Genomic DNA, 144,179 nt, shown 5'->3' on the forward strand with positions numbered 1-144,179 from the left:
ACATAAGGCATGTCTTTTACAACTTGGGAGTCACCAGGGCCAGTGCAAGGACATGCACCAGTTCACAGAGGCCAAATCCAGCTTCTGTGCCATTCCAGAACGGTGAGTTCTTACCAGCCTGGGGAGGCCTGTGTGGAGGTGGGAGGGCTTTTCAGGGAGGGCAGGTGGTGGGCGGACCGGTGGGCAGGCTGGACCTGGGAGGGGGGTGAGACTGGCCTCTGGCACTGAGGCTGCATCCTAACTCCCTCCTGAGCAGCCCAGCCTTACACCAGGCTGCTCAGATTTGCATCAGTGATTTAGCTGGTGCAGATCCAAGTAGCCCCATTGAGGTGGCTCAGGCATTATTTGGGGTAAGGGGATATAAGTCTCCTTTCTCCACGTTGTGCTGGAGCCACCTCATACCCTGCTGCGCTGGATACAGTGCAGGCCAGCTGGCCTGCCTGTTCATGCACAGGTTAGGATTGGGCTGCAAGCATTTTTTAAATGCTTGCTCACTGTTGGTATCCAGGAGGCTGGAGAAAATGTTAGGCCAGTATCTGTGTCTCTAGAATTGCTGTGATGCTGGAATTGCTGCCATTATAAAACAGTCTTAATTTGTTGTTCGGTATAGCTGTAAGGCAGTGGTTCCCAAACTGTGGGACAGGACCCACTGGTGGGTCATGACCTGATTTTTGGAAGGTTGCCAAAGGGTGATGGAAAGATCAGATAACTAATTGCCTCAAGCCCCGAGGCTATTCAAAAATAAGACATTGTAACTGCTAATTATCCTGCATGGAGCTGATCTTCTACAGTTTGCAAACATGTGTAAATGTAGGGAGATAAATGTCTTCTGGTTGTTATTACAAACAAACAGATAAAATATTTCTTTCTATATCTCCTTTTTTAAAGGCTAGTAAACCTGGGTGGGTCCCAATAGAGTGTCATTTTAAAAAGTGGGCCCTGGTGCTAAAAAAATTGGGGATCACTGCTGTAAGGCACTGTAAGTCTTGAACCCCCAGCTCTGACAGGGGAATCTAAACACTAGACCCCCAATTTCATTTTTTTACTTAAAAAAAAAAAAACTTGTATCCCTCATTTCTCTTCAAACCAATCCACAGAAGCTCATCATATGATGATATAATCATTAAAAAATCATAAGACATAATCATAAGGCAATATAATCATTTAAAAAATGAATAGCAAAACACCAAAACCACAGAAGTAAGATATTAGGCAATGCAACAGCAAAACAAAATGAAAAGAGTATAACATTAGCCTGTGCTCCAAAGAATAATAGCCAATAACATTGTCCTCCCAGCATTGCACAGACCTAGCCATCCCCAAATGAAAAAGAAAAGAAAAAAACCTTCAGGCCAATGAAAGAAAACCTGTCATACCAGCTTACCAGAGGAAGAACTTGCTGAACTGTTCTCTGCTAGGTTTCCATATCACTATTACAAATGGCTAGAGGGCAGTTTGTAGCTCAGCAGGGGTCAGTTGTATCAAAAGGCTCCTAGATCCCATCTGGTCATATAAGGTCTCTGACTCTGGCCTGACTCCACATTCTCAACAACTCACCACAGAAGCAGTGACTGAGTTGTTCTTGACTTGCTCACCTGTGGTGTCCACTAGCCTCCTGCCTGCCTGGCCCTGCTTGCTTGACTGCCTACCTGCTTCCTGGCTCAGCTGCTGGCCTTATGACACAAGTGTCCAAATTTTTTGGATGGAGAGCCACATCATCTCTCTGACACTGTGTCAGGGGTTGGAAAAAAAGAATTAATTTACATTTAAAATTTGAATAAATTGACATAAATGAATATATTAGAGATGGAACTTATATGAATGAATGAAGGTCTCGTGATAGTTTAAGGCCTATAACAGGCCTTGCACAAAGCAAGGCTGGCCTTTCCTTTGCTGTTGCCGCTGCTTCATAGACATGAAGCAGCAAGCAGCGGGCAGAGCCCTTGGCCTGCAGCTTGCATGAGATGTCAAACAGTTGGCCCTCATGCTAAGATCAGTAACTTTGGACCAGCATGGGCTCCAGCAAGTCGCCGGTGGGCCAGAGGCTCACTGGAGACTCGGGGCTCCCCGCAGGCTGGATTGGGGGTCCCCATGGGCCACAAATGGCCCCCGGGCCAGGGTTTGAGCAGCCCTGCCTTGTGAGAACCTTCCTGCAGTCAGACCAGGCAGTTGGGATGATTTATGCTGTAGCTAGTGTTATGTTGTGCATATTAAGGCTGTAATCCTATACACACATTCCTGGAAGTTAGCACGACTGAGGACAATGCAACTTGCTTTTTAGAAGACGTGTATAGGATTGCAGTGTAACTTTCATAAGCTGCATTGAGAGCCTATTTCTGAGGATATACATTGGCTCCAATTCCAGTAATGGAACTACCCCTCAACACACCCTGGGGCAAAGATCTGCCCTGGGGCAAATGTCACCCCCCTGTACCACACTACCCCCCCATACTTACCCAGCGCAACGAAACCACACACAGCATTGGAAACAACTTGGAAAGCCTTCTGAGGCTTTCCACGTGGTCTTAAACAGTACTTCTGGGAAACAGGAAGTACTGTTTAAGACCATGTCGGAAGCCTCAGAAGGTTTCCTGCGTGGTCCACAACACCATGCAGGTGCACACTTGGGGCTTTTGCCCCCCCCGCCCCCTCCAGACCCGACACTGTTCAATTCTCCACAGACTCAAAAGTTGATATGTCTCTAATGGCTTGTAATAAGAGAGAATTTTTAGGGGCAAGATGCCCAGCATGGCACTTAACTTCAACTTTAACCAGTTGTTTCATTCATCTATGCCCAAAGGGGGGGAAGAAAAATAAGATGGAATTATGAACAAAGCCACGGGTCTTCAAAGATAATTGAAATTATCTTGATTGAGATAAACAAAAACATATTATACCAGCTCAGTTTCCAACACATGACATTAATTTAAAGCCTATTCATTTGCATGGTTCGAAGCATAGAAAGCCAAGGCCTTATGATGAATTGCAAGCTGGATAAGTAAAGCTGGGCAAAACTCATCTTGTGAGGAAAACAAAAGCAACATTCCCAGCAAGACAATGTCAATGTTAAATAATTATATAGAGCATTTAAGAATGCTCTATAGAAGATAGAAGAATAGCAGACCAATCCTATTCCCTTCCATGGTACAGGATGCAGCCGTGTCAGAAAGGCACATGCTACATGCTATGGTGAGGGGGGGGAATCTCAAGGTAAACCAGAGGTACTTATCTCTGTGTAAGCCTACAGACTGCCTATAGGTCTTCTTGGCCAAACACCAGTCATTTTGGAGAGAGAGAAAAAGGGGCTTCATGACATCATTTCAGGCCCTCAGCAGGCTCCAGGAATTCTGCAGCAGGGCTCTTCGGGGTGGGGAGGGGAGGCCGGGAAGGGGGCAGAACTGTGGGGGAGAGCAGAGGAAGGAGCAGGCCCAGGAGGGGGGCAGAGATGGTGGCAGGCTCTGCTTCCATATACTGAACCCCCTCCTTAGCTGGGAAACCCAACACAGGTCTCGTCGGTTCTGCACCAGCTCAATAGCTAGCAATGATTCGAGGATACCCACTGGGGCTGCTTTGGTTCTCCACCATGAGGAGACCTGGCAGTGCTTCTCTGCCCCACTGGATACAGCGATTGCGATTTTGGCGCCATTGCAGCCCTGGGCACTAGAAAAGCTTGGGATTGGGCTCTGATTCAGTCCACTTTCCAGGGATCCACCTTACTATTTTAAGTACAGAGGAGCAATGGAATGGTTACTCCCCATCCTAGTCATTAATAGTATCCCCACACTCTGCTACCATAGTATACCCTGAACTAAAATGAAGCATAAACATGAATAAGTACATCTAAGCACGTATGGCTAATTTGCATCCTGCACACAACTTGAGTTTTCTAACTGCCTACCATGCTCATGTTATCTTATTTTCCATCCTTTGCCTTCATTATAAATCACCTCAGCTGTCTCAGACAGAAACATTTTTGAAATAGCATAAACACATTTTAATCTAAATTGTCCAGTCAGGCAAGGTGTGGAAATGAGAAGTCTAGAGAAAGAAATTTCTCACATGGTGGTCCTCAAGACAAGCAGTGCCTGGATACTGCTAGTGGATGCTCCCAAATGGATCTCCAAGAGCTAGAATAAATTCATAGACTGATGACAGGCACAATTATTATATAAATCACACTCCCACATGGAGAGCACAATGAAACATATGTGTTTCCAACAAGGGACTCTTACCGATAAGAAGAAAATAAGACAGCTAGCGAGAACATTTTTAAGCTGCAGTAAGCTTCAGCATTAACAACACCCAGTGTAACACAACCTGCTGGGTTGTCTTGATATCAAAATTGAATCAATCTCTGGAAAGACATGTAAGCTTTAGCTCAGATCAGCTTAAAACCCTTTAATGTAGGTTTAAGCTAATATTAAACCATTGTCACTGTGTGACCTTGACTGAGGCAGGACTGTAACACATTCTACTAGTGCTGCTGTCGAAGTCACTTTGGAAGAGATTTGGAGTCTGGATTGTACGGGTCCCACTCCCTGAGCCCTTTCCAAGTCAGGACTAAACCCCAAACTATAGTTCAGAAAAGGCTCAGTTCTGGGTCCTTCCCACATTCAGGGCCCAATCTTATCCAATATTTCAGTGCCGGTGCAGCTGTACCAATGGGGTGTGTACTGCATCCTGTGGTGGGGAGGCAGTCACAGAAGCCTCCTCAAGGTATGGGAACATGTATACCTTGGGGCTGCAATGCAGCTGCATCAGTGCTGGAAATTTGGATAGGATTGGGCCCTCAATCTTCCCCATCACCACTATTCCTTTCCAAACACCCAATTTTCTAAAGCAAGAAGTGGGAGGGCTTCATGGCAATGATAGGCCTCAAGTTCAAGGTCTGAACATTGCCATGAGCATGAATGAGAGTATCCACTAATGTGCAGAATTATGAAAAATATAGTGATTAAATTATTCTAGTTATATAGTTACATATACTGTAAATTATACTATAATTTTATATATACACTATAATTATATATACTATAAAGTATATATATAATTATATATACTATATACACTATAATTATATAGTTATAAATTCTAGTTTGTTTATATGTGTATATATATAAACTAGAATGTGTGTGTATATATATATATATATATAAACTATATATATAGTTTGTTTATATGTGTATATATATAAACTAGAGTGTGTGTGTGTGTGTGTGTGTGTGTGTGTATATATATATATATATATATATATATATATATATATATATATATATATATAAACAAACTAGAATAATTTATAACTACATAATTATAGTGTATATAGTATATATAATTATATATATATAAATTATTTTGGGGAGGCTATATATATAAATTAATTTGGGGAATTGATTTATGGATGGCTTCAAACGTCATTCCTTCCTTCTACAGGCACCAAGGTGAATAAGGAATCTTGGGCTTTGTACAAAACGAGTATCAGTGTAAGGCCGATAAACTCATGAGTGTCAGAAAGGAGCAACTTCAATTACACAGTAATTTACTAAAATAGAATTTTAGCAAAATGTTCAATAAAACCGTCAATAATCAGGCCTAGAAAAATGTGTGTTTCTACGTATGAAGGAATGCATGTACAGTATATCTGGTGTGCTGACAAAAAGAGGGAAAAGGAATAACAGCAAGAGAAAGAGACTTGAGACAAATTCTACTCTTTTTACCCTTTTAATTTTAGGGTAAACCTAAAGATAAAACCCAGAGAGGTTACCAAGATGAGACAGAGATACAAGATGTTACAGATAAAGAACAACAGGGTTTAAAGCACATTTATAGCCATCTATATCTGACATGGATGGAAGACTTGCAAGCGTTCAGAGGTTTTACAGCATGGAGACTATGACTTAACACATCAACTCACAAGATGTCTTCCCATCAGGCAGAGCACAAAAAATGCAATCGACACTTCCCAATATTTATAGGGTTAGAACAGTGATTTTCAACCTTTTTTGACTCACGGCACTGACAAGCTACTAAAATTGTCACCATCCATTTTTTGACAATTGACAAGGCATACCATGCTGTTGGTGGGGGTGGGGCTTACATTCTCCAATGGCCCTACTAATAAATGACCCTCCCCCAAACTCCCACAGCATACCAGCAGACCATTTGCCGCACACCAGTGTGCCATGGAACAGTGGTTGAAAACGGCTGGGTTAGAAGGAAAATGTGTATATGAGATTCTAAGGTGTCTCTCTTATCTCTTAGGAAAGGGTTTCTCAACATATGCATCTTCATCTCCTTATTCATTGTGTTATTTTTGTGTGCTGATGTCTCTCTCTCTCTCTCTCTCTCTCTCTCTCTCTCTCTGTGTGTGTGTGTGTGTGTGTGAGAGAGAGAGAGAGAGAGAGAGAGAGAGATTTTGAAATCTTACTCCCCTTTCTCCAAGTTCATGACAAGATCAGATGGCTTATTTTTCAGTTTGACCTGAATTAGGCAGTGTCCAAAGTTCCTAAAATAATCCATTGATATGTATAGATTTGAGAAAAGCAGTTCAGAAATGCATTGGTTTTTAACAGATGGCTAGGGACTTCTTTCTGAAGTCCACTGGCCCAGCTCACCCCAGCAGTGTCTTTTCTAGTGGCTGTCTGCTGGTGTTGCATCTTTTTAGATTGTGAGCCCTTTTGGGACAGGGAGCCATTAGATATTTGATTTTCTCTGTAAACCGCTTTGTGAACTTTTTGTTGAAAAGCGGTATATAAATACTGTTGTTGTTGTTTTCTGAAGCAGAATTGGCTCTCAATAAATTGGCCAAAGCAATCAATAGAACAATACAATACTTCCATCTACGACCTGATCCCTATTTCGTAGCTCTTTTAAACATACAATCAACACAATGACTGTCTGCAGAATCAATATCCATTCTGCTGCTTTCATAAACTTTCCTCACATCTCTTCATCTTGGGGTGAATATGAAGAAAATATAAAGAAAAAATAAGAAGATGAAAATCTTTTCAAGGGCCGCACCTCCCTCATACTCTATCAATCACTTGGGCAACCCAAACCTATCTATATCCCTGTACAGTAATGCAGTGGTTCTGTAGCAGCTACTGCTGTAACCTGCAGGGGATTTTCAGCTGCTGGAGGTCTCCTTGGGCAGCTGCTATGGGTCAACTGGAACCTGCACCAGCTCAATCACTGGTGCAAGTTCTTGTTGACCCAGGAAGGCGGATCAGGCCCAGGAAAGGAGTTAAGATTTGGCATGGGCCACCACTGCTGATCCTGCCCCCTCCTAGGGATAATCTGTCCTCCTCCTCACCCCATCCCCTGTTCTGCCCACCCCTACCCTGTTTAGCCCCCTTCCCCACCTCCCTCAAACCCTCTGCATGGGATTACCTGCTTTGGCAGAGACAGCTTTGTGACAGTCACGTATTGCTTTATGATTGCCATAAAGGAGTCTCCACTGGTGCAACACTAGTTATACTTCCCTCACACCATCACACTTGATGCCCACACTTACTATTCTGCCCTGAATTTTCCTGCTAAAATGATTACTCAGTAGCCAGCCACATGGTAATTCCCCCAGAAGTCCAAGCTTTTCTTTTTGCTTGAATGTTGCATCAGCAGGCAGCCTGCTTCAGTAAATTAATGGCAGAGTAGGCTAATCTCATTTGTATCTGTTGTTAAAGCTCAATAATTTTCAAGGGGCATCAGAAGCTGTACCTTTCTTTAAATGAATGGTGGGGCTGTCTAAATTAACAAGAGGAAAAGAGGTGGCTTAAGTACAGAAGTCCGGTACAAAAATAAAACAAAGCCACTATTGCTAGAAACAATATCAGACAAGATTCAATGTGTGGAGTTGAATCAAGTCAGAAGGAAGCAATTTGCCATCCATTAGTATGGCTGCAACCATATCTTACACTCATTTATTTAACATGGGAGCCACCCTATACGATTCAAGATGAAAACATGAGAAGGAGCAGAAGCCTCTTATATATAGTAATTGTGAAAGATGTTATGTTTAAGGGAGTCAGTACATTATCGCGGGTCATGTGTAAAATACACTAAGGAAGGAGAAGATGGGAGGGGAGAATTTTCAAAACCTGCATTATGCTGTTTGATATGGAGGCTGTGCTATGAAAGACTAGCACTGTTCCTCCTAAAGCTTAGAGGCATTAGAGGAAGAGAGTTATCCGGCATCTGATTTTTGCCCTTTTATTGATTGTGGAAAACCTCTGTAATAAATGGCCAACATTAGAGACCACAAGAAAGTGTGCAGCATTGGGTGTAGTTCATGCTGCTAGAGATGGATACATAGAAAGGGTATTACTTAAGGAATGACCGTATTGCTTTCCTGTTCATGAAAAAGAGGCAAGTTGCTGAAATTGACTAAAATCTGGAGCAGAGCGCTTTAATCAATCTCCAGGGCCATTTATTATAGGCATGTTGTAAACCAATAGAGAACATAGCTCAGTTCCTATAAATCATAGCCAGGCATATCTTCTTTTTTCCTCTGTCAGGAACTAAAAATATCTCACTTTTTCCTCCTCAGATTTTCCAGCAATCTTAAGATCCGAGGCATTATGCACATAGGTGAGAGCATAGGCTTCACGGTTATATCTATGTTAAAGGACGAGTAAGTTCATACATAAGGAACAGCTAAGCAACATGAACTGTTGCCTGTGGCTCACTCTGGGAATGAGCTGCAGTAGTGCATAATCAACAGCATCGTAAGTTTCTTTGGAAAACTCATCTGCCTACCATGTTTATCATTTTGTTGACCGAACTGACTGGCAGGGGCAGCCATATGGACTCACAGGGAACAAGCCTAGACTGAAGTACCTTGTGTGTGTACACCCCTTAATAAGAGACAGACACTTGAGAGCCACCATCAGGGGCTATCTTTGTCAGGTACCTACTGAAGCCCAGGTCTCAACAGGAAGCCCACTGCTGAAGCCACAAGGGACTAGGGAAATGGGCCACTTTTTCCCATGACCAGAAAACCACACAGGCTGCTGAGACCAGTGTCCTTATTTACTCCCTTACCTCATTCCTTCCTCACATGGTCCCTTTACATTTAAGGAGACTGCAGGAGGAAAGAGTGAAGTGAATGAAGCAGCTCACTGCTGCCCACAGGTTATTTTTTGCCACGAGCAAACGACAACTGGCTTCCCTACCGCCTCATTTCTCTCCTTGCTCACTTTGGTTCCTTTACATTTAAAGGGACTGTGCAAGAAGGAAGCAATGGGAGGGAGTAGGGAAGCAAATGATATGCTTCGTATTCATGAAAATGATCACTGTGGCTCCTCCAGTGATGGGCTGTAGGGAAACGGTGGAAAACTCAGTTGAAGGGCACACTGAATCAGTTGCTCTCCATTGCCATCCACTTCTGACAAGGTCTGCATTATTCCATGGCTGGGCTGGGCCCCACTGAGAGTGCAATCTAAGCAACACCCTAGGCTAGCATAAGTCCCTTGCGCTGGCCTCCAGGTGTCACAAAAGCACCATAAGGCACTTTTGCACCACCTCAAGAATCAGGAGGCCAGTGCATGCATGTGTGCGCTGGCCTCTGGAGGCTAAATCCAGCCCTGCTTTGCTGTGGACAGCTGACTGTCTCACCAGTCAGGGCAGCATAGGGGTCTGAGGAGGGTGGAGGAGGGCAGGGGAGGGTGAGCAGTGGATGGGCCGGGAGGGTGGTGATGCCAGGATTCACCTAGGTAGCACCACCTGGGTGGTGGTGCACTTAGGCCAGATCCTAACCCCCCTCCCAGGTGGCCTGCTCCAGCACTGGGCCAATTGGATCTGCGCCACCTCTTTATGTGGCCCATTTGAGCCACTGCCATGTGACATGGGTTATGGAGAAGTGATTCCCTTTGCCCCAAGTTGCAACACAGCTAGCCCCAACCCTGCGCAGGATATAGTGTTTGCCAGCTGACCTGCCTGTTCCAGTGCAGGATAGGATTCGGCTGTGATTCACCCAGTAATCCTTTGAAGATGAAATAGTTTGGTGGGATTTGTTTGCTGGTATTATGGAGGTTTTTTGATCAACTCAGCAACACCAATTTCTCAGAGCTGTTTTGCCCTTGATATTTTGTTCCGGGGTTCAGAAATCTCAGTGTATCATGCAAGCATATTACTGCACTGGGTACAAAAGACACAGTTTTTTCTGAAATGTCTTTTCCCATTGAAATCCTCACAATAGCAATCCTAAATGGAAGTTAGTGTTTATTTTGAAGAAAAAGGCCTATGTTGGAAATGCATGTGCACCTTTCATTTACAATACAAGATGTCTGTTTAATGCACTCAGAGATCTGCATCCAAATATAAAGTCTTTGAGAAAGAGTTCAGGATCCCCATGCAGAATGTGGGAATCAGACTGTACGGAACAAATTCATAAAAATTGCTTTCATGTGATCTCAACAATTAGGGTTTTATTAGGAATGGGCAGGATTTTCCCTGTCCTGTTCCTTTATTGATTTTTTGCTCCATATTCTGCTCTGCTTGACTTTCACTTTTAACTTGGAGATTTTTCTAACATTTATTTTGGAATAAGGTTCACCACAGGTTCCATCTGTGCAATTTTTTTTTTACAAGTTCACCAGTTCATGTTCACATTAATTAAATCAGAGGACTAAAAAGGGAGCTTGTGTAATCAAAACCAGTTTCTTTTTCTGTATTGTGGTGTGATCAATGTGAACATGTGCAGGTAAACAACTTGTAAGAAAAAAAATACGTAATCTGGAAATTAAAACAAGTGAATGGTGGATTGCAAATGCACAAATGTTGTTCTGGAAACAAAACCCTGTGAAATTTTTAGCCAAAATTCACAGAGAAATGCAGGTAGGAAGAATTCATTTATTCATTCATATACTGCCTTTCTTGAAGATTCGTAGACTTGAATCATATAGAATCAAGACAGTTTACATAGCCAGGCTGACCATAAACACCTTTTTTCAAATGGTTTTTTTTTTTTTACAAGTTTTATATGTGAGATTCTCATAGGATCCTTCTTTTCTTGCACAGTTCTTCCACTTTCCAAGCTTCCACACAGTGGCTGACCTGGCCCCTGGTCACAGTGGCTGACAGTGGCAGCAGTAAAGAAGGCCAATTCTATGCTTGGGATAATTAGAAAAGGTATTCAGAACAAAACAGCTAATATTATAATGCCGTTGTACAAATCTATGGTAAGGCCACACCTGGAGTATTGTGTCCTGGTCGCTGCATCTCAAAAAGGATATAGTGGAAATGGAAAAGGTGCAAAAGAGGGCAACTAAGATGATTGCTGGGCTGGGGCACCTTACTTATGAGGAAAGGCAACAACGTTTAGGCCTCTTCAGCCTAGAAAAGAGACACCTGAGGGGGGTCATGATTGAGACATACAAAATTATACATGGGAAGTATAAAGTGGATAGAGAGATGCTCTTTACACTCTCACGTAACACCAGAACCAGGGGACATCCGCTAAAATTGAGTGTTGGGAGAGTTAGGACAGACAAAAGAAAAATTTCTTTACTCAGCGTGTGGTCGGTCTGTGGAACTCCTTGCCGCAGGATGTGGTGACGGTATCTGGCCTGGATGCCTTTAAAAGGGAATTGGACAAGTTTCTGGAGGAAAATTCCATTACGGGTTACAAGTTATGATGTGTATGTGCAATCTCCTGATTTTAGAAATGGGCTATGTCAGATGCAAGGGAGGGCACCAGGATGCTGGTCTCTTGTTATCATGTGTGCTCCCTGGGGCATTTGGTGGGGCCGCTGTGAGATACAGGAAGCTGGACTAGATGGGCCTATGGCCTGATCCAGTGGGGCTGTTCTTATGACATTATATAAATATAATGTCATTATAGGAGTAATGTCATCATAAATAAATAATAATACAATATAATAATAAATAAATATAATGTCAGGAGTTTAGGAAAAGTATATAGGGGTATAGGAAAAGGAGTCTTCATTTATATAATGACAAAGAACCCATGTCATTATAGGTTTTAATGACATATGAAAAATAAGTCATTCAGTTATTGAAATACGTACGTACATCCAAGCCAACTTGGTATGAAAAATATCATTGGAGCATAATCACTTTAAGACCTTGGACAGAGTTTGGGACACCAGTAACAATTTTATTTAAAAGATGTTTATGCCTTTTTCCATGACACAAAGTGGCATACATCATAATAAAATATCATTTAAAGTAACCAACACATCATAAAATAAAATGAAGATATGCAATACAATACGATAACAATAATAATAGGTACTTTAAAACCAACTAACTCCTGTATATCATATGAGCTGCTTCATGATAATAGAGTAAAAACTATAAAAGCAGCATTTAATAAATACTTGTAACCAGTGACTAAAAATAGTGACTAAAAAGGGGCCCCGGAGGATCATCCCTCCTCAAAGGCTAAGCAAAATAGATGTAAATAAAGAATATGTTTGGATTTTGTAGAAAAGGGAATTTGCTACAAGGTAGTTGATTTTCAGGCTTTCTACCTCAGTGAACCCTTTCCACCCTGATTCCAGGCACTTTTGTGCATCTGCCACAGAACCCTTGCATGTTGCAGTGTACATATTGTACCATACATATTAATTTCATCTGGGACTCTCAATATAACCTTGCAAGAGCTGAATGTGAATCCAACAACACAGCCAACATTCAGGAAAGATAAGTTGTGAGAGGGAAGCATCAAGGCTTCCCTTGAAGCATCAATTGGCTGCTCCTAGGAAGGAAGCATCAATTGGCTGCTCCTAGGATGAGGGCCTTCATTCCAAAAGGAAGCATCAATTGGCTGCTCCTAGGATGAGGGCCTCCCTACGCTGGGGCGATGTTAGCCCTTTAAGCCATTTCTGCCCAATGTTGCATATACGCAGCAGGGATCAAATGTGTACACCTGTGGGCTGGGCAAAAGTTGGTTAACACCAGGGCTGCACAGGTAAAGCTGAATATGGGAAAGAGACAGCATATTAAGTGGAGGGCCCAGGGCTTCATAAGACACTCAGGGCTGGTGATGAGAGGGCTCTGGACAGGCTATCAGAGGGCTGCCCTGTGTCTATTCCCCTGGGGCTGGGGCAAAACCAGGGAAGGAGCCAGGTGGAGGAGGAAGAAGGGTTAAACAACCCCTACCTACTTCCAAAATATGAGGCAAGAAAACCCCTCCCCCTTTGTTTCTACCTCTCTTTCCCTGCAGCCAAGGGCTCACACTCCAAGTGTAGTGCACCCCTCTTGCAGCAACCCTACTGAGAAACTTTCCTTACAGCACTTTTAACTGATTACACTACAACTTTCTAGAAAGATGTTTGTGCCCAGAGTAGCATAGAGAGCACAGAATGTCAAAATGAGGTGGGGAGAGGGGGGGATATCTTGCTCTAGCAGCAGCTTTTTCCCCCATGGGTTGTAAGACGTTTGAGTGTCATAATGGCTGAAACAGCTATAGTAGAAGACCAACCACAGATGGTCTTCACTAGCTGACAAATGCTGGGTAGATGTTTTCCCCCATGCAACCCCAGGGAGTTTAAAAGCAGTTAAAGGGGGCTGGAAAACTTTCACTCCATTACCGTTAGATTTTGCGTTGCTAACGGAAAGATCAAGCTTAAAATAAGCAGAACTAAATTGTTTGCGGAAACATGGGAGTTGGGCTTACCATCATGTTGTTAATTTGTTTAACGAAGTGAATATCTGACTTCCATTAATGCAATTACAAATGATCTAATGGAGCTAATCAAAGCTAAATTCAAGCTAATCTTTACAATCAAAGTGACATTTCAACAAATTAAGGTGATGCCGTCTTACTCTTGAAGAGACAAAAATAATTCAAAAAAATGCATCAAATGGATCTACAAAATACAGAGTTCTAGTTCACTTGGGAAAAAAAAAAAGATAAATCCAGTCCAAGGGGAAGAAATGGTGCCTGAAACCAGTTACACCTCTGCTTGGGAAGGGATCATAACCTCTGCTGATGTTCACTTTAGAAGCAGAACAGAAGAGATGACTACAGCAGTGGCAGTCTGCCCACATCTTCCACCCCCATAAGTGAGGAGCAGGAAAAGAAAGATGACAACAGTGGCACAGTCCTCTTTCCAAGTGAGGGACCAGGCTTGCCATTGCCATAGCCATAGCCATCTCTGCTGCTCCCTGTTACTTCCCCCTTTCCCCAGCTTACCTGTTTCTTCCTACTCACTCTACCATTTTGCTTTAAAATAGTCCAGCAGAATGGGATGGAATACATAAGCCAGGAGAAGCAGCAGGGGGGTGGTGCTTCTCCCGGCTTCCTTGTTCTGCCCTGCTCAATTTCAAAGTGACAAACCAAGGAGAAGGAGGTAAGAGAGCAAATGGATCTGTCTTTGTCTCATTTCTTTTTTATGGTAGCGTATCCTGCAATCCACAGGTGCATAGGACCAAGGAGATCCATTGATGCCCAGGTCGCTTATGCGGAGGTGAGTAAAAATGGGTTTTGCCATCTCATTGCCCCCCCAATAGAACACAGCATATGCTCTGTCAGCAGCTATGCATGTGATAGGCTTGGAGGAGGATAGGATTGGACTGTTAGTTACCAATATAATATTCCCATGGTTCTAGACCAGGAGTGTCCAAAGTTTTTGGCAGGAGGGCCGCATCATCTCTCTGACACTGTGTTGGGGGCGGGGGGGAAAGAATTAATTTACATTTAAAATTTGAATAAATTTGCATAAGTTTACATAAATGAATATATTAAAGATGAACGTATATGAATTAATGAAGGTCTTGCAATAGCTCAAGGCCTATAAAAGGCCTTGCACAAAGCAAGGCCAGCCTTTCCTTTGCTGCCGCTACTGCATCACAGACATGAAACAACAAGCAGTGGAGGGAGCCCTCATTCCACAGCTCACGAGAGAGGTCAAACTGTCTCCCTCATGCTGAGAGCAGTTGTGTCGGGCCAGTGTGGGCTCCAACAAATCTCCAGCGGGCCAGAGGCTCATTGGAGACTGGAAGTTCCCTGAGGGCCACATTGAGAAGCCACGAGGGCCGCAAGTGGCCCCAGGGCCGGGGTTTGGGCACCCCTGTTCTAGACCAAGCAACAACCAGGCTTGTGAAAGGCCGAAGAATGAAGCATCTGCATTCTACCAAGGCAACCATTGTCTCTTGCTGTCAACTATACAGCCTCAAAAACATACTGGAATTCCTTAACTCAGTGTCAGGGCAGGCCCCACCATGAGGCAAGTTGGTGCCTCAGGAGACAGTCTATGCCCAATGGCTACTTTTGTGGCTGCCTCTTCCACCAGTGGAGCTCCTCAGGCCTATGCCAGTTATTCAGTTGGCGTAATTCTGAGGATTCTCAGAGGGCATGTTGGTCCGGGAAAAGGGGAATCAGATTTGGCATGCACCACTGCTGCTGAGATCCACCCCCTCCCACCCCCAAACCGCTCCCAGTTCAGCCCATTCCTCACCCAAACCTGCCCCCACAGGCACTTTGCCTGCTCTGGCATGAGGTAGGTAAACTTATGCTGCACATGCAGGACTCTAATCTGTTTGCACTGGCAGTCCCACAGTGCATGACAGTGGTGCAGCTTTCATGACACCAGCCCAGGACTTATAGCTGTGGTCTGCAAGATAAGCTGCCATAAACTCTCAATAAAAATAAAATCATTCTTTAATAATAACAACAACAACAACAACTAGGTATTTATATACCACCTTTCTGGTCATTGGATTACTCCACTGACTTTATTCAGGGCGGTTTGCATAGGCAGGCGTTTCTAAATCCCTCAAGGGGATTTTTACAATCATAGTGAGGCAAGGCCATGAAAGCAAGCCATTTATGCTAAAATTAATCATTTATGCAAATGTTTACAAGCTTAATGAACCAAATGTTTACGCTATGCTATGGGTGTTTATAGCTAAATTAGTTTAAAACAAATTATTAGTTTATATGTTTAAGAAATAGGGAAAAATGTTCATATGCTTAGCATGCTCACATGTTTAGAACCAAAAAGCATTTATCTGGTCTCTGTCTGCAAATTGCAAGGTGGCTGTTAAAAATAGTCTCAAGGAATGTCTCTGGGCAGACTGGCAAAGCATCAGATAAGGCACTGTCTCTGAATAGGAGGGAAATTTCACCTTCAGCCCTGCTTGTAAACAGAGAACCATGAAAACCATGGCAAGAAAAAGGCTTTTTCTGGATTTAAACCTATTAGTTCCATTTTAAACCAAAATACAGTCTAGTATGCACTGGGAAGAGCTATTTACACCAAAGCTTCATGTCAAAAGAGCTATTTAGAAAGTATTATACAAAGATCACAAAGTTAGCATGCAAGCCAAATAATTCTTCAGTTATTGCTTAAAATGTAATTAACACATATATAAGGGCATAGTGGCATCAGAAGTGAATTTTAGCTGTTAAAATAGTTTGATTAAAGTATAAATACACAGAATAGTAGAAACCATTAAATTAAAAGGCTTAAAAATGTGATTCAAATTGCAGTCTTAGCAGAAGCCATTCTCACAGACTCTGGAATGTGGGGAAAAAAAACATCTCACAGATAAGACTCCTCTGTAGACTCAAAGTCATGGTGTCTAGAAGAAGGGATGTTAGAGATAACACTGGTAGCTCTTGCCAAGGTCAAAGATAAGCACAAGACATACCAAAAAGCCAGTTCTGTAATAAATGAGTAAACAGTGCCACCTAGTGGTTGTTGAAGTCTTTAAGATATATAGTCTCAATGTACATTTTTGCCATATTTGGAACCTGTAACTTGAAACCAACCAATCAAATGCTTGTAAAGTTATCTGTGACCAATCCAAAGAAAGCCCCATCTCTGATGTCAGACACCAGCCAATGAGAAGTGTAAGACTCCTCAAACAAAGGAGCCAGAATAGAATATAAGCAAGAGGGTCACACTAGGAAAATTGCCTATATCTTTAGATATAGGCTGATGGGTTCTGAGCTGTCTGTGACAGATCAGGAGAGAGATCTTGGGGTGATGGTGGACAGGTCAATGAAAGTGTCAACCGAATGTGCAGCGGCAGTGAAGAAGGCCAATTCTATGCTTGGGATCATTAGGAAAGGTATTGAGAACAAAACGGCTAATATTATAATGCTGTTGTACAAATCTATGGTAAGGCCACACCTGGAGTATTGTGTCCAGTTCTGATCGCCGCATCTCAAAAAAGACATAGTGGAAATGGAAAAGGTGCAAAAGAGAGCGACTAAGATGATTACGGGGCTGGGGCACCTTCTTTATGAGGAAAGGCTACGGCGTTTGGGCCTCTTCAGCCTAGAAAAGAGACGCCTGAGGGGGGACATGATTGAGACATACAAAATTATGCAGGGGATGGACAGAGTGGATAGGGAGATACTCCTTACACTCTCACATAACACCAGAACCAGGGGACATCCACTAAAATTGAGTGTTGGGAGAGTTAGAACAGACAAAAGAAAATATTTCTTTACTCAGTGTGTGGTTGGTCTGTGGAACTCTTTGCCACAGGATGTGGTGATGGCGACTGGCCTGGATGCCTTTAAAAGGGAATTGGACAAGTTTCTGGAGGAAAAATCCATTACGGAGTACAAGCCAAGATGTGTATGCGCAACCTCCTGATTTTAGAAATGGGTTATGTCAGAATGCCAGATGCAAGGGAGGGCACCAGGATGCAGGTCTCTTGTTATCTGGTGTGCTCCCTGGGACATTTGGTGGGCTGCTGTGAGATACAGGAAGCTGGACTAGATGGGCCTATGGCCTGATCCAGAGGGGCTGTTCTTATGTTCTTATGCTCTCTTCGCTTTGGACAGGAGTCCCTGAGAAGCCCATTGCTGGCAACAAAATAAAGCTTGCAGACAATCACCACTCTTGCCTACTGAGTTTGCTTTTGAACTTTGCTTTTGACCTTGCAACAACAGAGGTTCTCTCTTTCAAGAACCAACATCATTTCAGAATGGATCTTCCTGGTTTGGTCTCACTTCTAGCCTCCAGTTGTCCCACGCAGGCTGACAAGCAGCTCCATCTCTCACATGGAGGGCAGCCAAGACGCTCCTTGCTCACACCAAGAGCAGGTGGAATCACTCAGCTTGGCTTGTCAGCTGCTTCAAGTTCTTGCCATTCTCAGCCATTCAGGGAGCTGCAGGTGTCCTCAAACTGGCGACCTTCTGATGTTATCTTCAGGCTAACAGAGGCTCTACCCTCTAGACCAAACCTCCTGCCCAGGTCAGTAATCCAGGTCAGTATTTAGAATGCTGTGGGTTGATCACAGTTTAATAGTTCATTTCCAGATTTACAGTGCAATCCTATGTATATACAAAAGAAAGTTATTCAGTGGAGTTTACTCTCAGGAAGGGAGCATAGGATTGCAGCCCTAGGTTAGGCCAGAAGGCCAAGGAAGATTCTAAACGAATGGATAACTGTGTGTGGTGATAAACTGTGAAATTACTTCAGCATTAAACCTTGCATTTTGTTAAGAACTTTCTGCCTGCCTGATTCTATTCTTAAATGTTCCTGGCACTCTGCTCCACTGGGTTCATCAAATCTCTATTCAACTACAAAGCTCACTGGTTTGAGCTAGTCTAGTCACTATCTCATAGCTACAGTGTTGTTTTGATAAAATTGGAGGTGGAGAGTTGATGAATGCCACCCTGAGTTCCTTGGATGAATTAATGGATAAATTAATACAGAGATGAGTAGCATAAGTTAGACAGATCATCTTCCATCCTTTCCACGCACTGAACTGGAGACCGAATGTGCAACCAGTCCAATTCTTTCCTGAAAAGTATAAAGTTCTACCTCTCCTAACAATTGGATGGAGGCTAGAACACAGAGGATAGACACTGGGATAGCTGTACAGGTCCAACCTTATTATACACTGATTTTTTATACACGGATTTGACTCAACACGAATGGCCACTGCAAATGAGAAGGAATGTGCTGATCCCTGCAGAAGGAGAAAATGCATCTCTTGAAAGTCAGTTTTAAAAAACTGCTTTGCTTACTGTTGTAGAGAGACAATCGTGCAAGTGATCATTCCATTCGTCAGCTGAGCCAGGCAAAGGCAAGGGGTCCTTTGCATTTCTAATTGCTGACTGTCTCTCTTCCAATGTAAGAAAAGCTGTTTTTAAACCACAATTGTAAAGGGATGCACTTTTTAATTTTTTTGAGATTGCTTTTATTTAACACATTTTATGGTATCAGCAGGGAGTCCCAGAATCAAACCCCTGTGAATGTCAAGACATGACCTTATTAGGAGCAATGGAGGGGCAAGAAACCTGGAAGTGGGTCTTTAAATCTATTTTTCCACTGTTTTTTTAATCCACTGATTTATTTTATCCACTAGGGGTTCTGGAACAGAAGCCTTGTGGATAATGAGACACAACCTGTACTATTCTAAATCCATCTCTGTTGAATGTAAATAGCAACAGTTCCAGTCAACAAGGGGATCATCATGCTATCCTATATTTCAGACCATTGCAATTATTACTCAAGAGTACTTACATTGCTGGTCAACCAGTTGGTTCTCCACACAGAGTGAGTATTGTAATACACAATTAAACAGGCTTTGTATTTAGCACACATGTCAAGAGCACACATCTCTCTGCGTGACAGGTCTCTGTTTGAAAAAAGAATAGGCATTAGGTCTCTGTTTACGCTCCACTCTCATGATCAGACCAGTGTATGTAGGATTCCCAGGTAGTGTCTCATTAAGATGGTGTACGAAGCCAGACCTAATTACCTATAGAAGAAATTCTGCATCTTTCGTTTCAGATTATTCTCTGGTGTTTTATAACATTGTTATAAAGCAGGGTTGCCCAAACCCCGGCCCTGGGGCCACTTGCGGCCCTCTAGGTCTCTCAATACAGCCCTCAGGGAGCCCCCAGTCTCCAATGAGACTCTGGCCCTCCAGAAATTTGTTGGAGCCTGCTCTGGCCCGACGTAACTGATCTCAGCATGAGGGCGACTGACCTCTCGCATGAGCTGTGGGGTAAGGGCTCCCTCCACTGCTTGCTGTTTCACATCTGTGATGCAGTAGTGGCAGCAAAGGAAAGGCCAGCCTTGCTTTTCCAAGGCTTTTTTTAGGCCTTGAGTTATCACAAGACCTTCATTCATTCATATAAGTTCATCTTTAATATATTCATTTATGTAAACTTATGTAAATTTACTCAAATTTTAAATGTAAATTAATTGTTTTTTTCCCCGGCCCCTGACACAGTGTCAGAGGGATGATGTGGCCCTCCTGCCAAAAACTTTGGACACCCCTGTTATAAAGTATGAGGTGCAATACATACCCTGTCCAGGTAGTGCAAGGATTGGATCTGACCCACCCGAACCAGCGCAAGCCACCACGCTGGCCTAGCTAACTCTCAAGTTGGTACAAATGTGCCTTACAGTGCAGAGGGCCTGTGCCGACTCAGAGTTGCTCTCTGAATTTGCACTCTGTTATTTTTTTTTATTTTCTCCCATTGGAAACTACCTTGAATACATGTTTATGTAGAAAGGAAGAATATGAATCAGAACATAAACCTAGTTTTAGCCTGGTAAATACAAGAGGACTTTTTTTCCCCCACACTAGGATTAAATGCTGTTCCAGGTCAGGGGAGGTGTTCCACTCTGACTGTAAGAAATCACTGAGCAGAAAACTATTCAACCTGTGCTAGAAAGTTTTTATTCTCTACTTCTTGCCTAATGCTTTCAGAGAAAGAATATTTTCACTTCAAAAGCATTTCATAGCTGCTTAGTCACCAGATCCATTTTAGTTAATTAAACTTAAGGAACATGGAAGTGGATAAAAGTTCATTAAATAGGTAGAGGCTGACAGCGAATCAGAATGCTAATTGAGCTTTTATGTGTGACAAAAGAGGTACAAATGGAAATTCAGTGTTATTCTAGCGAAAGCAGCACATAAAAGGCCCCAGTGGAGCGGAGGATGCAGGGAGGAAATCGGATTGTAAAAATCTTGGAGATAAAAATCATCTCTATCAAACGTGAAGCCCCATTGCTTTTCTGTTCTATTTTGAGAGGCTTCATTTAATAATGCCAAGCAGTGATGCAATGACTGCGGAAGACACATCTAAAGGTGCCTGGACTTCAATTCTTAGTCAAAACGAAGCATAAAACCGTACTGGTTTTGCAGAGCAATGTCTTGGCGTATGCCTTGGGGCTTGTTCTGTTACACTCGGGCAATGGGAACAAAGCTGCTGCCTCCCTGCTGTCATCCCCTCCCCCCCCCCCACTATCACCACATACTTAACTACTTGACCACTCTTTTTATCAAAGGGTAAGAAATTAAAGGTCTCTGGCTAGTTACGTAACCATCATGATCCATCATGAGGCCTGAGCCGATAAAATACAAGCCTGGGGAAGGGGGCTGAAAGAGAAGTAACAAGATTACGTCTCCTGGAAAGTTCAAGCATGTTCTGAAAATCTGGGGTTGGAGTTCTATGAAAATGCACAGAGAGTGCTGGGTGATGGTTTCATGGAAAGGGATGCTCAATCGGTGAGCAGCTACAATTAGCCAGACAGCTTCACTCCTTTTTTAAAACCAATACATTCCTTTTATTGAATTGTATGGGGCATCATGATATCAACATTTCCTTCCCTTTGAAATTCTTCAGGTCTACTTCCAGTGGGCATACTTGGAATTTACATACAAGTTCATTTCGGAAATATTAAACCACAGTTCTAGCAACTGTCTCCCTCCACCTGTATAGAAACAAAAAGCAATGTCATCCTTAAGAGTACCAAATCGTTTACCTCCCCCTCCCTCACACCTCCTTCACTTTTTGTCAGTTTTTGACAGAACTGATTTTCCCCTTCCCCATCCTTCCTGCAAAATTTTCAAACTGGTTTCAAAAATCCCAAGCTTCAGATGCATGTCTTTGTCACAGAGAATCTAAAATGGCATCAGGTTGTTTTTTCCAGGCACAGTGATTGAACAGGTCAATGCTATGACATGCCACAAATGCATGATGCACCTCCCACTTCAGATTTTGTTTTCCTGGAGGAGGAGGGCTGTAGCTTATTTGTGATGTATTCAGGGAATCAAATGACCAGTTACCACATTTTAAATCACTCTGATGTGTGTTCATATTCACTCCACTTACAGAGCTTTTGCTGTGTTTCTGAATTAATAGAATACCCAAAAAGAGGACCTTCAACGCAATAGATTCATTTTGCTTATTACATTCAGACTTGCTCCTTTTGGAAGCTTCAGCTGCACTGAATCACCTTCATATTTTTCAACTTTCTAGAGTTCTGACTTTGCCGAGCTTCTATAATTCATTTTGACAACCTCAACCTTGTTTATTTTATGCTAAGGTTTTTTTAAAAACCCATTTAATTGGCTTTGACATTTTTTAGTTTGTACGATTTGTCTCATGACTAATCTGTGCTCTAATATCTAAAATGAAGTGACAGTTCTAGATTTGTGGCATATGTGAGACATGTGGTGGCACAAACGGCATAATCCCAGACTGATAAAAGAAAAAATATCTAATGTTTTGATTTCCAAATCACATCTTGCATATTTCAGATTCTCAATTTATAGACAAATGACCCACCAATGAATGCCAGATATAAAACTTTGAATTTTTGAAGGGCAGGAGGTCTGGCTCAGTTGGTAGAGCTGCTGCCTTGTATGCCTGAAGATCTGAGGCTGCCAGTTCGAAACAACTGGAAGTACCCAAGAACTGACGACACGCTGATATACTGATGAGCTGACCCTCGGTGGCAGAGAGGAGTTGCCGTCAAGTGGAGCGTGGGAGGTGAAGGGCCAGAGAGAGACCAGACCGGGAAGGAATCCAACTGGAAAGAGGAGTTCTACGAAAGACTAGAACTATTCAATTGTAAAAATCCCTATGGGGGTTTAGAACAGCCTGCCTATGTAAACCGCCTTGGATTAAAGTCTGAGGAGAAATCTAATGACCAAAGAAAGGCGGTATATAAATAAATAAATAAATTTTTATGATGGTCCTGTGCCCAGGTAAGCAAAATGATGCTTTCACCAATATTTGTTCAGTGTCTGATATCTATTGTGTTTTATTCCTTTCCCTTGTCAGCAATTCATGAAGCCCCTTAATTCCAGCAACACAATATATATTCTGAGAATCCATTTTTGTTACAACTTTTGAATTCTAAGACATAACAAGTTTATATTTTATTATTTCACCAGAATAGGTGATGGCATATAAAGGGGAAAACGTTGCTGTCCATCAAGCAACACTGCTGATCTACTCTATTTCATGGGAGATCTGTGTAAGCCCCACTGAAATGAACAGGAATTTCTGAAGCAGCAGTGACTGTTGGATTGGTTCCAGAGCTGAAGATTCACCATCGACATCTGTCACATGGGAACAAAGGAAATGTTTGGAAACATGGCCGCAAGCTATTATCTCCTTCTCTCACTAGTTATTTTCTCAATTCCCATGAGCTTCTTTATTTATAGCCCTCTCCATCCCTTGGGCTCCAAGTAGGTTAAAGCATTTGTTCCCCCAATACACACAAGTCTATCACTAAAAGACTCACAACCTAAATAATTAAGAGCCCAATCCTGTGGTCTGAGCTGCACCTCCACAGCGCGGACCACAGTCACAAACGTGCCATAAGGCACGTTTGCGGTGCTTACTGCCGGGCTCCTGCCAGAGATGGCTCATCGCCGGCACTGAGCCACCGCCCAGCGGGCACCCAAGTTCCGCAGCAACCGCCAGGCTGCAGAACAGGGAATGGGGGCATTCCTGGGGATGTGGGGGAGGTGTTCCTGGGAGGGGGGAGGCATTCCTGGGGGCGGAGAAGAGGCAGGTCTGCAGAGCCGAGCTCTGCAGGATCCCAAGTGCTTGTGGAGGGCTGCACACCCTACATGAACGCCTTCACTTTAGCGGCGACCAAACAGTCGCCGCTAAAGTGAATAGTCCCATTGTGGGACTGCTGCCCTTACTCAGGGGAAGGGGACGAATGTCCCCTTCTCCCAAGGAGCCTCCCATGGTAGCATGGGAGGCTCAGGATCCAGCAGGAGCCCTTTGTGGAGCCGCCGGGTCCCGCAGCTCCAGGCAGCTCAGTATTGGGCTGCCCATGGCTTGGGAGATAAAAAGGCCAAATGATTTTAAAATGGCATTTTATAGATGCAAAAATTGTAAGGTGTCCAATTACTTTCATCCATCTCTCCTTTCCAACTGGGGAGAAAAAAAACCCAGACAGATGAAAGACATTTAAAAGCCATGCCAGTTACCCTCCAGAACAGCAACACATTAATATCCTTATAATACACAGAAGAGGTGGAAAGCACCCAGGTTCTTGCTGTAGCATGACACTGTGGCCAACTCTGTCCTCTGTTGCCTGAACCAGGAACCATGGCCATGAAAATCATGTGCAGTGGGGGAAGCTTGCCACTTGCATAGTGCTATCACTCCTAACTGTTGGGATAGTGACAGCATGTGAACCGAGCTGCCTACTAGTGTCGAGAAAGCAAGTCTGGAATGCTATTCTCCACCAGCAGTAGTTGTTTGTTCAAAGTGTTGTGGGTTGCTTTCTCCCACTGTTACTAGACCCTTTGTTCAACTTCTTTTCCTGCCTTGTTGTTTCTGCCTGTGTGTAATAATGGTGACATTTGTTTCTTTGTTCCAGTTAAGTTCTTAACTAAAATATGTTTGTTGTGCATGGGATTGCTTTAATCTCACAGCTATGTCCCAGTTTTCAGAGAAAGGTACTGGAAGCAGAGAACTTCCTTAGGCTCTGTGTTCATAGGAAAAATTGTGTGCTGGAGACTTGGGGCCAATTTCTCGCCCCCCCCCCATTGTAAAAAACAGACCAAGGAGCCCTAGACTCCCACACACTCACCACGATCACATCAAAGGAGGGAGGGAGAGCAACACTGAGTGTGTTGTCAATTTGATGGCACATGAGATTCAAAACATAGAGGGGCTTGGTTGGCCTGTGGTCGGTTTTGCTAGAGTCCAGGATTACCCATCTGCATCTGCTGAGACAAGCTTGTCGGGTTTCAGAGAGGGTACCAAGGCACAACAATCTCCTGGTTCAAAGGTGGGGAGAAAGGCAGAAAAGGGGTTAAAAAACAAACCAGCATTAGCTTGTAAGATAGAGGGAAGCAAGGCCTGATTATTCCAGGGAACAGGTGCATTGAAAGGTAGCTCAGCAGGCAATGAAGCTGCTGTTTTTGGTTGCTCTCAAGGGAAGGGCACAGGGGAGAAAGGAGAGGGATTGGAAGATAAGAAAATGGTCTGATTCCTCTCCTGGATACCACCTAGCAAGGTGGTTCTTGTGAAGTGATGCAGCGCTGACAGATCACTGAGCAATTCACAAATTGCAGCAACAGCAGCAAGAACAAGGAAAAGATGGAGGACACCAGTGACCCTGATTTTTATAACCAAAATTCCCAGGGATCTTTCATTTGTGCCTTGATGCTCCGTACCTGGATGGAGATGGGTGCCTCTACTGTTTGCAGGGTTCCTTGAGGTCTGTGCCTTAATTGTAATAAAATTCATCATCATATGAATTACAGCTCTCATGCAATTGAGTTTAAAATGAGATTCATAGAGAAGCTAAGGTTGAAGGTACCTCTTTTGTATTTGTTGATGACTTTTAATTCTGAAGTCACAATGATCCCAGGATATGGATTGTTAGTAGGTTTAAATCTGCCAACCATGCAAGGTGTGGCCAGACATTGAGTCTTCCCAAGAAGAAAGACAAGGCATCTCCTAAGTCAGCCAGCTGGGGGGGGGGGGGTTCATCAGTAGGGAGGATTTAATTAGGATTGGGTTGGGAGACTGGTCTGAGTAAGGCTCACCAGGTGTACCAACAACATCACATTCACCTGTACAAATATGTGTCAAGCAGTAATTCCAAGGAAAATTTGTAAGGCAACAACACTCTGTTTTGTTTTTTTATGCCCTTGGAGTTGTTTTAATTTCTGCTGTTGTGTTTTTACAATGCTTTTGATAATAACTACAATAATTATTACAGACATTTCTAAGGAAATACAATGTATTTTGGAGCTTTACTTACATTCACATTCCAAAAAATGTCAATAAATTCAACATCTTAGTATGGAAGAAGGAGAAATTACAAATTGCACTTTTTTACCTTCATTTCATTACTATTGCATTAATACCTATTAAGAGAAGGTTCAGTAATCTATCACTGTAGCTGTAGGAAAGAGTACAGAGGAACATCACTAATTACGATTAGAATCGTAGAATCGCACAGAGATGACCAAGATCTGCTTTACGCTGAAAATAATATCAGGGAAAAAGTAGTTGTCTAATCAGAACCTGAAGGCAATTGAATTAATTATGAAAGTCCTGATCGGGGTGGCTCCACAGGTGAGGTCTGGTGGAGCATGAGCCAGAGGCCAATGTCCATGCAATCACCCATTCCAATGCCTGGCCTCCCCACACCCTGAAGCAGCAAGGGTCTTCAGCCGTTCCCCACCACTGCACAGTAAGCCAGAGCCCACAAGAGATGTTTGCCATCTGCTGCTGTGGTTGCTTCTCACCATCATCCAATAAGTCAGCTAGTGTCCAGTGAGGACACTTACAAGGAGACAGTGGGGATGATGTGGCAGCAATGGACATGAGTCTTCCTCTATACTGTCGCCTGTGCCTGTAGCAGCAGCAATGAAAGAGAAGTGTCTCCTGTCCGCTGCCCAGTTAGTTTTCCTATATGATGCACCAACAGTGCCCAGCTGGGAAAGCTAACTAGGTAATGGACAGGCAAGAATTTTCCTTCACTGCCACAGGTGTGGGTCACAGCAGGAAGGACTTACATTCATCCACTGTCCAATTCCTGGGCACCATTGGAGGGGTAATTGGCATATGTATGCACTTTCTAAAGCATGGGGCAGCATGACATTGGGAGGCCCTCATAGGCATTCTACCCCAGGAACCCTCCAAAGTGGGAGTCTGGTCACCATAGCTTCTAGTGTGGGAAAGGATCTGCTCACTGAACACTGAAAGGATATGATGGGGGCATCAGAACCAGAAGATATTTCTTACAAGATCATACAAGATATTTCTTACAAGATCAGACTGTAGGTTGGAACCCACTAGGTGGCTCATGAGCCAGTTTCAGATGGGTCACATAGCACCTAGCTCAGCTACCATTGAAAATACAGGGTACAGAGGTGCTGGGCAGGGCTGGCTGCCAGTGGGAGAGAGGCATGGTACTTTGCCCTGAACAGGTGGGGGGGAGGGCTGTGTGGTTGGAAAAGGATCCAAGTCTTCAGTCTGCTTTGACTTCCAAGTTGGAAGTTTCAACTCAGCTATGCAAAATAACACCACAAGTGTGCTGTGTAGTGGGCCTTTTGGCTGATTACCCAGCCAAACCTTGGCTTAGGTTTGAAGCCTAAAGTGATGATGTCACTTCCAGGTTAATGACATCACTTCCAGTGGGTCTCTACAGATTGTAGTTCTAAAAATTTAAATTTAAAAATAAAAATTTAAAAATTCTAAAAATAGTGCTAAAAAAAAGTTTGAGAACCTCTGACTGAGATGACAAGGGCTGAATCTGCAAACCCAGATGTGCTGCCTCACATTCCATGTGAGATCTATGGAGAATGGTTCACTGTCTATGCCCATGACACTCTGCAGTGGTTGTCAATGGTCTATGCTGGTTCTTTGGGGAACAAGGATCAGAAGGGACTACAAATGGGGTAGTGCACATGCTTTAGATGCAGAAGGTTCCAGGTTCAATCATGTGCTGAATGTGACTCACACTGTGTGTGACTGTTAGTGTGTGCAAATGCACATGCACAAGAATGTGTGACTTATATGCAAGACTGATGGAGAGAATGAGAAGCTGTAACTGTCATGTAATGAACAGCAGAGATGGCAGAAAGTCCAGGGTCACATTGCAGATTGCCTCCATGGACACAGTTTGCTGAGGAAGCTTACCAGTAGGAGGTCGGAAAGACAGCAAAGGAAGCTATAGAGTATTTGCCTCCACCCACTACAGATTATTGTGATTCTCTACATGTTATTAGTGTTTCTATTATTAAGTGCATCGCACAAAGCAGTAACCAAGAAACCGTGTCTGCCTCACTATACAATTAGGAATGGATTTAGAAGTTCTGGTACAGATGCCACCAAGTGGCAAGTAATTATCACAGGGTATTGTTATAGAAGGGATCAGATTGTATCTAAAATGAAAGCAATAAATCATTTGGTTTTGATTTTGACTTGCATTCAGGAGCTGAAGTTACATTTTATACTGAAAGGAAATATAGAAGTTAAACATTACATTGAGATTTGTGAGATTGTGAGACAGATGTTGTGTGCGTGAAAAAGAAAAGGGGGATAATGGAAGATATTGTAACGCATGGCCCCAATAAAAGGTATTTCATTGATACTATGCAGGAGTTCTGGGTGCCTTCTAGCTCGGTTAAATGCATGAAAAATGATGTGCACAAGCTGTTGACTTATTTATTAACATTTAGTGCTAGCCTAAGCATGTGGATCTGACTTTGTTTCCAACAGAGTGGGATCCAATGGATATTTACATCCACAGTTCATACAAGCAAGACTCTTATCGTGTGCCTAAAGTGATGCCTGTTCCTGATCTGTGCTCTTCAACAAATATTTAGGGTCACATGATCTTAGCTCTAAGAATCTAGATAAATAATGTTGTCCTCAAGTCACTTACTCTTAAATAGCCCTAATGTGATAATGCTCCAGGGTTATTCATTTGAGTGGAATTTAAGCAAGCCCTTGGATTTCTCTGCATTTCGCCCATCTTTTACATCTGGAACCACTGAATCAATTCTCATGTGTACACAGAGCTCCAGCTCCAGCTTCATGGAGGAAGACATTTCCATGTGTGGGTCCTTGCCATTCAGTCATTCATTCCACCTTTATTGGCATAAAATGGGTCCTTGCCTTTCACTGAACTGGGAAGCCATCAAGGGTATGAGGAGTTTTGGAGCATTGAGCCATCCCCAGAACATAACACAGGTCTACAAAATTGAGCGTCAGAAAAGTTTTTCCCAAACTTTATGGTGGTTTGATATGAATTTGGGGTGCCGTTTCCAAAAATGGCATCCGTTTTGCCCTATCACGTCTAGTTTTGGAGATATAGTATAGCCTCATTAGTGAATGGTTCAAGCAGCTTTCTCATGAGGAAGCCATGGTGTAGGCTTCCTCATGAGGAAGCTGCTTGAACCATTCACTAAAGAGGCTATGACGTGTCTCCAAAACTAGACGTGATAGGGCAAAACAGATGCCATTTTTTGAATCAGCACCCCAAATACACCCAGGAATTGGTGTAACATTTAAGGAAGCAAAATGTGTGTTGGCCTGTATAATCTGCAGCTTGGAAGGTATAACACGTAGGCCTGGGGTGCTGAGTGGTAATCCTATCTTGGTCTTGCCCTGACCCATAACATTAAATACAATTTCATGCCCAACCGTTATTGCCATTTTAATTCTTATTGCTAGAAAATTATTTCAAAGCCTGGGTTAAACAAATAAAATCCATTCATGTATGCAACTCATCCAATGATTTACAACATTTGTTTTCTCCCTCCCTTTCTGTCTTTTAAAACCTACAATGGATATACCCATTCCTTGGGTGGGTAGCTCCCATACTTCAAATATATTTTAGTACTGCTGCTTTCTGTGTCTCTCAATAATGGCAAACCCTTAACTGAAATTAATCTACCTGTAACAACAGCTTATGCAGGCATGTAATGAAAGGAATGAACAAATACATCAGTAGAATGTGGCGTTGCTAATTTCTGCCAGTCAGTAGAAAAAAAAAAAAAAAACTAGGAAGAGTCTGAAGAAATTGGGAAGGATATTTTATTTCTTCAGAGTTTGTCAGCATTGTGCCATCTGTTGCCCTGACAGCAATACTGAAGGGAATCTTAATGCCTACTAAAATGCTTCTGGTATCATGTTAATTCATTGTATGGCAGTGGAATGAAGATCTTTGGAATGAGGGAGTGCCATCTTTATGAAATTATTAATAATTTTAAATGGAATGGCGATCGCAGGTTTACTGTGGTGCTCACTACACAGGAAACAAATCCCCAACTGAAAAGGGCTACAGGTGCGCTCAAAGTGTCTTACAAACTGAGACAATGTAAACAAGTTGTCAATTATTTTGACTGTATAAGGCTGCAATCCTAACCACACTTTTCTGAGAGTAAGCCCCATTGAACAATAGTAGGACAAAACTGAACAAAATAGGACAGTACACCTGGTTTGGATTGTGCCCTCAAACTACAGACTGAGATTTCACAAACTCCATGCTACTGTTTTTTGTGTCGATTACGTAGCCATAATTCAGTGTTGTGATACCTGGCAGATCCTGGCCACCGAAATCCTGGTATGGAGCAGAGGGGTCCCACTATATTTTAACAAAATGCAAAATTTGCATTGGAGAGTAACACCTTTAGAAACAAGTGAAACAGCCAGCCCAACCCCCTCCCTGCATCTTTGGCAATGTCACTGTTGTCCTTCCCTTACTTTTTTACACATGCTCCCCCTTTGCTGTAATATCTTCTTCCCACTAGATCTATATTTTAAAAGCAGGTAGAGGAAGCGCACATAGAATGGTGACCTAGACATCTCCCAGGCCATCACAATTTCCTTTCCAATCCTGTTGTAGGGTCTAAGAATACAGATATAAAATGACTGGGACCATTAAAAAGTAACATTTGAGGTACCGTTAAAAGGCAAGTCAAATGTCTATTATTTGGTGTATCTTATCATATTTCACCAGCATGGGGAGGGGGGTGTTTTGGGATTTTCTTCCTCAGCCACTATGACGTTTTGGGCTATTTCTGCTTAGAGAAACAGACTTCCTTGGCTCTTTTGATTCCTGCATACAATCACTTCTCCCAGGTGTGCACAATTTACAACCCACTAAACAAAAGTGCAAGCCACCAGCCAGGTGGCACATATCAGGCACTTGATAACTCCCCATTCTTATAAACCCCCATTCTTACACCAGGAAAGTAGCAAAAATAGAAAAAAAGTGCTGCTGCTATACATGGCTGGGCAACTATATTCAGCTTGATGGAGAGTCCCCTTCTCCCGAGGCGCCACCCACAGCAGGCTGAGGTGCGCAGGATGTGGCGGCAGTCGTTCTCGGCGCCGCTGCAGTCACACACCCTGGGCAGCTCAGGATTGGGCTGTCAATCAGTTAATTGATTGTGGCTGCAATCCTATGTACACTTACCTGGGTTAAAGCCCCATTGAACAAAGTGGGACTTTTGAACAAATATGGATAGAATTACGCTGTAAGATTTCTGCATTAAATCAACAGCTCTATTAACAATCAATTTCATATTAGAGGGTGGAAATCTACTCCCATGAACTTTCAAATACTAAATTTGAAATTATTTTTAAAAATTTTAAAATAATCTAACAAAAACAAGCTATGTATTGATCCTATGCATGTTTACTTAGAAGTAGGACCCACTGTAGTCAGTGGAGCTTATTCCCAGGTAAGTGTGCATAGGATTGCAACTGGCCCTGTTGCTTTGAAGCAAGGAGAAGCTCTATGTGTCACAGAAATCTCTATGAGGAGCGCTAGGATCATTGCCTTTTGTAGAAGCCAGACCACAATAGATCCCCTGAGCTGCTAGGGAAGAAAGAGCTGTGCTGCTTTCTGCTGTAGCAGCGCAAGATGCTGCTATAGGAAACAACCAAGGCTTCTGGGGCCTTGTTGTTTGGTGGGAGTGCAGAGGCACTGAGAAAGTTTAGACTATAAACAGGAACAGCGAGGCGCAGAGCAACGAATGAGCCGGGAGACAGATTTCAGAGGGATGCAGAGAGGCTGAGGCTGGAGCAGATCTGAGAGAGTCAGTTGCTCCGTCTCTACCAAGCTCTATTTATTCTTAAACGTGTGTCGCAATCCCTTGCAATACAAAGAGAGTTACTGAAGGTTATACTGTTTGGGAACCGGCTGTCTCTAGCCGGCTTTCTAGCTAACCACAAATTCCATTGACATTGATAAGAAGCACTTCTTCATAACATCCTCTTGTTGACAGGCTACTGGGCTTCAGACTCAGCATGTTATTCAAGGCTGCAGCTTAAACTTAACAAGGACAGGGCAGGGGCTTTCCGATGTCAGAATGCCAACGCAGGTGTGCCTGCACTGTTGCCATGTTCACTAAAAGCCTAATATTCTATGCATTTTCCTACATCCTGCATGTGGTACCTTGGTGGTACAGGTGTTCCTGTCTTGGAACACACCTGGGGCTGCAGTGGCTCAGGTGATGTCATGTCATCCCCTGCCAAGTCTCATGCCTGGGGAACCATGTGCCTATCGCCCTGGCCTTGTGACACCACTGCTTGGTGAAACCTTTTGCAACATGACCTGTTGCATTGCAAAAGCAACCAAATCAGAACAGAGCTCAACCACTTGCCAGACTCAGCCACTCTAATTTCTCAAAACAGACCTTGGATTTCTGTTAAGATGCCTTGTTGATCCTTATGCTTAGGTCAAGCCAGGCTTGCACATTTTTGAACCAGTGCCTCCAAATCTGCAGAGGAATTAAAAGCAACTTGCTCATTAAATAATAAAGTTTTCAATTCTATATACACTTTTTTCTGCAGCTATCTTAGGAAAAAATATCAATTGACTAAACACATCAGGCTAAGACTTCAGGGCTATGCATCTCAGCTCCATTTATCCAATCTCTTGCAGGCTATCACTTTGGCTGTTGCTGACCCCTCCTTGGCAACTGGGAGCAGATCACAGTGGCATTAGCAAATGTATCTAATGTAATCACTTTGCCTTTGGGGGTTAGATCCCATTAAGGAGCTTAGGAATAGCAGGGATATATTAATGATTAGAACTTACGGTACTAAAGCTTATTAACGTAACAGATAACCCATCTGGGAGAAGCAAGAAGCTGTTTAATCTTCATTTCTCCCTATAGTGCCACTGTCAGAAGCTCTTTTAGGACTCATTAACCCTACAGACACCAGGATATCATCTCCACTTCCCAAATTTCACCTGCTTCCCTCAGCACCTTCAAAAAAAACACTGTAGGATTTCTTGATGGTGATATGTGTCAGCCAGAACACCCAACTTCTCTAAATCCAATTCCTTAAAAGGAAATCACTTTGTTTACTTTTAAAATCAATTAGGTTTAGAAGAAAGGTGATAGAGCACGTACATATATGTATTAAGAAACAGTAGGCTATTCTAGAACATATATCTTGATCTCCACAAGTAAGAGAAAGCTGATAAGGGCCAATCCACCAAACTGTGTATGGTGGAGGGGAGTTATAAGCCCTTTGATTCTCAAAGCTAAAACAAGGAAGTTTTTATCTCCCTTCAGAAGACCAGTGGGGAGGGGCCATCTCTCTCTTGGAGGAGAGTTCTGTAGCATCAGAGCTTCTACAGAAAAGGCCTGCTCCTTCTGGAAGCTAATTGGGCCTCTCCATGAGAACCAGCACTTTGAATGAGGTCCATTAATTGACTGGAAACCAATGCAAATGTAACAAAATAGGCAATATAAGAATATTGTTCCAAGCCTATTAGCAAGAGGACTGCTGCATTCTACATTAGCTGTATCTTTCAAACTATCCTCAAGTTCAACCCCACATAGAGTGTAATTCAATAGCCTGGAAATGTCTAAAGCAGCAATTCTTAAATTGTGGGTCCAGGAACCACCAGTGGTCATGACCCAATTTTTGGTGCTTCGGAAAACTGACAGGGCAGATTAGGCAGATTGCAGCATGACCAGCAAAACAATAGCTCATAAAAGGCATTTTTTAAGCCATACCTTCACCAGCTATCGCTTGCATTTTAAACAGCCAGGAGACTAACAGCCATAGAGACACTGTTCACTATGTCAGATACAGGTGTACACCACTAAACACCATGTCACATACCACCACCTGACAAGTCACAGCTGGAAGTAACTCCTACTACTCACCATGTCAGACACTCACAGCCCAATCCTGAGTTGGCCAGGGCACACGGCTGCAGCAGCGCCAAGGATGGCTGCCGCCACATCCTGTGTGTCTCAGAATGCCACACGCTTAGCCTCCGGAGAAGGGGACTTTGGTCCCCTTCCCCCGGGTAAGGGAAGCAGCCCCACAATGGGGTTACTTACTTTACTCACTAGTAAAGGCGTTCATGTAGGGTGCTGAGCCCTACACAAACTGACAGAATCCGGTGAAGCTGAGCTCCATTGGACTTGCCTCTTACCTCCCCGCTCCCTCCCCACGGCACGCCTCCCGCCTGCCCTCTCTCAGCCCCCGCCTCCCCGTCACACCTCCTGCCTGCCTTATCTCCGCCCTCCCCATGCCTCCCCCTTCCCTGCTTACGGTCCATGAGACCGCCGAGCAGCAGAGGATGGGCGCCCACCCGGGTGCTAGTCCGGGGGTAAGCCTCGCAGACATGCCTTACGGCACATTTGCGACAGTGCATTCCAGTGGAAAGCTGGAGCACCAAGCTCAGGATTGGGCTCTTAGTGACCACTACTATTCACCATGTCAGACACAGCAGAAACTTGGTGACAACAGTGGCTCCTATGTCACAATTAGAGCCTCCACTGCCACCATGTCACGATTGAAGCCATTAAAGCCACCACGTCACAACTATCACCCAGAGAGTCAGGAAAAGATTAGGGCAAATTCCAAGCCATGGCAGAATGTAACCCACACCCTCTTTCACCAGTCTAATCCACCTAATCCTTGAGGATAATGTGGTCCATATACAACACCATAAATACCCAGGTTCTTTGGCAATACATTCCCTTGGTCAATAAAATGTATTGTACTTAATCTTCAAAATAGAAGAACTTTATTACAAGAAAAAGTTAGCTCTTAAGGGAGCCCTGGTTGCTCATAAACAATAAGATCTTGTATTTTCAGTAGCATTCAAAACGAGACATTAGCTAGCATATCTACAGAATAATAAGATTACCAAATTACAGACTTCACAGGACAGTCAGCAGCATAAAACTCCATCAGCTGCCTTCTAACATGCTTCAGCACAAGGCCCACTAACCCAAGGTTCTTTCCTGTCCCCCTTCTCTGTGAATCCAGATCCAGGTTGTACACGCCAAAGTACAAATTAGCCACAACTGAATAGCCTCATATCTTCTTCTATTTAGCAACCAGCTTAAAATCTCTCTTAAAAGAAAAGGCTACTTGTCCAACCCTGTGACAATATTAACTCTTAAGGATATCCTATAGCAATATTTCTCAAACTGTGGGTTGGGACCCACCAGGTGGGTCTCAAGCCAATTTCAAGTGGGTTTCCATTCAATATTTTATTTTTAATATATTAGACTTGATGCTACCATGATATGTGACTGCACTGGGGGAATGTTACAGATCTGTAATTTTAATAGCCTACTATGTATATGTTTTTAACAATGATAGTAGATGGAACTTACTCCTGGGTAGGAGGGTAGTATGGGTAGGATTGCAGCCTAGCACTGTTAAAAATTTTCCTGCTTGACGGTGTCACTTCTGGTCATGACATCACTTCCTGTGGGTCCTGGCAGATTCTTATTCTAAAAAGTGGGTTCTGGTGCTAAAAGTTTGAGAACCACTGTCCTACAGGATTACTCCCAGGGATGAACTACAGTCACCCTGGACCTCCTTCTGAGTCTATCCTCCAGGAAGGGGTAAAACTTCAACCCCTAATTGCAAGCAACCCAGAATTACATCAAAGGCAATGGTCCTGAAAGTCATCGGGTAGCCCAGTAGAATCAATACACTGCTCCTGTTTCTCTCCTGCTGAAAGTCTTCCACTAGAGCAGGGGTGCCCAAACCCCGGCCCTGGGACCACATGTGGAGCCCCCAGTCTCCAATGAGCCTCTGGCCCTCCGGAGATTTGTTGGAGCCCGCACTAGGGCTCAGCATGAGGGCAACTGTTTGACCTGTCACGTGAACTGTGAGATGAGGGCTCTCTCCACTGCTTGCTGTTTCATATCTATGACGCAGTAGTGGTAGCAAAGGAAAGGCCAGCCTTGCTTTGTGCAAGGCCTTTTATAGGCCTTGAGCTATTGCAAGACCTTCATTCATTCATATAAGTTCATCTTTAATATATTCATTTATGTAAACTTATTTAAATTTATTCAAATTTTAAATGTAAATTAATTCTTTTTTTCCCCCAGCCCCCGACACAGTATCAGAGAGATGATGTGGCCCTCCTGCCAAAAACCTTGGACACCCCTGCACTAGAGCAACTAAGGGGGAATCCTAACCCCTTATGTCAGTGCTTTCCAGCACTGACATAGTGGTGCCAATGGGACATGTGCTGCATCCTGCAGTTGGATGTCACTCACAGAATGTAAGGGAATGTTTGTTCCCTTACCTCAGACCTGCATTGCCCTTATGTCAGTGCTGGAAAGTACTGACATAAGGGGTTAGGATTGCGCCAATAGGCAGTCTCAGTTCCAAAGTCAGATGATCCCTGATCCAAGTGATCAGTTCAATCCAAAGGTATCTGGAGCTGATTGGCCACCATCCTGTTGCCCCTCCAAGGCAAATGAGAAACTCCTTTCAGGAGTTGTACCATCTCTGAGTTAGTCCCCAAGGGCCAAGCTCTGAATCTATGCTTTGTTCTTTGTGTTATCCGTTCTTTAAACTTTTCAATATAAGGAACAGGAAAGGAAAGGCAGCCTGACTCACGGCACATTAAGTGTTACAGCCATGTGACTCCTGCGGCTATGACAAATAGCACTTTCCGTTATCTCACTATCACTCCCAATTAAGCTTCCTATCATGAAATTGATCTTCCAGCTGAAACTGCAAGTAGGAAACAAGAAATCATCAAGATGACAAAAGATGTAAGCCTGAAAAATCTATCTCCAGGTTGCTTTGGAAGCCTTCATCCATGGAGACTGTGAGTAGCTTAACAAAACAGGATGGATCAAGCAGTGGCGTCGCTAGGGGGTGCAGAGAGTGCGGGCCGCACCGGGTGACGTACGGGGGGGTGACATGCTAAAATTGCACCTTTATGTGCTACTATGTCATGCCATACACTGTTGGATGCAGAATGACCAGCAGAACACAATGCAAAAAACCCAGTTGAGATAGTTCCTTTCCTTCAAAAGGTTTGGCCAAAAAACCGGAAGGAAAAAACGCATCTAGCCCTATGGAAAGTGAGCCGTATCGCACATTTATGAGTGAGTAAGCGTATGTGCCATAGTCCGTCGGAAAGGGCAGGCTGAGAGGAATCCAATGACACCACAATGGTCCCTATCCAGTAAATGCAGCCCCCAAAAAACACCTGAAAAGGAGGTCCCTATTCAGCCCTATGGAAAGCAAGCGAAACCACGTGGCTGCATTTACTCGTGAGTAGGTGCACTTGCCTTAGTCCGTCAGAAAGGGCAGGCTGAGAGGACTCCAACAGTGTCAGAATGGTCCTGATTCAATGAGTGCAGCCCCCCAAAAACACCCAAGAAGGAGGTTTCCGCTCCCTGATGCAAGTGTGTTCAGCTCTTTGGGAAGGGAAAGGAAGCCACATGGCCGTGTTTACTCGCAAGTAAGCGACCTTGCTTTGCTCTGCCCAAAAGGGCAGACTGAGAGGACTCCAACATCAGAATGGTCCTGATCCAATGAATGCAGCCCCAAAAACACCCGAAGAGGTCCCTCTCCCCCCAGCTGCGAGTGTATGGAGCCCTATGGGAAGCGAAGCAGCCTCACGTAGCGTTTACTTGCTAGTAGGCAGACGTGCCTTGGCTGGTGGTCAGGTCAGGCAAAGGGGAATGTGAGGACACCAGAATGATCCTGATCCGATGGGACTGGAGTGCAACAAAAGCCCCAGAAGGCAGCCTCCCACCCCCCACTAGAAAGGACCAACATAGAGGCTTGAACGGGTAAGGGGAAAGTTCTCTATTTCGCACTTTCCAAGTTTCCCTCACAGCCCAATCCTACCCACACTTTCCTGGGAGTAAACCCAACTGACTCTAATGGGACTTACTTCTGAGTAGACATGCATAGAATTGGGCTCTCAGACTTGTAAAGCCAGGTGGGTCTTTGTATTGATGTGCTTGAAATAGAAGGACTTTCAACTGGCCACTGGGGAGGGTTGAAGATCTCACTGATTCTTGGGGGGGGGGGGTTATTGCAGGCAGACTATAGAGAAAATTCACTTGGGGAAAAGGACTGGCTCCCCCTTATTTAATTATTTCTTTCATTTTAATTTAACTATTTATAATTTATTTTAATGTGCTTGATGATGTCACTTCTGGCCATGACATCACTTCCAATGGGTCCTGGAGAGACTGTCATTCTAAAAAGTGGGTCCCAGTGCTAAAAGTTTGAGAACTGCTGCAATAAGGTGTTAGTAAGTTGACACAGGGAGTAGGGGTGTGTGTGAGTCCACAAGTTTTCAGAATCACTAAAATCAGAATTTGGAGGAATAAGACCATCATGTTATATATCAATCAATGTGTAATTTCATGCAGAATGCAATGAAACAAACCACATTGAAATATCTGTGTTCTATCAAAAGGTACTGCCAAAAAACCTGTGGGGGTGGGGCAATGGTGTATCACCACACCCACCACCTGGGGTGTTGCCCCGCCCACTGCATGGGGTGATGCACCGGGTGACATGAATCCTAGTGACGCCACTGGGATCAAGACTGCCGGGTTGGATGCTCATCATTTTTCACAGCAGGCAAAAATATCGCAAAGATCTTTTAAGACTCAGTCTGTAGCACATTAACCCAGAAAATTAAGATTTAACAGATTTCTCCCACTGTGCTATATGTGTGCAATAGCTCGTAGCAGGTTGCACTAAAATGTCATTCATCAAGGAGATGAAGGCCCAGAACTGCCTTCTGTGTGAGTGTGTCTTCTTTGCTCCTATGTAATTCTTTAAATTATTTCTTTAGATTTTTTAGCCAACTCCATCCCAAAACTCAGGGCAGGAAACAACCTCCATTTGTTTTTTGTTAAATACAAAACATAACGTTATCTGCCTCTCGATGTCAGCTCTAAGCAGTTGCATTGCTAAGGGAGGGTCAGGGGGAAATTGCCCCAGGTTCCACTCAGCCAGGATGCCTTCTGCCTTCACAAAAACCAGAAGTTCCTGTTTAAAGGTTCCAGTAATGGGGGGAGGTCCTTGAGGGGGGTCCAAAACCTTATTTGACCCCAGGTGCTAGGTTCATTAGCTACACCACTGAATCTAAGCTCTATTGGCCTTAATGTTAAGCATTGTTTTATTTTGGTTCATTTTCAGTCTCCCATATGTGAATATTTGCAGCTGCAAATTTGAGGAGTTCTCACGAAAACAAGTGTTAGAATTGTAAAATAGTAAGTGAGAATAATTATCTTCTTAACAGCCTTATTCACAAGCCATATGGTTAGTGCGGTGCTTTTGTTAATCTTAAGGCCATTTTACACGTTTTGGAGAGACAAATTCCTGTTTGCCACCAAGTGCACATTAAACAGAGAACAACTGCTGCCGGTCATTGCTGTACCTGTGTATGATGCATGGGTATGCTGCATACATATGTATGCTGCGTACATTTTTAGGTACACACTCTAAAATGTCTTGAAAGAGCATCTAACAATGGAATGAGTGAAGTAACCCTTGTACAACATTACTGCACATGAGGAAAGAGGTACTCAAAAGCAGTCCGCCCACTCCATTAATCTCCTTGAAGGAAGGGTGGTATAAAAATGTGAAAAATAAATAAGATCAGAGCATACACTGTACTTTAAGTGAAGGGCCATGTTACAGGAACCTTCGTGTGCCTTTAGTTGCCAGCAGTTCTGACAGCTGCCACACAAGCCCAATCCTGAACTGCCTGGAGTGCAGGCACTGAAAATGGCTGCCGCCACATCCATCATGCTCCAGGTAGCCACCTCCGGCTCCTTGGGAGAAGAAGAGATTTGTCCCCTTCCCCTGGGTAAAGTGAGTAGCCCCACAATGGGACTACTCGATTCTCTGCTGACCCAAAGGTCGGCGAAGAATCAAGAGCCTCTGTGTCAGGGAGGTGAGCCTGTCACAGAGGTTCTGGATCCGATCCTGCCTCCTTCCCACCCTGCTTCCTCCCCCTGGAATGCCCCCTTCTGCCCTAGAACGCCTCCTCCTTGCCTCCCCCCATACTTCCACCTACCTCACTGTTTCTTGGCGGTCTGCACGACCACCGAGCAGCAGAGCTCTGGTGTTTGCCTGGCAGTAGCCCAGTGCCAACCAGTGCTGAACTACCTCCTGCAGATCTCCGGTACTGGGCTTGCAGATGTGCCTTATGGCACATTTGCGACAGTGCACGCCAGTGGTGAGCCAGCACGCCGAGCTCAGGATTGGGCTCACAGGCACTCACAACTGGAGAACCTCCTTCCAACACCATACAGAGATGGAGTTGGATATCAGAAAATGAGACTGCAAAGCAGTTCTCATGTTATTCACAGTAAGAGGAAATGGCCTGACATCCCACTTTGTCATCCTGTCATCTAACCTTATAATCAGTTAATCTTAAGAACAACAGAAAGTCCCAACACCCACCCATCATGGCATCCCACATGGTCACTTACGCTACCTGCACCCAAATTTGACCCTGACTGCTGATGAATCACACCAAAAAGACACACAGTTGTTTTTTGCGGGGGGAGGGGGGCAAATTGGGAGGTTTTAGAGAGGAAAGGAGAATTATTTCCCCTTTCCCTTCCATAAGCCTCCTGCTTGCCAATGGGTCTCCTCTGACCTGCATCATCTTTTTAACTAGTGCAAGTCCAAAGAGAGGAAAGGAATGGGGAGAATATAAAAAGAGGGGATAAGATCCAGTGTTCACCATTACTGCTGGATCCACCCCCTTCTGTCACCTCCCTTCTATTCGCTTATTATAAGCCTCAGACGGTCAAGATTTTGTCAGACAGATTGCTACTTATCTTTTGCTAGTTATCCACCAACACCAAACAGTATCTACTCTCCCCCCCCCCCCAAACTGTAAGGGCACACTGTTCCTCTAGCAGTTATCCAGAAACCAAGAAACATCAGTCAAAATTAATTCTATTGCCATTTATTTATTGCCATTTATTTTGTTTGTATGTTTTGTGTCTACTTTTATGTGTGTGTGTGTGTGTGTGTGTGTGTGTGTGTGTGTGTGTGTGTGTGTGTGTGTATGTCTGTTTGTTGACTGTTTTGTGCCAATAAAGGTTCTATTACTACTACCTCCCCTTCTCCCTTTCCTCCCCACTCCCCACCCAGTTACAACTTCCATGCCCATACCATTCCCACCACTGCCTTACCTGATCTGGTCAGCATGGTGAGAACCAGCACCAGCACAGCATGAGCAAAGTGGCCACCAATGGATTGCTGAATATTCCATCAGCAGTCATTTTGCAAAAGCAGAAGTGTCTTCCGCTGTCACAGAAAGCTCCACACAGAAGCCCAATCCTCAATAGGATTGAGCTGTAATTGGATTAATTAATTAGAAACATTTGTATCCTTCCTTTCAAGATAAGTTACCAAGGTATCTTACAATATGGCTTATAAACAAGCATCTTTAAAGGAAAGGTGAAAAACATATTTCTGTGTTTAATATGGATAGTTTCTGAAAAAAAAAAGATTTACCCAAATTGCCTTTTTCATATTAAGTTATCATAAAACAAACACTGGAAAATACATGAAATAAAAATACAGCCCCAGAAAGCAAAATGGTCATTATCTAGCACCTTAAAAGCATCAGATTTGGCACCTAGCCAACAGGAAAGGGGAGAGAGTTCCACAGATTAGGTGCTGCACTGAGAAGTCTCTCTCACTAGTAGCCCAATCAGAAAGTGGAAAGCTTTCAGAGCCAGGCTTTCAATTACCTGCATACAGTGGCACAGCTGAGGGGGTGCAGGGGCTAACAGTTGTACCAGGCAACAAGCTTTAGGGGGGCAACAAGCTGAGCTTGACACTAGTTGTCAAAATCGTGATGTACACACTTGTTTACATAGCAAGTGTGAAAACCTTACACCATCATGTTATAGTTCATTGAAAAGGTAATTTAATGTAGAATGCAATGAAACAAAATGCACTGGAATATCTGTATTCTATCTAAAGTTAATTAACCAGAAAATGAAAACACAACAGCCTTATGGAACAAAAAGTGGATTTGCTTAACTCAAAACTGACCTGTGAGACTGATTGTTCTGTGAGCCAATCAGATGTTTTTATGAAACACCATGGAACGAATAAGGTGTAAGTATGTCATTTCCATGTATCATAATACAGTTTCCCCTGCTAACTGGGTAAAGAGGCACTTTTCCAAGTGGTGCTCCTCTTATATTTAGCAGAATAACCATCCCTCTTCGCCCCAGCACAGTGTCTCTAAGCAATAAGATACATGCTTTTTATTTATTTACTTTTTATTTATTTACTTATTAATTAAATTTGATTTTGTCATAGAGGGGGAGTTACAAAATCTTCTTTGACCCCAGGTAGCAGATAGATGCCTTAGCTATGCCACTGGCTGGGGAGAGGTGGCAGAGCAAGTGGGTGGTGAGCTGTTGAGGGGAGGAGGTAGGTTTCCCCCTGATTTTCACTTTTTAAAAAGCCTGGGTGCGACTTCACTTCTGGTTGTGACAACACTTCCAGGGCATCATTTTGAGTCTGGCACTTATAGCATGATCATTAGCTATGTCACTGCCTGCATAGACCATCCACATAGCCTCTGTTGCTGCAGTCAGCTCTCTTGGCCAGCTCACCTGGTATGTTCTTGTCTCAATTATTCTCTTAATAGTCAAGTTTTAGAAGACTCTGCATTCAACCAAAATGTGCTTTTCTGGTACATACTGTTGAGGCTGCAAGCCTTTGACAGAGATAAATGCAGCCCCTAGGAAGCAGAATACAAAACAGAATCACACAGAAAACAGATAATAGTCAATCCGTGCTGCACGAGGGTATTCGCAACTTGAACATTCTGAGAACAGTCTGAACATGAACAAACAGAAGCACTTAAATATGGAATGCCTGTGTGTGCAGGATTCAATTATATCTCTTGCCATTCTAGGAAGAGGGTTAGAATGCACTTCCATGAAGGCTGGAGGGGGAGGGGGAGGTAACTATCACACAGAACTGCCAAAAACCTTGGATGACAAATGGCAGATTGAACAGTCTTTCTAGAACTTTTAAAGTGAGTCTAATTCAGATGAAAAGACCTAATAAATAATCTCCCACTGCTGACTTTCAAATCTCCACACCAGAGCTGTTCAATTCTTCAGGTGCAAACTGCCATTACTAATAGAAGTGACATGTTTTAAATTTCCCAGTGATCCATCTGTTTCAAAGATATTCCCTGTCCTTAATAACTGCTCCTTTAGGGAGATTAAATTACTTTAAATATATATGCCAGTCTTTATGTTAATGTCAATTAAGACAACAACATCTTCTCCCAAGTAAAACATCCTTTTGAAGGCAACAAGAATTCTAAAAACATGGGTGGACTGCTACATTGTAAAAGCTGTTACACTGTTACTGAAGTCACCATCAAATTCTATCTAGAGTGAAATTCTTTGCTTTTTGTATAGACTACTATATTACAACATATTGGAAAACAAGCACTGCTTTGTTTTTCTTGCACCCTATGAAAAGGATCTGCAAGACTGTATATCTAAATTAAAATGTAGGGTGACCAAGGTATCTGCAAAGCTGGCATCTGCAAATTTAACTCACCATGGATCAGTGATTTACCTGGTGGGGGGTCCAGGGGATCATGTGGTCCCAGGCAACAAATGGTTGGGATGGCATTCAGCACCCCCACTCCGCATGCCTTCTGTCTCCCTCCCCTGGAAAATGTGTGATTGACATCAAAAGCAGCCACCTCTACCCTTCCTTCTCTCTTCCACAGGAACATCTAGTAATTCTCAATGTATGGCGTGATGTCATCACATGGCGACTTTTCTTATCTGTGCAAGTGGCAGATAATGAAGATGAGTAAGGGCAGGAAAAAGCAACACAATGACGCAAAAACACGGATGTTAGTTTTACAAGACACGACTAGGGAGAGAACAGCAGTTACAGGGCTGTTGCTTCTGGCTACAATCACATATTCTTGATAAAATGAGCTTCTGTGATTGGAAGAGTCTGTAGTTCAATCTTCAAAGAATGCACCTGCTTTGCATGTCCAAATCCAATCCCTGACATCTCCTGTCAAAAGAATCTCAGGTTTCTTTTGCCTGACAGCCCAATCCTGCACTCCCGTGGCACTTGGCTGTGGCAGCACCAAAAACGGCTGCTGCAGCATCCAGAGCACCCACGAGCGGCACCTCAGGAGAAGGAGACTTTCATTCCCTTCTCCTGGGTAAGGGAAGTAGCCCCGCAATGGGGCTACTCGATTCACCGCCTACCAAAAGGTTGGGGGTGAGAGAAGAGTGTTCATGTAGGGCACTGGGCCCCGCACAAATACTCTGGATCCAGTGGAGCAGAGCTCCACCAGACCCACCTCCCTCCCTCCCCACTCCCTCCCCCAGTACACTTCCTCCCTGCCCTCTCCACACCCTCTCCTTGCCTGCCCCCTCCCCAGAACACCTCCTCTCCGCCTCCCCCCACCCCACTTACCTTACTGCAGCCCATGCAACTGACAAGTGGCAGAGACCAGGCGCCCGCCCAGTGCTAGCCCAGCTCCGGCCAGCACTGGGCTAGCACGGGTGCTCTCTCAGCAGTAAGCCTTGTGCCAGCGGTAAGCCAGCATGTCAAGCCCAGGATTGGGCTCTGAGTCCTCTGCCTGAGATGCTGGAGAACATAAGAACAGCCCCACTGGATCAGGCCATAGGCCCATCTAGTCATGCTTCCTGTATCTCACAGCAGCCCACCAAATGCCCCAGAGAGCACACCAGATAACAAGAGACCTGCATCCTGGTGCCCTCCCTTGCATCTGACGTAGCCCATTTCTAAATTCAGGAGGTTGCACATACACATCATGGCTTGTAACCCGTAATGGATTATTAACCTTATACCTATTAACCAAAACTTTACTTGACTGAACAGACCAATGGTTTCAGTTCATGTGAGACTGATTTGTAAGGCTCATTCTCAAGAATCCATTATTAGCAGCCTCAAGGAGACATTGCCCAAGGGTGGTCCAATTGAGATTAGCTCCTGGATCCAAGAAAAAGTACCCTTGGGATGGCAGGGGAGAGGTGTCTTTTAATTCCAGAAATAGAATGTTAAGACAGGTTAAGCATGACTCTTCCTTTCTGTCTTGCCAACATGTGCTTCCCTGCTGAGAGGTGCTCTCTGCAAAACAGCAAGAGAGCAGCAACCAAATTTGAAGGCATTACTAGCCTTTTCCCACAGAAGTCTGGAGAAAGCCTTATCCCTTCTGTCTATGCCTGAAAAACCTGATCTCTTCAGCCTTTCCTGTATTGTGATTTAGGGGGTGCTTCTATTACAGGAGGCGGTTGTAAGTCCACATACTACAGTACATTTGCATACATCAGAAAATGTAATAAACAAAGTATGAATTATTTTTTTAATTGTATTGCTTCTTATTTAATGTGAAAGCTGCCTTGAGCTTCCATAATGATGGAAAGGTGGTACAGAAGTGTTTCAAAATAATAAAAAAATGAATAGGCTTCTGGGCATCGCAGCATTCTAGCAACTGAAGGTGCTGATAAGGGCCTTTAAAGCCCTTTGTGACTTGGGACCTAGATACCTGAAAGACCCTCCTTTCCCACGTAACTCTGCACACATACTGCATTCTTCATCAGAAGCCCTGTTCTGTGTCCCAATGTCTGCAGAGGTTTGCTTGACCAGGAACATGTCTCAGGGCTTTCTTGGTAGCAGTGCCCAGATTACTGTCTCACTTAGGAGGCCTGGCTAACTGAGGGCCCAATCCTATCCTACAGCAATGCACAGTGGCGTACCTAGGGGGTGTAATGGCGGTAAATACCCCAGCAGCTAGGCACTTGGGTGCTTGGGGTGGGGGCAGTGCCAGAGGCTGCACTGTTGCCTGGTGATTGACCTTACCCCCAGCAGCCATGCACCTTCTTTCTGCCAGCGCTGGGCCCCGCGTGGGACCAGCACCGGTGCTCCGTACTCATCAGGTGCCATAATGGTACCCAGCACCAGCACTAAGGCTCAGCGCTAGCACTGATGAGGTTCAAGATTGGGTCCTAAGACAGGAACAAAGTTGCCCCCATCCTGGAAACTTGCACAACAAAATGTGAGGAAGGGTCTAGATGTGTCCCAGTCCCCCACCCCCCATAACTTTTCAGATTGAAATTTATTCCTTTTTTCTCATTCCATCCATATGGAACCTGTAAAGGGGCTGTAGTCAGGAAAGGGGGGGAATTTTGGAGGAAATAACAAAACCCCACCCCTTGTTTTTTGCATGCAACAGATGCAGATGCAGGGAAGCGATTAATTTTTGCGTAGGGCAACAATCTGACTTGATTGTTAATTCCAGCTTCACTTTTTGATCAGAAACTGCTGGTGCTGTTTAAATAAAAGCAAAATTTGATCCAGCTGAAAATATCTGCGAATGTGTCCTGCACATTTTTTTTTTAAAGGAGGGGCACATCCGTGGTGACACGGAGGGCCATGCTGACAATGTGCCAGAAGATCAAGAGCCACACCTCATTTACATATAAATTGCAGGCATGTTTTATCAAATATAAATGTACACAATCATAATACGACGTTTGCTCGACCCTGGATCACCATTCTGTGATGAATGCAAATCATTTGCATTTTAATTTCACAGCACTTATTTCCTGGTGCCTTGGCTGAATGTATGTGGCAAGAAGGAAGACTGCAATTTCAGGCTATGCCCACACACAGGCATTTGTGTGTTGCCAATTCTTGAAATAAATCTGGGTAGGGTCCAGGGCAAAACACAGCAGGGTCAGGAAGAGAGCAGGGGGGTTGGGGGCATAACCCACAGAAAATGCTCTCTTCATTTATAACATATAGCTATTGCATGTGCTTGCCAGCGCCATGATGCAAAGCAACACTCTCCATGTGTGATAACATGACCATCCCAGATCAGCCTAACACGATCCAGACTACACCTGTTGCATGAGCACAAAGCAAGATCTAATATGTACATTGCACATTTTGGGGGAACTAACCATTTAGAAGATGTTTGGGAATGAATTTATCAATTTTACCCAAGGCTGGAACTTTACTAGTCCCAAGCAGTGGAATAGCTAGAGGGGGTACAAAGCACTAAATTTAGTAGGGAGCCTCACTGCAGCATGCAAGCAGTCCCTCCCCCTCTCCTTCAGAGCTATTCCAGGTGGGGGAAGCAAAACAGAGACATATGTTTTTTGCTTCCCCTGTCTGGAACAGCTCCAAAGAGGAGGGGCTGCTTGCACACTGCAGTGAGACACCCTGCAAAACTTAGTGCTTTGCACCCCCTCTAGCTAAGCCACTGCTCCAAGGACAATTAAGAATCCATGAGAGAGCACATACTGAGCAGTTTATTCAAGGAAGTGAACAAAATCACAGAGTCCAGAGCCACTTACGCATATGCATTAGATATGGTCAAACAAGTATAAAAACATGCACATGCATGATCCATACATGACTCTCACACAAAGCCACACATAGTCTATATGTGACCAGATACATCTCATCACAGGATAAGTTCCAGAAATGCAGACATTAGCCCTATTCAGGTGTTCCTTTAGAGAGATAACACACAAGCAGCCTCCTCAGTGATGAGCATGTTAACACACCCCCTGTCAATTATGTGCCCCTTAGCCCTGCTCCCTCCTTGTATTTGTTTGCAGATTTGTAGTGTAGATAGAGGGGATGCAAAATGGTAAGCACTGCAGGCACTGCAATACACCATGTAAGTGGCCCCTCCCACTCACCATCAAAGCCATTCCAAGCAGTGGTGGCAACGCCAGGTGCTTGCTCAAACAAATGGCATTTCATACATGTTGCCTTCACTGCCTGGAGTAGCTCTGATGGCAAATGGGAGAGAGCACTCATACAGAGTGTTGCGGTGCCTGCAGAACTTACTGTTCCCCCCCCATGTACGCTACTGGAAGCATATGCTGACCATGGGAGAGTTTCTCTCTATGACTGAACCCTGCAACATTCTGGGGGTCCAAATAAAAGGACAAATTCCTTCAAGTTCTGCTTCCCACTGCAGAAAACACCTTTCTGAAGAACACTATTTAAAAGACACTGAAGACTATAAGAGTCTGCCCACTTTCAGAACTGGACTCTGATGGATCTCTGCAGTGGTCTCACCCACCAGCAGGCCTACACCAAAATGGCCACCTGCTAGCAGCTTTGAGGTTTACATTTGGATCACTTGATTGTTTTACATCCATCAGCTGCCAGCCACTTGGATTCAGCTCTGATTATGTAGTTTCTCCACATGTGGCTTAACAAGCAAATACATAACAAGGAGCTTGATAAATGGCATCTAACACAGCTGTACAAAATTGAAAACTGAATAAATGGGACAGCCTGGTCAGGCAAAATTGAGACAACACAGTCTTAGAGCAGGATTAAATGAATGTATAAATATATTTATGGGGAAAAAACCTTGTCATAGCTTGGAACATACTAGAGAGATAAAGTCTGAAGTAAGGATGCTGGCTATTATACTTTACAGTAACTCTTTTAGCATGCAAATCTTTGCCTCGATTTCCTTTTCAATTAACCAGGAGACTGGCAATTATTTATTACTATTGTTGTTGTCAGCATTTTAAAAGCGGGAACCAAAGTTGAAAGACAATGACGTTTCTATGGTCATTCAGTCAGTCTGTACAGATGGAATAAAAAACAGCTTTGAGGGTGTTCATGTCAAAAAGTGAGGTATAAACCTCATACATGTCTGCTACAGTTGAAAGCTGAAATCCATCCATCATTACAAGTTCTGACTAGAAATTCTGGATGGCATCAGAGGTTTCTAGTGTTGCCTAGAAAGAACTAGAAACTATCATGTTGACTGAAAAAAAGCTCATTCTGACTAGTCAGAACAAGGAGGTCTGGGTGATGTCTGAGGCTTCTGGTATCACTGAGTTAGAACGAGAAAGTACCATGTCCATTGGGAAGAAATAGTTCCAACTAGGAAAAACCCAAGACCCCATGGATGTTTTCAATGGAGCAAGAACAGGTTCTTCCCAAGCAGTGTGGTACTTTCTAGTTTTGACTAGATAATACTTGTAACCTTGGATGCTGCCTGAACCTTCTAGTTCCAACTGGAAATTGTGCAGTAAAAACTCATTCAAAATGGTTTCTTCCAAAACACACGGTAGCTTCTAGTTCTTCCTAGGCAATACTAGAAATCTCCAATACTGTTGGAAGTCTCTAATTTTGACTGGTCAGAATTAGTAATGATGGATTTCAGGTTTTTACTGTAACAATAACATCATGAATCTGAACTAATGTCTTCCAGCTCCAAGAGAGAAGAGACTATTTTCCAGTTTGCATAGGTTCTATTAAGGATATGCTAAAGCTTATTAAAAGCTGTCAAATGACAAGTATCACATGATGAAAAATAAAAAGAGCTTGTGTTAATATGGCGTAAAAATAATTGCAGACCCACACATCTGATTATGCCATTAAACTATCTTACTATTGCTAGATATTTAAATCCTGCCTTTTTCTTACAAAAAGATCCCCCTAAACCAGTGGTTCTCACACTTTTAGCACCAGGACCCACTTTTTAGAATGAGAATCTGTCAGAACACACTGGAAGTTATGTCATGACCAGAAGTGACATCATTAAGCAGGAAATTTTTTAACAATCCTAGGCTGCAATCCTACACACACTTACCCAGGAGTAAGTCCAATTTACTATCATTGTTAAAAGTATATGCAGAGTAGCCTGTTAAAAGTATAGATCTGTAATATTTCCCCAATGCAGTCACATGTCATGGTAGCATCAAGTCTAATATATTAAAAAATTAAATATTGAAATTAATGGGGACCTAACTGAAATTGGCTCGTGACCCACCTAGTGGGTCCCAACCCACAGTTTGAGAAACACTGCCCTAAACTAACACTGAACTTATATAATACTAACTCTGACTTTCAATTTGTGACTCATCAAGTTGAACAAAGCCCCTCACCACATATTGTGACCTGCCAGCAACTCTATGCACCTCTTGGTTTTGCAGTTGCAAGCAAGCATAATAAAAAAGAGGTTGATCATTAGGTAGCCCTGCTAATTAACCCCTGCAAATTGGTTAAGAGGCACTTTTTCAAGTGGGTGCTCCTTTTTTTAGCAGGGGGAGAGTAACTGGCCCACCTCACCCCAGCACTGTCTGTTCTAGTGGCTGTCTGCTGGTATTCATTTGCATCTTTTTAGATTGTGAGCCCTTTTGGGACAGGGAACCATTTAGTTATTTGATTTTTCTCTGTAAACCACTTTGTGAACTTTTAGTTGAAAAGCGGTATATAAATACTGTTTAATAATAATAATAATAATAATAATAATAATAATAATAGCCCGTTCTATATAGTTGGCACTCTACCTTTGCTTTGGTGAGTCACAAGTTATGGTAGGCTAACTCAACCTTTCTCATAACACTGTGATAGAATTATGATCAGAATGGTACAGACTAGGACTTCAGGGGACAGGCTGGGAAACATCTTCAGGTTGTGGAGATACAAGTGACTGAAGTGTTGGGAAAGTTGGGGAAAGATCCCAACCAGTGATAGGTGTCAGGTCTTAGTCTTAACAGGCTGTGAATATCAGCAAGGCTATCTGAGATTTTTTTTTTTTCTTTTTAAGGCATTTTCTAATATTGTAAAATATGAGAACAATTACTGTATTGTACAACAAATGTAAGTGCTTGCAGAATTTTCAAGATCTGAACAGAGGAATCCTGTGCAAATAAGTTCTCTTTTCCAATCCTTCCCTCTTTCTTTCTCTTTTGTTCCCTTGTTGGCAACCTTAAGTCTCGAAAGACTATGGTATAAGCCTACAGCACCTGGTATTCCCAGGAGGTCTCCCATCCAAGTACTAACCAGGCCTGACCCTGCTTAGCTTCTAAAATCAGACAAGATCAGGCATGTGCAGGGTAACAGTTGCTTCCATTCTTATTCAAAAGAAATTGATGATCCATTATAAATTCCATCTAAATGTGCCTTTTCCTACAAATGCATCTCCTTTCCCTTTGGCAGGCCCTGCGTATGTGCATCGAGAGATGAAATGTTGGCTCTTCACATGGTTTTCTAATTCTGGCATTGAATTCTCACTTAACAGCTTTCTGGCCTTTGTAGAAAACTTGTTGTGTGGAACCATTGGCAAGAATGGATGAAACAACAGCCAAAAAGCAACCCAAATGGAAAACAAAGGGATAAAATGGCATGTACACATAGACAAAATGAGCAGACAGCAGCTGTAGATCTGTGGTTAAAGTCTTCTCCAGAGTCTTCAACTCTACCAACACAACCATCAACCACACCACTGTACAGAGAGTTTGGACAGTTGAAAAAAGACTCTAAATCAAGCAGAGTCATGTGGTGGAAAATCCTTTTTTCTGATTGCCACCAACTCCCACTCATTTTCTGTTAGCAATAAAACTGGAGCAGAGGCTTGGTCTGACAGATTTCACCCACGTGTCACTTTTATCAGTGTTAATCTGATGTTCAAGCTCTCTTGCAGGACAGGATGCAATAATCCAGCTGTCCCCTAAAGATCTTCCCCTTTCTCAGAGCCCAATCCTATGCATGTCTACTCAGAAGTAAGTCCCATTCTTGTTAATGGGACTTACTCCCAGGAAAGTGTGGATAGGATTGGGTTCTCAGGCTCCTATCTTTTCACACATACAAAAGGATTCTTCAACCCACTGTCTGGGAACTGGTCTGGAGGCAAGTGATAGAAATTCATCAAGTGTCATTTCAATAGAAAAGAATGATCCAGGATGAGCTCATCCCTAACTAACTCCTCCCTCACTAACACCTGTAGCAGAGCTAGGGGGGGTACAAAATCATAAGTAAGTGCAGGCTCCCAACCATGAGTGTAAGCAACCCCTTCCACTCACCCTCAGAGCCATTTAGGCAGCAACCACAGCTATTACTGCCTGAATGGCTCTGAGCGTGAGTGGAAGTGGCTGTTTATGGTCAGGAGCCTGCACTTACCTACTGACTAATACAAACAACTCTGTTAGCTTGTAGCCAAAAACACTAGATGAAACCTGGCCATGCATTTTTCTTCCACTTAGCTTGGTGTGTTACCCATCTGTGTTATGTTAAGCACTCCCATTTCATCAGCAACCCCCCTCATCTCTGTGCCACTCCAGGCACTCAAGACAGGTAATCAGCTCTTTTGCCCTTCTTTCTGCTTCCCTTCTTTTTCTTCCCCTCTGTTCCTCCCCCTCTGAACCAGATAAGCCACAGATCAGCACCTGCCAAGTGCCCATCCAAACCCTTCTTGTGAGTCTTTCCCCTTCACTCCCTTGCCTTGGTCCCACATCATATCAGTCAGGCTTGCATATGCCCACTGAATTTGCCTAGTGAGCCCATTACAATTCTGTTGCTTCTCTTTCAGATTCCCTTTCTAAACAGGGAATGTGTGGAATCTTGGCTACTTAGCCTTGCAGTCCTTCCCTTGCCTCAGCACTCCACATGCCTGAGATACCATCACAGCAGATACAGGAGAAGTTTACTTGGCTGCAAATCACTTCTCTACCCACCTTCCTCCCCCTTGTCCCTTTGTGCACCCAAATTGATGGCACAGTTTGGAGTTAATTCCCCTGTCTCTTTAAGACATTTGTGCTATGGACCCCAGGCCATAGTGTGTGTTACTTCTGTGCATATGTTTGTTGGGTATTTTGGTCACCAGTAAGTTACTTGCCTACCTCCTCATTTCTCTACCCTCCTCTGCATGCATTTCCTCATTCTCCTCAAAATTAGCCTACCCCCTGCACATTACCTAATAATTGACGCAACTTAGGTTTTAGCTGTGTGAATAAATGTGTACTCTAGATATGCAGCCTTTTAAATCATTTCTCATATTGCATTCCCAATGTTTTTTCCCTTTGTATTACCTTCAACGCATGTACATCTCGTTCCTGTACCCATATCTTTACTCAATAAAAAATTTAAAAAAATCATTTCTCATATTGCATTTTACTCTTGTCTTTCCTTCCCATCTATTGTACAGTTATTCCCTCAAAATTACTTTGTTTGCACCTATATCTCCATCTCTCTCATCCTTATTAAATTCCAAATTTCACTGAGGCTCAAATCCTAACCAACTTTCCAGCACTGTCATAGCAGTGCCAACGGGGCATGTGCTGCATCCTGCAGTTGGGGGGCAGTCACAGAGGCCTTCTCAAGGTATGGCAAAGTTTGTTCCCTTGCCTTGGAGCTGTATTGCCATTACCTTGGTGCTGAAAAGTTGGTTAGGATTGCACCCTGAGATTTATATACATGGTGATACTGTAGTGTGGCAGCCTATGGATACAGTCTCTGCAAAGGGGTATGTTCCCCAGTGCATGTGTTACTACTTGTGTTTTAACACTTGCAAAGTTCACTTTGATTCTGCAAATGGTAATCAACGTGTGGATCTACCTTGCCTAGTGATGGCTCAACAGTGACAGAGCAATAGGGTCATGTCTTAGAAATGTTGAAAAAAAGGACAGGTTATTTCAGCTATATGGGAACTGAAGAAACAGCAGTACAGCCTGCTGAGCAAATCCAGTTTCTCACACATCCAACTATTTCACATATTTGTAATTAAAGATTATGTTTCCTCTTACTAGGATTCGCAGCTCAATTCTCTGCTTAGACATTTTGTATAATTAATGTTTTTTTGCTGCTGGGCTTGTTTAAAACATTTAATAGGCCTGCAACTGTTGACATAATTGAGCAATGTACAACTGTATGTAACAAATGGTCCAAAGACAGATTTACATGGCACGAGGCTTTCGCTGCAGGAATGAGCTTTCTCTAGGAAATCACCATAAAAACTTGAGTAAATAATCATCCTTTCTCCACTGTCCACTTCATTTTTTAAATGGGTAGCTCATTTGCCAACAGTTCTACAAAAGCAATCTCTTGATATTTCAATGAAACTAAAACAAAATGGTGAAACTTAACTCTCAACTGCGATTCTCCTCTTCACTCTCAACTCTTAGCTATTGTGTCAACAACACTTACTAAACTCTTCTTTCAAATTATTCTTAAATAGCTTTTAAAAATACAGATAAACAATGCTGGTGCTAGGTGGCTGCAGAGCCTCGACGAGGCCTTTCATTGGGTCCCCTTGTGACCCCCTGATGTTGCATGGGGTGCTACCACTGCCACTGGTGCTGAAGATTCAGCAGATGGCCTTACCAGATGGGACCTTTTATGGGTTTGGGCCTTCAGCCAAGAGAAATATATCCTGGGTTGTTCATATATATTAATAGCAAGATCCTGGGTAAGTGACAGTTAATCCTATTCGGACTCTGTGCCACCAGAATGCATATTCCAGCAGTGTAGTGCGCTTTGCAGAAGTCACAAAGCGCAACCCACCATTATGCATAGCTGGATTGCCGCCACGAGCAGTAAGTGGATGTCACCACCTCCAGCAAGTAGATGTGGCCAGTTGTCTTCAGAGAAGCCCTGGCACTAGTACGTCAGTGGGGGGGGGAGACAGTGGACTGGGGGGTAGGAATGGGGCAGAGACTGGGGTGGGGAGAGGGTTGTGGAGGCCACAAAGGAGGTGGTACCAGTAGCAGCAGTGTCACTGATATCCTATCCCCCATTCCCAACGTATATCCACCTTCCCAGGTCCATGTGGACTTGTACCAGCAAATATGGTGCTGATTTGAGTAGACCCATCAGGGCAAAGAGGCTTCCCTGGGGCAAGGAAAAAAGTGTTCTCTTACTTCAAGGAGGCCACTGGGACCCATAGCTCCCTTGTAGAATGCAGTGCATGCCCCATTGGTGCGGGTGCATCAGAGGAGGGAGATGTAGGTTGAATGGTGCTACGATTTTTTATTTACTAGTTATATTTATTATTATATTATAATAATATTTCTTTATATTATTAATATTTATATTATAATATATATTATATATATATTTATAAAATTTATATTATAAATTTATATTTATTAATTATATTTATTATTATATTAGTCACACTCCTGTGTCTCCCTTACAATCCTGTGAGGTAAGTTTGCCTGAAAGAAAGGGACAGGCCCAAGGTCACCTAAGCACACTGTAGTTTTATACCCAGCTCCCTTGGGTCCTTGTTCAACATTCTAACTACAGTACCCCACCAAACTGCTCCTCAAGTCAAGATAAAGAGCATTGATGTTACATAATTTCATTAGCACCCCAATCCTAAACAACCTGTGCAAATCTCATTGAAGCAAATGGGGCTCAAAGTGTAAATAACACTAATTATTAAAAAGATTTATATCCTGCCTTTCTTGTAGAAAATTCAAGGCGCTTTACAGTGCTCAGTGAAAATAATTATAAAAGTACACCACCACAATTAAAAAATAGCAGACTGTAAAAATATATGAACCAAAGAGACTAAAACCATTCGGCAGAAGACACAGCAAACCAGCTGAAATTTAGTTTAGCTGTGGGAGAGAAAAGTTCAAAAACTTTAGGTTTAACCTTGGTTTAACACATCTTGAGGAATGACTGGTAGGCTCCTCTTCCTGGCCCCAAATTGATAGAACCTTAAATTACCTTGTTGGTTTGAGGTTTGCTAGTGGAACATTTTCATCTTCTTTTTTGCTTCAGGGATGGCTGGGGAAGAAAAAAAAATCACATCATTTCTTCATACTCTTAAAAAAATGAAAATGTCTTTATACTATGAGCATAAAGATTTTTCTCTTTCTGCTTTTCTACAGCGGTCTAGGATGCATTAATATTTTAGGTAGATAGACATGGAAATATCTTTCAAACTTCAGTGACAAGTCTATTCAAATGGTCTGATTCTTTTTTTTTAATACCACAGTGAGCATTAACAATTAATAAACTAATTTTAGCTTCTCAAATAATTGTTGGTTTAGTGGTCAAACCACTCTGTAAAACCTGCTTCTGAAAAGGTGGCTGAGGGAGAAATACAATGACATTGACAGAGACTTTTTACACCACTCTCAATTATGAGACCACATCTTCATTATTTCCCATTTATTTTTTTAATCTTTTTTAGTGTTTGTTTCTGAGGTAATTATTTTGGGGAAATATTAGCATATCAGAAGTTCTTCAGGAAGTTAATTGAACTTGTTTTTTTATTATGAAAATTGGCTTTAGTTCAAATAATATAAGAAATGAACACCCTGATCCTATCTCCTGCCATGCAATATCATGCATCTGCACAATCGGAGCACATTCTGCGTGCTATTTTGGGGGTTGTGGCCAGAAGGCCAAAAGAGGTAAGTAAGTTGCCCCTTGGTAGTCCTTCTATCTGACTATGGGTTTTCTCAGACTCACAACTACTACTAAGCTTGAGGAGAGGAAGGAGGCAAGGAAGGTTGGACAATGAGAGATAATATCCAGCATGCTCTTTTGCCACCAGGATCCACCCACTCCAACCTGTTCCCTGCCCCTGCCCTTCCCCCACCCCACCCCAAACCTCCCCCAAACTATCCATGGCCCACTCACGGTCCACTCCTGCCGCTACCTTACCTGAGCTGGCAGAGTTCAGGCAAGTCTGACACATGTGCAGTGTCACTAGCCATTTCCACCAATGACTCCGTTGTATGTTATGGCAGCGTGGCTTTTATGCCTCCATAATAGGGACTATGGCAGCAGATCACAAGATCCACTGGCATAGGCCCTTGATAGGTTTGGGCTGTTAATTTATTGACTATCCTAATAAAAACAAACACTGTAATCTTATTTCATTCTGGTATGTGCTTTGAAGAATGAAGTCCTCAAGGGATCAAACTAGAAAGGAGCCATGTGGTGGCTGTTTTATATGTATGTGACACACTGTCTCAATATATCAGACCCTGGGTGTCTCTAGCCTGGTCATTCTAGCCCTGCTAGCTTTTAGAGATCTTTCTTGAAAAGACAGGTCAGAGAAGGACCCATCTTCTATTCACGGAACTTTGCTGTACAGTTTGCAAGCACTGCCTCCTCTCCACAAAGAGGAAAATACTTCACTTGAGAATTGTTTATATTTGACAGAGTCCATGCATGGGTGGGTGCATATGTGTGAAGGGAACATGTCATGGCCCCGGGCGGGGGGGTAGGCTGGGCTGCAAACCCATTAACACTGAGGTAAACGAGAAAGTTAATTGTAGATTATCCTTGAGAATATTCACGCAAGTTATTTCTGTTCTGTCTATATAGGGTGTCTGGCTCTTGTAGATCTTGTGTTGGTTTGGGCAATATTGCTAATACAGATACCTATATCCCCAAAGGTTTACTTGGTTTTTGAAAACTGGCAGAAGTGCATGTATTTCTATTAAGTGATAAATGCTGTTTAAATGCTGAACCATCTCTGAGGTCTTGGGGAAGTTTTAATATGTACTCACCAGTCACCTTCAGTCACCTTTGGAGGGTTCAGATGGAGCCAGATTCTCAGATATAAAATCCCCACTGGTAAAGTGGCTCCACCGGTACAGTAGAAATTAAGTATTCTGGGATTTGTAGTTCCTGAGAGAGCATGTAACATAGGTCGGTACACTTCTCACCATTTCACACATCACAAGTTTAGTATTGCATGTACAAACTCTCTCTCTCTCTCACTCACACACACAGTTCTGAAGAAGAGCCTTGGCCAATAGCCACCAGATTGCTGGGAGCCCTGGGGCAAAACCCTGCATTGGTCACCATGGATCCCCCCACCCATCAACTGATGGCACATTGCCCACTATAACTGACACCTGTACTGATGGTTCAGGGACTCACCTGGCCAGACAGAGCTCCTGATGGGTATGGGTCCTCAGCCTGTACTGAGCCTGGCCAACCTCTAATGCCATCCCTGACAGCAGCTCACTGTTCAGAACATTACATGCTTTTGATTGGCTCCAGCAAAATTAACAGGGTCAACACAAATGATACTCTGAATATAGTTGGCCCTTTCATGAAGGCTGTGAGACCCTAGAGTCTCCTGGCGGTGATGCCCAAGCTATTGAAGGAGTCTAAATGGCTGCAGCCATCACCTACATGTCCCTGCCTGCATTTCAAAAGACAGAGCAGATGGGGAGGAAGTGGTGAGTGAAGCTGCTTTAGGATGCCAGTCTCCACTTCCCTCCCCACTTCTTCCCTGTCTGGCTTTTAAAATGACAGAGAAAAGAGGAGAAAGGCAGTTAGAGAGGGAGAAGGGAGGGAAGCAAGCTGCAGGGATGTTCAGTGTGGCAGCACTGGTGGGGGTGACCAGGGGTGGTAGGTGATTGGCGTAGCTGTAGACAACAAGCTACATAGTATGCTTTGTTTGCCACAATGGGCTTTCAAGGTGGCAGGAAGAGGTTTAGATGAGCCCCGACTCCAAGCCAGCTTCTTAAATTCATAAGGAAGGGTCGTGGAGGCAAACATCTTCCCAACGCCACCTGGTGCTCCAGCATCTGATTACACAGCAGTGTGGTCATTCAAACAGTCCCTCAACGTGCAGTTTTAATACTGCCTTAAGTATCATTAAACCCCAGGCCTCTTTCAAATTACTCCAACTCTCAAATGCAAATTAAAGAAGTGGCCTTTTACAGATCCTTTGTGGGGTGGGAGACATACTTCCGATTTATTGTGGAGGTTTTCTTTTTTAATGTCTTTTTAGCAAGCAAGAAAGACTAGATTGCAAACTTGAGTTGTGCACTATACTCCAGAGGCAGCTGATATGATTTTACTTTTAGTTCTTAAAAAATTTAGACAGAGCCCAAAAAAAGAGAACAAGCTCCATTATGGCCTTTACAATTTCCTCTAAAATGTCATACCAGTTATTATTTTATTTATGCCATTTTGTGTTTAAAATTGAAAGGAAACTCCACCCCAACTGTAAAAGCATCTAGAACTGCTTAAAAATGTATTTTTAATGTTTTATGATGTAACTTTCTAACTAGTTTCTGGTTAAAGTTCTGAACTGTTATGCTCAGGCCATTGCACCGAGTTCATGTAGCTTATAGTCTTCTTTATCCAAGTTTAAGAGAAATTGAGGGGAAGAATCCTGAGACTGCAATGACCTTGTGCCAACAGACATCCAGAGGCTCACAGAGAGGGGAAAATATCTCCAGCTCAACCACAACCATCTCTTAACTATTGTAGACTTATGTATGCTTTTGTCTTGCCAGATGTGGTGGAGCATGACATAGTGTCCAAATGACCAGATGCAGAGGAGGACATGGTTCCCATCTGGAATAAGGAATTTCAGCGGGTGCTGCTTATTATTCACCCCTTCGCAACAAACTGTGGCTGCCACAATTCTTTCATTCTACACACTTATCAAAATATTCCGAAGCCCTGCCCTCCACAGTATCTAGAACACACATTAACTTAGCAAACCCTAGTTTGAATCAGGGTGATGAGCAGCCCAAAATAACAACAGCTTGCCTATGCTGAGTTTCTCTCCGTGGACTTGAGTTTCTATTTGTCACAAACTTCTGAAGCATCAAGAGCCCCACCAGGAGACAGCATCACCTGGTTTAAATGTAATCAAAGAGAAAGTTTGGTTCTCCTGAGACTCGGAGTTAGAGGAGAGAATGCTGTGATAGAGGCCATTATACCTACTTTTCTTATCTGAACATGTGTCCACAAAATCAGTCATGCACAGAACATAATTTATGCATTTGTATGCCAGGTTTCTTCCATCAAAGGACTCCAGGAAAGATGCATGGGGTTGTTTGGCAACTACCCATCCAGGCACTGACCAATCCTAGATCTGCCTATCAGCAAGGTGGCTGAATCAAGTACCCTCCAACCATCCCATAGTACAATAAGGTATGGTGCATGATTTCCATTTCGGTTTCCATGATTTCCATGATTTCTATTTGGATTTCCAAATGGGTAATGCATTTATGGTTGTTATGTCTTTCCAACCATTTACTATTATTATTATTAGCTTGTATTCAAGGGATCATCCTCTAAGCCCCCTGAAAAGCCAATCCTGAGTGTCATGGGGGTCCTCAGGAATGATGCTGAATGTCGCTTGGGCCACATGTGACTGCAATGAAAAGGGGGAATACCTGGAAATTGGGTAGGGACACCTTTACTCTTGGAAATATGGAATGAAATTTTACAGGCTTAGGGCACAATCCTAACCCCTTATGTCAGTACTTTCCAGCACTGGCATAGCAGTGCCAATGGGACTTGTGCTGCATCCTGCAGTTGGGTGTCACTTATGGAGGCCTCAGCAAAGTAAGGAAATGTTTGTTCCCTTCCCTCAGAGCTGCATTGCCCTCATGTCAGTACTGGAAAGCACTGACATAAGAGGTTAAGATTGCGCCCTTAGTCTGATTTTTCCAGTTTTCCAAATGATAATAGTAATATGAATTACCAATTAGTCAATTCTGTTTATATGCGACTTTGCTATCTGTGAGGGGCAGAATTGTTCTTGTTCTGCAACTCTCGTTCTACTTCTCAATATCTGCAAATACTATGCTGGTACACTTGCTGTGGGTGAGGGCTCGGTGCAGCTATGAGCTGGCAAGTGGGAGTGAGAGAGGTTGCTGGAGGAGGAGGAACAATGGCCTCTCCATGAGCAGAAGGCAGCATTGGTGTCAAACAGGGGCGGGGGGAGAGGAAGATATGCCTATACAGTATATGGCCAATGGGGGTGGGGTGGGGTGTGTGGTCATTGTATCCAGAAATTATACTCCTCATTTTTTAGAAAGTTGTCTGGATTGGGTCAATTCTCCACATCAATACCAATCAAACAGGCATTGATATTGGCCATGGAGAATCATCTGACACATTTGTGTTTGCTTCCAAACTTTTCCTGCCATCTTGGGCACCATCTCAGGGATTCCAGCTGAACTTTCACAACCCAAGAGATGATGAGGGGCCGATGATGAGAGATCTCTGGGAGACTACCTGGAAGGGCTTTCTGAGGCTGGGGCAAGCAAGAGACAGGTGGTGGATGAGGAAGGGTGAAGCAATGCTGAACTCTGAGGCCTTGTTCAACAAACTTCAACGAGTCTAGTGATAGTCTAGTGATAGTGATGGAGATGTTGATGAACCCTCACTATCACCCAGCTCCACAGACTTCAAGGTAAGATTTAGGTTCATAAAATTCATAGAGTGTATGCTGAAGAGGGTCCCCTGGAACCTAACCCCATTTTTCAATGATAGGCTCAATGATTCAGTATCCACTAATTTGGTATCTGCTAGGTTTTCCAGGAACCTAACCCTAGCGCAGGGCTGGTCGAACCCTGGTCTTAGGGCTGGATCTGGGGTTCAACCAAATCCTTCCCTCCCCTGACCTCCCCTGACCAGCACTCACAATTCTGGAGCACCACTGCTCCTCCTGTCCCCAGATTGGGACAACGCAATGCTTGGCAAAGGCCAGAGTGTCACTTCATCCTTATCTGGGGACAAGAAGAGCTGCAGCACTCCAGAACTGTGAGTGTTGGTCACACCAAGGAACGCATTCCCGGTGCACAGCGATTGCGACTTTCAGCGCTCCTTCCCTAGCGGATAACAAGAACTGACTGCACTTCACTAGTATCCGTGTTTTCAGCCCAAGGGATTTTCTACACTGAATATTTGCTTTGATGAAGAGCGCAGCTTTCTGTAGGGCTGTCTCACTACTACTGCACCTGCATCTCCAACACTGCCTCTATTCCCTAATCAGGGGGATGTTTTATGATGTTTAAATAGTTTCAACTTTTTAATGTGAACTGCTTTGAGGTCACTTATGTATAACAGGTTTATATGAACACCTCAGATAAATAAAGGGTAAAGTCAGGTAAAGGATGGCTTTGCAGTACAGGGAATAGCCTTGAGCCTCCTATAAACAATTTTAGAGGCATTAACTGTGAAGGTCAGTACACAGCCTCTGGAGAAGAGGGAGGAAGACATTTATATAAGAACATAAGAGCCTTGCTAGATCAGGCCAAGAGCCCATCTAGTCCAGCTTCCTGTATCCCATAGTGGTCTGGGTGCAGACAAGACAGCAAGATATCTATATCCTGTTGCCCCCCCCCTCTTGCATCTGGCCAGCAGCAGACCTCCCATAGACCGAGACAGGGCAAAAGCCCCAGGCACCAGCCACTAGGACCCGGCAGAAGCCTCTCTGAGGCTCCCGATGGGGGCGGAAACTGTGCTTCCGGAAAAAGCATCGGGGAAACTCCCAGAGGTTTTCCCGATGTAACTGGAGGTCGCACAAGGCTCCGTGAGCCTCAGGTGAGTGGGGGAAGGACAGCCCGCGGGGGGTGCCATAGTGGATCTTTGCCCCGGGGCAGGGCTGGGAAGGTCTGCTGCTGCATCTGGCATTCAGAGATAGGCTACTTCTAAAACTCAAAAATTGCACACGTCATTGACAGGCTCATGGTTATATGGGAAATGGGCTTACTAATGTACCTCACAAGCACCAACGAACAGATGAGCATGATGCTAATGCAGCCACCTATGCCACAGCAAGGAACTTGAAGGAACATGAAATAGTTGTGCTTGCTGGGTTGCATAGAATAGCTATTTACCAGCAAATGGGGTCTGCAGTGTGAATGCTAGTGTTGAACCTTCCATTGTAAAGGGAGTGCTTCCTGGAGTACACTCACCTGGGTGATCTAACAGAACTAGTCTTACAGCACCTGGAGAAACTCCATGCATTTGCAGTTTATTTGCAAGGCTGGCCCATCCATGAGGTCAACTAAAGCACTTGCATTAGGCAACAGATTACTGGGGGCACCCATTTCTGTCTTCCTACTTTCCTCCACTGCTTCTCCTTCTCCATCCACTCCCTGGATTAGAAAAGGAAGAGGAAATTGGAGGGGAGGGGAGTGCTGAGCTAAAACATGGAGAGTGCAAAGAGCAGAGGCTGGCATGATCAGTGGGGAAGGGGGGCAGCATTTGAAATGCTGACTCAGGCATCAGGAGGTCTTGTACTGGCCCTTCTTTGTTGTGTGATGCTGGACCGGGGTATCCTCTTTTTTTCAAACAGGGAAAACTCCCCCCCCCCCGCCCCAAAATATGTAAGAAAATAAATTCCTGAAGTTTTCACCAGCCAATCCTTCATTTTAGTTTTGGAAAGGAAATGCATCTGAACACTTTCAGCATTAGCAAGAGGGACAACCTTAAGAAGGTAATACGGGTCCTGGATAAGAAGTATTGTGGGGGAAGTAATAACTGCAGTTCAGGAGCTCCAAACCTAGGGGACAACTTCAGGACTCCAGCTTGACATGAACCCCTAGTAATTGCTTTGAGCCCAGTGGAATGATAAGAATAAAATGAGCTGCCAATAAAAGCATGTGACAGTGGTTCCTTTTTTCAAAAAAAAAAAAGGGGGGTACACAGAGTTTCAACTGCTACACTTACTAGTACAAATGCTTAGATCCTCTTTCAACACTCCATTCAGTTTCTAATAGCAGGTATAAAAATTTTATCTGATTTTCTACTTTACTCCTTTGAAATATTGAAGGTTGATAAATTATTAAACCAAATGTAAAATGGTACAAATGTATGTACGTTTCATAAAGAGCTCTGCTCAGAGCCTCTTTCCATAGCACAGATAAGCTCAAATCAAGCTTCCATTCTTTTCTCCATCTGTCTCCAGGCCTGCCTGCTTATTCATGAGCTATCCGAATGCTATATATTTTCTTTGCTTTCTGCTCCTCCTTGTTTGATCCCTTCACTCCTTCACTCCAGTGTTTTTTTAAATAAACTTTTATGCATCACACTCTGCAATTCAATTCAAAGTACTTTAATATAAGCCAACTGCCTTCATGAGGACTGCTTGCATGTTCCTCTGAGGAGGTGACAGACATTCACCTCTTTGTTTTGCGTCCCATAGGATGTGAACAGTCTTTATCAGTGCATCAGCAAAGTTTGAATGCTCAGCCGAAGCTACAGCCTCAAACGCCCTCCCCCCTTATTCCTTGGTTAAGGGAAAAAGAAAAACACAATTTGTTCAGTGGCAAGTCTCCTGTGAATATCCATCCAATACTTCACAAGCTCCAAGAAACAGCATGCAACATTCATTAATAAAGAGTGTAACAGTTCTCTATAGGGGTTTGCACCTTTATCAATAACTGCACTGTGCTAAGGGCCAACCCAGATGAGAGAAGAGATATATCATTGCATTTCTGTCTTTTAAATTCTTTAAAGAGAGAGCAAGCTGTGGGGCTGCAATAAAATCAGATTCGGACTATATCAAAGGGCAGGGGAGCTTAATCCTTTTCCCTATTTTATTTTCCCAATGAAAATCTCCACATTCACCTCAATATTGCCCTTGGAAGGATATGGTTCTGCTTCAAAACTTGCTGCATCCAGGTGTCATGCATATTTCTGTTTAAGAGTCATCTTACTTGTACTGACAAGTGACACAGTAACAGAAACAGAGAGGAGGGCTAACAGTGCAAGCCTATTTATATCAGCTCAGAAGTAAGGGCCCAATCAAATACAACTTTCCAGCACTGATGCAACAATGCCAGTGGGGCATGCACTGCATCCTGATATGGGGGGAGTCACAGAGGCCTCCCCAAGGCAAAGGAATGCTTGTTCCCTTACCTCAGGGCTGCACTGCAGCTTTATTAGTACTGGAAAGTTGGATAGGATTGAGTCCTAAGCTTCACTGAGTTCAATGGGACTAGGAAATGTGCATAACCTTAGTAGCTGCCCTTTTACTCCAAACTACATAAGCAAAATATTAGAAGGTATGGCAGAATTCATGGATTCTCCATATTTTCAAACAAGCCAATTTATAAGGCACCAGCTCCTAATGCTTAAGGAGCCTTGGTTATCTTATTAGAAACATTTTGTGCCTTTCCCCTCACTTTTCCAAAAGTATTCTCTATTTACAATTCTTTTTTTTATTTTTATTTTAAATTTTTGTGAGAGCAAAAATACATTTAAGAATATGTAATGAACAAAACAATTACAAACCAAAACTAAGATATACAGGTCGACCCTCTATATCTGTGAATTCGAAACCCCTGGATTTCACCATCTTCAGGTCCTGAACCCACAGGGTCGCCTCAATTTGGACCCTCAAGAGGCAACTGGAGCTATTCGCACCTGGTGCAAGAGCTCATTGCGTCAGCCCATGGTGGACCTCCTCCTATACCAGACCATACAGAATAAATTACAATAGCACGTGCACAGCCTAAATGCAATGGCATCACTATGGTTGGTGTAAACTTTATTTATTTGAATATATAACAATACAGGTCAACAAACAGTAAGTAACCAACATAAAATCAGTGGCCAACTTCATTACATTCACACAATTGAATAACAATGCAATCCTAACTTGTGCTGGAACAGGCAGGCCAGCTGGCCTGTGCTGTATCCAAAGTAAGTTTGGGGCTGGTTGTGGCTTGGCCCGAGGCAAGGGGAAATAATTCCCCTTACTCCCTGTCACACTGCAGCAGCCCCAATGCGGCTATTCAGATCTGCACCACCTAAAGGGCAGCTGGGATCTGCCCTAGGCTGCCCGGGAATGGGGCTAGGATCTGGCATAAGGCCAGATCCTAGCCTTGCCTCCCGCTCCCTGCCCATCCACTGCCTGCCCTCCCGCTGTACTGAAACACCTCCTCCCTGCTTTCCCCATTCCCGCCCCGACCTCTGCACTGGCCTGGGAAGGCCATCGCAAACTTACTGGGCCTGGGGCCCACGTCAGCATAGGGGGCCGGCGCACATCTTTGTGCCAAGCTCCCTGACTCCCATGTCAGCACAAATGTGCCTTATGGCACTTTTGTGATAGTTCCTGGCCGGCACAAGGAACTTGCACCAGACCAAGGGCACATTAGGATTGCACCCCAAGAGCTCTAGTATTAGTACTGATCAGGGACTAGAAGAGAGGGGTAAAGGGGGTAATTTGTACTCAGGCCCAGGGTCAGAAAGGAGGCCCAGGAACCAAAGAAGGGGGCCCAGAAATTTCCTGGGATCTTGCATTTTCTAATGTCACCCATGCCCACGCAGGATGTTGGGGGCATTACCATGGGCACATGGTGGCAACTACAGCCATACCCACCAGACCCAGGAATGCATGCATTCCTTAACAATGTCACATCTGGGAGGAAACTGACTTGCTACAATAGTTCTTTGGTTTGTGGATATACTAACCATGAAGGAGCATAGAGGAGCTTAGGGACACAGCTGTGGGACTAGAACTGCTGCAGAAGTCAGTTTTGGTGTACACAGGACACTTTCCATTCTAGAGGGAGCCTAATACAGTGATACTAATCTCCTGCAATGATTTTCTATATTTGAAAGATTTTAGAGAGACTTTAAAATCTTTCAAATATAGAAAATCATTGCAGGAGTATGTTTGGTTTTTCGTATCTAGGTGCAGGCAAGTAGACCTGACCTCTGTATTGGGAAAACTGGTAGACCTGGCTCCAAGGCTATTCCAGCTATTACCACTTTCCCCCTTCCTGTTTTGCCCCCATTCTGCCCACCCCCATTGCCACCCCCCACTGTTTCACCTCCTCCCTCTTTGGGAAGTGACCCAAAAGAACTTTGTACCCCCTGCTAAAATTCCTCTCAGAGGCCCTGGTACTGATTCATGAAAATGAGAGCTGACAAATATTAACACCTTTTTGGTTCCCTGCAGTGTCATAATAACACCTCATTGGCTCTCAGAACAATCAGCCTCATTGGTCCATTTTGAGTTAAGAAAAAACCACTTTTTGTTATGTAAGACAGTTGTGGTTTCCTTTGGTGGTTATTTGGCCATAACATTTGACAGAATATAGATAGTTCAACATGGCTTGTTTTATTGCATTCTGCATTGTTACACATCAAATGTTATATAACTTGGTGGTATTATTCAAAAATACCGAGATTTTCACTATTTTGGCCAGTAGTAGTGTCACCCCCCTGTGTGCGTCACCTGATGTGATATGCACCCCCTGCATCCGTCTGGCAACTCCACTGAGAGCAAAAATCCAGAACATTTGCTTTTTTATTTTACAATGTTTGAAAAGAACAAGGTACTGTATGAGAGAATACAATATCTATTACTGTTGCTGGGTTTAAAAACCTAGTATTGTTCTACATTTCAAAAATTAAAAAGGTGAAAACCATTGGATAGCTGCCACCCACCTTCAGAGTGGTCTTCTGCCTTCATAACTGTCACTGGTTTTCACGTATTTTTATATCATCTTCCATTTTGCAAGGTTAAAGCTGCACTCCTGTGCAAACTTAGGACAAATAATTAATTCAGTTGAACACAGAGGAAATTACTTCTGAGTAAAAATGCCTAGATCTGGACTGTTCACTAGGAGCCCAATCCTATCCAACTTTTCAGCACTGATGCAGCCACAATGCAGGACCAAAGTAAGGGAACATATGCTCCAACCTGTGCTGGAAAGTTGGATATGATTGTGCCCTAAGGTTGTTTGTTTTTAAGTTGTATGAATGGGGGAGGGGCAGAATCTTTTACTTCCCTAGTTAAGGATGCTTGGGGACATGTTTCAGTGGTGTACAGTATGTTCATCAATATGATCAGCTGCACACTTGGCATTTTTGACTCCATACTTTCTAGACAGAACATCTCTCACAAGTTTGGAACAGATACCATGGCAAAAGTATATGTGGCAGAAGACCAAATCTGCTATCATTATGATGCCCTGTAGTTCCCCCCACCCCACCCCACCATATATTATTATGTTGGGAGTCCCACCCTGACTATATTTGCTCTAGGGCTGTCAAATCCAGGTCTCCTGTACTTCCAAAAGCCAAATAACAAGTCACAATGGAGCTCCACAACTGGACAGTAGATTTGGATTAGAGTATGGCATTGGGGAACGGAGATCCCTCCCTCCCTCCCTCCCTCTCACACATACACACACCCATAAATCCAAATCTCCCAAAGCTGCTGTTAGCCACTCAACAGAAGACTTTGATAGACGCACAGTATGAACATGTAATGGTGAATTTTGAAGTGCAGGAGCTTGTGACACTTCCCAAAGACACACTTTCCCAAATACAAAGATTTTACAACACAAAATAATCAATTTTAAATTTCTCTGTTAAGAGTGCTTTTCCTCCTGCCACTTATTTCAACTTTGAAGCTTATCATACCTCATTTAAGGATAAGCTCATCTTATCCCAAACTCCTGAAGTGGTTTGCAACACTTTAACAACTGAAAAAAGGAACTTAAAAATTTCTCAGATAAATGTTGTTGGCAACCTTCAGTCTCGGAAGACTATGGTATCGCGCTCTGGATGGTGGTTCTGGCACAGCGTCTAGTGTGGCTGAAAAGGCCGATTCGGGAGTGACAATCCCTTCCACACTGGGAGCAAGTGTAGTGTGTCCCTGGTCTGTCTCCCTGGCTATGAGCCTTCCTTCTTTGCCTCTTTGCCTCAGACTGTTGGCCAAGTGTCTCTTCAAACTGGGAAAGGCCATGCTGCACAGCCTGCCTCCAAGCGGGCCGCTCAGAGGCCAGGGTTTCCCACCTGTTGAGGTCCACTCCTAAGGCCTTCAGATCCCTCTTGCAGATGTCCTTGTATCGCAGCTGTGGTCTACCTGTAGGGCGCTTTCCTTGCACGAGTTCTCCATAGAGGAGATCCTTTGGGATCCGGCCATCATCCATTCTCACAGTATGACCAAGCCAACGCAGGCATCTCTGTTTCAGCAGTGCATACATGCTAGGGATTCCAGCTCGTTCCAGGACTGTGTTGTTTGGAACTTTGTCCTGCCAGGTGATGCCGAGGATGCGTCGGAGGCAGCGCATGTGGAATGCATTCAGTTTCCTCTCCTGTTGTGAGCGAAGAGTCCATGACTCGCTGTAGTACAGAAGTGTACTCAGGACACAAGCTCTGTAGACTTGGATCTTGGTATGTTCCGTCAGCTTCTTGTTGGACCAGACTCTCTTTGTGAGTCTGGAAAACGTGGTAGCTGCTTTACGTGGTAAAGTCTGGAAAACGTGGTAGCTGGAAAACGTGGTAGCTGCTCAGATAAATATGAAAGGCACATAAGAGTGCAAGCCTCTGCATGTTGACTCAGAAACAAATCCCAGTGTGATCAGTAGGGATTACTTCCTGGTAAACGTGCACAGGATTGTAACCTTCATGTTACTTTAACATTAACCCCATTCTGTCTCTCAGATTAGGCCTTAGGAAAGATAATGGTCAGTCTAGACCAGCAGTTCTGAAACTTTTCAGTCTCTGGAGTCCTTTACACTCCTAAAAGGAGTCTGAGAGAGCACAGTTCGCACATGCACTCAGAGTACCAGTGAATGTGGAGTCGCTCAGTGCCAAGCCCAATACCAGTGGAGAGCCACAGATAGGGGAAGTGGGAGGTACAGATGAGCAAACTAGGCAGGGTATAGATCAGCGGTGCCCAAACCCCAGCCCTGGGGCCACTTGCAGCCCTCAAGGCCTCTCAATGTGGCCCTCAGGGAGCCCCCAGTCTTCAATGAGCCTCTGGCCCTCTGGAGATTTGTTGGAGCCCGCTCTGGCCCGACGCAACTGATCTCAGCAACTGAGAGCAACTATTTGACCTCTCACATGAGCTGTGGGGTGAGGGCTACCTCCACTCCTTGCTGTTTCACGTCTGTGATGCAGTAGCGGCAGCAAAGGAAAGGCCTGCTTTGCTTTGTGCAAGGTCTTTTATAGGCCTTGAGCTGTTGCAAGACCTTCATTCATTCATATAAGTTCATCTTTAATATATTCATTTATGTAAACTTATTTAAATTTATTCAAATTTTAAATGTAAATTAATTCTTTTTTTCCCCGGCTCCCCGACTCATTGTCAGAGAGCTGATGTGGCCCTCCTGCCAAAAACTTTGGACACCCCTGCACTAGAGCAACTAAGGGTGCAATCCTAACCCCTTATGTCAGTGCTTTCCAGCACTGGTGGCCACTAATAGTGTGCTTGTGGAGCCTCTGAAGGAGTCTCAGGGAGTCCTAGGGGCACACTTTGAGAAACACTAGTCTAGATGTTAACATATATCCCTAGGAAAATTTCTCAGTTTGCCTTCTACTGAGCCTGATCCTTCTCAGCTAAGGTCATTCAAAAAAAGATTCAAAGGCAGCATTTAAGTGTTCCTGTTGATGACATCACTTCTGCTGTAGAAGTCCTCCGCTCCATCTCAGTTACTACCCTGGATGGACCCAAACTTCACATCACGTTTACCACATGACAATGTAATATGTTTTCATTTAGTTTAGTTTTTTCTTTGTTTCAGTCATGTGTAGCACCCACAACTCAGACCAGGCCCACGGCAAAGAAGTAAATCTTAAACTACAACTTCTTGTGGTAAACATAATGTGTAATTGGGTCCCTCTTAGTTGAGCCCATTAAGGGCCTAAAAATATCTGAGGTGCAGAATATGACCTCTCTCCATTCAGCAAAAAATGTGTTAAGTCTTTAAGATACCACAAGACCTTTTATTATTTTAACAAATGTTTAAATTATTATAACACAATGTCAAAGTGATTCATTGCAAGGGAAAATCAGTGCATTACTTAAGGAAATCTCTCATAAATCCATGTCAATGGAGGCTAACATTCTACTCAAACCAACCTCTCTGATGAAGAAGGATATTTGAAATTAGTAGGTTGTCTTGCTTGATGGATAATTTATCATTGACACGAGCTGATCTCTTGGAAGGGCTTGCAGAGTAGCAAAAGACGAGCAATCCATCTTTAGATGGGAAAAAAAATAATGTTCCAAATGCATATTGGTGTTGCTTGTATTCTATAGCTCACAGCTGCGGAACTCCACTTGAAGCCATAATGATGCTGCACTTTTCAACATTTACGTACAGCAACTTACATCTTTCCCCAGACCTCCCCACCCCGAAGAAAGCTTTGCTTTCAGTCAACAACTTTGCTCATTGAAGGCAACTGTCACTAGAGTCTTGTGATACTCATCTAATGATGAAATTATCTTTCAAAGACGTCCCACAATTGGTGTCTCAGAGCAGCGCCTTCTTTCATTCTCCTTCTCCTCCAACTTCTGTACAGCCAACAGTCCAATCCTAGCTTGGGTCACTGACTCAGCACTCACTTCTTCCTATGGGTGAGCTGGGTGGCAGTGGTAAGTAAAGAAAAAATTTTATTTACCTCCAATGCCTATCCATGGTCTCCTCAAAGCTACACCAGCTCTTCTGCTAGCATAGCCTTGAGGAGCCTTTTGGGAGTGTGTCTGGGCTGCGTTAGGGATATAAGATCTGATAAATGCTGCAATCGGCACTATCCTGGCCCCAATCCATCTCCAAACTTGCCGCTCCACTAGCCAGGGTCTGTCAGCAGGCAATCTGTGGGGTGCAGTTTGTGGTACATGGCTTTCTGGACTTCGCACTGGCATTGCAAGACTGTCAGTGCAATCCTAAGCTGCACTTGGACTGGCACAAGTCCCTTGCGCTGACCCAGGAGGGTTGCAAATGTGTCATAAAGCACATTTGCACCTCCTCGCGAGCAAGCCGCGCCGGGGCACAGCAGAGGCTTGTGTAGAAAGCTCTGGGGTGGGCAGGGAGGAGGTGTTCCAGGTTGGGGGGAGGGTGGGCAGTGAGTTGCCCTGGGTTAGTAGGAGGTGGGACTGGGATCCGGCAGTTATGCTGGATCCCAACCCCCATTCTCCGGGGGGGTTCGGAGTGGCTTGAAGCATGGACAGCTCAGACTTGCGCCACCTCCAGAGATGGTGTGAGTATGAGGAGACCCATAGGAGCCAGGGCACCTTGCCCAGGGGTAAGGGGAAAAGTTTCCCCTTGCCTCTGGCTGAGCCAATTCTGGCCCCTATCCTGTGTTCTTGGATTGCCTGTTCACGCACAGGATAGGATTGCACCCTGTATAGTCTAATTATACAGACAATAGCAGGAGGTGTGGTCTAATAGTTGAGCTGCCAGTACTAGCTAAAGAGCTGAGCAGGAGAATCTGTGATCATGTTTCTGGATGGGAGACGTAATGCCAGGCTGTGATAAGCTGCTACTTGTTGTGAGGGGACAAAGTTGCTAATGAGCTGATTACTACAATGAGAGTCTAGGGAAGTGTGCAACGGCCAGCTAGCAAGAATGAAAACCATCTTGAGGACTTGTTCAGGCTTATGATCTATGATTCCACCTGAAGCTTGATGGCAGAAAAGATTACCACACTGTGAAGGCAACATCTGCTGACTGAGGGATCTGTGAATCTTCACATATTGTAAAAAAAAAAAACCCAATGAAAAATGGTGGTTTAACTAGATTGTAAGGGATAGAGAACATTATTTTGAAATAACAATTTGAAATGGGCTGTTGGAAATAATATATATGATTCCTGGGAGTAAGCCCCATTGACTATAATGGCACTTACTTCTGAATAGACATGCATAGGATTGAGCTGTAAATTTCCACCCATATATATGTGGAAATTTATGGCTCAATCCTATGCATGTCTACTCAGAAGTAAGTGCTATTATAGTCAATGGGGCTTACTCCCAGGAATCATATATATTATTTCCAACAGCCCATTCCATGGATAGCATTGGGCTGTTAGATCATTAAGATATAAAGCTATAAGTAACTAGAATATTCAGCTGCACCCTTGTTACATTTATCTGTACTTTTTATGTATTTTTAATGTTGTATGTTCTTATTTTATTGTGTTTTCTTTTTCTTCTCTTTTTTCTTTTCTTTATAATAAATAAAATGAACTTTGAAAAATGTTGGTTTCGACTAGCCTGCCCATGTAAACCACCTTGAATGCTAAAAAAAACAGAGAAAGGCAATATATAAAAATATCTATGTATTTATCATTCCTTTCTATTGCTATGTTTGAAAATTGTTGATTTTCAGACATCTTAAACATCACATAAGTAGGTCCAGTTGAATTCAGTGAGACTTACTTACTAAGTATGCATAGGATTGCAGCTTTTGAAAATGTTTTTTACCTCAAGTTAGACAACCAGCCACTATCTCAGTATTCAACAGTCAATGCAAAAAAGAAAAAGAAAAAAAAAAGTCATTCAGGATTGTCATTGTAAATTAAATCAGGTTGTATTTTTTTTCCCCAATATATTTTATTCATTCATTACAGATACAGGAAAGGAAATAGGCTTAACTTTGGGTAGGGTACGACACAGGTTACACATAAGGGTTGGCCCCAGATTCCAACATACATCATTCAATTAACTCAAAAAAAACACAATAATCATCAATACAAAGGTTCGCATATTTATGAATATAAAAAAATTAATTTTTATGAAACACTCAATTTTATCTAACTAGATTTATCTACCCAATCATAAAAAAACTTCCAATATTTTCTTACTCTATCTAAATCTCTCTCTTTCATTCTTTCTGTTAAAACTTCCATTTCTGCTACTTCATAGATTTCATCTATTAAATCTTCCTTAGTTGGTACATCTATAGATTTCCATTTTTGCGCAAACAATATTCTTGCCACTGTAACAATATTTACAATAAGGTGTTTCTTAGGTTGGTCTTTAATTTCTGATGTCACATTTAGGAGGAATATTTCTGGTTTGAATGGTAATACACAATGCAATATCTCTTGCAACACTTTATGTATCATCTTCCAATATTTCTTTGCTTTTTCGCATGTCCACCACATATGATAAAAAGTTCCTTCTAGCTCATTACATTTCCAACACTTATTTGATAACCCAGAGTACCTTTTTGCTAACTTCTCTGGTGTTAAATACCATCTATAAAACATTTTATATAAGTTCTCTTTAAAAGTCACTGCTTTAGTTATCTTAATATTCGTATTCCAAATTTGATTCCAATCATCCATTGATATATTATATCCAAAAATTTTTGCCCAACGCACCATTGCATCTTTAACGATCTCATCTTCCATTCTCATCCCCAAGAGAAAACTGTACATTTTTCTTATATACTTCCCCTCATCAATCAAAAATATTTTATCAAAACTTATATCTTCTTCATATAGACCTATTTTTTGGTCTTCTCGTAATCTTGTTCTTATTTGCATTTCATTCCACCAGTCCAGCTTTATTCCTTTCTCTTCTAACTCAGACTTATTTAAAATCTCTCCTTTATTATTCAGCAAGTCACTGTATGGTTTATTTTGATCTTTTTTAATCCAGTTCGGATTGGTTGCTGTTTCGAGAGGTTTTATCCATCTAGGTAATTTAAAATATATCTTATATTTTATCTGGTCCCATATCCAAATTAGAGATCTTCTTAAAATATGTTGTTTAAAATACCCATGCTGTTTAACTTTATCATAAAAGAGGAACGCATGCCAGCCTATTTGTAAATAGTGTGCTTCTAATGTTAAGATTTTTTCGTTCAATACAAGTCCCCAATCTTTTATCCAGTTTAAGGCTGCTGCTTGATAATATAGTTCCCAGTCTGGTAATCCAAATCCTGCTCTTTTTTTATCTTCTTGCAATAATTTCAGTCTTATTCTTGGTTTTTTACCTTGCCAAACAAATTTTGTTGTAATTTTGTTCATTTCTTCAAAAAAAGCTCTCTTCAAAATAATCGGAATAGTCTGAAATAAAAACATTAATTTTGGTAATATTTTCATTTTCAACAAAGCTATTCTTCCCATTAGAGATAGTTGCAGTTTATTATATTTCTCCAAATCTTTTTTTATTTCTTTCATTAATTTGATATAATTATCTTCCATTAATGTACTTGTCTTTTTTGTAATTGTAATTCCTAGATATTTTACTCTGTTTGTTATCTGTAGTCCAAATGCCTTTAATCGTTCTATATCATTATTTTTTATGTTTTTAAGTATCATTTTGGTCTTCTGGTAATTTATTTTTAAACCTGCTACTTCTCCATATTGTTTTAAGTCTTCTATCAAAAATTCCATGGAGTTGAGTGGATCTTCCAAAATAAATACCAGATCATCCGCAAACACTTGTAATTTATATTCTTCACTTTTAATTTTGAGCGGTTTCACCCTATCATCTTCTCTTATTACATTATTCAATATTTCTAATGTCAAGATAAACAACAATGGTGAAAGTGGACAACCTTGTCTTACTCCTTGTTGAATATTAATCTCTCTCGTCAAATCTCCATTTACTCTTATTCTTGCTTTCTGGTCCGAATATATTCCTTGTATCATCTTGATAAATTTTGGACCAAAATCTAATTCTTGCAGACAATTAATCATAAAATCCCAATGTAAATTGTCAAAAGCCTTCTCCGCATCTAGAAACACTAGAGCTAATTTCTTATCTGGATGGGCTTCAAAAAATTCCAATATATTTATTATCATTCTCACGTTTTTTAATTGTCTTTTTGGTAAAAAACCAGTTTGATCTTCTTTGATTTTTGCTTCAGACTCACACCAAAAGAAAAGGGGGGTAGCTACATATGTTAACCCCAAGTTAGAACCTAAACTGAAATGGCAATCGGAAGATGGGAGAATTTTGATTGTAGAGATCCAAGTTGAAACAAGGAAAGCATTGATTGTCAATATATATGCACCAAACACCCATCAAGATAAGTTTTATAGAAGACTACATGAGAAATTAATTACGGGAGAAGACAGAGATATTTTTTTATTTGGAGATTTTAATGTGGTCTTTCAAACTAAGTGGGACAGAAAATTTAACAAGAGACTTTAAAGAGAGGAGGAACCCTACCCAGATCCTTTTTGGAAATGGCAGAAGAATTACAGATGATTGATACATGGAGAACACAATATCCAGAGAAAAAACAGTTTACATATTATTCAAATTCACATAATTCCTGGTCTAGAATTGATATGTGTTGGGTTTCAATATCCGGTTTAGGTGGAACGTTTCAGTTGGAAATTTTACCTAATATATATGCAGATCATAACCCAATTTCATTAATAATAAATAAATAATTAAGGAGAAATATTTGCAAGCTAAATACAGTTCAGTTGAATAATCAGGAATTTTTGAATCAAACAAAAATTGAAATGGAATTTTTTTTAAGATTAATTTTCATTCAGAAACTAAAACACAAATGGTTTGGGATGCAAGTAAAGCATTCTTTCGAGGATTAGCAATTAGAAATGCAGCGAAACAAAGAATTGGACAAGAGAAGAAAATGAAAGATCTTGTACAAAGATTAGAGATGGGTGAAAAGGAATTACAGAAAGAATCTACAAATCAGAGAATTCAACAAAGAATTAAGAAGATACAACATGAAATTAAAATACTCCAAACTCAGGAAATGGAGAAGAAATTGAAAATGGCAAAACAGAATTTTTTTGAAAATGCAAATAAACCAGGAAGATGGTTAGCCCACAAGCTTAAAAAAGAAAGACAAAAAAATCATATTAAGATATTGAAAGATTTGACAGGGGAAGAAGAAACAGAATTAGAAAAGAAAAAATTAATTATTGAACAATTTTATCAATTATTATATGGGAGAAAAAATATAGAACACCAGAAACAAAAAGTATATTTGAAGAAAAATAACAGAATCAAAATTTTAGATGATCAAAAGAATTTATTGGAAAATACAATTGCTATAAGTGAAATTATAGAAGCGATTAAAATACAAAAACTTCAAAAAATGCCAGGACCTGATGGATTACCAGCTGAGTATTATAAGAAATTTGAAGAAGTATTGTTGTTACCATTTAAAAAAGTCATTGATGATATATGGGAGACTGGAGAAATGCCAAATTCATGGAAGGAAGGAACAATTACTTTGATACATAAACCAGACACGGATGAAAAAGAAATTAAAAATTATAGACCCATCTGGTTGTTAAACACGGATTATAAAATTTTTGTTTCAATTTTAGCTGCAAGATTAAAGAAAGTATTGAATCAGATAATCAAAGTAAATCAGGTTGTATTTTTGATATCACATCAAAAATCAATGTATGGGGGTCCATCAACAATTTGAGAGCATTTGTAAAAATTCAGCACCTTGGTTCACTGAAAATCTTGTTTGGTAGTCATGTTTGTACAAGGTTACAGGTGACACTATTAATTCTTTGATGACTGTCAGTTCTCTGGTGCCTTTCTCACCTTTCCATGGTCCTAATCATCTAATGGGAATACCAGAATGTAGACTTAGTGGGGAATGATTAACGATGCTGCCTTGCACTCTGACTGAAATATCCAGAACTTTTGAAATACTCCAAGAACAAGTGTCTGGTTAGAATGCTAGCATGGACTGCTCCCCACTTTGTGAAAGACACCAAGTTCTTGACCTAGGATTGCTAGCAATGGAACCAACTCCATTGCCTTGTTCTCTGTGTACCTATGGTAGCATCCAATAGGTAAGAAAGAGCCAGAAAGGGATATTGAAGCAGCTGCTAAATGAAGAAGAGGTATTGCGCATGTTCATTCAATAAGAAGATAGTATGTGAATCTTCTCTGGAATTCTAATGGCCAGGATTCAAAGAGCAACTTGAAAAATGCCAGAGAATCTGAGCGTGTCTAATGAGATTTTTTTTTACTATTTATATTTTAAAATATTTATACCCCACTTTTTAAAACAGGTCCTCCCCAGGGTGACTAACACCTATCAAATTAAAAGTAGGAAACAGATGAAACCACAATAATGTGATTTAGGCCCAAATCCTAACCAACTTTCCAGCACTGGCATAGCAGTGCCAATTGGACATGTGCTGTATCCTGCAGTAGGGTGGTACTCATGGAGTCCTCTTCAAAGTAAGGGAATGTTTGTTTCCTTACCTCAGAGCTGCATTACCCTTATGTCAGTGCTGGAAAGTGAGTTAGGAATGTGCACTTATTTTTCTTTCTTCAAACAGTAGGCTTTTGTGTCACAATCTTCCTTGGGGGGAAAAAAGTTTCTTCCATTTCAAATGAGACATGCCAAGTGGCACAGAAAGTTGCTGTTTGAGATCCAGAGATTCCCTAGAATACACAAAACAGATTACATGGTTTTTTGAATCCTGCTAGGAACATGCAAATTAAAAATAAAAATTTATGTGCACATCTGAGAATAGAATGGTAACTGGCCAATTGTCTTTATAGTTTTTAAAGTTACTCATCCCAGGTCCAAGCCCCATTTATCTCTTTTATTTCAGTAACTTTTTCCTTTGACATAGGAAATCCAACTACAGGGTGCCTCAAAAAAATGTACACACACTTTTTACTGTCAAATTTATAATGCTAAAAGTCACATATGTAATACTGTAATTCACACATACAGTGATGCCTCACAAGACGAATGCCTCGCGCAACGAAAAACCCGCAAGACGAAAGCGTTTCGCAATTTTTTTGGTGACTCGCAAGACGAATTTTTCTATGGCCGTGCTTCACAAGACGAATTTTTTTGCATTTTTTTTGTTTTGGTTTGTTTTAAATCGCACAACCGTTAATACCCAGGATGCATTGAAGTTTTGCGCTTGAAATTTTTGAAATCCTCTGAACAGTATGTATGCCTTTAAAGAGCACTTAATAAACACTTTGTAAACCAAATTTGACTTTGTTCTGACTTTTTTTGCCCATAGGAACGCATTAATTAAATTTCAATGCATTCCTATGGGAAACCACGCTCCGCAAGGCAAAATTTTCGCAATACGAAACGACTCGCAGAACGAATTAATTTCGTCTTGCGAGGCATCACTGTATATTGCATATGGTGTATACCAGTGATACTTGAACTTTTTAGAGACCCAAGAGGCTGCTGCCTGTTTTGTAAATGACAAGGGGTGTGATTATAATGGTGAATGAGCTACAGTGCTCCCCCCATAGCAGCTTGTTTAACCCTTGATGCACATAGCCTAATCTGCCCTCTCAGTTTTATGAACCATCAAAAATTGGGTCATGACCCACAGTTTGAGAACCAGTGGTGTATACAGAAGCAATTGCTTGCCTTCAAGCTTAATTCTATCCATGCCCCCGCCCCCACTAATTCAGCTATGCCAAAAAGGAGCACGCGGTATCCAGTGGGGGGGAAGTAGATTGGGAGGCTTCAGAGGGGAAGGGGCAATAATAAAGAGTTGGTAAAGGGATATAATTCCCCTTTCCCTCCAAAGCAGGGAATACAGTGGATACTGTGTGCTCCTTTTTGGCCCAGCTGCATCAGTGGAGGGGGTGGGGAATTTAAAAATTACTAAATTAACTTACCTCTTATTAGACCATGTTCTGCATTTAGATACACATCTAAATGTGTATCTAGGAGGTCTGGTATAGAGGGTAGAGCTCCTGTTAAGCCTGAAGATAACATCCAAAGGTTGCCAGTTTGAGATCACTGGAAGCTTCCATGAGTGGCAAGAACTTGAGAAGCGACTGATAATTTGAGTTGAGCTATTCCACCTGCTTTTGGGTGTGAACAAAGAAGTTGTCTCAGTTGCCCTTTAGTGAGAGAAAAGGAGCTGCTTGTCAGTCAGCATGGGAGGCAACTGCAGCCAGAAGTGACACCCGACTGTTGAAAGATCCATCTGGAATGTTGTTTGGTTCCTAAAAGATAGAATTTATTTTTTATTGTAAAAAAAAAAAAAAAAACCCTTGGGGGTTTAGAGAAAGCCTGCCTGTGTGAACTACCTAGTATTTTTTTTTTTTAGGTGAACCACCTAGTATTAAATCAATCAAATGACCAAGAAAAGTGGTATATAAATACTGGCTATTATTATTATCTCAGTTGGCACCTGCTGATTGGCCACCACTGGGCAGGAAAAGAATGAAAAAAAGAAGGAGGAGGAACCATGGCTTCTTGCCCACTCCCCTCTCTTCTGAGCTGGTGAAGCTGGATCTCATGTCACAGGCATGAGTTTGAGTGGAGTCCCAGCTCTTAACAGTTGAAAACCACTGCACTAGACAGCCTGCTCATGTATATATATATATATATATATATATATATATATACAGTCACATGCCTCTGCACTGGGTCTCCCCATGCACTTGGTTAGCTTCCTACAACGCCCCTGACTGAAATGGATGTGCTGTGCAGTTGTGTGGTTCCTGTTCACTTCAATGGAGCCTTGAATGAAGACTTTGCTCTGGGAAGCAGGGCAGAAGTGTGCTCTTGCTTGGACAGAGGAGGTGCACACCCAGCAAAAGAAATAGGAGATGAAAGTGGAGGAAATGAACACAGCCGAGCGGGGCATCCTGTGGGGCAAACTTTTCCTGACAGCCCAACTAATGACATTAAGTCCCTGCTGGACACATCTTTGCCTGACCTGACCCAGGGTGCTTCACCCTTTTAACATTCTTCCTTTAAAAGCCTAATAGATTTTATTTAGCTAGAGGCAGAGTAAACCTCTGCTGGTTTGAACTAATGTAGAAATATTAGAAAAGATTGGGCTGGGAATTCTCCCATACCTCCCATTCTCATTGCAGGGTGACTGGAGAAAAATGGCTGACCTAAATCTGCCAGACACCTTCAAAAGAGAAAGATGAAATGAGCAGGGAGAACAGTGTCTGTGAGCTACTCTGCTCCGCTGAATAATTATTATTATGAAAATGCAAGTGCTGCTAAATTAATCTGGGGAAGGAGAAAAAAAAATCAGAACAAGCGTTACAAATGATTCTAGTTTCACTCTCATATTTTTTTGTCCAGATGAATATTTTGTGTGATAAATAAATACATTCAGCTGTAAGCAAGCACCTGATGCGTACCTGTTAATTTGTTTTAATTTTATTTTAATTTCTTGAGAGTGAGTGAAGGGTGTGTTACAGAGTGCTAAATTACAAGCTAGATCACCACCTGCAGCAACATTGTTGAATTACAGCTTAGCAGCAGCATCTTTTTTGGAAAAAAAGGAAATACTGTACAAACCAGGGCTAAAACCAGATGCTTTTTGATGGTTTTCCTTCATGCAACAGATATCCATCCTCTTTTAAACAAGAAGCATCTTTTAAATGTATAACATTCCTATAAGGAAGTTCCTTTCTAGTGTAAGAACAATCAGAGAATAGGTGGAACAGATGGATGAAGCAAGATTGTCAGTTCAGGATTTTGATAATCAGTTTAGATTAGGGGTCAATAACTGGAGACTCCTGGGCCAAGTATAGCCCATGTTCAGAGTCACCTGGTACCTCCGGAGGCAAAGGAAGGGGATTGGCCCCAGAAATTGGATTTGCTATCAGAAACACATACAAACTACGACCCTGGCCTGCCACCCACAGCCCCCTTCTCAAAGCAGTCCTGTAGCAAGACTAGTTGCCAACTAAGAAGATAGGTCATTTCAGGGCCTTGGAATCAATACAGAGAACAGTAACACTAGATCTGTCTACCCAAACAATATTTCACACATTTCACAGCAAAATGGAGAAACTTGTAGAAGACTATTTTCTCCTTGAAACTGACAAAGGCAGCACAGGCTGAAAATGTGTGAACAACAAGTGAAGAAAGAGGACTAACTGGCAACAGACAGCATGGAAGTGGAATATAAAAAAAAGATTTATGAAGATAGAATTGCTTGAATACTAGAAGAAAATTTTATAGGTGCAGTAGAATGTCTCTGTAGGGATGAATACAGATGTCTATTTGCAAAGATGTAATTTACTACAACAGGCATGAACCTACATGGTAAACTTATACTCTGCAAAGTCCACACACACTTCCCTGGGAGTAAACCCCTTTTAATACAATGAGACTTACTTCAATGTAGACACGCATAGGATTGTGCTGTTAGTGACCAAATAGTTGTCTGTATCCCACAGTAAGTCAATGCTTGGTAAATAGTTGTCTGTATTTAGTCATAGCTGTCCTATTAGTACTACAAAGGAAATGAAGCTTAGCAGCCTAGACTGGTGCTCATGCTCCATACAGAGTGAAAAAGAGAACATTTTGAACACTGCTATATCAGGCTGTTGGCTACTGGCTGTAGACTGGGACAGGTTTCTCCAGTGGTGAATGCTCTCCCAAGTAACACAGGAAAAACACAGACAAGCCAAGGAGAAGAGGAGGGAGAAAGCAGTCAAAACATCCTCTAAAGCAGCAACAGCCAACAAAACAGGGATTGATACAGATGCTTTGCAAGGCTACAACCTGGCTGCAGTTCACTGAGCTTATCCCTGGGTTTTCCTATGAGCCAGGAAGGGAAAGGATGAAAGTAGGCACAACAATTAACACAGCGCAACAGAGAATGGTCTCCACACTTTGGTGGCAGCCTGGTGACCTGCATCACTTCCCCCATCCCTCAACCTGAAAAGGTTAAAAAAGCAAGGAAAGGGTCAAAACAACCATGTGAGAATTTGGAAAATTGCCCCTGCTCATTTGGCTGAGGTTGAATGTTTCTTACCCAGCAATACCTAATTGCTGGGACTACCCTAAAGTCCAACCTACTTCATAACAGGAAGCTACATACTTAGGCAAAAAAGTAAAAAAAATTGTTCCCCCAAGTCTCACTTCCAAAATCTTCAGTTTGACACTACAGTAAGTGCTGGAGGGTACACCCTATTAAACAGACACAGAAGGAAACAGCTTGCCCCACAATCAGGTTTTTCCAATCACAGAGCTTTTGGAACTACAATACAGTAAACTTGTGGGGCAGGGATGGGGTTAAGCAAGAAGAAATCAAGAAAGAGAAGGGAAGAAAGAATGCACCACTTGATTTAATTAACATTGGACATAAAGGCCAAGCACAGAAAAAGGAGGAATTATTCTGTTAGGGACTTAGGGCACAATCCTAACCCACTTTCCAGCACCGACATAAGGGCAATGCAGCTCTGAGGTAAGGGAAGAAATATTCCCTAACTTTGAGGAGGCCTCCATGAGTGCCACCCAACTGCAGGATGCTGCACACGCCCCATTGGCACAGCTATGCCAGTACTGGAAAGTTTGGTTCAGATTTGGGCCTTATTCTCTTAGGTAAGCATGGTGCCACTGAGAACATGTGCAGCAAACTGAATGAGTTTAGAGAATGCCAGGCAATGTCCATGGCACACAGCCCCAGTGCAATGCAGCTTAGGGGGAAACAAGCAATGAAATGGGGACAAGTGGAATTGTGTGTGAAAATACTTTAAAGACAGAGGAACACAACTGCAGGGCAGATTGGGGGCAAAGGTACAGTCAGTTGTGCAAATGGCAGTGCACTTGAAGGGGAAAAAATGCTTTTTTCTATTGCTGGATCAGGTTAAGGACCCATCTACTCCAGTTTGCTGTTTCTCATGGGGCCCACCAGATGCCTCAGGGATCACTCATGACAACAAAATATCCACATCCTGTTGCCACCCCCTTCATCTGACATTCAGAGATAGGTTACCTCTAAAACCTGGAGGCTGCATATAGTCATCATGCACCCACCTGATGTATGCCCTAAGCAGCTGCCTACTTGGCCTAAGGATAGCAGTGTCCCAGCCTCTATCCACAAGACCTGTCCCAGGAGTGGCAGGGCCCAGTGCAGAGCATTCCCATGCCCCTCCCCCACGCACCATACGCTGCAGGGAGATGAGCACTGGTGGTGCTGTGTGCAAAGCATGGCACCCAGAAATAGTTGGTGGTGATGTGATGACATCACTTCCAACTGCTTCCAAGATGCCCATTCGGACGTGGTCAGGCAGGCAGGTTCAACATGCACACTCCATTAGCCTTCAACACACCAAAATCCCAGCTGCAGCAGCAGTAGCATGGGGCCACTCAAAGCACAGGACTCAATTTCTTGAAAAAGGCCAAACTAACTTAAGGGTGGCCTGTCTACCCACTCTGTCCACACCATGCATATTTATGTGTGTCATGTTGCAATCCTATGCTCCTTCTCCTGGGAGTACAATTGAACACAATCAGACTTCTTTTTCTTAGTAAACACGCATAGGATTATGCTGTTAAACATGCCCCCGCCAGGGACCTTATTTCTAGACTGAAGATGGCTAGATAAAATTGATTTTATTTGCCTTCTCTTCCAAACTCAGTGAGCCTTCTTGACCTATTGGTTAGGGGGGATATTTAAAAGATACCATTGCTCTTTGTCTTGGATGCAGTTGACTTGTGCAAATTCAACTTCATGCAGTCAGCAAAACAAAACAAAACAAAAAATCCAGTAGTTTGAATAGTGCAGGTGATTCTGCCTGCCATTCCACTTACTCAGTTTCAGTTCCCCCATCTCTTGTAATTTTTAAAGAAACAATACGTATTTTCCACATGTAAAGGATTTTCAAGGAAATTTTGAATATACTGTACATGATTTTAGCTTTACACTTTGACTCTGAAATGTAACTCTAATGTAAAATGCGGGATGGTGATTGTACTCCCTTTCAGGACTGAGTAGTGTAATCCCAGTATATTGTTTAGGAAGGACTCTGATCTCTTGGGATGAAAAAATGCCCCATAAATGTACAAGCTGCTGTTATCTAGTTTTATAAAATGATTCACTTCAGGGATAAGATCTTTTATGCCAACTTTTAGCTCAGGGGAAACTTTTATGGCCAAGATATAAACTTCTGAATAGAGGGGGGTTATAATAGAAAACCGCACTGTATCTATGGGATCAGTTGGAACAATGCTGCTGTACAATTTAGAGCCTCCTTTGCTATAGAGTTCATAGAATAATGATCTCTCACAAAGTGCAGCACTAAGGGGTCATTCCTAATATGTGAATGTGGAGGGGGAGGGGGTGTGTGTGCAGAATAATAGGGGTGCAAGCAACATACAGTATAGATTTTAGAAAAGGACATATGTAACTTGGAAAAGATCATTCATAAGACTCAAACATTCTCAGTTTGGGACACTTGTGAGAAACTTGTGGTGGCATCTATAATCATACTTCTTACTATTTAAGATTATTCAATATTTAATATTGAATAAAGTTGCTTTTTTATTAATAAGACAACTTATTCAGGGAGGGCTGTAGCTCAGTGGTACTGCTTTGTGTGTCCCAGTTCCAGTTCCGGATCCCAGTCCCAGATCCAGTTCCTGGTATCTCCTGCTAGGGCTGATAAAGACCCTTCCTGAAACTCTGGAGAGCTACTGTCAGTCAGTATGGACAATGCTGAGCCAAATGGAACAGTGGTCCGGTTCTGTAGATGGCAACATCATGTTCAGTTATATTTCAACTACTATGGAGTAAGTAAGTAAATGGATTATACCAATGGTTCTGACTTTTAGAATGAGAATATGTCAGGACCCACTGGAGGTGATGTCATGACTTGAAGTGACCATCAAGCAGGAAAATTTTTAACAATCCTAGGCTGCAATTCGACCCACTCTTACCCAGTACTAAGTCCCATTTACTATCATTGTTAAAAGGATATATAGAATAGCTTGTTAAAAGTACAGGTCTGTAACATTTCCCCAAATGCAGTCACATACATGGTAGCATCAAGTCTAATATATTAAAAACAAAATATTGCAATGAATGGGGACCCACCTGAAATTGGCTCACGACCACCAAGTTGGTCCCGACCCACAGTTTGAGAAACACTGGATTATACCTCTGGCAATCATAGTCCAAGTGCCTGTCTGCTGCAGGTCCATGTTATCTGAATCTTTCTCAGTGTGCATGATTCGCTCCTCCCATGTCTCATTCCCTCTGTTGTTGTCTTACCAGATGTGCTGGATCCTCAGAATCAGTGGTTAGTTATGTCAGGCCTCACCCAAGGACCCACTCCCATCAAAATGCCTCCCTGATCTGGCCAACCCCTGAACCCTGAGTAGTACCCTGAACTGGGTAGCCGTGAGCAAGGGCTCCATAGGGAGCCCCGTGTAGGCTTTATCCCAGTCTTTTAAAACATCCAAGGACAATACAAAGCACCGTCATCTTAAGAGGAGGAAGAACAGCACAGACTGAATTCCATCATACTTGAAGTAGGTTGAAAGCCTACTTGAAGAGAAATGACCTAAGCTCTCCAACCAGCCAATCTCAAGGGGCGACAAATTCCAAAAACATGGAAAAGAGAATATTTCCTTAATGGCCAAAGACAATTCGTTTCTGAATGAGGCAGTATCTGCTACCAGAAGCCAAGACTGAGCTTCTACAACTGAGGAGCATCCTATGGGAGTAGGTGCTTCCTTGCTCGGGTATCCCAGATCCAGGTCATATAAGGCTTGAAATTAGCCCAGAAACAAATTGGTAGGCAGAGCTCATGCTGTATGTTCTACAAGCAGCAGGAAAAATGAAAGTTCATTTCTGCAGTACTATAAAGCTCTCCAGGGGAGATGCAACTATTTCAAAATTGTCCTTCCTGCGTTACAGTACTCTGGGCCTCAGCATGCCTCATTCCTCCATTGCCTGCAATCATGGTTGAGTGCAATCAATCAGTTAAACAGCAGTTAAGCCAAAGCAGAATGCCATGTTTGCTGCAATTTTGTGTGCCAGTGCAAGGGAACTGCCTACAATATGATAGTCTTCAAGGGGATCAATAAATACTGAAGGCATTGCATGACCCCCCCACCCCCCACCCCACCCCACCCCCACCCCGGGGAAAAAAACACACACACTCAAGCTAAATACAAATAATTGGCTGCATGGTGAGAGGTTGCTAATCACAAAATGTTTAGGATGAACTGGCAGCTCATTTTTAGGGAGAAAAAGAATACAATATTTTTGAAGAAGGTTTTGCAAACAGGATTCTGATCACCAAATGATATGAAAGACATACTTGCCTGAGAAATCACCACCTCTTAAAGCATTTCTGAAATCCTGATTGGCTCTCCCCACTTCACCACTTTATTTAGCTGGGAAACCTTAATTCTATATATATATCTGTGAAACAGAGGGCAGCTTTGGCTAATCTTTTAAGGCACTTGCTTTAGCCATCTCTCTACAGCCACAGTATAAAATGAAACCATGGAGCATGTAGACTTGTAAGACATATTTGTAAATATTCTTTATTATTTACATATAAGAGCATAAAAAGGTTAGTCCTCTGCTGGATCAGACCCAGGGCTCATCTAGTCCAGTTTCCTGTATCTCACAGCGGCCCACCAGTTGCCTAAGGGAGCAGAGAAGATCCAAAGATCCTTGCGTCTCACTGCCTCTCCCCTGCATCTGGCATTCTATTTACCCTCACAGCCTCCAACAAAGACACCACCGTGACCAATTCTTAACATATGAAACCTACTGAACATACCTTCCCTCCCTTGCCAGTCTGGGGTAGGTATGACACAACAAAATTCCTACCCAGACCTCATGATGAGTGACCAGCTAATCTCAGACGATACACATACACATCATGGCTTGTAACCTGTGATGGAGTTTTCCTTCAGAAATCTGTCCAATCCCCCTTTAAAGGCATCTAGGCTGGATGCCATCACCACATCTTGTGGCAAGGAGTTCCACAGACTAATTGCATGCTGGATAAATAAATATTTTTCTTTTGTCTTTCTTTTGTGAGGCTCAGAAAAGCCTCCAGAGGCTAGGGGAACATGACTACCCTCACTTTTCAGAGACATCACGTAACATCAAGACAACAGGGGTGCCAGTCCACTCAGTCCACCCAGCCTCACACGACTGTGAGGCTGCTTTGCTTTCCATAAGGCTCCATAGACTGGGAGGGAGGCAGCTGGGAGGGAGGAACCTCCTTCTCCGGTTTTTTTGAGAGCCGCACTCATTGGATGAGGACCATTCTGACATCCTTGGAGCCTCTCAGCCTGCCTTGACTAAGGCAAGTCCGCCTACTCTCAAGTAAATGCGGCCACGTGGCTTAGTTTCGGGCTCAGACTCGCAGCTGGGAGGGGGGAGCTTCTCGGGTGTTTTTGGGGGACTGCATTCATTGGATCTGGGCCATCCAGGTGTCATTGGATTCCTCTCAGCCTGCCCTTTCCAAAGGACTATGGCAATTATGCCTACTCATGAGTAAACACGCGATACGGCGCACTTTCACTTTCCATAGGGCTCCATGAATTTTTTCCTTCCAGTTTTTTGGCCATAACTTTTGAACGAAAGGAGTGATTTCAATTCTGTGTTTTGCACTGCACTCCACTGGCCATTCCACATCCAATGGTGTATGGCATGATGTAGTAGCTCCTAACCCCGCGATGTTAGCGCATCCTCCCCAGGGCGCGTCACCCCCAGCGCATCACCTGGTGTGGCCCGCACCCCCCTAGCGATGCCAGTGGTCCTGATAGTGATATGCTTGAAATATAAGAACTTAAATTGAATTGGGAACTAGGTAGGGGTGAAAATCTTACTGATTCTTTTCTGGGCAGGGTGTTATTGCAGGCAGGTTACAGAAGAAATTCACTTGGTGGAACAGGGTTGGCTTCCGCTTATTTAATTATTTGTTTTACTTTAATTATTTATAATTATTTATTTTAATTTGCTTTATGATGGGTCCTGGACAGATTGTCATTCTAAAAAGTGGGTCCCAGTACTAAATGTTTGAGAACTGCTCTAATAAGGTGTTAGTAAGTTGACACCCTGGGGGGAGGTGACACCGCTAGTGACCAAAGTCACTAAAATCACAGTTTGTAAAAATAATACCATCATGTTATATATCAATCAATGTGTAATTTCATGCGGAATGCAATGAAACAAACTGCTTTGAAATATCTTTATTCTAACAAAAGGTACAGCCAAAAAACCAGTGGGGGCAGGGTGGTGATAGATCACCACGCCCACCACATGGAGTGTTGCCCCGCCCACTGCATGGGGGTGATGCGCTGGCCTCCCGCAATGGGTGATGTGAACCCTAGTGACGCCACTGAGTTCACTTGACAATGGGGGTTGCCAGTTCACTTGACAACAGGGGTGCCAGTCCACATCCCTGCCATTAAGCAATGCACGACCGTGTGTATATATTTACATATTAAATGTGTGTGTATATTTTATATATTTATTATTTAAATATGTTATACAAATATTATTTGTAAATAATAAAACATTATTTTGCCATCAGTGCCCCATAAAATCAAATACTTTTGCTTTACATTTACATTTACAACATAAAACATACGTTTATAAATTTGTTCAACAACAGAAACAAACCCTGAGGTACGTGGAGGCTGTGGCTTTTGAAACCTCCTGAGAGATCCAATTTCAGCTGATCGTAATGGGTCTGCCTCAATTTGTTTAATGAACCTTCCAACTGCCCAGTGTATTTTAAAAAAGCTGTCAAACCATAAGACCTAGAAACGGATGGGTCTGTGTCCTCTTGGTTAAAGAGGCCTGCATAAATAGCTAATGTAAAATGAAAGCAATTGAGATCAGCTAGCCCAAGGCCAACCTGTCTGCTCAACAGAGTGGTTTGAATACAAGTCCAACCTTGTTATACACGGAATTTTTATACACAGATTTGACTCAATACTAATTACCCCTGCAAATGAGAAGGAATGTGCTGATCCCTGGAGAAGAGGGAAAATGCACCCCTTTAGAATCACAGTTTAAAAAAACTGCTTTTTACTGTTGCAGAGAGACAGTCATGAAAGTGATTACAGGTATAACCTAAGTATCTACAGATTATTCTATCTCAAAGCTGATGAGAAGGGCCCTTAAATTAAAGGAAAACAGTTGTTTAATAATGCCAGAGAGGGCTGACAATCCATCAATCATTCTCTCTGCAGGCTTCATTCCTCCCTTCCCCTGAGCACATGAAAGAAGGCTAAATTGGCAGTGATTATCACCTTCTCCATTCTTTCCCCCTTGCTGGGGCTCCTGCTGAAGGGAGGGATTGCTGCCTCCTAGTGAAGCTCCTGGAGAGAGACTGATTGTCTCTGTGTGCATTACAAAGGTCAGCAAGGTTGTTTTTAAATCACCAGAGCAAAGAAACTTTGTTTTTTAAATTAATTTGCTGTAGTGTGTTTTTTGCCATCCAAGTGAGTTCTTGGAACGGAACCCTCTCAAATAATGAGACTCAACTTGTATTTTCATTTTGAAATCTCAGGCTTGATATTACAGAAGCCTATCAATGGCTTGGTTTAGGTATAGTCCTAGTACGGTCATTTCTACATGCTTTGGAATATGGGGCTGAGCTCCAAATATATATGCTGTTCCCACATCTATTTTTTTAGTGTGAACTAGATTAAAAGCCCAATTCACCGTAAAAAACACTTCAACAGCACATGAAAATATATGCTGCCAGAATACTGGCAGGGAGGCTCCATTCTGTCCACCCTTGTCGCCACCATCCCTGCTCTTTGGGAAGGGTGGTTGGCAACCTTCAGTCTCCAAAGACTATGGTATAAGCCTACAGCACCCGGTATTCCCAGGCGGTCTCCCATCCAAGTACTAAGCAGGCCTGACCCTGCTTCCGAGATCAGACGAGATCGGGCATGGGACCCAAAAGAAAATTTTTACGCCCTGATAAAATTCCTCTCAGAGGCCCTGCCCCATCCCTTACAAGATGCAGTGGTAACCATTTCAGCATCATTGCATTGGGGAGGAAGAATAGGATTGTGCTGTTATTCTCCAAATTTGTAAATTGGTAGAACCAATCCATACGACCCATCCACTCCTTTTTTGCAGGAGATATGTCATGCAAGCATTTGCCCACATAAGCTCTGTTTCATACAAAACTTCTAAACAATGTAGCACAGTGATTCTCACATATTTAGCACCCTTTTTAGAATGAGAATCTGTCAGGTCCCACCAGGAGTGTTGTCATGACCAGAAGGGACATCATCAAGCAAGAAAATTTTTAACAATCCTAGGCTGCAATCCTACCCACACTTGCCCAGGAGTAAGTCCCATTTACTATCATTGTTAAAATATACATAGTAGCTTGTTAAAAGTACAGGTCTGTAACATATCTCCAGTCACATACCATGGTAGCATAAAGTCTAATAGATTAAAAATAAAATAATATAAAATAAAATATAATATATAATATAATTATATTATAGTATAATTATAAATAAAATATAAAATAAAATTATATATATATATTATAATAATAATAATAATAATAATAATAATAAAATATAAAATATAAAATATAAATAAAAATAAAATAATGAAATGAAAATATTGAAATGAATGGGAACCCACCTGAAATTGGCTTGTGACCCAACTAGTGGGTCCCGACCTACAGTTTGAGAAACAGTGATGTAAGAGATATGTAAGCTTGTTATCCCCCAACACACACACACAATGCAGAATGGTTCAGTTGGAGCTGTGTCTGCACTGGCCCCAGGGCCAGCCTATTTTAGAGGTAGCCTATCTCTGAATCCTAGATACAAGGAGGTAGCAACAGGATATAGGTATTTTGCTTCCATGAGTGCTCCCTGAGACACCTGGTGGGACACTGTGACATACAGCAAGCTGGACTGGATGGGCTCCTGACCTGTTCTTATGTTCTTATCAATTATGGTTACTGAAGTACAGGTCCAGCGTTGTTATACACAGATTTTTTTATACACGGATTTGACTCAACAGGAATGGCCACTGCAAATGAGAAGGAATGTACTGGTCCCTGGAGAAGGGGAAAAATGCAGTTTACAAAACTGAACAGTCCTTTAACAATAGCCTCCTTAATGAGAGACGGGGGAGGCAGCTGGCTGACAATCCATCAATCCTTCTCTCTCCAGGCGACCCCTCCCTTCCCCCTGAGCACATGAAAGAAAGGTGATCACTTTGCATTGTTGAAGGGAGGGGCTGAGTGAACCTCCTTTCTAAGCTCTTGGAGGACAACTGATTGATGGATTGTCTTCTTAATGAATCTTATCTTATATCACAAAGGTAAGCAAGCTTGTTTTTTAAATGGATTTGCTTTAGTGCATTTTTTTGCCACCCATGTGAGTTCTGGGAATGGAACCCATGCGAATAATGAGGCTCAATCTGTTGCCTGAGGCAGCAGATTGGTGAGGGGGTGCCCTTCTCAAACCCTCTACTTGCTTCCCCTGCACCACCTCCGCCTTCATTTCTTGGGACTGAGAAGGAAGAGGGAGACAGAGAGGAAGAGGAAATGTGCAGGAGAGGGGAGTCCTGGGCTAGAACATTGGTGAGTGGGAGGAGCAGAGGCTGGCACATCATTGGGAAAGTGGGGCAGCATTTGGCATGTCACCTCAGGCACCAGGAGCCTTTATTTGAGGATCATCTGGATGAGGTGGAATAGGCATGGGGATTGTCCTGTTTCAATTTGGAGCGGCTTTGCTGACCTGATGTGCCAGTTCCATTTTGAAAAATGTGTTTGCTGTGATCAGCACATAATGAAAACCATTTTTCACAGGTACTATTTTGTCTAAAAACGGAACATAAATAGGCAAAGGACTCTCTCCCTCTCTGAATAACATTTTAAAATGCAAATTTGTCAGTGTCATCTTGAGAGTTAATGCACTGACTGATAAGCCGGTAATGTCCTCAATTTGCAAATTATGGTTCTTGATGTGTAACGTCCCAGGAGACAGAGTTTGCACAGAAAGTTGGGTTAAGATTTCCCACAGCATAGAAATTTCTTTCAAAACAGCTAGCATGGAGTCTTTATTTGCCTCAGATATCAGCACAACGACAATGTAACAATGTTAGAAAAACTGCATGTTTTTTTCACAAGGGTATCCGCAGAATTCATATTAAAATGCATATTGGATTCTGGGATTTTGTTGCCTGGAAAATGTGACAAATATGTAAGCATAGCTAATATGTTGTTTTGCTGGTTTTAAAACTATAGATTTATCATAACTAAACAACTGAGCACAAAACTGAAATATTTAGCAGCACTACCACCCACATTAAAGAAAGCAAACTTCCACTTAAACTCATATTGACGGAAATCTGAAGGCTTTGTGGCAATATATTGAGGTTACTAAGAGCCTGCATACATGACTCTGAAGTGGAAACCAGATTTGCTGTTCTTCTTTCTGAATTTGTCTGTTGCCTTCTTGATTTTGAGTTGATACAAAAATGTCCGCAACTCCTCCTAAGTTAGAATCTTAAGCTTGAAGTCTGAAAGCTGGTTAAAGTTAGACTACATTTACAGAAATCATTTTCATTCCTTGCACTCAGCAAGGTCTCAAGAGCATGTAACATGATCGAGACTCAGAGCGCAATCCTAACATTGTGCTGGGCCAGCTCAAGTCCCTTGCTCTGACCTGGGAGGGTCGCAAACGTGCCATAGAACACGTTTGCACCTCCTTGGGTGTCAGCCGGGCCGGCGCAAGGAGGTGTGCCGGTTCACAGAGACTGCATCCAGCCTCTACGCCAGTGGACCCAGGTAAGTCTGCACTGGCTGAACTCAACCAGCGCAAGCATCTGGGGGGTGCATGGAGAGGGCAGGGAGGAGGCGTTCTGGGGCAGGGGGAGGGTGGAGGAGGGAGGGCGGTGGGCAGGCCCGTGCCTGGGGGGTGCAAGGGGGGGCCAGGACCTGGCACTTGTGCTGGATCCTGCCCACATTCTGAGGCAGCGCAGCATGGCACGGCTCCAGGCTGCTCTTTAGATGCTGCAGATCCAAGTAGAGTCATTGGGGCAGCTGCAGCTCTACCTTCTAAGGGGAAGTAATTCCCCTAGCCCTGGGCCGAGCTGCTTTCAGCCCCAAACTTGAGTTGGATACGGGGCAGACAACCCTGTTCCAGCCTAAATTAGGATTGCAATGTCATTCTACCATTTCCTCCTCCCCAGTAGGTTGAAATTTCATGAAACTGAATACATTTTTTGCTATGTTCATAGCCCTGTGCCACTTTCCTTTTTCAATTAATTCCAAGTTTGATATCAGATTAATATCTTAACATGGAGGTAATCGGTGACATGACATTTAATCCCTTTAATCTCTTTGATTAAATTCCATACTAAAAATGCCCTATAAATAAAAGAAACAATTGAGGCAACTTTTAAATTTTCTTGATTGTTCCAAAGTGATCAATTTAATGGTTACAGAGGGTAAAATTTAGAACCCATTAGAGCTATAGGAGGTTGTTGTGGGGAGGGTTTAATTCCACAGTTTTAATAGACATCATGGCCTAGGGCAGCTTTCCCCACACTGCTTTCCTTTAATCAGATGAAGTCTAAAAGAAAGCTGGAATTTTTCTTTAAACAGCTGCTGGTTGCAAACAACTGAGGGCCCAATCCTATCCAATTTTCCAATGCTAATGCTGCTGTACTATAGGGTATGCACTGCTTCCTGTGTTGGGGAGGCAATCTTGGAGGCCTACTCAAGGTATGGGAACATTTGTTCCCTTACCTTGGGGCTGCATTGCAGCTGCCCCAGTGCTGGAAATTTGGATAGGACTAGGCCCTAAGGCTGCAACACAGAAAACCATTTGTAATGTTCCCATTTATGTTTTTTAGAAAGGTAGGTAACATCACTCCCACATGTTCTTTTGCTCAAGCTCACCAGCAAGAATCATCAGATAAATGTTTAGGCCTTCTTTTGGTGAAGTCATGTCCAGTAGGAACACTGAGAAGGAGCAATCTTATCCTGGTGGGATAGAATCACTCCTGCTAAATCCCATGTGGTGCTGAACCTGGGACATGTGTACACTGACACAGTGTACACAGTGAATTTACATCAATAGTGCCATGCAGTAGTCTACTAGCAGTAGTCTACTGCTGGTGAAACCCTTAGGCTAAAACTAGACGTGACCCTAAATATGTCACTGGAGCTTCCTTATTTTGCTTTCCTTAGTAGATCATCCCAGTGGGATGGGGGGGATCTTTAGTACTTTACCCCAGCCACAATTCTGATCTTGGCAGCAGTCATACTATCCATAGTGGGAAAAGGGCTTCCACAGAACATCAAGCTAAATTACTGTAAATGCAGCCCCACCGACCATGTAAATCAGGCACTTCACAACCATCACCACCACTATCCCTGCCCTACACCACTTTTGTATCCAAAACAGGAAGCAAAACATTACATTACTGGTTGGTTGTATTCAGCTCAGTGGATCACCGGTTGTGGAGGCCTGGTCTAGAAATTATGAGAAATAACTGAAGTCCATGCAGTAACCGCCCAATTCAGTAACTACATTTCTTTCCATCATTGTATTTATATATTGACTTTCTACCCATGCAATTTAAAATAATAGCACATCACCTAATAGCCATGATACAAAGAAAAAAGGAATGAGAGGGAAGAGGAACATCAAATGCAGGAACTAATTCTTACATCATGTTATGTAATTGTAACAATGGCCAAGTCAAGTGGCTGAGGGCAGATAAGAGCCAAATAATAATTTGTTCCAGCTGAGCCAGTTAAGAAGGACATCACCATCTTCCTTCAGTGCCACCAAGTGGAATATCTGCTGATGGAATCATTTCCGAGAGAGGAGGAGCTAATAGCCGTTGGCTTAGCCAGACTGATAGCTGTGTTGCACATAGATGTATCTAAGGAGCATGCATTCAGTGGTGCTTCCTCCCAAGCAGGAGTGCATAGGTTCAGGCTCATGAATTTTTAGCAGGGGGAGGTTGTTAGAAACTACTACCCCCATAATGGTGTAGAACGGTGGTCCCAAACTTTTTAGAGACACTAGAAGCTGCTGCCTGATTTATAAATGCCAAGGGCTGTGGCTATAATGGGGATTGGGCAGCTGTGCTCCCCCCGCCCAGTAGCAGCTTGTTCAACTCTTGATGCACATAGCCTGATCTGCCCTGTCCGTTTCGCGAACCACCCAAAAATTGGGTCATGACATATACATATATAACTTCAGAAGGAGCCAAATCAAATGACAATAGAATGATGGTACAGGCAGACCACTGTCTCAGTATTCCAGGATTGTAGAAAGGGGATGTGTGATACCTCCATATCACATTAAACAAATTGCTTCAGACAGTCAAAAGGACACAAGAACAGATTAACAGATTGAGACATCATCCTGAAATACTCAAAACTGTAATGTCTAATCGTATCTCAGGGACATTATCTTGGAATACCTTTGTAAAGGGAGTGAGCAGAGACAGCAAAACTGCAACAATGTGTTACCTCTTTATGCCTCCCTTCCACTGATCAATAAATCTTCATGTTATAATTGGTTCACCAGAGATTGAATAGAAATCAGATTTATTATGGTGTTGCTCATTGGTTCGCATGTACAAACACACACCACACTACAGTGAGCTCCTGTAAAAAAAGCAGTGCCATTCTTCCTGCAATCCCTTTGCACTGTACTCATTGACTGATGTTCACACTTTGGATTCCGAGAAGCAAATGAGGGCCAAGAGATACCTGCTGCAGATTATAAGTCCTCTTATCTAGCAATGTGTTATGTTTATTTTCTCTCAAGAGAGGAGGGCACAAGAATGCGCTCTTCATCTAAAGATACTAGTGACATGTTTATGAATATATTATTTTTTCTTCTTCTACTACTTTTTAAAAGAAGTTTGAGAACTGGAGCACCTTGTTATACTGAACATAAACTCAAGAAATTGTTTGTTTTGCACCACCCCTTGTTGATAGCAGGAATAGACACATATTAGCAGAGGCATTGCAAGCTGCAAGCAATTTAAGCGTTTACAATGCTGGATAAACCTTCATTTACCCATCATACACTGGGCCTAATAGCATTCATGATGCCTGCTGAGGGCCCGAAGTGATGTCATGAAGTAGGAAGTGATGTCATTAAGCAGGTTATGACCAGAAATAAGCACTTTCTCATATAGAAACTCATTAGCTGCAAATGACAGAAGAGAAAATGTGTTCTAAACATTGCAATACTTTTCTTTGTTCTGATTCAAGTGTGTTGCTGGAAATTATTTTCCCAATGTGCATCCTTCCCAATGTGTATCCTTTTCCCAATGTGTAACGCTTCAAAGTAGGGTTGTCTTTTACTTACCCATTTGTGATGACCAATTTTTTAAGCAAGTGTGCCACAAGTCCACTCAGAGGTATACGACAATGCCACTGGAGTCCAGTGTCAGTCCTCTTGCTGTGTAAGCTAACAACTCGAGTCCAGTACACATGAGTTGTTAGCTTACTCAGCAAGAGGTCAAGCAGCAGTGTAGTGCAGGAGAGGGGAGCAGAAATGTTGGCCCAGGCCCCTTCCTGTTCCTCTCCAAGAGTGTCAAAAACCATTACTGCCAGTGGGCGCCCATTCCACAGATTAACCAACTATCCATAGTGTTACAAGAGGTGTTCGTAACTCTCCACAGCCTGCAGTAGCTTTACTATGAACAAAAAGATCTCTGCAAATTTATGTCAAGAGCTTCCTCTCTTGTCCAGGCCAATAATGAGTCTAATAAAAAGAATTACTTCTCAAATCTGTACAAACGCAATTCCTCATCCTACAGAAGCAAATGGAACAATTCTGATGCCTTTGAAGAGACCCAGATTGTATCCCCATAGTGTGAAACTAGACATCATTAGTGCATATGCCTTCTTTGGGGCTTGTATTAACATGGCTGAATGGAACCCTGATGGCCACAGGGGCTTTGTGGACAGCACCAGGAAAAAATATTACAGTCCCATAAAGAAAATTCATGTATTCTGTGTCACTTGGAGCATGGAAGCACTCCCATGTGACTTATCAAGCCATTCAGAATTGAGCGTCAATGTTCCATTTCCCAATATGCCTGTTCAAAATCCATAAAGTGAAACCAATCTGAATGGAAGTGCCAGATCCGAATGATGAATACACCCAAGGAAGTCTCACTTTACTCTGTGAATGTTCCATGAGCCGTAAGAAGGGGTGCTGCTAATGGGATAAATTATTCATCGTGGTTTCTATTTGCAAGTCTGTTTGTTTTACTTCACGTACTACCCGTTTCCCCCAGAAAAAAAAAAAAATAAGACCAGATCATTTGTCTTTGGTTCGCCTCTCAGTTAAGGGAGACATTTCAAATGTTTTTTTAATTGCTTTGCGCATATCAAGTGCCATTAGGCATCACCATCGCTTTGCTGCTTGAGAAACCAGCGGAACATTGTAGCATAGAGCAGAGTAAATAAACCTCATTAGTGTCATTATCTCTGACAATTGCGGAGTCAATAACATCAGAAGCACCCATAGAGATACACCCAGCAACACTTGAATAGAGCCAATAGTCATTTCAGGCCAAATATGTCCCAAATGAAATGCCATTACTGGCTTCAGTGGAATTACATCAGCCATGAATTTATCACCTGCAGCTGTCAAACCTAATATGAGGAGAGTATATTTCAGGCATATTTAAAAGCTAAATTAAATGGAAAGAGGTTTTAGGGGGGCATTTAAACATTCTGTAGCGGCACAGAGAATCCATCCCCTAGAGCTTTGTGCTAAGCAACTAAGAACTGGGAAATGAAACCCAGCTAGAAGCTGAAAGAGAAGCTGATAAATCTACTTGGGTTTTTTTTTTATTCCTAGGTGAAGCAAAACTATATTTTAACAAAGCAACATGCATAATTTTAAAAAGAAGGGATTCAATTTGTTTTTAAGAAGTGCCCTTGATTTTGCCTGTTGCAAGTTTCACAATCCATTGTTCCTGGAGGTCTTTTATTTTCTTATCAGAATTTGCATTTTACTCTCTTCACAGATTATTTTCTTTGAACGTGCTGCAATGGTTGTGAAAAAGAAACCGAAATCCAGACACAACGAAGCCCATACTTGGCAACCAACCGACTCATATTCAGCATCATTAATGTGATGGCAGCATTGCCAATCCAATAACCTCCTTTCCAAATGCGCATGGCTCTCCTGATTCCATCTTGGTCCCCTAGCAGCCACAATTGCTACCAAGAGAGAGTGCAAAAATTATTTTGCAGTGTAAACCATTGTGAATTTTTGATATTGTTGAAAAGCCATACACAAATATTCTTAGTTATAGGGGGGGAAAGAACAACATAATAACTTCTGGCAAATACCAACATTAACATTAGCCATGGATTTTTTTATTGTTTTGATATGTCTCCACAGCTTTGATAAATGCAGGTTTTTCAGGCAGAGGTCCCTAAACTTTCCCAAATCATATTCAGACATTCTTGAAGCATTTCATCAGCACACTGCCTTCCAGAAACGTGGACAACGATCTCACTGAAGATCCTGATGCCCCCAATTGCAGCCACCTTCAGGTCATGTCCATGAAGTCTGCCTTTGATCAGGAGAGTCTGAGGTTTCTCTCCAATGCAGTCAGTGGCCAGGCTTCAAAATTCCCCCAGCCACAAGACTTTGCAACCTCACCTCTTTGTGTTCCTAAATTGGCAGGTTGATATTAAGAAGCAGAAAAGGGCAAGACTGGAATCCTGCTGAACTTATTATGTGTTCTTCCATATATCCCATTCACATTGGTGAGATACAAACAGAACTTCCTGAAAAATTGTGCCATAGGATTTCTGGCACATTGAGATGCAGGATAAGTTGTCCAGGACAATGTCGATCAGCTCCTAAATGCAAAAATCTTATACGTTAGGCAATTAATGTAGCCATGCCCAAAGAGTGCACACTACATTCTGTGGTGGTGGGGGCAGTCACAGAGGCCTCCTCAAGTGAAGGAAACATTTTTTCCCTTACCTTGGGACTGCATTACGGCTACACCTGTGATGAAAAGTTGGTTAGGATTGGCCTTGAAACCAACATCTTGACAATGGCAGTTAAACAGCATGATCTTATGGATGTCTACCCAGAAGTAAGTTCTACTGAGTTTATTGGAACTTCTCCCAGATAAATGTAAGTAATAGTAATAGCTCCTATATTGCTGTGTATATGTCCCTGGTAAACAGAGTGCTGTGTGAAACTGCACTATAGGAGGTACTTAAAACAGTACCTGGGGGTACTGTTCTAATGTAGATGTGTTCACAGTACTGTACTCACCAGTGTATTAGGTCACAGCCTGCTATGTAATTGACCACTGCAGCTGTCACTTCTACACGACAGTGGCAGAGGATGACCGGAGGAGTTAAGCCCACAAGGATGAGCTAGGTTTTTCTTGGGAACTAGAGGCTTCTTGCTTAAGGAGGCATCTAGGGCAGATATCCTTCTTGTTTTGTCTCCTGAGGTTTTTCCCTGATAGTATTTCCATGCTAGCCAGAATACACCACTGTCATCGCACAGTGTTAGCCAGAATACACAGCTTCCTTTGGTTGAACACACAGAGCAGACTGTTTTACTTTTCTGCATTGAACTTTTAAATGGTTTTATAAATTTCAACCTCTCTCTTTTTTATAACACTGTGGGCACAATTCTAACCAGGTCTACTCGGAAGTAAGTCCTATTTTGTTCAATAGGGCTTACTTTCAGGAAAGTGTGGTTAGCCTGTGACAATTACACCCAGGACAAAGAGCACTATAATGAAACAGTGTTGTAGGAACAGTGTTATAAGAGGCATTAACCCCTGCTAAGAGATAAGAGGCACTTTTTCAAGTGGGTGCTCCTCTTTCTTTAGCAGGGGGAGAGTAACTGGCCCACCTCACCCCAGCAGTGTCTGTTCTGGTGGCTGTCTGCTGGTATTCTTTTGCATCTTTTTAGATTGTGAGCCCTTTTGGGACAGGGAGCCATTTAGTTATTTGATTTTTCTCTGTAAACCGCTTTGTGAACTTTTAGTTGAAAAGCGGTATATAAATACTGTTAATAATAATAATTATTATTATTATTGTAGATAATGGCAACCTAAAGCAAGCTAAAGCTATGAAGTCTTTTTTTATTAGGCCTGTTACAGTTTAAAAAATAAAACTTGTCACTTCTGGCTACTTAAAAATAAAAATCTATTAGGAAAGGGTGATTGTCAGAAGAAATCTCTTGTATCCAAGGTGAAACAGCCATCACTGAAGGTCAGTTGTCAGAGAAAGCTTCCCTGCTGCAGCAGCCAATGGAGTTCATCAGTTTTGCTATAGCAGTGGAGTACTGTAGTTTCCGTCATGGTAGCTCAAACCACTGGCCTGGAGTCCTGGGGGAATAGCTCCATTACTTCAGCACCAATGAGGATGTCATTTTAGTCATTTGCCTTGACTTTCTGAGGGGTAACTCAGAAGCTCTTTATGTGGACCTTTGCTGCAGTGCTAGCTGGAGGCAAGAACATGTCTTGTAAATAAGGGCTTGTATAAGCCAGAAGCTTCCTGCATTCACTAGACCCTCTAGCTCCAAAGTGGCAGTGCAGGATGAACTCTTATAGGAGCAGATGTTGTGGCATTAAAATTGTGTGCATTTTCATACCACTGTTGTTACATTGCTTGCATTGTGCAAATTGCCCTGAACCTGTGTAAGAAAAGTGGTAAGAAAATGAACACAATTTTAATGTCACAACAAGAAGTGCAAAAAAAAAAAAACCAGGAAAAAGAAACTGCTAAGATGTCAAAGTTCCAAACCCTGGCCAAGCTGCTTAAGATTGAAAAGGGAACCACTTATACTTCTTAGCTCTTATCTCCCCATGGTGATTTTTTTGGTTTCTGACCCTGGACCCCAAGATACCCAACATTGACACATCTGGTCATTTGTACACCACCATCAGTCAGTAGTTTGACGGCCTCACTCTCCACAGAGCCTTAAGGGATCAGGGACCCTTCTTTTCAACTCCTGAGCAGCAGCAGACGTCCCCAGCCCCGCACCCGGGGCAAAGGTCCACAATGGCACCCCCCTCTGCAGGCTGTCACCACTGCCCCGCAAAAAAAGCCGCCACCACCACCCCCCACTCATCCGAAGCTCAGGGCAATCTCCACCCATGTTGGGGAAGCCTCTTGAGGTTCCCCGATGTGACAGAAAATATGACCAGGGAACATCTGAACAAGGAAAGTTTCTGCTTGTAGCCATGTTGTTAGGCCCGAGTACAAGGCCCCAGCTGTAACCAACTAATTAGCCAGGCCTGAGAGAACTGTGGAGGAGGTCGCTTCACAGGGCCCTCAATACCGTACCAAACTACCAAGTGGGCTCCAAGGCCAACTTGATTAACTACAGGGTACAGCTGTGAACTTCTCAGGATGGGAGAGGGGATTCCACCATGAGTAAGAAGGCTTGTGGCAAGTCCACCCCTAGAATGTTCGGCTGGAACCGAGTTCTGATTGGTGGATGAGTCAGGAGACCTATAAAGGTGAGGGAAAAGGATTTTTCTTTGTTCTAGCTTTGCCTCTGGCTAAGGAGGACTGAGCTTTGACCATTCTGACAAGAGGGACCTGCCTTGACTGCAGCAAGGATGGGTTAGACTGGACTTTGGAAATCTAAGACTTTGGTGAGTGATAGTTAGAGTTAGGAGTTATCTCTTTATTGTTTTATTAGTGCTGAGCGTTGTATTGTATTGGTATGCTCTATCCTAAATTCTAAAACCTTTGACTGATGCAGTGCTGTCTGTATAACTATTCTTTAAATCTATATTCAATAAATCCTATCTATTACAACTGACTGGATTATTGGGACTGGTGAAGCAAAGGGGACTGGTTGTGGGAGTTAATCCAGTGTGACGGGTGGAACCTGGAGACCCAGTACTAGGAGCCTGCTCTGAGGTTCAAGCCGAGTCCAGGGGGGGTTCAGGCTAGAGCACAGTTCAGGGGAAGGTTCCCCAAATTTGGCCTAGCTACCAGGATTGGGAGCTCTATGGTTAAAGAGCGATTGGTAACTGGAGTTGGAAAGACCTGAGGGGTGTCAGGTGGTTATATGGGTTTATGGCCACTTGATTACCCTAAGGGCAATAATTACAGATTAAGGGCAGATTACACGGCCCTCAAGGGAGGGTCGTCTTGATTGTCACACGCGATGCTTTAAACCAGGGGAGTCCAAAGTTTTTGGCAGGAGGGCCACATTGTCTCTCTGACACTGTGTCGGGGGCCAGGGGAAAAAAAAGAATTATTTTACATTTCAAATTTGGATAAATTTACATATATTTACATAAATGAATATGTTAAAGATGAACTTATATGAATGAATGAAGGTCTTGCAATAGCGCAAGGCCTATAAAAGGCCTTGCACAAAGCAAGGTTGGCCTTTCCTTTTCTGCTGCTACTGCATCACAGATGTGAAACAGCAAGCAGTGGAGGGAGCCCTCATCCAACAGCTCACACGAGAGGTCAAACAGTTGCCCTCACGCTGAGAGCACTTGCATCGGGCCAGTGTGGGCTCCAACAAATCACCAGAGGGCCAGAGGCTCATTGGAGACTGGGAGCTCCCTGAGGGCCGCATTGAGATGCCTCGAGGGCCACAAGTGGCCCCAGGGTTGGGGTTTGGACACCCCTGCTTTAAACTATGCTTCTAGAAAACCGGGAGCACAGTTTCCAACCCCATCAGGAGCCTCAAAGAGGCTTCTGCGGGGTCCTAGCAGCTAGTACCCAGTGCTTTTGTCCCACTGGAACTAATGGCAGGTCCGCAACTGCTCCTGAGTCTGGTTCATCTTCTGGTAACCAGTATTTAGGGCAGGACTGAAGTAGAGACAATAAAGCTCTTCAAACAAAATTGGGTTTATTGTCTCTCAAATCATTCAGCAACGGAATTCAGCAGCAGTGAAGCTCAGTGAGTCTTGTGGTTATGCACGCTTTGGGGCTGCTTAGCTCATCCCTTTCAGTGGGCCATCTGGGAGAGAATTTCAAAGCAAACTGAAACACGCTCACAGCACTAGAGCAGTCAACTCTTTTCTGTATGCTCTTTCCCTGACTTACAGCCCAATCCTGAGCTGCCCAGGCTGCAGGGCTGCAGCGGTGCCGAAAATGGCTGCCGCTGCATCCTGTACACCCAAGGCAGCCTCTGGTGGCACCTCGGGAGAAGGGAACTTTTGTCCCCTTCCCCCTGGTAAGTGCAGTAGCCCTCCAATGGGGCTACTCAATTCACCACCAATCCAAAGGTGGGCAGTGAATCAAGAGCCCTACACAGAGGCTTTGGATCTGGTGGAGCAAAGCTCCACCAGTCCTGCCTCCCTCACCTCTCCCTCCCCCTGGCATGCCTCACCCTCCCCCCTCCTTGACATGCCTCCTCCCCACCCTTCGCCCGCCCTCCACTCACCTCCCGACTCCCTGGAACTCCTCCTCTCCGCCTCCCCCCATGCCCCCGCTTACCTCTCTGCTGCTTGGTGGTCCACGCAACCGCCAAGGGGCGGAGGTCAGGTTCCTGCCCAGTAGTAGCCTGGCGCTAGCCAGTGCTAGGCTACCAACGACGCTCATCCAGCGGTATGACCCACAAATGTGCCTTACAGCACACTTGCGACAGTGCATGTCGGCAGTGAGCTGGCGCGCTGAGCCCGGTATTGGGCTCTTAACCCCTCCCCATCTACTGGCATCCAGAAACAGTATGGGTACCTGCCTTTTCCCCCAGCACCTCAATACCTAAGAACAGCTTCAGGGAAGAGATACATAGCACAGAAGTAAACAGTTAAATCATACGCACCCCAGTGCTACAATTCTGATCCCGATCCTCCCCGAGCTTGCTTCTAACCAAGGTAAATTATGTTGGGAGGTCTGATCACGGATCTCTGCATCATATCAAGTTTATGCCTTGAAAGAAACAACTTCAACATTTCATAAAATGCTTGGAACAATATTAAAGCAGAAAGACATTGTAATACAATATAAATTCCTTTCTTTTTGACAGCTTTGACATACTGTATATTTTTACCTCTCTTTGGATTGCTAACCTTTCTAAAAGAATAAATATTCGTGCAGTCCTCACTGGTCTTGGGTCATCAGGGGGTTAAATATGTTTGCTGTAGTGAGTGAAAAAGCTTGGACGGGAAAAAAGGCATAAAATAAAAAATAAACACCCATGCTTGCCTCTGTCAGCGATACAAAAGAAACCAGCAAGGGTAGTAGGCCATGCCCATGTTCCTGGAAATAACTCCTAGGGGGCACCTGGGGAAAAAGCCTAAACTGGGCCACATGGCATCCCTGCCCATCCTCCCTGATGGCACATTGGGTGCCACCACTACCATTAGTGCAGAGGGTTCAGGACTTGACCTAGTGAGGTGTGCCCTCTAGTGTTCTGGGCCGTCAGCCAGTGCTTGACCTGGCCACCCTCTTGGACATCACCTGTGCCTGGAGAAGGGATTATAAATGAGGGGGGTTATAGTGTTCGCATTCTCTATTTAAAAGTGTTGTATTTTTCTGTGGACTTTTTTTTGTACGTATAGCATGTATAGTCAAATTCACACAAGGCAACTGCACTTCAGTCAAGGAGCAACTGTAATTTTGTCATTAAATGTGAAGGAACAAGCAAATAGCACTATAATGACACCTAGTGGCAGAAGACAGCATTACAAGAAAAGCATATACTAACTATGCTAAGAAAAACTTCTTTATTACAATTATGTACAAGGCAGACCATCATCCATGCAAGGTCCAAACAGCACTTTACAACCAATGCATGACATGAGTCTGTGGGGTTTCTTTTCTTTTCTTTGGTGGTCTTTTCTTTTTAAACAGTAACACTTAGGGGACTTAAAACAGGATGAAACTTGGGCAGGGGTATGGGAGGGATAGCTACTATTCTGATCCCAATTGTAGCCCCCGCTCCATTCTAAAGCTAAAATACCCATTTTTCCTAATTAATACAGTACAGAGTGCTGTGATCAGGACTGGAGCCATGTTGAGATAGAGAGAGTCCATCTACCCCTGTCACATTTCGGCCATTTTTGTCACACTCATACCCATGTGCTATTTACTAAAATAAAACAAAAATCAGAAAGCTCACTCTCATGTTTTTTAGGACCACAGCTAGTTTGATCCTAAACTCTTAACGTGGGCCATGATTTTGATACAGAACAGCTTTCATATAAGCAGGTCGTCATTATGTGAGGTAACACAGTTGCACTGGAAAGGTGGGACTACTGCAATCCTTGCATGTTTGTTGTCCACAGGTAAACTACCAACTATATGATATGTTGCACAAATAAATAACTCCCAAACATGTCCCCACCTATGCCCCACAGCATATGAACCAACTAGTCACTCTAGATGTACTAAAGCTCAGGTGAAACAGCAAAAGGATCCTGAAGCATTTAAAAATGTGTTGTGTGGTGTTAGCATTTGTGAGCTGAAGTTCACTTTGTCTAATCCCATTCATTATCTGATATTCTGATATTTCACAGCTCTTCACCATGAACAGAACTTTTACAAGAGACAGTGAGTCATTTATTCTCTTTCGTACTTAAGAAGACATATCTCAGCCATGAGTTCAAAAGGGCACACTTAAACTGCAGTTTGGTGGGTGTTCGGGACTTGCTATTTTTGTAAAAAGACTGTGTTTCTTTTAGCAGGGAGAAAAATCCAGACTGAAAGAAGCTTTTACAATCAAAAACAGATTAGCAGACTCACTCATGGAAGAAGAAACACACGTTGTAATGGTCTCTGGTGTGGAATCAAGGTCACTGATGTGTCTGCAGAGTGCAAGGAGAGAGGATCAGTCACTCCTCAGGCACAGAAGCACAAAATATATGCTTAAAGTTCTTGCAGCAAGACAGTGGCTATGGTGATGAAGCATCCTGTAAACCTTGTGATTCTAAGATGAGAGGTCTTCCATAGCAGAGACTCATGCCAAATTTGATCAACATTTAACTATGGACAGCAGAGAGCACAGGAATGAAAGGGCTGCCATCCACTCTGTGAAATGAGAGCATCAGACAGCGAAGCATGTTGCTGCTGCTTACGCATTTGTGATTTTTCCATTGAGACCTATGACTGCCACAGTTCCATCTCAAAGTGAGAATGCTAGCAAACATACAACACAAGTGCATTGGGATTCACTTCAGTAGCAGCAGAAGCCTCTGTGTGTGTGTGTGTGTGTGTGTGTGTGTGTGTGTGTGTGTGTGTTGAACTCTTTTGGGGCAGGGCAAGATGGATGGATGGAAATAAACCCTCAGCAAAACAAGCTACAAAAACAAGAAGACTGAAATTACAGAAATGGAAAGACTCTACAGGAGGGGTGTCACACACACTGGTGTAGCTAGAGGGGGGGTGGGGCACTAAGTTTTGCAGGGAACCTCCCTGCAGTGTGCAAGCGGTCCCTCCCTCTCCCCTTGGAAGCCATTCACCTCCATTTAGCCTCGCCACAGTGTGCAAGCGGCTCCTCCCTTCCCTTTGGAGCCATGTGGGTGGGGGAGGGGGGAAGAGGCAAATGGCTTCCAAGGGGAGGAGGAGGAGCAGCTTGCAAGCTGCAGGGAGGCTCCCTGCAAAACTTAGTGTGCCCCCCCAGCTACGCCAGTGGTCACACAAAAGGTCTGTTATGTATGCAAGTTATGCAGGATCAAAATCCTGCATAACTGATTGGCCCAGACTTATGGCTGGCCAATTGGTTGATGGATCGAAATCCTACCATCCGATTGGCTCTCTAGTTAATGTTTCAATTACCAATCATGGGAAGTCTGGGCGGAGCTAAAGGGTATAAAAGCCAGGGGTGTTTGCCTTGTGTCAGATTCATTGCCAGGTCCTGTTCTGAAGATGGAATAAATGTATAGAGCTGTTATCTCTATGCCTTCCTTATTTCGCATGGACCCACTATATAACAGGTCCTTGGGCCAGCTATGGCCTGTGGAAGATATCTATCCAGCCCATGCGATAACTGGGCTCTCCCAGCACTGTCCTTTTAGCAGTACGGCTTTTGCCAAAGTGTCACTTCGAAGAGCACCTCTCAACTGCTAAGTTGCAAAGTGATGCCTTGGCAGAAGTGGCCCTACTGAAAGGGCCCCCCACATGATATTTGGGATCTCTTGAACCAACCCTGTGCCTTGATGGCCCAGAAGACCATAGGCGGACCAGATGTACACCATGTGTTCGCCGTACAGTGCCAGCAGCTGCTATTCTGCCCGGGTTGGGATGGGACAGCTGGAGTCCCTGAGATGGTGGGCCAAGTTCAGAAGTAGACAGCCATTTTCATATACTGATGTGTTGGCTTATCCCCACTGGTTTCAATGAGGACAATGCCTCCACTTCACTTCCCTAGAGTGTTTTCCAGCCAATCCATATGAATTGTACAGGTATGTGATGAGATAAACACTGCAATCCTATGCATGCGTACTTGAAGTAAGTCCCAGGGCAATGGGACTTAATCCCAATGGGATTAATCAATGGGGCTTAATCCCAGGACAGTCCATATAGGATTGCTGCTCAAGTCTGCCCAATTTCAGATGAACAGGCTATGAGGTAACATTTTAGCAATAGTGGAATCAGAGGGGGGTGGAGTTGTAAGTCCCACACAGCTCCAAAACCCGCTGTGTAAACTGTCCCTCCTCCTTGCTCTCAGGGCCATTCCAAGGAGCAAAAGCAAGGCTGAGGCATCTCCTCCACTTTACTGTTGCCCCCAGACAGGCTCCAAGAGTGAGGGGAAGGGGCAGCTTACATGGCAAGTTTCTGAGCCATGTGGAGCTTACAGTTCTGCCTCCCCTCTGGTCCCACTATTGCATTTTAGATCAGTGCTTCCCAAACATTTTAGCACTGGGACCCACTTTTTAAAATGAAAATCTATCACGACCCACATAGCTTTCCCAGACAAAAAGGGAAGAAGAAATAAGATTATTTATTAATAATAATAATGTATTAATAATCAGTGTCCTGTGCTCCTGAGGCTGCTAGAGACCTTGCATATAGTATGTGTGTGTAGACATTTGCTAGACTCTCCCTAGAAATGGAGTTCAAGGACCCTTCCTCCAAATCTTTACAGTCATTCCAGGATACCTAGAAGGCTGAACTGGAGAGCAAAATGTGCAGTTAGAGACTTCCAGGCCAGACAAAAGGCTGAAACTGAGTTCACATGGGAACTATGTCACACCAATTACTAGAGAAAACAGAGAATGTGAAATTTTAATTTTAATTTGGGGGGTATGAAGATGACCTCATCATGCCACAGCATTTCAGCCCCAAGAGCAGTCTCTCCACCTAGATTTCATGCTGCTGCCATTTTCTCCTGCAAACTGGACAGGCATGCTTGCAAAAAAAAATTTAAAATTTCAGAAACTTTTCACGACCCATCAAAAATCAACTCGTGACCCACTGGTGGGATCTGATTCAGTATGGGAAACATTGTTTTAGATTATATGAAAAGAAGGAATTTTCTTCTTATTTTTTTCTTCTTATTTTCTTATTTTCTTCTTCTTATCTTCTTATTTTCTTCTTCTTCTTAGACACAGTTATCTAAACTAATGATAAATAAAAATGTAGATTTAAGTAGTTTGATGTTAGATCAGTTAACCTTTGCAAACTATATTTCTTCAGATAAAATATTTCAGAATAATAAGCAAAGATAAAGGGTACAATCAGTGCCCTGTGTGTATGCTGGAGGGAGAGAGTTCAATTTTTAGGCAGGAGATGTCAAAATAAACTGCTGCAGTTAAAGCAAAGGCAACATGCTGGGAAAGAAGAAACTAATCAGATGGAGTTGTGGCTCAATACCAGAAAGAATTTCAAATAAACAGTTTAAGTAAAAGAAACACACACACAGACACACACACACACACACACACACACACACACACACACTCAAACTCAAGCAATCAAATAAAAAAAAATCAGGGTACAAGGAAAATGGGATGGGCCACAGGTAGGCCAATCCCTGAACAAATTCTGCTGGAATTAAAATTCTAAACTGAGTTGTACCATTTATAAATATTTCATTCTTTGTTCAAATCAAATCACTTTTATTGCATAATGTCATAGTAGGCTATTTCAAATGAAATATCCCTACAGATAAAACATGGAACAAAACTACTATCATCAGAGTATAGCAGGACATAATTTTTTGTTGCACTTCTGGTGGTTTAAAATTCAAGTTTACCCATTCCCCACCCCCCACCCAAGTCCTTATTTTACACTTGCCAATTATTTTTCCCTTACTATTATATCCTGCCACATTAATGAACAGGGTGTATGTGTAAACACACATGTTCAATCAGCAAAATTTCACCAGTTCTTCCTGCTTTTCTTGTTAATAATGCACAAAACCCCTCCTTTAAAACAGACTCATTTGTGTTTTGTGCCATCTGGTGGGGGAATCTTAGATCTGCAGGACTTCTAGAGGGTCTGCGTAATGAGTTCACACATTCCCTCCTGGCATAAAAAAATGAATCAAACAGAAGCTCAAGAAGCTTAAAATGGATGTTCAAACAAATATCTAAATGTCAGCTGGAAAGCAATGAGCCAAGGTGGGTTCAAATATTTATTATGATGGGCATGAGGAAGCCTGTAAAATCTTAGATGTTTGATTAAACTCTTGTGCATTATTATGTTTCAAGCTTCTGAACTCTTTGTTGTCAACACCCTCAAAAACTATATGGGAAGGGCAGGGTTGGGTGGGAAAAATCACAATAGTCTGCGTAAGAACAGTTATATTGATTTGCCAATTACCTCCCTTCCTCAAAGTCAATCCAAACATGGTATTAGAGTATTGGACAGCTGTGCATCCTCTGCCTGGTTGCACTCAAGCCAGTGATTAGTAATTTTTGCTAATTAACAACATGATTAGAGTCACCATTATTTTTTCCCCATTTTTTTCCTAGTCTCCATTTCATATTTCTTTCCTTCCCTGAATTAGGTTATACTCCCTAAAATGGGATATAAGAGAGCTGTCCAGCTGGGTTGAGAGACCAAGATGTGCAGAAGACGCAAATTAGGCGTTGCAAGATATCAGCCCAGCCAAAATGCAAGATATGGAGCTGTCCGGCTGGGAAAGAGCTCTCTCCTAGGAAAACATGGAGGAGAAAGGTACAAGAGAATATATGTCCTCTGACCACAACTTGTTTGTGTCACTCAGGTGCTTCCACAGGAAAGCAGCAATCTTATAGCAGGATCCCAATGGCTACAGAAGAGCAGTCATCTGTGATTCATGTACCTTACTCTATTTGAAATTAATAGATGGGTTAGTGTATTGGTGCAAAAGAACCAAAAAAAAGATGTTTTAAAAACAAATTTAGATGTATTTATTTAGTTTACTGGATTTATAGTGCACTGTTCAACAAAGTAATCTCAAAATGGCTCACAAAATAGAAAACAATACATAACACAGTGTCCTTAAAGCACTTAACAAAACCATAACAATGAAGCACAGCATACGAACCTATAATCTGAAATGAAGTAAATGCTTTCTGGAACAGGAATGTTTTCAACTGGGGTCTAAAAACCAATGTGGAAGGAGCCAGTCTGATATCTTAGAAGGGCATTCCTCAGACAAAGTGCCACCACCAAGAAGGCCCACCTTCCTGTTAAAAGCACCCATTTCCTGTTAAAAGTTCATTCATAAGAACATAAGAAGAGCCCCACTGGATCAGGCCAAAGGCCCATCTAGTCCTGCTTCCTGTATCTCACAGTGGCCCACCAGATGCCTCAGAGAGCATGCAAGACAACAAGATACCTGCATGCTGTTGCTACTCCCTTGCACTTAGCATTCTGAGGTAGCCTACTTCTAAAACCAGGAGATTGCACATACCCATCACAGTAATCATGTAGAAATCTATCCAATACCCTTTTAAAAGCATATAGGCCAGATGCTATCTCCACAGACTAAACCACAGCTCTCTGTATTCACGGAGGTTAACCTAAGAAGTGGCTTGTCACATCCCCCATTTTGACTAGAGTTCTAGGTCACATATTACACATAGAGTTCCTCTTTAAACTATGGCTGCCTGGTATCATCAGAGAGCAATATCCTTGACTAAAACCTGGTCACTGGTTCAGTTGCTCACCTGACTTGGGAGGAGGAAATGTGAATGCATGTTAATTTCAAACCAACCTGTCACAGTTTGTGGGGGGGGGGGGCTATACTCCCTAAAATGGGGTATAAAAGAGCTGTCCAGCTGGGTTAAGAGACCAAGATGTGCAGAAGACGCAAATTAGGCTTTGCAAGATGTCAGCCAAGCCAAAATGCAAGCTATGGTGCTGTCCGGCTAGGAAAGAGCTAATTCCTAGGAAGAACTTTCCATCCAGTGCCAGGAGGATGAGGCATTATAAGTGATGCTTTAAATCAGGGAAGGCTTAAATGACTCTCTTTTTACTTCAATTTGAACATTGCCTCTTGACCTCGTATAGAGTTTGTCTTATCAATCTTTTTCGTTATTCCATTATAAGTCCCAATAAATGTTTTCATTTGAATAAAACCAACCTGGACTCCCACAGCAATTGGATACCTGTTTCTGACACCTTGCTCAGCCTTGTGTACTACTCAGAGAAGTTCTCCTTCCTTGGGGAACTCAGCTTGAGGGCTGTTGGTTGGCAGACAAGGGTGAAGGGGTGGAAACATAACCCTGATATCCTGCATTTCTGGTCACAGCTGGAACCTATTCCACAGGCAGAGCCAAGGCATGTCTGCATGTGTTTTGATGTGATCTCAGGGTGGGGAGAAGCACCAGATTTCCCAGAATGGAACATCGTCCTTCATATTACCCTGGAGATGGCCACGCCCTTGTTGACACCCGCTGAACTTCCGCCACAGCAGTCCAGAGAGAAGGGCCCTCATGCTTACCTTAACCAAAAGGTAGGTTCATTCAACCAATATGAATTAATGTATAGTAGAATAGGCCATGGGAGTTTTGCAACTAGATGAGATACTTATCTGCAATGCTTGCCTATTCTTACAGCAGACCGATGTGGCTGGGCAAAATGGATTGTTTGGGGCTCACAACTGTCTTTAGCAGTGGGATGTTCTAGGCCAGGCTTCTTTTGAGAATACTGGAGACTTGTATTGTTTTTTTCTAATAGCCATATCTTTAAAAACATACAAGTTGAGCAGTAGAGAGCAACCAGAGGCCAAAAACCCCAAGGCAAAGTCCCAAGGTATCATCTGCTAGCAAGTTCCAGAAAGTTTTTATTTTCTATAGCCAAGTTTCCGCTCACCTGGCATATAAACATCCATCCCAGACCAAAGTCCAAAATGACCTTTCTCAACCTTTGAAAAAGTGTGACATCGGCTTTCTTTTTCAAACCCCTTGGGCTATCTTTAAAAGCAATGCAGAAAGAAGTCAAAAGAAGAAGCAGAGAGGTTTTGTGTGTTTAGCAGGATTTTCCCCAGAAAGAAGGGAAGGCAAACACCCATTACCACACACACACACTTTGCTTTAATGAAATGATGCATATTTTACAAGGAAGTCTTTGGACCGCTCCTAGATTCAGACAAAAACAACAGCTTTTCAATGGTTTGGGGCAAAGATTATTATCCATGAGAATTTAACTCATTTAAATGGGATGAATATGGATAAGGACGTTTGAACAGATTCAAAGCTGTTTGTCAATTATGTCTGCCAAACATAGGCTAATCCCAGGGATCAGGAAGAGGAATTATAAAGTGTTGGTAGCTGACATTACCCTAGGAGGTAGCTTTTCAGTTCCAAAAAGGACTTAGATGCTGACACCAGCTGTCACTGTCCACGTATGACCAAAGAGAAGACATCTCCTCAGACCGCATTGATGCCTGTAGGTCAAACAATTGTTTTGGAACACTATCCAAAAGAACAGGAGGATGACTATGCACTTCTGACAAAAAGCTGGAAAACTGTAAATATTGGGTAAAAGGCTTCTCTTCAGAAATACATTTGTAGTTTGCATAGGAAATGTCACAGATCTACTTGACCTCTGGCATTTTCTGGCTTTTTGTTCCCAATGGAACAAATAATGGAATAAAATGGAACATAAACTGTGGCAAAAGAAATGTAAGAAGGTGATATGGAAGGCCACATGGGAGGAATGTGGGAGGTGATACGGGAGGAACACATGGCCAGCAGCATTAAGGGGAATAATAAAAGCTTCTTCAAATATGTTAGAAGCAGGAAACCCACCAGAGAAGCGGTTGGCCCTCTGGATGGTGAGGGAGGGAAAGGGGAAATAAAAGGAGACTTGGAGATGGCAGAGAAATTAAATGAGTTCTTTACATCTGTCTCCACGGCAGAAGACCTCGGGCAGATACCGCTGCCCGAACGGCCCCTCCTAACCAAGGAATTAAGTCAGATAGAGGTTAAAAGAGAAGATGCTTCAGACCTCATTGATAACTTAAAGATCAATAAGTCACCGGGCCCTGATGGCGTCCACTCAAGAGTTATTAAGGAATTGAAGAATGAAGTTGGTCATCTCTCGACTAAAATATGCAACTTGTCCCTCAAAACGGCCACAGTGCCAGAGGATTGGAGAATAGCAAATGTCACGCCGATCTTTAAAAAGGGAAAGAGGGGGGATCAGGGAAACTATAGGCCGGTCAGCCTAACATCTATACCGGGTAAGATGGTGGAATGCCTCATCAAAAATAGAACCTCAAAACACATAGACGAACAGGCCTTGCTGAGGGAGAATCAGCATGGCTTCTGTAAGGGTAAGTCTTGCCTCACAAACCTTTTAGAATTCTTTGAAAAGGTCAGCAGGCATGTGGATGCGGGAGAACCCGTGGACATTATATACCTGGACTTTCAAAAGGCATTCGACACGGTCCCTCACCAAAGGCTACTGAAAAAACTCCACAGTCAGGGAATTAGAGGGCAGGTCCTCTCATGGATTGAGAACTGGTTGAAGACCAGGAAACAGAGAGTGGGTGTCAATGGGCAATTTTCACAATGGAGAGAGGTGAAAAGCGGTGTACCCCAAGGATCTGTCCCGTGACAGGTGCTCTTCAACCTCTTCATAAATGACCTGGAGACAGGGTTGAGCAGTGAGGTGGCTAAGTTTGCAGACAACACCAAACTTTTCTGAATGGTGAAGACCAGAAGTGATTGTGAGGAGCTCCAGAAGGATCTCTCCAAACTGGCAGAATGGGCAGCAAAATGGCAGATGCACTTCAATGTCAGTAAATGTAAAGTCATGCACATTGGGGCAAAAAATCAAAACTTCACATATAGGCTGATGGGTTCTGAGCTTTCTGTGACAGATCAGGAGAGAGATCTTGGGGTGGTGGTAGACAAGTTGATGAAAATGTCGACCCAATGTGCGGCGGCAGTAAAGAAGGCCAATTCTATGCTTGGGATCATTAGAAAAGGTATTGAGAACAAAACAGCTAATATTATAATACCATTGTACAAATCTATGGTAAGGCACACCTGGAGTATTGTGTCCAGTTCTGGTCGCCGCATCACAAAAAGGATATAGTGGAAATGGAAAAGGTGCAAAAGAGGGCAACTAAATGATTGCTGGGCTGGAACACCTTCCTTATGAGGAAAGGCTATGGCTTTTGGGCCTCTTCAGCCTAGAAAAGAGACGCCTGAGGGGGGACATGATTCAGACATACAAAATTATAGATGGGAAATGGATAGAGAGATGCTCTTTACACGCTCAGGTAACACCAGAACCAGGGGACATCCACTAAAATTGAGTGTTGGGAGAGTTAGGACAGACAAAAGAAAATATTTCTTTACTCAGCGTGTGGTTGGTCTGTGGAACTCCTTGCCACAGAATGTGGTGACAGCATCTGACCTGGATGCCTTTAAAAGGGGATTGGACAAATTTCTGGAAGAAAAATCCATTACGGGGTACAAGCCATGATGTGTATGCGCAACCTCCTGATTTTAGAAATGGGCTATGTCAGAATGCCAGATGCAAGGGAGGGCACCAGGATGAGGTCTCTTGTTATCTGGTGTGCTCCCTGGGGCATTTGGTGGGCCGCTGTGAGATACAGGAAGCTGGACTAGATGGGCCTATGGCCTGATCCAGTGGGGCTGTTCTTATGTTCTTAATGCTTACATTTTGTTCTCTACTATGTAGATCAGCCATTTTCAACCACTGTGCTGTAGTCCACAGGTGTGCCACAGGAATTTGTGGGAAAGTCATTTATTAGTAGGGCCAATGGGGGATGTGAGCCCCCCCCCCCACTGGCAGCATTGTGCGCTTTGTCAAATGTCAAAAACCTGATGGCGTGGCTTGACAACTTTAGTGCCTTGTCAGTATGCCATGAGATGAAAAGTGTTGAAAATCACTGATGTAGATACATGGAGCATCTCTAGCTGCCCTTGTCTTCAGAGCTGAGGCAATGATCCAGCAGAAGCAGGGACATTACAACACAGTGACACTCCCTTCCATTGGAGACCCATAGGACTCCTTCTTTTCACACCTTCAGGTACCAACAGCCCAGTTCTATCCTGGGCCAGCCTCCACGACATGCCATGGGCCAGCTGGAGACCAGGTGGCAATGGAGAGGTAAGCAAAACACTTTTTAATGTACTCAGCCACTTCTTGATCCCCAATGGGCCTATCGAATCTGCAATAGCTCTTTGGCTGGTGTGAATCCAAGTATGTCCAAGGGGTGTGTCAAACCTAGGCTGGGGGCATAGGATATAAGTGCCACTGCTGCTGCCCATCTCCACTCCCAGCCCTTCCCCAACGTATCTCCAGCCCTGATCTCCACCCCAGTTCAGCCCAGGAACACCCACTCTGTTGACCTAATGGCTCTGGCAGGGGCTTGGGAGGTCTTTGGTGCATGCATGGGGCCTCCAGCGATTTGTGCTGGCGGCCCCAGCCCATGCACAGTCTCAGGGGCTGTGGCTCCAGAGACCTGGGCCTTGTGCTGGTTGAGCGCAAGTTCCATCAGCACAAAGGACCGGGTAGGATTGGACTGTAAGTGGTCCTGGCTTTTGTGTAGGGTATTTTTTGGAGCTGACTGATTTGGGGTTGTGCTGTTTGGGGTTGTGCTGTTTGCCAACATTTGCTACCGCTTTGCTCTTGATTGCCAACATTATTGTTTTATTATTGCTGTTTTTCTCTTCTACTGTAAATCACGTTGTGCTACATTTTGCAAGAAAAGTGAAAAACAGCCCTTTTCTATGTATATCAATGAAGTGGGCTCCAGGCCACAAAAGCTGATTCAGAATAAATCTGTTTAGGATTTAAGGTGCCAGAAGACTATGTCTTCAGAAATAACAGACAGGTATGCCATCCAATGGGCAGAAAAGAGAAACCAAGTATCCTGGGCTGTCTTCCAAGCTATTCTGATGTATTTCATACTTCCAGTTGCTACACAGCTAGTATAGCACAGTAGCTACAAATATGAGTTCAGAAGTCCCTGGTTCAAATCTCACTGTTGCCACAAATTCACTGTATGGGTAACTCTAGGTAAGTCTTCATGATTTCAGATTGTGATTGCAGGGCTGACAACACTGGCCTACATAACAGGGTTGTTGAGATAATGAACTGTCTCAGCACTGAGATACCACTATATGCAAGCTAAGCATTATTGTCACTAAGAAACCAGCATGGCAAACTAATTTGCCTCTTTGCATTGCTACGAAAATGTGAGTATGAGAAAAAGAAACTCTGAAGGAGAAAAGAATTTTTAACTGCAACACTCACCAAAATAGCTGGCGCAGAAATGTTCTGTCCTGTGTCAGTGGATCAGGCCCGGAAGATAGGATAGAATCCAGCAGGAGCTTCTGCTGCTATTCCCACCCCCTCCCAGGACTGGTCCACCCACACACCCCTGCCACTGTACCACCCCCCCCCCTCCACTTTTTGCCTTCTTCCTGCTCTAGCCTCCGCCCGTCTCAGCTCGGCCGCCACAAAGTGCTTTACAATACTTTCACGGTGGCCACTGCCAGGGCAGCGTGCCAGAAACTGGCACTGCAGCCCTGGTGGATTGGGCCATAAGGGTAAGGACGAATGGACAGATAAGCTCATGAAGAGTTTGGATGTTTCAAGCTATGCCTTACTTTTTTTGGATACTTGTCAAACATGAAACTCTTTTTCTTAGTTAAAGATCATCACGGACTCAATTTCATGCAGTACAGATGCTCTTAAGCATCATTATCATACATCCCATTTTTCCTAGTCATGATTAAAATAGTGTTGATTCCTTCCAAGAGAAATTTTAACATGCAGTCGCATTTTCACTCATTGGATAAACCAAAAGCCTGTCTTTGATACTCCTCCATTCCAAACTCACTTCGTTGTGCCCTAGTAAAAAAGACTTCTCGACTTCCAAGGAAGATAGTTCTTATTACACCAATTGCTCTGGGCTGCACTCTGAAGGGAGCCAAGTCTTAACTTCTGCAGTATGCTTTCAAGGGGGCATGGGTTTCAGATTTGGGTTTAATTACATTCTTAGAACATGAAGTGTCAAGCATTATGTTCAATCATAAAACTGCACCAAAATGTGCCAATTTCCTCTCAAACGCTTCTAAGAAATGTGCCAGTTTATATATATAAACTTGGACAGAGAGTCTAATTTAGATGTATAGGACAGAGAGTCTAATTTAGATGTATAGGGCCAGCCCAAGATCTCCTGAAGCAACATGCCAAATGCTGCCACCCTTACTGGATGATGTGCCAGCCTCTGCTCCTTCCACTCCCCAATTTTCAAGCTCAGCACTCTCCTCCTCTCCATATTTTCTCTTCTTCTCTGTTCCTTTCTTTCTTTTCTAATACAGGAAATGAAAGGAAATGGAGGAGCAGCAGAGGACAGAGTTGGTGGGCAGAGGTGAGCCCCCCCCCCCGGTCTGCTGCCTGATGCGACTGCTTCAGTTGGCTTTGTGGATGGGCTGGTCCTGAGGACGTGTTAGTTCTGGATTCCAGCCTCAGGTTTACTATTTCCCCCCTGAAAGGCCTTACAAAATGTAGCCTTTTATCCTGAGACGCCTACGCTGGCTCAATCATATCATGAGAATGGACGATGGCCAGATCCCAAAGGATCTCCTCTTTGGAGAACTTGTGCAGGGAAAGCACCCTACAGGTAGACCACAGCTGCAATACAAGGACATCTGCAAGAGGGATCTGAAGGCCTTTAGAACGGACCTCAACAGATGGGAAACCTTGGCCTCTGAGCGTTCTGCTTGGAGGTAGGCTGTGCAGCATGGCCTCTCCCAGTTTGAAGAGACACTTGCCCAACAGACTGAGGCAAAGAGGCAAAGAAGAAAGGCCTGTAGCCAGGAAGGCAGACCAGGGACTGAATATATTTGCTCTCAGTGTGGAAGGGATTGTCATTCCCGAATCAGTCTTTTCAGCCACACTAGACGCTGTTCCAGAACCACCATTCAGAGCACAATACCATAGTCTTCCGAGACTGAAGGATGCCAACAACGTTTATCCTGTTTCCCAGCTGTCATCTTGCCTTCATGGGTAGTGTCAAGTAAGTCCTGTGACTGAGGCATGCATGTGAAGAAATCACGTCAGAGGCAAGGGCTGGGATGCAGTACTGAATCTCCATGCCCAAAGACATAGTCACTGACCTCTCCCTCATCATCAGCCACTAAATAAAATCATTGTCTCTTTAAGGTCTAAAGCATGGATCTCCAAACTTTTTGGCCAGAGGGCTGCATCAAATGTCTGGCATGATGTAGAGAACTGGAAAAAAATTTAAATATAAAATTTAAATAAATAAATTAGAGATGGAACTTAGATTAGTGAATAAATGAATGAATTCAACCTCTTTGGCCCTCAGAACACCCTCCAGACACAATCAGAGCACAGTTCTGGTCATGTTCAGCTGAGTGGGCCAGAGGCTTTCAGGAGACAAGCGGTTGGCCGTGGGCCAGAAAGGGGCTGGCTGCGGGCTGCATCTGGCCCCTGGGCCGGGGTTTGGAGACCCCTGGTCTACTCACAGGTTTGGGTCATCAATTCTATTTCTATCCAGCAGAGGGATAGTCTGCTATCAGGGCACCAGATGAGTTATTCTTGTTCCTTCTGTACTGTTCCTGTCCTGCCCAATGGAGGCAGGCGTAATTCAGTTCGCCTGGAGGAATGGTCTGTTGCTTCCACTGCTGGTGGTGCTCTAATCACTGAAGCGAACATTACTTACCTCATGTTGACTAGACTACAGATTAATAATTGTGGATGAGAACACTGCCTCAAATCAAACTCAGCTTTTCCACATGTTAGGTTTCCTGGCTTAAGTGCTAGAATTAGTAATATTTGGGAAACTTGAATAACAACCCAATCCAACAATATTTGCTACCTTGCCCTGGGGTTAGACCCTGATGGCCCTGTGGGTCAAGTAGGACCTACACCAGCAATATTGCTGGCTCAAGTCCACATGGACCCATGAAGGAAGATCAAGCTTGAGACGGATTTGACTTGTGATTTGACTCTGCTGACTTGGATTCAGCAGACACCACTGTTTCATGATTCAGTGATTCAATCCCAATTTGCCCTCCTCCTGGACCCTATCGCCACCCCATTTCCCCCCACCTCCCACTCCCTGCCTGCTGTCCACCACTCACCCTCCCCCCACCCAGGAATGCCTCCCTCCTGCCTCCTCCCCACCTCCTCTCCACCCACCCCGGCCAGGCTGACACAAGAAAGCCAGCGTGGAGGCTTGTGTCAGTCTCCGCAAACTGCGCACTCTGAGCAGCTGCCTTGGGCCCCTATCCTGAGCAGGATACAGCGCAAGCCTCTTGGCTTGCCTGTTCCAGCGCAGGATAGGATTGCGCCCTTAGAAAGAAAAATTAGATGAGATCCCACAGTGATGATCCAAATAGGCTTTGACATAAAGCAATTATATTTGAAAGAAAAACGAGTAAAGAATATTCAAAAATTGGTAAGTCATATCTCTCTTTAGTGGCAATCCTATACACCAGTGGTTCTCAAACTGGGGCATCATGATGCTCCTGCCTGACAGCCCTTAAGGGGCTCTCTGCCCCCTTAAGGGGCGGGGGAAGTGGGAAGGCAGCAACACAATCCCCAGGAGTTTGCAGAAGTGGTTTGGAATTGGGTTGTGCTCACTTCTTTTCAACATTTTAACATTCGAGGAGCCCTGCGGAGGGCTGCAGAGTGCTCCCTGCAACTCCTGCAGCTTGCGCCAGCCCTCTGTAAGTAAGAACAACCCCCTTCACCCCACTTTAGCAATGCGATCCTGGGGATCTTGTTGCTGTTTTTGCCCCCTCCCCCACAAAAATGTATCTCAGGAGATTTACTCCTGAAAAGTCTAAGAACCTCTGCTATATACACTTTCCTGAAACTAAGCCCCACCGAACACAAAGGGATTTCTGCATAGACATGCATAGGTTTGCACTGTTAAAGGATTATATGTGTTAAGTATTACAGAGAGACCATTGCTGACTGTAAATTCAGAAATACATTTATAGGAAGAGTAGACTTAGTTCAGAAGATGTTAACTTTCCTGCAATAAATTGTCACATCAAGGAAGTGGATCAATGTGAAATTAAATCATAGCACTTCCTAATGATTGTTTGCCTTCCTTGCCATTACAACCCAATATTATAGTTCAGCTCAGCCAAAGTGATAGTTATTACTAGAACTGCATTTAAAAAAAAAAAAAAACTCCAAAGAAATATGGGTACACAGGGATTTTGGCTGTCAAATGTTAAGGCCTCTTTAGAAACCTCAGATATTAAATATTTAGGAAGAGAGAAAAAATTAATTAGTCCTTGCTTTTAGTAGCACATCATTGCTGAAATCTAAGGCTGAATCCTCCATGGTTTCAATGGCTTTTTTCCTATCTGCTTGCCCATAATAATAATAATGATAACATTCATTACTTTTATAGCACTTCAAAGCTAAGCAGCACTATACAAAAGTTAAAGGGAGACAAATCCTGCCTGCAGGATCACCATCTAATAATACGGAAACATTAAGGAACCTGTACAAACCCAGTTTTTTCATTCATTCATTCATCACATTCTGTACTATAAAAATGGCACACAAAGCAGCTTACAGCCACAATACAGCAATAACAATAAGCAGGACTGATAGTTACAGAACTGCCATAAATGTGCAGAGAGCAAGCTTGCTTAAATAGACATTTACCCACCCACTGAATCTGTAATGTTCTTATACATTTTGGCCCTGATTCACAGATCCGCACATACATCAGAGGGATGAACAGAGGCTGCCCTGCACAAGATTCTCAACACGGATACATACCAAAGAGTTACTATTCACATTGACAGTTCATGTAATTGGTTGAGAGCCTGGATTCAGCCCCTTCTGTGCATGCAGAACCACACAGCCAAGTGGATAATGAATGCATGTGCCTGCAAACCTACACAGGCAATGAGATGCAGTTATACCCTTAGTGGATCATCATTATGGTTAGCAAGTTCACAAGTGGATCCATGCTGCCACATGACACCAGGCAAGGAAAGCCACCTTGTCCTTTGGAGAATTATGCCTGCTTTTCTCCTGTCTTATCTGCATATCCCCACATCAGACTCACAACCACAGAAGCAGCTTCTGAAATTGTTCAAAGCTGGGCAAAGTGCAGTAGCTAGACTCCTCAAAGACAACAGGGGTTCCTGCCTATGCACTATTGCTCCAATGCAGGGAAATGAGGGTTTGATACTTGTCACCCTGGCCGGGCCCAGTCGACGGGGGGGGGGGGCTCCTTGGGAGTAAGGGGAGCTCAGGAGCCCCCTTACTCCTCAGGAGTAGGGGAGCTGAGTAATTACTGCCTGCATCTGGCCCCCCTGGGAAGGGGTCTCCCTGGGAGTAGGGCCTGAGATCTCAGGATATCCCAGGCCGGTCACATGGCCAGAAGGGGTCAGGCTGGCTGGGCTGGCTGCTGGGTTCGTAAGGAGCCCGGCAAGTGTAAGAGGTTGCTCCTCCTTGGGCTTCTGCTTAGGGAGGGTGGCAAGAGGGGAAGCAAGAGAGATCCCTGGCCTGTCCCACTGCCTTTACCTGGCTTGGAAGGGGTTGGAGAGGCCCTGACCTGGGGCACCTGCCCCTTTACCCAGGGGGAAGACCCCCAGCCTGGCAGGAGAGTGGAGAAGCCTGTCAGGGTTAGCAGATCCTTGCACTCCTGTTGTGCTGGGGACTCCCCAGCTGTACCAGAGGCACATTAGCAACAGTGTGCCAGCCTCTGAGGTGCAACAACCCTGGAGAACACCTACCCTACCCAGGCAAGTGGTAGAACCTTCAGCACAGCTGCTTCTGAAGGTCTCCCACAGCCTCAGGGACACCCCAATGGGGAGCCCCCAACCCTGCCCACCAGCCAGACCACTACACCCCAGAAGCTGCTCCAGCCTACAAGGGGCAGGCAATGACCCAAGCCTCTCAGGGACATCTGCACCTTGCTGCTTGCCTCGGCAACGCCACTGGTCCTACTGAAGTCTGTGTTGGTAGGGAGTTGCTGTGATGTAACAAGGCCCCCCTCATGAATGTAAAATCCATAACTCGATTAAATTGTCTGTCCTGACCTCTTGTCCAGCCTCAGCATCTCCTTCCACATCAGGGTAAGTCAAAGAAGGCCCTCAGCAGCTGGGAAGAAGCTTCACCCCTAGGGGAGGAGGGGCGGGCGCTGTCCATGGACATCACGATACTTTAACAGGAGTTAGGTGTTGAAGAGGACAGGTCAATTATATAGTAGGCATACAGTGATGTGCCTTGGTGTGATTTGTCATGTCTTGTCTGTCCTGCTAGTGCTGGATTGCTGAGAGCCCTGGACCAATGTGTTGCCTGACATCCCATTTATTTCTTCTAGTCAGATGCATGACACATTCATATACATTACATAGTGCTGGCTGGCTGCCAGAAGTACACAACCCAGGCCAGTAATGTGAGTTTGGAGCTGGGCTGATGGCGAGAGATTCCACAGGCCTCAAGGAAGGCCCTTTAATTTGTCAGAGCAACCACCATCCCATGATGTTCCCAGCTCTAGCAAACTGGTTTGAAAGGAGACTTTCCTGGCTTTTATCTTTTGGAAAATTCCATGACTGACCATGCCTTGCTTGTAAAGAATATTGTGAACAAAACTCATATTCTGACAGCTTCCTAACTTGGGAGTAATCAGTGAACTGGGTTGGGAAGGGGGAGGAACAGGGGGTGGGGAGGCTTAGGGAGGGGGTGGATCCACCGGCAATGGCACATGCCGGATCCTATCTCCTCTGGTAGCAGGGCCAGATTAAGTTAGTGTGGTGCCCGCAGCATATGTTATGAAGGGGCCCCATCACTGCTTTCACCCTGTCCCATTACACCCTCTCCCCCCATTCTGCCCTCCACTTGCCTCTCTGCCAGCTGTGCGGCGCTTACCTGCTTCAGTGTGCACTGGTCTTCTGCGGGCACTGGCAGCTGGCTCAGGCCCTTCCCACTGGCACAAACTCTTCTGCTGTCACAACTTTCCAGCACATTTGCAACAGCCAGCACAGGTGGAATGTGTACTCTGCAGGTGCTGAGGCACAATAGGTCTGAAGTTGAATTTGAACAAAATTACTTATTTGTATCATGTTATTTATGATGTCTGTAAAGATTACATTCCATACAGCATGCAGCTCCTCCAATATGTAGGGTTGCCAGATGGTGAGATACCAATTTCAGCAGAGACAGCTTGCAAGCATTTAGTGTGGGGGGGCCCTGAAAATGCGGGCCTCGTAGCATATGCTGCTTTTGCTACTGTGTTAATCTGGCCCTGTGCAGTAGCAACCTCCCCACTCCCTTTCTGTCCTCTGGCTTGCACCAGCGAAAGGTCAGCGCTGCCAGGTTGCTTTGTGCCAGGTGTGAACCCTTGGCTAGTGCTCAATTTGGCTGACTTCTGTTTGTTTCACAAATGTAGGGTAGTATACACGAATGTATTTTGTTTATTTGCCTCATTTATGTCCCATCCTGTCTCCAATAATGTTTGGCCCCACCTTAGACTAAGATGCCACCACCCCCTTCTCTCTCTGCATTGTTAACTGCCCAGAGACCTTGGGATCAGGTGAGCAAAACCTCGTTATTCATTTGTTCATTCAGCAAAATGGAAAAACAGGTTTATGAGTCTTCAGGGACCTTCTTTCCAAAACCGTCACTCAACCTATTCAGCTTAAAAGGAATTTATTCCCCAATAACCTAAGTCATTTGTAAAAAGTCTACCTGTTAATTTCTGCCTGGGAGCCTTTAAAAGCTAATATTGGTCTCTGCATTTATCTGTGCAGTCCCTTTGTCATTTTTATAGGTTCTCTGCCCTTCCTCCCCACACTGTCTTTTTCTAATGAATATCAGAATAAATTGAGTGAAGCTGTGACGCACGCACCAACAAATACAATAGAAAAGACATTGGCAGTTTCCTTTTCGCATTGCTGTATGCTCAGTCTTGCATGTTATACATGTTAGAAATGCTCCGAGGAACAAAAGAAGAATGAATACATGATCAACTCCCACAATTGCCATTTGTGCCTCTAATTTTATGCCTGACATAAGTCAACAGGAGTTTCCTGGAGTCTCACCAAGGATGCACTTATACTTGCACAACATCTTACAGTACAATCCTATGCATGTTTAAGCCCTATGCAGTGGGGCTTACCCTCTAGTAAGTAGTTTCAATGCCAAATTATTGTTCCACTAACTCCATAACAAAAGGTAAGCTGCACTCTCACAAAGACCTCTTCTGTTCATGCAACTCCCTTTCCATTCATGGCGGACCTGCCATTAAATCAGAAGGGCAAATGCCCCAGGTGTGGAGCTTTGCGTGCCTCTACAACCATGTGGAAGTCTCTCCAAAGTTCCTGATGCAATTGGAAACTGTGCTTCCCCGATGTGTCATGCGAGGCTCAGTACAATCCAGGTGAGTGGGGGGGGGCAGATTTGCACACGGGGAGTGGCATCCCATGGGGGCTGCCGTCGTGGACCTTTCCCTTGGTGCACAGGGCAGGGGAAGTCTGCCACTGTTTTCCATGGATGGAAGGCGCAACTATGAACAGAGCAAGTTAGAATCCCAGGCATTGCATGAAAGATTTAGGTTTTAGGCTGCAATTCTGTACATACTGACCTAGTAATAGGCCCCAATGAACTCAGTGGGACTTACTTCTGATTATTAGTTGTTGTTGAGAATATTTAGTAGACATATGTAGGATTGAGCTGTTAGGCACTAACTGAATCTTCTACTAGTTCACATGTAAGTGGTAATTATACAGTCTCAACAGTCCTGAGTTGCCTTAAGCATTCATAGCCTCTAGGCCAGCGGCTCCCAACCTGGGATATGAGTACTCCCAGGGGGTACTTGCTAGGACCTTTTGAGGTACTTGAAAAAGAATTGAATAATGGTGGAAAAGGGCAGGTGTGTATTCGAATGCCTTGTGGGGCTGGCAAGGCAGAAGGAAGGCAGCTAGCTAGCTATGAAAGCTCCAGCAACTGCTCGCTTCTAGTAATCAATTTGTGTATTAGATATGGATCAGTAGTTGAAATACATTTGAAATACTAACAACTATATTAATTACAAACATTTTATTAATATGAAAGGCATGATGTATGGAAATAGGCTGCCAAGGGCAAGTGAAAAGCCATTGGTAACCACTGCTCTAGGCTGTGGCAATCATATTGGAAGACTGTAAAGGCCCAATCATAACAAACTTTCTCATACCAATGCAGCTGCAATGCAACCTCTTAATAAAGGGGTCTCCATAACTGCCTTCCAACTGCAGGATGCGCATACACCCCATTGGCATAGCTGCATCAGTGCTGGAAAGTTGGGTAGATACCCAAGAATACCCTAAGAGACCCAAGAGAACACTTTATCCTAGCTAATATGCCAATTGGTTTAGAACTATGCAATAGTCCGGGGAAAATGAAAGCATATGGCCATCATGATGATACAGCAATGCATAGAATAGCATGGGTTTGGTTTCCTACTGCAGCGGTTCCCAAACTTTTAAGCATCGGACCCACCTAAAAAAAGTTTCACTTTACCAGCCACCCAAGCTTCTGTGGCTATAATAGTGATTGGGCAGCAGTGCTCCCCCCAAGTAGCAGTTCTTTTTAACCCTTGATGCACATAGCCCTATCTACCCTGTCAGTTTTGTGAGCCACAAAGAATTGGGTCATGATCAGTGGTGGGATTGAGCCGGTTCGCCCCGGTTCTATAGTACCGCTTCCTAGTTCACCTCTTGGTTCGGAGAACCGGTTGTTGGCTGGGGAGCGCACGCGCAGCTATGACCCTCCTGCGACTGCGCGGAGAATGCAGGAGAGGGTGCGAACGGACAGCCTGCAGCCTCGCTGATGAGGAGCAGTTCAGCTGCTCGCCACACGCCTCTCCTCCCCGGCTAGGCTCAGCACTCCCGGTGAGTCGGGGGCGCGGGAGGAAGAGGGGGGCGCTGGAGCCCAAAGAGCTCCCGCTGCCCCCGAGGGCGAACCCCCCTGCCGCCATGTGTCCCCACCCGCTAACGAGGGAAACAGGAGCAGTTGCCCGCCCTGCGCTTGTCCTCCCTGGCTGAGCTAGCTGGCTCAGTTTTCCCGGTGGGTCGGGGGTGCAGGAGGAAGAGGGGGATGCTGGAGCCGCTCCCACTCAAAGAGCCCCCGCTGCCCGCGAGGGCGAGCCCCCCCTGCCGCCATGTGTCCCCTCCCGCTAATGAGGGCAACAGGAGCAGTCAGCGTGCAGCCTCACTGACTAGGACAGTTCAGCTGCCCGTCCATCGCCCTGAGGATTGCAGCCCCAGCAGAGTTTGCCACACTTTCCTGGGAGTAAGCCCCATTGAACACAATGGAACTTACCTCTATGTAGGCACTGAGCACAATCCTAACCAGGTCTACTCAGAAGTAACTCCTATTTTGTTCAATGAGGCTTACTCCCAGGAAAGTGTGGATAGGATCGCAGCCTCAGTGACGAAGATGAGATGCTTCCTTCTTCACATTCTGATTGACAGTGGCTGCAATCCTAACCACACTTTCCTGAGAGTAAGCCCCATTGAACAAAATAGGAGTTACTTCTGAGTAGACCTGGTTAGGATTGTGCTCAGTGCCTACGTAGAGGTAAGTTCCATTGTGTTCAATGGGGCTTACTCCCAGGAAAGTGTGGCAAACTCTGCCACACGTTCCTGGGAGTAAGCCCCATTGAATACAGTGGGACTTACCTCTGAGTAGACACTGTCAGTCAGAAGGCGAAGAAGGAAGCATCTCATCTTCGTCACTGAGGCTGCGATCCTATCCACACTTTCCTGGGAGTAAGCCCCATTGAACACAATGGGGCTTACTTCTGAGTAGACATGCCTAGCATTGCATTGTCAGTCTGGAGGAGAATGAAACGCAGCCCCGGGACCTCCAAGGGGCACCTCCTCCTTCCAGCTCCAGACTGCAGAAGTTTTTGGAGCTCCCCCTCCACCTTTGATCCAGGCAAGAGGGTCAGTCTCCCAGTGTCTCACCCCACCAGTGGCTCTCCCCAGAAGACTTTTTGCCCCTAAGAGACATCAAACCCCCCCCCCATCTCTCACACAGGAAGGGACTGAAGATTGCAGCAAGTTGGTTTGTGCAGATGTGAAGGTGCTATGCTGCTGTGGTGTCTCCAGAGGTTGGTAACCTGGAGCCCTGGCAGTTCCCACCTCCTCTTCTTGGTGCCTTCCTGATTTCATTATACAACTGCCTTGAGAATTCAAGAAAAAATGTCCATTTGAAGTGTGCATGTCAGCCGCATGTTTATCCTCCTTGGAAACTAGTGGCCAGAGGCCTGTAAGTATGACTATAGAGGACAGAATTGCAGCCTTGCAATTTGGATTTAGACATTGGGTTACAGTAACTTGGTTAAAGTTACAGTGCAATCCTATGACTGTCTACTCAGAAGTAAGTCCCATTATGTTCAATGGGACTTACTCCCAGGAAAGTGTGTACTGTACAGTATAGGAGTGCAGCTGTAGTCTTTCAACTTCCTTTGCAGCAGACAATTGAAGCTGAGTTGCTCATTAGGACATAGAACCTGTTGTTAATTTATTTGAATCCCACCACTGGTCATGATGCACTGATGGGCCACAGACCTACAGCTGAGAACCACTGTTCTACTGAATTTTAATTGTGCTGATGCCAGCATAACACACACAGCCCAGGTCTTCTGTATGCTTGAAATGTGACATTATTTTTATTTGTGGTGATCTACTGAATCCATAGGGTTCACTTCATGCCTGGAGTGTTACCTGGAGTGTTGCAGGACACAGGACAGCCTCTAGGCCCTTTTGCACACTTGATCAGACACATGAAATGATCCAGGGGCAAGTCAATTCATTGTTGCTTTTTTAGACTGAAAACAGATTAATTGTTCAGACAACGAGCAGACGTTATAAATTTTACAAGTTTTTTTTCAGATAAGTAACAAATCAGGTCTCAGTCATACCTATTTATCTTATTTATTTTTAAAAATTTAAAAGCTCTAGAAGGATAAGTTGCTTCTTATGGGAGTAAACCCACAAGAGAATTCTGATGTGAGAGAGATGGCAAGTGCGGTGATTCATGGAACCTCACAAATAATGGAAGTTCCCTTTCAAAAGGAATGTGAATCATCTATCTATGCTGCTGAAGTTCTAGTCATAGGAGGAACATCAGAATGAAATCCCTCAATGTGGGAGACAAGCTATGGCAATTCACTCAAATTCTGTAATTCCCTGAATTGGATGAACAATCTAGATGGGGGAACAGAGTGCCTCTACCTTTAACCATTTTATAGAAGAGGAAATTTTGTCTGGTGCAGCTCAACATGGAAGGGTTTAAAAAGCTGCGCCTGCCAAAATTCCCTCTTCTATATAATGGTTAAAGATAGAGGCACTCTGACCATTTTTTTTAATCTGGTAACCCTACAACAATCTGGGTTTCATAGGTTTCAAACAGGCCTTTAGTTCTGTTGTCTAACAGGAGCAGGAGGTCTGGTCTAGAGGGTAGAGGCTCCGTTAGCCCAAAGATAACATCAGAAGGTCGCCAGTTCGAGGACACCGGCAGCTCCCTGAACAGCTGAGAATGGCGAGACCTTGAAGCAGCTGACAAGCCGAGCTGAGTGATTCCACCTGCTCTTGGTGTGAGCAGGAAGCTTCTTGGTTGCCTCCATGTGAATGGAGCTGCTTGTCAGCCTGCCTGGGAGAACCGGAGGCCAGAAGTGAGACCAAACCAGGAAGATCCATTCTGAAATGTTGTTGGTTCTTGAAAGAGAGAACCTCGCCTACCTATGTAAACCGTCTTGAATAAAGTCAGAGGAGTAATCAGTTGACCAGAAAGGCGGTATATAAATACCTAGTTACCTAGTCTGTATTACAGATGAGGACATTTGGGATTTTCCTTCTAGGACCAAAAGCTGAGTTAATAAAAACCACACAGTGTGGGTCACTTTAAATCCCTTGATGAGAAAGACTTTGAACTGCATGTATATCAGCCTAGTTCTGGAGAAACTAATTCACTGGGGAAAAACTAATTCAAGCTTCAAAACCACCCCTTTTTCCAAATTAGTTCTAGTGTCACTTCATTCAAGGCAAGCAAAATCAGCATGACTTTTTTGCCGTTTTTGGTGTCGCACAAAACATTAAATTGTGTATCTGTGTTCGTAAGTCTGTCAAAGCAATGGTTTTTCTTTGAAGCAATGAAGAAGGGCAGATTATAAATACCAATTGCTCATATGCTTTTTAAGAAATCACAGACTCTGTGTGGGGGGGGGTAACCATATCTTGCAGCTGGTACAGAAAAACATAAAGGAAAAATAAATTTTGCTACCACTAGCATTTGTAAAAAACAACTGCTACCTCTCACACCAAGCCGAGTGTATATGCCACAAGGCTTTATAGGTCTTAGAAACCGAATTAGGATTTTTTGTTGATGCCACAAGAACCATTCCAGATGACCTAAAACTGGGGCATGTACTGTGATTTGCTAGTTTCTTGCAGACCTAACCACATCCCTCCATTCCACTACTACAGAAACAGTTGTGATATGTCTTTAATACGTGTTTGAATATAAGCAATGACAGACAGATATTGACCATCTGTGAATGCTTCAAATTGCCCATCGATAACAGGCTCTTACTGTTACATGGCAAAATCCTGCTTCCCATTAAATCACCTCAGCAACAATGTCTGACAGAGTCAGGTACTCTTCAGCATTCCTTATTCTGTGTTGGATTGTGGCCTTAAGTCATTTGTCTCCCACTGTCTTCAGCACACCATTTCCCATCTCAGAAGCTTGCACAGAGAAGAATGGTAGCTGTCCTTTGTGCTGGGAGGGGGGGAAAGGCCTTTTCTTTGCATCTTATAAGGAATGATAATGATGATGTCAAAGGCAGACTATCATTTTGGCTGAAGGCTGAAGAGGGATGTTGAGCAGCACAAAGGACACTTATCAAATCTCCTGAGCTTTGCTCAACATGTCAGCGCAAATGCTCTTGTCAGTCCTTTGGCTTGTGATGCAGATAACCAGACCTGGCAGCCTTCAGTGCAAACTGTTCACTTAAAGGGAGAGGAAGGACTGTCAATGTCCATCTTTGTCTCAGTTGTGTTTGGGGGCCAGATACCATAGCAGAATTATTCCATAGTTGGAGGTGGACTTTGGTTGGACTTTGGGTGTCCCAAACAGCAAAGGTACCAAAACAACAACTACCAGCTTATAGCTGACGGCAGGAGAGCACCACTGGGGGTCAGTTATCAGAGGTTCGCAGCCCAATCCTAAGCTGTACTGGAGCAGTGAGGTTGCATGACCTCCACTGTATCCAATGCAGCTTGGGAGCAGCCTTGAGGTCTCCTCAGGGTAAGGGGATATTCAGGAATCTGAGCAGCCCAGCGTAGCGCCAGCTGGCCCAGGAGGGGGATAAGATATGGCTGAGGCCTGCTTCCCCAATCCTGCCCTCTTCTGACCTGCTTCACCCCCTGTTCCACCCTCCTCCTGCCCTGAAATGTCCCCTGTCTGTCTACCACCCTCCCCATGCCCCACCGCTGCCCGGCGCAAACCTTACCTCTACCGGCAGCCAAGCCTGTGGATACAGCACCAGCAGGTTGGCACAGGCCACTCTGCCGGTGCTGCTTACTCGTGCAGTGTTGTGAACGTGCTTTACGACACCCTTGGCGGGCACAACAATCACTGCACCAGCCCAACACCAGAACAGGATTGCACTGTTAGTGGTGTGGTTCGACAAGAATGTCATTCACTCTCCATTATAGTCAGTCGGAATGTTTGCTTGCCTGAGAGTTTCATTCTCTATGAATGCAGACAAAAAGTGTAACAAGTGAGACAAGGAAGTTAAAAGAGTATTTTGATCTCATGCTTCCTTAAAAAGAGGATTTGATTATTAACAGCCCAATCCTGAGTTCCCGTGGTGCACAGCTTCGGCGGCACCAAAAAAGCTTTAAATTTACAGTTAATTTAAAATTTAAGTGCCACTGCATCCTCCGCACCATGGGCCACTGCAGACAGCACTTCAGGACTTTCATAAGGGTAAGGGAAGTAACTATGAGGAAGTAGCTAGGGGGAAGTAGCTATCAAGCTGCCCAATTCCAAAAGAGGTAAAGGCATTCGTGTAGGGCGCCAAGCCCCACACAAATGGACAGGATCCGGTGCAGCAGAGCTCCACTGGACCAACCTCCCTCCCCTGGCATGCCTCCCGTCCACCCTCTCCACACCATCATGCCTCCTCCCCCTCTCTCCACCCTCCGCTTGCCTTCTCCCCTCTCCGGAATGCCCACCTCCACTTTCCTTACCATGGCTCTGCAGTCCGTGTGACTGCTGAGCAGCAGAGGCTGGGCGCCTGCCCAGCGCTAGCCCAGCGCCAGCCAGCACTGGGCTAGCCCAGGTGCTGGCCCAGCATTAGACCTCACAAATGTGCCTTACAGCACATTTGCGACAGTGCACGCTGGCTTACTGCCGGCGCGTCAAGCTTAGGATTGGGTTCTAAGCCTTTTATCTTGTCCTAACAATGATAGCCTTTGTCAGGGCAGCAGGGGTGGATAGCCCTTGCTTTCCCGATAGCAGAGTGGCACGGGAGCATAGGGAGATAGCAAAAGAAGCAGGCAATCCCAAACAGAGCCAAAGAAGCAGACGCAGGCTTGTTTGTTGCAGAAGCATGAATTGGTAAAAGGAGCAGGCAGAAGAGCAGTCAGTCAAACAGTCCAGGAGTCAGGGATACAGAGAGGCACAGTCATGATTAACAGTCCAAGTCACAGAACAAACCAGCAGCATGACACGCAGAACTCCACCACAGCAACCTACATTTGGAGTCTGCTCTTGCCCCCATGTATACCGGGGCCAGCCAATCAGAGTAGGGCAACCTCATAGTCACAAGACAGTCTCGTGACCCACTCTGATTGGCTGTCCAGTGGTGCATTGTACCACTCCACCATAGCCTATATGACTCTGCTCACATATCTCTCCCCAAGTCACGTGACTGCCACCTGCAACAGGTGCAGCTGAATGCTAATCAGCATACATAGACAGTGCTGCTGTCTCTTTTAATTTACATTTCACACCAGACCTGGACATCAAGGCCCCTCCTGCCACATCCTGGCTTACAACAATTCGGGGTCTGGGATGCCAAAGGCCTGACAGCCTTTTATTTTACATATTTTGTGACTGCATCTTAAAATAAATATTCTGTATCTTCTTTTTTTAAAGTAATGTACTGATATACAGGTACTTACATTTTGTTCTGACCTCTGATTAATTCTTTCAGCATTAGTATTATTATCATCATCATCATCCTAAACTACATGAAATGCAGTTGCTAACTGGTGCTGAGCAACTGACACAAGTCTCCGCCTGAGACCTAAGTATCAACTAGGCATTGGCACAGTACATGATGTTCCTAAAAGTGCTGGTCTGCTGATCTGATGGTGTTATTACAGTAAGCTGCAATTGTTTAAAGTAATTTGAAGTAATTTATTATTATTAACACTGTGTGTGTGTACACTGTCATATTCTTTTCTGTTGTTTACTTTTGTCTTCCCTTAAACTACTCATACTTTTCCTTAAACTATATATATAAAAAATAGTTTGAAGGAAGACAAATATAAACAACAGGAAATAAGAACAGGGACCTGCAACATACAGGTCCAGCCTATTTATACACAGATTTTTTATACACAGATTTGACTTAACACGAATGGCCCCTGCAAATGAGAATGAATGTGCTGATCCCTGGAGAAGGGGAAAAATGCACCCCTTTAAAATCAGTTTAAAAAACTGAACAATAGCCTCCTTAATGAGAGAGAGAGAGAGAGAAAGAGAGGGCAGCTGACTGACAATCAATCAATCCCCTAATGACAATCAATCATTACCCCTGCTAATTGGTTAAGAGGCACTTTTTCAAGTGGGTGCTCCTCTTTTTAGCAGGGGGAGAGTAACTGGCCCACCTCACCCCAGCAGTGTCTTTTCTAGTGGCTGTCTGCTGGTGTTCTTTTTGCATCTTTTTAGATTGTGAGTCCTTTTGGGACAGGGAGCCATTAGTTATTTGATTTTTCTCTGTAAACCGCTTTGTGAACTTTTAGTTGAAAAGCAGTATATAAATACTGTTAATAATAATAAATAATAATATAATCCTTCTCTCCCCAGAGGCCCCCTCTCTTTCCCCTGAGCAAGTGAAATAAAGGTGAGGTTTTTTTTGCATTGGTGAAGGGAGGGACTGAGTGAAGTCCTTGGAGGAAGTCTGATTGATGGATTGTCTTCTTAATGACTCTTATCTTAGAGTCAAAAGGTCAGCAAGGCTGTTTTTCAATCCCCAGAGCAAAGAAACTTTGCTTTTAAAATTGGCTATAGCTCATTCTTCCTTTTTTGAATGCTTGGAACCCAGGTGAATAATTAGTCTCAACCTTAATTGTGTATCTCCCCAACCCTCAGGCTGGAGTTCAACCTCAAGATCAGGAGTTCAAGCAGGCTATTTTCCTTGTTTTGTCTTCTACAAATCTAAGGTGCTCCCAACTCCCTTGTAGGAGTTTGGGAAGTACAGACCTAGGCAGTTTCCTGAGCATAGAAGACCACTTGTAGTTTATTTTGGAGTGTCCCCATTTTGCTTGTACCATAATCTGATACTCAGTCATCTGAGTTCACTGTTAGCATTAAGACAAACCGGCCCTGTAACAAAATGCTGCATCTCTCCAACCCTAACATCCAACTGGCTCAAGCAGGCAATACTCTCCCTTCTCCCATATAGTCATATGCACATTTAGTTTAATTAACTAATTAATCAAGACTCATTTGATGAATCAACTGAGATTCTTTTAAATGAGTGGCACTTCAAATAATGAGGTGTTATGCCACATAATTCATAAGGTCTTTCACACAAGGAAATTGTCAGGCAAAGTGATCTATACTGGGGAATTGTGTACATATGTCAGTGCACTAATTTCTGTGGTCAGATGAATTGATTCCTTTCCCTTCATTTCAAACCACCTTTTTTCTTCTTAAGATGCTATGGAAAACATTTCCAATTGCCAGTATGAAGTTCCTACAGTATTCCACTTGGTGTCCTCATTCACTTTCTTTAGACATTGAAACGGGAGGGGCCAGCAGACCAACTGTGGCATACCTTTCACTGAGTCAAAGAATGCTGAGATCTAACTAGATGTCTCTACTTTTGAAAGGCTGGAAATGCCTCCCAGTACTAGGTAATGCATCCAGTTTCCATTCATTTTCAACCTAATGTATGCTGTAAATTTATTTCCTATTCTGAGAATATAAAATCTACTTTTGTTGCTGTGTTTGTCCTTGACCATTCAGAGCGCGATACCATAGTCTTTCGAAACTGAAGGTTGCCAACATGAGAGCTCTGTTTGTCCTTGATCTTGTCTTGGAAAGATCCTGTGCCTATCAAGTTTGCTCTGGAGACTGGACTGAATTAACTTACAGACTTCGTGTTTCTGGAAATATACACTGGTTGAATTTCAAACAGTTTTTGCTTCCTTTGTCTAATGTAGTCCTGTGTGAGTACTGAAACTGTCTCACACCTTTCAGATGCTGATCCAAGTCTACAAAAAATCCCCAAATGCTTTAGTTTGATTTTACAAGCTGCAGACTATTGATGTACTGGCTGACAATGTACAAGGAAAAGGAAGAAGACAGAGCATTGATAACTTTTCAGAAAGATGGCACTTTTGTGAACTTTGGGCATGAATTAATCCAGGGGTGCTCAATAGGTGGATCACGATCTACCGGTAGATCGCGAGGCAAAATGAGTAGATCGCGGAGCCCTGTCTCTCCAAACTGTTAATATGTCAGCTTTGTCTAGTGACTAGATGAAACTGACATATTTAGCTAAACTGACACTGAAACTGACACTTTAGCTGCTCTTCAGGCATGCAGCAACAAAACTGATGAAACTGACTAGACTCCAGCAGGGGCTCCATACATTAAAGGGGGTGTCTATCAGATGCTTCCTTCCCCCCTGGTAGATCTCTGGGCCTTGCTGGGTTTCAAAGTAGCTCTCGAGCCAAAAAAGTGTGACCATCCCTGAATTAATCAGTTAAGCACTGATGGTCAATTAATTTCAGTGAAAGCTCTAAGCTTGTGTTTAAACCATTCTTACAGAAATCAGTGATACTTTTGCAGCAAGTTCCTAAGTTCTACCATAGATACTTGAGTGTAAGTTGATGTTACAGATAAGTTGAGGGCAGGTTTTGAACCCCAAATCATGGAATTTTTCTATGACCCTCGGATAGGTTGGAGGAGTGTTTAAACTTGGGGGGGGTGTATGATTATAATTTTGTCTGATTTTACCCAAGGTCAGATCATGCAAAAATACTTTGTAGTAAATAATACTACCTGTAATTGTTACCTAAGAACTGTACTGTTTCTAATTTATTAAAAATATCATAAAAGATCATAAGATACATTTTTATTCATTAACTCTTTAAAATTCTGGTCTTCACAACCTTTTTATAAACACTATAATAATAATAATAATAATAATAATAATAATAATAATAATAATAATAATAATAATAATACAAGTATTTATATACCGCTTTTCTTGGTCTTTATTCAAGACTTTATTCAAGGCGGTTTACATAGGCAGGCTATTTAAATCCCCATAGGGATTTTTACAATTGAAAGAAGGTTCTTTCTTTCAAGAACCACAACATTCAGGTGTTTCATTCTGATCTGGTTTCACATTCTGGCCTCCATCCTCCCATGCTCAGAGCAGATGGAATAACTCGGCTCAGCTTGTCAGCTGCTTCAAGGTCACACGGTGCCGGTGGCCTCGAACTGGCAACCTTGCGGATGTTATCTTCAGGCAAATGGAGGCTCTACCCTCTAGACCGGACCTCCTGCCCTATCAGAGTATCAGAGTAAGTGCACTGTAAACGTACCAGTAGAACCATTGATCAAATCTGTCTTTAAGGTGTCTGATGTGTTAAGCGAGAGGCAGGCTCAACCTATAACATGCAACTTACAACACATAACTGGGAGTGTGCAGTTCAACTGGGAGTGTGCACAGCAGAGAGACAAGCAACAAGGAATGAGCATGAGCAAGCACATCTGCACATGGCTAAAACTTGATTTACTCAAAAGCAGACTCCATTGCTTTCTATGGGTGTTATTCTAAAGTAATGCTGCACTGAACTGTAGCCTCAGACTTTGTTTCAGAAGGAAATGAGGATTACATGCTCGTATTTAAAAAAAACCATACCTCTGCCAAACATTTGCAAAATGGAATGAGGGTGCAGAAGAGTCAGGTGTGATCCTGCCAAAGAGAACAAGGTGTGCTTGATTTAAGCTTGATCTAAATGGAAGTGTTGAGCCCCGGCTTACTTTTCTCTCAGAAGGAATGAAAATGTTAACTTTGGCTGCAGCTTGCCCTGGAGTCTGGTTGCCCTGTAGCCTGACTGAAAGGGGGAAAATAATCTGAGCCTTGCCACTGTTTTTGGAGAGATTAATAAGGTGCTTATGCAGTACTGTGTGCCATTCCCCCCTCCTGTGTAATGGAATAGCCTGGAGGGAAGGAGGAGCTCTTACTCTCCTCTGGGCTTCTCCTGGCTGCCTAAACAGCCCTGATCCCTGAGTGACCCACAGATAAGGCAAGGAGATGATCTATGCTGGATTTATTGGCAGAAATTTCTTGCCTTATAGGCAAGTATCAATGATAAGTTTATTGCTAAGTTTCACTGTGTCCAGCCTAAAAGTGTCCATTTAACACTGCCAGGACTGTACCCATTTGAAGTACAAAACAGCAAATTCTCATCAAGTATTTGGAACTGTTTTACTTGCTTTAATAGATATGAAAGCAGTGCTGTAACTCAGTGGTGTCACTAGGATTTGTGTCGCCCAGTACGGGAAGCCAGAGTGACACCCCCATGATAACCTCCTCCCATGCAGTGGGCGGGGCAATTCCTTGAGCGGTGGGTGTGGTGATGCACCATTGCCCCGCTCCTGCTGGTTTTTTGGTTAAAACTTTAGATAGTATAGAATTATTTCAACACAGTTTGTTTCATTGCATTCTGTGTGAAATTACACATCGAATGATATAGAACACGATGGTATTATTAAAAAATACCAACATTTAAAAAATTGGGCCAGTAGTGGTGTCACCCCCCATGCGTGTCGCCTGGTATGGCCCATACCCTCTGCATCTGCCTAGCAACGCCACTGCTATAACTATACAATCTTTTTAATTTTAAATTATGTCTTATATAGATACCTGCTTCCCAAAAGGAATATTGGGGCCCATATGAGTCCCCAGCCTTTTATTGAGGCCTTTTATTGAAAAGGCCCATCCTTTTATTGAGTCAGAATATTGGTCAGAATATTGGTCCATTTTGGTCAATTTTGTCCACACCGACAGGCAGTAGATATTCAGATTTTCCAACAGGGCCTTTTCAAGATTTTACTAAGGACATCAGGGATTGAAGCTGAGATTTTCTGTATGCAAAGCTTATTTTTCTCACCACTTTGCTGTGGTTCCATCCCCAGTTGCCACTTTCTCATTAAAAGATGTGCAGATTTTTGAAACAACCAACATCAAGCAGAAGCATTCATAATAAAATCAAGAAGACCATGTGTGATTACATCTCCATGTTTGTGCCCAGTCAAGTCTGCACCAAGACAATATGAATTCTTTAGCAAGCTGCAGCTAATTGGATTACAGTTCAGTTAGGCTGACTGACCCCCATGAAGTGATCTGTGCCTAGAGGGCCTCAGTGTAAACAGAAACATTATCAGTATGACCTCTTTGTAATCAAATTAAGTGCCTGTTTCAGTGTACTTCTTGCACCCAATACAAATATCACTGGTAACCATATTGGTTCATCAGAAAAGAAAACATCAAAATATGCCAATACCTTTATGAGGACCATCTAAAATACTGCCAAATCAGCAAGATTTCAAGCCCTCTAGACTAGAGCCCTTTGTCAGACTCGATGTTAAGTTCCCAAAAAGGTGAGGAAGTCACATTTGGACTTTATAGAAGAGTCCGAACATCTGTATTTTATCATAGTCTTAAATAGAAGTGCAAAAGGTTCTCTACTGTCTTCATTTGATTAACCTCTGATGTAGAAGAGATTCTGCTGGCATCAAGGTGCTGCTGAGACAAAGAATCAAAAATTGCTTTTATGCCATTTCTTTGTGAAAGTATTTCTCTGTATATCTGCTCTTTTGGATTGAATTCCTTTCGGTGAGTGAGCTTTGGAGTCATTTTACTTTCTTTTAAAAATATACAAGTAGCAATTAGGTGGAGGCCACCAGTAGGCACTTTCTACCAAATATGCTACTCCACATCTGAACTACAGAGGGAGGCTCTGTGTCCTCAAAGCATTTTCAGCTCACAACCCTCTCTCTGCCAAATACCGTTTTTTCTAATAGGCACACACATCTTCCCCCTCCCTTTAGTGGGGTGGATGCCACCTACCCCAGGCTCTGATGGTGGGCCACTGTGAGATACAGGAAGCTGGACTAGATGGGCCTATGGCCTGATCCAGCAGGGCTGTTCTTATGTTCTTATGGCTATTTCATTTCTGTCACTTACCGATTAGCTCCCATCAGTAAGCCATGAACCAAACACTCTGATTAACAAAGGAATTATCAGTCAATAGCCAATACACCAGCCTGTCCACAGACAGGGTCAGGTAATAGCCACATCAGTATACTGGCCAGGAAACTTCTATTTGTTGAAAAGTGAAGAACTGTGACTTTAAAACTTTTGAATTTTACTGAAGACTGCCTGGTCAAACTGAAGAACTTTTTTCCATATCTCCCTGACCGATGCAAATATTAAAAATTTGACTTTCTGACTTGACTACACTAACAGCCCAATCCTATTCAGTAATGGACTGCTGGACAGAGAGTTACGACAGCAGGAGTCACTTCTGCTGTTGTAAAATGGATGCCAGTGGCATGCACAATGTGTTGTTAGTGGCCATTCTGCATGTGCTGCCATGAAAGGCAGCAGCACTGCAACTCTGTTGCCAGATCCCACCATGCCCTTTGGAGCTGGTAAGTCAATGGTTGAGTGGGAGGTGTGCAGGGAGGGGGAGGGAGTGGGTGAACTGGGGGAGTAACTGGGCGCAGGGGGGATAGAACCTGGGGTGTGGAGGAGGCAGAAGGAGTGGATCTGGTGGCAATGGCATATACCAAATCCTATCCCTCTATTCCAGTGCTTCCTTTCCCCTTTCCTCCCCTCAGACATATGCCACCAAATGTGGTGGTGTATGAGGAAAACCCATAGGCAGCCCCAGGATTTGTTAGAAGGCGAGTTTACCTCAGGTTGGAGTAAAGAGCCCTCGGGTTGTCCTCCCACTTCCCACAGCTGGATGCAGCATGCACCTTTTTGGTGCTGCTGCAATACTGTGGCTGTCGGGTGATAGGGTTGGGCCCTAAGACCCAGTTCAGACTTTATGAGACTATAATAATTCCTTTATTTGGTGGAGACTGGAACTAGGCATTAAGAGCATATGTGCATGGAGCCACCATAGTATTGCATGATTGCAATCCAACATGTGTAGTATGCAGGGATGGGAACACAAGTCGTGTGACTTGAGTTCAAATCACAAAAATCAACGTTTTTCATGGACTCATGAAAACTCGAGTCACCTGCATCAATGACTCAGGTATTGACTTGAGTCTGAGGCCACTTGACTCGGCACTGATTGCCCCATGTATATGCACTGGAGTCTGTGTCTAGGTGTGCTTGCATACTTTTTGCACAAAGCAAAATAACTTGTGGGGCCTTCATTCAGACCGAGTGAGCAGCAGGGAAGTTCCAGCCAGGAGGCAGGGAAGGGTTAATGTTTTGCTTTTGCATCAGGTAGGAGGCGAGAGCAGGCTCTCTTGCCCATCCCAAATGGAATCAATGGTCATTGGAAGAAGGATGGGCAGTCTGGATTTTCTCTGGATGAGGTGGGGCAGAAGGAAGAGCCCAAGGGTATTCTTAGATTAGGATTGGCTGGAGAAACTCAGGGAGGGGGAGGAGGCAGGGAAGCGGGGGTGGTTCGTAACTGTCATGCTTTCAAACACATGGCTCTGTTGTTACTTGGGAGGAGGAAGCCTCATTGAATGACCATTGCAAATGGAACTACTTATGAGCAGAGCTGCAAAGGATTGGGTCATATTGGTAAACCTCGCAGCTGCTGCGTACCGTCCTCCCTCTTGATGCTTCTGTCCCCACTCTCACGCAGTCTGTCCCACCCACCCCTTGTTTACAGATTGGCAGGGACATCAGGGGAGAAGTCTGCCTGTTATGACTCGTTTTTGAGTCATGGGGGGTGGAGACTCGTGACTCTACTCAAGTCAAGCCGCACCTGACTTGCCCATCCCTGGTATTATGCATGATAGTTTACCTAGCATAATATACATAACCTGCCCCCCTGTCCCAAAGGGATGGAAGGATCATGCATGTCAGACAAAGGTGCATAATATGCTAGCATGTGTGGCACCAGACAGGCACACATGCTCCCAAAGCCATTCCCCGCTGTGTAGGGACATTATTGCAGGATTCAAGATTTGAACCAGACCCTGTACAATAATGTATATATTTTTCTACCCAAACTTTGCAATACCTGTGATTCAGCATATATGTAGCATGATCCTGTACATGAGTGGTATTAGGTATGGCTTTTGTGACTTCCTCTTTTCCCCTGTAGTAAAGCTTATTACTGTGCAGCACTTGTGGAGTTGTGTGCAGTGTTAAGACAGTGTCAACACACCATTCTATTTGACTGTCAGCTTTAATATGTGCATAGACAAGCTATAAGTGTGAAACTGGTCATGCCCTCAAAGCACACCTTCCAGCAGAAGAGGCAACAGTCTTGTGCCTTCAGAGTCCCCGTACTGTATTTTATAAGACTGGTCTTGTTTTGGATTTAATCTGGAATTCCAGAAAGTCTAATACATCTAAATTATGTATGGCTAATGCGATTATTTTGTAAGCCCAGTGAGAAGAGATGTCAAACTGCTGATAGTTTCCAACTGTTTTCATGATTTTGCCCTTCTACAATATTGCCCCTTCACTGTCGATCGCATCGATTTTGTAATCAGGAAAGTAGCTCCATAGTGATTTTGCTGTTCTAGGAAAACAAACAAACAGTGAGTGTGCCGCTTTGTGAGAGCCTGTTTGAAAATCTGTTTAGTTTGCAACAAGAAACTTGAGGCTGGGCATTAAAATGAAAATACGTATTTTACTCCAAAGCTCAAAAGAATGTAATCGACTGTACAATACATGAAAGAATGAGAGTTTGAGCACAGTACAAAGCAAGAAGAATGCCCCCAGAAAAGCTACTCAAGAGACACAGCTGGATTTAGATATCCGAATATATATTTTTGTGGGTATAAACATATTGCTGGTTAGCTCTGCATTTCGCTTTGCAAACTCTGAGAAACAATTCCTGAAATCTCTCTCTCTTTTTCAGGTAAGCATTCTGTAACAAAAGTTAGAAATAATGACAATTTATTTTACCAGTATGACTTTTGACTCCAGCATTCTTCATCGACTGGGGAAGATGAGTCAAGCTGATGTGACAAGGTCAATGCTTTCACTTGAACTGCGAAGATCAAAACATTACTCTTTTGGGAAGCAGCAGAACACGTCAGGAAGGAAGAAGGCAGTATGTGCATTATTTTTCCTGACATTTTCATGTACAAATATGTGCTAGTGCATGTAACAGCTGAAGTTTCAGTAATTCATATGTATTCTGGCAGGAGGTCCGGTCTAGAGGGTAGAGCCTCCATTTGCCTGAAGATAACATCCACAGGTCGCCGGTTCGAGGCCACCGGCACCGTGTGACCTTGAAGCAGCTGACAAGCTGAGCCGAGTTATTCCATCTGCTCTGAGCATGGGAGGATGGAGGCCAGAATGTGAAACCAGATCAGAATGAAACACCTGAATGTTGTGGTTCTTGAAAGAAAGAACCTTCTTTCAATTGTAAAAATCCCTACGGGGATTTAAATAGCCTGCCTATGTAAACCGCCTTGAATAAAGTCTTGAATAAAGACCAAGAAAGGCGGTATATAAATACCTATATTATTATTATTATTATTATTATTATTATTATTATTATTATTATTATTATTATATAAAGTGTGGTGTGTGTGTGCGTGTGTGTGTGAGAGAGAGGGGGGAGGGAGGGAGAGAGATTGGTGTATTCATATACTTTGTATTGGCAACCTTCAGTCTCGAAAGACTATGGTATCGCGCTCTGAAAGGTGGTTCTGGCACAGCGTCTAGTGTGGCTGAAAAGGCCAATCCGGGAGTGACAATCCCTTCCACACCGGGAGCAAGTGCAGTCTGTCCCTGGTCTGTCTCCCTGGCTATGGGCCTTCCTTCTTTGCCTCTTAGCCTCAGACTGTTGGCAAAGTGTCTCTTCAAACTGGGAAAGGCCATGCTGCACAGCCTGCCTCCAAGCGGGCCGCTCAGAGGCCAGGGTTTCCCACTTGTTGAGGTCCATCCCTAAGGCCTTCAGATCCCTCTTGCAGATGTCCTTGTATCGCAGCTGTGGTCTACCTGTAGGGCGCTTTCCTTGCACGAGTTCTCCATAGAGGAGATCCTTTGGGATCCGGCCATCATCCATTCTCACGACATGACCAAGCCAACGCAGGCGTCTCTGTTTCAGCAGTGAATACATGCTAGGGATTCCAGCACGTTCCAGGACTGTGTTGTTTGGAACTTTGTCCTGCCAGGTGATGCCGAGGATGCGTCGGAGGCAGCGCATGTGGAAAGCGCTCAGTTTCCTCTCCTGTTGTGGGCGAAGAGTCCATGACTCGCTGCAGTACAGAAGTGTACTCAGGACGCAAGCTCTGTAGACCTGGATCTTGGTATGTTCCGTCAGCTTCTTGTTGGACCAGACTCTCTTTGTGAGTCTGGAAAACGTGGTAGCTGCTTTACCGATGCGCCTGTTTAGCTCGGCATCGAGAGAATGAGTGTCGGAGATCGTTGAGCCAAGGTACACAAAGTCATGGACAACCTCCAGTTCATGCTCAGAGATTGTAATGCAGGGAGGTGAGTCCACATCCTGAACCATGACCTGTGTTTTCTTCAGGCTGATTGTCAGTCCAAAATCTTGGCAGGCCTTGCTAAAACGATCCATGAGCTGCTGGAGATCTTTGGCAGAGTGGGTAGTGACAGCTGCATCGTCGGCAAAGAGGAAGTCACGCAGACATTTCAGCTGGACTTTGGATTTTGCTCTCAGTCTGGAGAGGTTGAAGAGCTTTCCGTCTGATCTGGTCCGGAGATAGATGCCTTCTGTTGCAGTTCCAAAGGCCTGCTTCAGCAGGACAGCGAAGAAAATCCCAAACAAGGTTGGTGCAAGAACACAGCCCTGCTTCACTCCGCTTCGGATGTCAAAAGGGTCTGATGTGGAGCCATCGAAGACAACAGTGCCCTTCATGTCCTTGTGGAAGGATCTGATGATGCTGAGGAGCCTGGGTGGACATCCAATCTGTCAAGGAGAGAAATTTCTCATTTTTCTGGCAGGGAAAACCACCAAACGAAACCAGGGAACATGGCGTTGGCTTTGCGGTCAGAAATACCCTGCTGAAATCCATCATCCCACCTACTGTGGGAAGTGAAAGAATTTTGTCCCTGCAGCTCCAGTCATCAGCAGGACCTATCACTCTCATCAGTGCTTATGCACCGACTCTGTCGTCTCCAGCAGAAGCCAAAGACAAATTCTATGATGACCTGGCCACCACTGTCAAGAAAATCCCTGTAAAAGAGCCATTGTTCATCCTCGGCGATTTCAATGCTAGAGTTGGTGCTGATAACAGTTCATGGCCCACTTGCTTAGGTCAGTTTGGCACTGGGAGGATGAACGAAAATGGCCAACGCCTGCTAGAGTTTTGCTGTCATCACGGTCTCTGTGTCAGCAACACATT

This window comes from Tiliqua scincoides, chromosome 1, assembly GCF_035046505.1.
Source record: "Tiliqua scincoides isolate rTilSci1 chromosome 1, rTilSci1.hap2, whole genome shotgun sequence".
Taxonomy (NCBI): domain Eukaryota; kingdom Metazoa; phylum Chordata; class Lepidosauria; order Squamata; family Scincidae; genus Tiliqua; species Tiliqua scincoides.